At 45.8% G+C, this 113,463-nt stretch overlaps 6 protein-coding genes across 7 annotated transcripts; 3 read left to right on the top strand and 3 right to left on the bottom strand.

Annotated features, from left to right (window-relative positions):
* Positions 1–3,437: 3,437 nt before the first annotated feature.
* On the bottom strand, positions 3,438–55,015 carry arhgap39 (Rho GTPase activating protein 39; the record flags this gene model as incomplete). Its single annotated transcript, XM_083671599.1, has 11 exons — positions 3,438–3,632; positions 3,941–4,110; positions 4,863–4,954; positions 5,192–5,391; positions 8,762–8,835; positions 11,885–12,098; positions 12,299–12,484; positions 12,663–12,827; positions 14,960–16,250; positions 19,593–20,021; positions 55,005–55,015. 11 exons carry the CDS (start codon positions 55,013–55,015, stop codon positions 3,438–3,440), a joined length of 3,027 nt encoding a protein of 1,008 aa, XP_083527725.1.
* Positions 55,016–56,625: 1,610 nt separating this feature from the next.
* Positions 56,626–61,584, top strand: mcm3l (MCM3 minichromosome maintenance deficient 3, like; the record flags this gene model as incomplete). Its single annotated transcript, XM_083671598.1, has 17 exons — positions 56,626–56,697; positions 56,797–56,909; positions 57,080–57,288; positions 57,384–57,514; positions 58,064–58,302; positions 58,468–58,576; positions 58,656–58,809; positions 58,909–59,040; positions 59,205–59,413; positions 59,487–59,661; positions 59,837–59,963; positions 60,050–60,200; positions 60,349–60,489; positions 60,631–60,737; positions 60,824–60,915; positions 61,095–61,164; positions 61,380–61,584. 17 exons carry the CDS (start codon positions 56,626–56,628, stop codon positions 61,582–61,584), a joined length of 2,436 nt encoding a protein of 811 aa, XP_083527724.1.
* Positions 61,585–61,766: 182 nt separating this feature from the next.
* On the bottom strand, positions 61,767–66,501 carry mep1ba (meprin A subunit beta a). The gene is made up of 13 exons (XM_083670930.1): positions 66,388–66,501; positions 66,137–66,164; positions 65,908–65,958; positions 65,782–65,825; positions 65,578–65,656; positions 65,279–65,396; positions 64,996–65,174; positions 64,601–64,819; positions 64,134–64,286; positions 63,492–63,707; positions 62,878–63,351; positions 62,533–62,718; positions 61,767–62,423 (listed from the first exon to the last, which is right to left on the bottom strand). The coding sequence occupies exons 1-13, from the start codon at positions 66,454–66,456 to the stop codon at positions 62,152–62,154; spliced, it is 2,088 nt and encodes a 695-aa protein (XP_083527056.1). The 5' UTR covers positions 66,457–66,501; the 3' UTR covers positions 61,767–62,151.
* Positions 66,502–66,884: 383 nt separating this feature from the next.
* Positions 66,885–70,776, bottom strand: rnf125 (ring finger protein 125, E3 ubiquitin protein ligase). The gene is made up of 6 exons (XM_083670938.1): positions 70,486–70,776; positions 69,483–69,701; positions 68,998–69,360; positions 67,874–67,982; positions 67,657–67,764; positions 66,885–67,471 (listed from the first exon to the last, which is right to left on the bottom strand). The coding sequence occupies exons 1-6, from the start codon at positions 70,587–70,589 to the stop codon at positions 67,391–67,393; spliced, it is 984 nt and encodes a 327-aa protein (XP_083527064.1). The 5' UTR covers positions 70,590–70,776; the 3' UTR covers positions 66,885–67,390.
* A 408-nt stretch (positions 70,777–71,184) lies between these two features.
* trappc8 (trafficking protein particle complex subunit 8) lies at positions 71,185–95,794 on the top strand. 2 transcript variants are annotated; one of them, XM_083670928.1, is made up of 30 exons: positions 71,185–71,448; positions 73,666–73,878; positions 74,967–75,050; positions 77,140–77,229; positions 77,375–77,549; positions 78,391–78,544; positions 78,867–78,963; positions 79,099–79,352; positions 79,527–79,642; positions 80,007–80,157; positions 80,794–80,894; positions 81,030–81,135; positions 81,378–81,509; positions 82,118–82,342; positions 83,378–83,483; positions 84,077–84,271; positions 84,397–84,560; positions 84,643–84,717; positions 84,937–85,057; positions 85,567–85,724; positions 86,026–86,486; positions 87,051–87,216; positions 87,593–87,689; positions 88,434–88,502; positions 88,676–88,734; positions 88,884–89,087; positions 89,226–89,327; positions 93,435–93,577; positions 94,069–94,158; positions 94,513–95,794. In XM_083670928.1, exons 1-30 carry the CDS (start codon positions 71,292–71,294, stop codon positions 94,748–94,750), a joined length of 4,503 nt encoding a protein of 1,500 aa, XP_083527054.1. In that variant the 5' UTR covers positions 71,185–71,291; the 3' UTR covers positions 94,751–95,794. The 2 variants fall into 2 exon arrangements, with proteins under 2 accessions (XP_083527054.1, XP_083527055.1); XM_083670929.1 differs by lacking the exon at positions 74,967–75,050.
* Positions 95,795–101,661: 5,867 nt separating this feature from the next.
* opn7a (opsin 7, group member a) lies at positions 101,662–107,980 on the top strand (the record flags this gene model as incomplete). The annotated part of the gene is made up of 5 exons (XM_083671597.1): positions 101,662–101,749; positions 105,636–105,798; positions 106,077–106,204; positions 106,357–106,691; positions 107,330–107,980. 5 exons carry the CDS (start codon positions 101,662–101,664, stop codon positions 107,978–107,980), a joined length of 1,365 nt encoding a protein of 454 aa, XP_083527723.1.
* Positions 107,981–113,463: the final 5,483 nt, after the last annotated feature.

Here is a 113,463-nt window from a genome sequence, read left to right as displayed (position 1 = left end):
CATCTATCTTCTATCTACAGATTAAATAATTTGGTGGGATGAACACATAACAAAGGGACAAATGCAGAGAACAATGTAAAGCAATTGTAACAGTTGCATTTATATTGTTATTATGAGACACATGGATAAATGTGGCAACTCCTATCTCTTGCTGCGAAATGTTAGGGTTCGGGTTGGGTCTTTGTACGTGTTATTAATGGGTATTTGTATGTGTTATAAATGAGGACGCTGTATGACATTTCACATTCCTTTCAGCTGTAATGGTAGTCAACCTCCTGCTCATGTGAGACCTGCTCAATGGAAACATACATACTGCACTGGCACAACATGGAATAGCTCAGGACAGGACCAATCCCTTTATCATCCTTATATACTGAGAGAAAATGCTGGAGTTAGAAAATAAGCCAAAGTAGAGATATTTCACATTTGAATCATTTATTAAACAATGTCCATTTTACTTCCCAAGTCTTCTCTCCAACAGAGTGTGAGTGACAGTGGACATTAAGACAGAAAAGAAAGGGTGTGGAGGTGAGGAGCACAGAGTACATAGCAGCTGCCTCCCACCTTATGTTCAATATCAGTCATATTAATTACATTAATAATTATAATAAAAGTATGGACATTGACTGTAAGAAGAACATCTGTAGGAACAAATCAAACTGAGAACAGTAATCATAGAAATAAGAGATTAAAAAGAGCAACAAATATCTCTTAGTGGAAACTTTTTTTTAAAGCTAAATATTGTAACACTTCATGTTTGTAAATCCTTTCTGTAAGTTTTTCATGTATATTTTCATGTTTTGTTTTTAGTAACTTTATGTTTAAAAGAGTGAAGACCCGAGTTCTGCATGCTGATTGGTCGATTTGATGGGTCAATGCATGACATCACCACATTCTATTCTACTACCATCTCAAACACTCATGCTCACACACACACTCTCTCACACACACATATTCTCTCTCTCTCTCTCTCTCTCTCTCTCTCTCTCACACACACACACTCTCTCTCACTCTCTCTCACACACACACACACACACCTTTCCTACAGTATCTTGGTGATAGAGTTTAGGCTTGGATACAATTCCCCATTGCTAAATTTATCAGTGGCCTGAATTTTTGCAATTTTGGTAACATTTTTTTTTTTTCAGAGGAATGGTTGATGGCAGAAATGTGTGTTGTTAATACTGTATGTTCTCCCAGTTCACATTGAGTTCACAGTCTCACTCTGAACAGTAGACCTCTATTAACTAGAACAAACATTATCATCTCCTCACAGAAATAGAAAATTATCATTAACAAAAAGACACCCTGTTGTTACATCTAGTTCCATTGCTGTTTCCATTGTTACGTGTAATGCTTTATTTACTTGTGTTTCTTCTGCAATTTTTTGTATTTACAAGTTGGTCTGTACAGTGGCTTAATGTACATGTCGGCCATGATCTGTGAGTGTGCTGGGATGGTGTGGGGTGACAGAAGACACACACAGTGACATAAACCATCACTCCCATCTCCATCACACATTCACTCAATCTCTCCAAACATGTTGGTTGTCCGCTACTCAACATATAAAAAAAAGATCAATCTACTACAAATTCTCACACACACTACTTATGTGTGAGAGCTTTCGTGAGTGTAAGAGCAATGAGAGTAGTCTTGTGAGAATGTGGACTTAATTACTGTGCCAGGATGTGTGTGTTTGTGTGTGTGTGTGTGTGTGTGTGTGTGTGTGTTGTCTGAAGGGATAAGTGGTTCCAATAATATAAATGTCACAGAAATTAAACACAAATTGAATACAACTAGGTACAGCAGGACAGGACTTCAATCTCAGACATACACACACTTACACTTCAGAGTCACACATCAACATGTATGTGCATATGAACATGTGATGTATATGCCCTACTGTATTGAAAAAACACACACACACACAAACACATACATGCCTGCACAGTGCACATACATCGCACACACATTCACTCAAACATAAAGACACACACTCTGAATCTTAAAGTATACAGTCTAACAAGGCATTAAGGAAATCAAATAATAAATATAAATAAATTAAATCATATAAAACAGTGTGTTAAACATGTTAAAACTCTGTTAAATACAACAAATCATGAATTAATATATGACAAACAGCTAAAATCAATCATGTTTTAAACCATACCAGTTAAATCTGCTCAGAGACAAAACTTTGGGTCCAAAACATAGGTCTTCTGACTGTCTGACAGACTTCGACAGACAGGCACATTTGTAAACAACAGACAGAGTCTCAGATGGACAAAGGGACATACACAGACAGACAGCTAGATAAACAGACAGTACGGAGGTGGATGGATCTCTATTCAAACATTCAGAAATCATATCAGGATGAGAGTACATAGGTGTAGGTTTGAGGGTGTGTTGGGAGTAGATGGTGAGGGAGAGGGGCTCTGGGGGTAGATTTGTTGTGGATGTAGGAGGCAGAGGGTATGTACTGGGGTGCGGGTGAATTAGTAGTTCTAAAGTCTCTCAGGAAGTCCCAGCTTGGCTGTGGCATGGTGTCTGACATTACTTCCTAAGACAGAAACGATTGGCAGTGCTGCTGTAATCCCCTCCAGAGTCTGCCCTTGATCCGCCTTCCAGAACAATCCTCTTGATGGTGACAACGGTGCAGACAGGGCTTAATGGCAGTTTGACTGGAGTGCTGGGCTCCCAGCCGATTGGTCGACTAACGCCCTGATCACAGAACTGGCAGCAAATCAGGAGAGGGGGAAGCAGTGAATTGATAGGTTGGTATTGGGAAAGAGGTGGAGACTAGGACAACACCAAAACTGGTTTGGGGGAGTTGGGATGCCAGATTGAGAGATCAGGGGGGGAAATGGAGAGGAATCTGAGACCCCTCCAACTCTGACATGTAATTCATCTCAACAGCCAACCACAGATCAGCTCTCTCTCTCTCTGTCCATCTGACTGTAGAGCCTGTGCTGAGAATGAGTATGTCTGAGAGTGTGTGTGTGTGTGTGTGTGTGTGTATATATTACATGTGTTAAAACAACATAATTTGTGTGTGTACATTTGGGTCCAAATGTATGTCTCTTATCTCAATAATCAATAATGCTCCCAGTTCTCCACCTTTATCATTCAACTTGTACAGTGTTGTTTAACCAGGGGCCGCTCCGCAGGACGAGAGTGTGAGTATGACTGTGTGTTAAGTGAGAGTATGTGAGTGTACTATGTGTATGCATGTGCCAGTGGATGTATGTGTATGAACATTTCTGTATGTGTGTGTAACCCTGTACATCAGTGTGTGGTGTGTGTGTGTGTGTGTGTGTGTGTGTAAGATGTGGGTCCCTGTGTGGTGGTGGTAGTGGTGGTGGGGGGGGGTTGGGGTCAGGCTGAGTAGGGTTGGGGTGAGAGTTGGGTCGGGGGGGCTGTCGCGTAGGTTGGGGGGGCTATAGCAGGCCGTCCATGAAGCTGGTGTCTAGGCTCTGGATGAGCACACGGATGAAGGACATCTCCTTGCGCGTGTTCTCAAAGATGATCCTGGGGTCGTCAGACTGGCAGCGCAGACAGTTAGGAGCCATCACCATGGCCAGGTTGTTCACATCCATCTTAGTGATCACCACGTTGGCAGGCAGGGCAAACACCTAGAGAGGGAGAGAGTAGAGGGAGAGAGGGAGAGAGATAGAGGGAGAGAGAAAGAGGGGGAAAAAAAGAACAAACACAGTGTGAGGGTATTCAAAGCGTGCCGATTTAGCTGCCCTGTGCGATAACATTCCAGTTGAACTTTGGCGATAGGGAAGGAAGAATCAGCAAAGGAAGATATTGATTAAGCATCACTTGACTACAGAGAAAGTTGGCGGATGATCGTGTGTATCGATGGGAGAGTGTTTGTCTATGTATGTGTGTGTGTGTGTGTGTGTTTGTGTGTGTGTGCGTGTGGTTAGTGAGTTACCTGTAGGAAGCGGATGAGGGAGCAGAGCACCAGTTTGTTGATGTGGGGCAGGCCCAGCACCACGTTGACTGCAGCCTCTGGGCTGTCGTAGTGAGTGATACACTCCTCATAGAACTCATGAGGAATCAAGGGCTCCTCCAGCTCCCTGTACCACAGCTTTAACAGAGATGCTACAGAGGAAGAGGTGCCGGGAGGGAGAGAGAGAGAGGGAATTGGAAAGAGAAAGAGTTAGAGCAATATGGGGAAGATAGGGACAGTGAGATATAGGGGCTTGCTTCTTGCTTTGGCTGTCTGGACAATGTATTGCTGTATTCCTTGTCCATTTCTTACCATTTCAATGACAGTCCAATCAAGAGACGGAAATAGTCCACTAGTCAGACACACACCCGCCCTACAACCCTGCAGTAACACTAATGCCTTCATCACCCCTCTGTCAAGACCAGAACAAAAGAACACCCTCACTGATTTGTCTCTGTGCGTGTGTGTGTGTGTGTGTGTGTGTGTGTGTGTGTGTGCGTGGTAACATCCAGTCATGTTGCTCTCTCCCTGATCGTTCCTTCTATGAAAACTTTGTTTGTTCTAAATTTGTTTTTATGTTTTGCAGCAGGCACATTCAGTAGGAGAGAGGGTCTGCAGAGTCACATGACAAGGCTGCAGCTCCCAGCATGCTTTGGTGGAGGAGCTATTAATACTGAGGGAGAATTAGAGCACTGCAGAGGGCCTGGGGCTATAAGGGGAGGGAGGAGGGGAGGGGAAACGTGTGCTGGGATAAAGAGAGACATTTAAAACTTGGCATTTGCTGCTTATGTACTTTGTAGATTGTGTGTGGTGCATGAAGGGGTGTGTGTGTGTGTGTGGGTGGATGTGTCATGTGTGTGTGTGTGTGTATGTGTATGTATCAGTGTGAGTGGAGAGAGGCTACCTGGGATGTGTGGGTCCTCCAGACCCGTTGGGATTTTCCATTGGTCCACTTGCAGTTTGAGGGCGTTGACCTCATCAATGTCACCTGGAACCCTGGGAGGTCAGTTGTCAAAAAGACGTGAGGTTAAAACGTGGAGATACACAAACCCCTCCTCCTTGTCACTCATCATTCTGTCAGCCTTCCACTCACCCATATGAAGAAATGACTCATATGAAGAAATGACACCCCTCACTCCATCTCCACCTATTCATCTTCTCTCTCCTGTTTACCCCCCCCCCCCCCCCCCCCCCCCCCCCCCCCCCGCCTCTGTCTGTCTCTAGGTCTCTCACCTGAAGATGCCCTCTGTCTGGTCTCCGTTGAGCCCCAGTACTTCCTCTGAGAGGCGGGTCTGTACCCAGGGCAGCTCACGGTCCGGGTAGCGCTCCTTCTGCAGTGACATCACTTCATCCAGGGAGGAGCCGAACATGGAGGGGCTGAAGATGGCGTTCCTGGCGTGCTTGATCTCCTCCATACAGGGCTTCTGCAACCCCTGTGCACAAAGACAAACAGCGTTGGAAACAGAACAATACATACACTCACCGGCCACTTTATTAGGTACACCTTGCTAGTACTGGGTTGGACCCCCTTTTGTAGCCCATCTGCTTCAAGGTTCGACGTGTTGTGCCTTCAGAGATGGTCTTCTGCATACCTTGGTTGTAACGAGTGGTTATTTGAGTTACTGTTGCCTTTCTATCATCTCGAACCAGTCTGGCCATTCTCCTCTGACCTCTGGCATCAACAAGGCATTTTCGCCCAGAGAACTGCCGCTCACTGGATATTTTCTCTTTTTCAGACCATTCTCTGTAAACCCTAGAGATAGTTGTGTGTGAAAATCCCAGTAGTTCAGCAGTTTCTGAAATACTCAGACCAGCCCATCTGGCACCAACAACCATGCCACGTTCAAAGTCACTTAAATCACCTTTCTTCCTCATTCTGATGCTCGGTTTGAACTTCAGCAGGTCGTCTTGACCATGTCTACATGCCTAAATGCATTGAGTTGCTGCCATGTGATTGGCTGATTAGATATTTGTGTTACCGTGCAGTTCAACAGGTGTACCTAATAAAGTGGCCGGTGAGTATATATGGGGAAGAATCCTGGAAGATGTGGTAGGTAGAGGATATGTGTAGGGAATGGGAAGGGGGTGGGACAGAGAACAGTGGAGTATGTATGCTCCCACCACAAGGGCAGAGACAGCTCCATTAATCCCCTTCAAAAGGTCTCAGGGTTAATACCAGTCAAATACTGCACCTTAGGCAACGGGTGGTGGTCAGGGAGTGAGTGTGTGTGAATGTGTGTGAGTGTGTGTGTGTGTGTGTGTGTGTGTCCACCAAGTGACAAACTGTCTCTATTACTACCCTGTGGAGATCCTGGCACAAGCCACAAGCCACACATGCTACGCCAACCACCAGTGCCTGCTAGCACAGGCTGGCATCACCACGGGAAACAGGAGCACACACACACACACAGACACAGACACACACACACACACACACACACACACACACACACACACACACACACACAAAACACCAAAGCAAAGCAATCACACACACACACACACACTTTCCACCAACATCCATCCATCCCTAGCTCTCTCCCCATCCTCTGTTCATCTCTTTCCTTCTCTCCCTGTCTATTCATTCACTTTCTCTCCCTCTCTATCAATTCCTCTCCATTTCTCATTTTCTCTATCCCTTGCCCTCTCTCTCTCCATCTGTCTGTCTCCTTTTTTCTCTCTCTTCCTTTCTGTATCCCCCTCTCTCTCTCTTTCCTGCCCCTTCCTTCTGCTCAACCCACTGGCTGCAATCTCATTCTGCTCTCCTCATTGATTTAAAAGGAGACGATTGGTGTAAGAAATATGGTGGATACTCCCTCTGGCCCATGGTTTAACCAGTCCAATAGTTTTAAAATGCATGAGGGAAATTAACAAGTGCACACTTCATGGAGGAGGGTAGAGAATGCTCTAGTATCCTCTGCTCCTCTCTCGTATGAAGTGTGCAGCACATGAGAGCCTCTCACTAGCGCCCTCCCGTGGCTGGAGTGGAAACAGGGTCATTCGGTGACATGAGCTGGCCTCGATGGCCACACAGGTTTACATACTGTAGTGACTGTGCTGGATACAGTCCAATAGGCTGGTTTATGCATGAAATACCATGAAGCAACATGGCTCAACAGGGCATCCTTTTCTCTCTGTGCTACTCTGTGACTTCATTCGTTCCCTGCAGCTAGAACTGAGAAATGTGGTTTAATCTTTGGTCAGTATAGATGAGGACACAGAGAGAGAGAGAGAGAATGTTAGGGTTAGAGTTACTTAAAGCTTTTTAAAAGGTTGAATGACAGTGGACCATAGTTTAGGCTCACACACCATGGTTGCCAGAAGACAACGACCAGACGACCATTAAATCAATGACACTGACTGAGTCTCTGGACTAAGACTGACAGAATCTGAGACTATACCAGTGTACTGGAAGGATAATGGTTGGTGTTGGACTGAAACAGAGCACTGGGCCGGTATTGGCTAAAACTGGTTTAGTCAGATTGTATTTTTTAGGTCATTGGGAGGATAAATGAACAGTGGAATGTCCCCCTGGAGGCTGTTTCCATGACACCCAATGTCCCCCCTCCTACCTCACCCCCGTCTGAGAGCCTGTTTAACGGAGGCAGACTGTGATGTCATGTGATACCATATAAAAACACAGACAGAGGAACACAGAGTATACATTTGCCTGAAGGGCCCCTTTAATTGGTAGACTGGTTAATAAATCAATATGAGTGAGTGTGAGTGTGAGTGTGTGTGTGTGTGTGTGTGTGTGTCTTCGTAAATAAATTGTGCCAAAAAAAAGGAAACACCCCAGCAGTCTCAGCAGGAGTCCAGCTCGAGACATTTACATTAATAATAAAACTGCATTATGTGCAGGCTTGCTGAAACAATAATTAAATTAACACACACACACACACACACACACACACAGGGAAATTATTAAAATTAAAAGCTAATGAAATGGAAACACCAAAACACCAGTGGCAGGAAGCCCTCTGTCACACAAACAAAAAACTAAAGCTAAATAAAGAGATTATCTGGGGTTTAGCTCATCCACTCACTCATCTACTTATCTCTCTCTTATCTCTCTCTTATTCAGACAATTACAGCCCAAAGCAAAACTATTCAAAGGTGACATACATCTCTGTGAGCCTGCCTGCCTTCCTGCCTGAGTGTGTGTGTGTGTGTGTGTGTTTTTCTGTGCGTGTATATGTGCGTGTGCTGTTATTCCCCACATTCCCATCCTTTCCCATCCCCTCCCTTGGAGCATTCTTATATGGAATTCTTAATCAGAGGGCGATGTGCGTGAGGGGGCTTGTTAATTATGTGGTGAGTGGGGTCTGTGCCGTCGCCGTGGGGATAGTTAGCGCACAGCCCGTTACTCTGTTCTCAGGCAATTATCAGCTAAACCTGTGCCATGCTAAGGCTAACCACAGAGGAAGACAGACAGACTGCCTCCGCGCAGCACCGCAAGACACAGACAGAACAGAACAAAGACATATCAGGAGGAAAGAGGGGAAAAAAAGGGCAATTCATTTTCTACTGTAGGACATTGGTTTTTACAGGCATCACAGTGGCATCACATCTCATTTAGCACACACACACACACACACACACACACACATACACATACACACACACACACACACACACACACACACACACACACAAATCAGTTCTTTCTCTGGCTAGTGATACAAAGGAATGTTTATGTATGCATGTGTCAGTATACAGGCAGTATGTGTCTATGGTTGGGAACTTAGACAGCAATATGATAATATCTGTTGTAAAAGATGGACAATAAAGCTTGTATTGTACCTTCTTGGGCCCGGTCAGAGCAGCCTTTTGCAGTTTGCGGTGGCAGTATTTGGCGTAGCTGCTGATCGCCACTCCTGGGAGGGAAGAAAAGACACACACACACACACACACACACACACACACACACACACACACACACACGTTAGTCCTGAGATCATAAAGTAATGACATGCAATCAAATTAGAGCACGCAGCGGATCAAAGCGCAGACATAGCAAGGGAGCAGAGAGAATGCAAACACACACAGTCTGCAAACACACAATGAAGCCTGGCAGTTTGCTGAGAGGATTTGTGTAGACTCACATCCAGTAACTCATACAGTATGAGGACTTTCCAGTGGGTTTCCATATGCTGTGATGTGTGCTGTTATGGGTGTGTTTGGGAAGTGCTGCTGGGATGTGTATGGGTGGCAGAGGGTGGCGCTCTGCTGATACTCAATAACTCATTACTGAAAGTCAATACAAGCCCAGAGGATCATGGTCCCTTAATCAGGGAACACACCCTGCAGCTCCAGCTCAGACCAGCCCACTGTCCTGACTCCTGACCCCAGAACACATGCACGCACACGAGAACGCAAGCACACACACAAACACACTTCAGGACTACCCTCTCAGCTGTGAGAGGAGACACAACCAGAATGACACCTGGAGCTTCTCTCCTCTGACTGCCTACACAGTTCAAGTCCTAGACAGATGTTATTACTGCCACAGCCCTGGCTGAACCCCACCAGGCTTTAATCCCCAGACATATCCTGGGTTTTTAATACAGTGATTATTCTATTCTGAGGCTCATGCCTCTACCTAGCTAACCCCCTCAGGGATGCAGACTACAGTCTACAGACTGCTGTGATATGGGTCAGCCGGAGACAAGTGGAGTGGAGGGAGTACCTAAGCTCTGACAGACTGGAGAATGATATAGCAGACCACAAAGACACACACAAATGCATATCAATGTAGTGGAGGCAGTTTGCATGTATACCTGTGTGATGACAACCCATGTCTGAGACTGCAATACCTGTGTTAGCTCTCAGAGCTAATGCTTACACGATTATCTCGGTGAGGTAAGACAGGTCTTCAGACATGTTGAAGCTCCAGGTTTGATACCCAGACGGTTTCATACACATTGAGCCACATAGTCTAGTTATACAAACACACAAACGCTCAAACATACACAAAAACACCCAATATTCCAACGAGGACCGGTTTTAAACAGACAGAATGAGGAGAGACTGACTGTGACCCAAGAGAGGACACATTTGAAGTATTCTAGCTATTACAGAGGCACACACACACACACATACACACACACACACACACACACACATACACACACATACACACACATACACACACATACACACACACACACACACACACACACATACACACACACACACACATACACACACATACACACACACACACACACACACACACACACACACACACACACAAAGAATAGATAGAGTAAGGCAGCTGCCACAATGGTAGGGGACTAGGGCCCCAGACTAAAACAGACAAGAGGGCAGACAGCCACTAACAGAGACGGAGAGAGGGACAAACAGACAGAGACAGACAGACAGACAGAGGGTAGACAGTTGTGGCAGGATATGACTGAGTAAATGGTGGCGACAGAGGCGTAGTCAGCGGTGCGCGTGTGTGTGTGTGTATGCGATGCATCTGTGAATCAGTGTCTGTCTATCTTGATTTTGAGTGTGGGTAAGTTTGTATAGTCAAACGTGTGTGTGTGTGTGTGTGTGTGTGTGTGTGTGTGTGTTTGGGTAGGTGGATGTGTGTGTGTTTGGGTGGGTGGGTGTGTGCGTGCAGGAGCTGCAGGCACAGGGAGAGTAGCCAGTGGTAGTTTGCTCCTCCCCTACCCTCCTCTGGCCCCGTCTGCCCTGGCTGCTGACCCCTCCCCTGGCGATGATGCCGACGCAGGAGTCTGGCCCGCCTCTGCTCCTGGGACGCCAGCAGCCCGCTAATGTGTTGTGCAACTGCAACACACACCGTAACCATGGGAATGGTCACTCAACACCACACACACACACACACACACACACACGCACACACGCACGCACACACACACACACACACCAAGACCACGGGCACAATCACTCACAATTCATAACTCTGTAATAAAAATTAATGCTACATAACACAGTCCACTACCACAAACACAATACAAAACACAATTGCAAAACCACTACGAACACACCATGGTCCAAAAACACGACGAACCAAGCTACCATTTCCCTACAGACACATAACACATCCTGACAACACCAAACACACTGACTGGACTGAATACATATATTTATGTAGACGTGTACATCATACACAGGCATAGTACAGTCAAACCAGCAAGAAAACCGATATAATGCACAACATATCTGACACACGCACACACACACACACACACAAATATCACAGTGAACCAAACCAATGGCTAGAAAGTAAACACACAGATATCAACACAGAAACACATACTGAATAATTCAAGAGTTCCACAGACAGACAGGCAGAAAACTGAAGTAGACATAAAAACCCAGACCCAGACAGACAGTGAGAGGAGGGTGAGACAGAGTACAAACCAAATGCTAGAAAAGGAGGGTAGCATAAAAAACACAGAGGGGGGATAAGAGAGAGGCAAGGAGGAGGGGAAGGCGAGGACTTTGAAAAGCTTTCAGAGATGGGATGAGAGAGGGAGAGATGAAAGCAGAAAAGGGAGAATTCATATCTGAGGAACTTCAGTGAGCGGGGGAAAGCGAGAGTGGTAAAGAGAGGACAGGAGTAAACGTATACTGTGCAAACAGCTCTGGAACTATAAGAAGAAGAATACAACCACATCCAGTGCATGCCATAGTTCCATTACATTCATCGTTCATGTGCTGCCCCCCTCAGTGATAATGCAGTAATGCTGCTATGAGAAATGGCATCTTAAAAAGAGATAAATTAATAAATAAACATGCAAGTATCTAATAATACTCTACTCACTCTTCGCAATGTTGAGAGGTCTATACGCCTGTAAGGGTCTCCTCTCTCATTCTGGGTGGAGAGGTCTACTCTTGTGTATAACCAATGAATGAATGAATGAATAAGATTGTGAGCTGAGGGTCTGGTCTCACCCTTGTTGTCGTTGAGGGGGTCCATGTGCCTGTAGATGTAGCCCTCCAGGTAGGAGTGGAAGCGGGGTGTGGGGGGGAAGAAGGCCAGGCAAACGGCCATGAGCTCCCAGCCCCGCTCCAGGCTGTCGTAGCGGAAGTTCTCTGTGGTCTGACGACACAGCTGGATGTACAACTCATCACGCAGTCCCTGACTGCTCCAGCCACGCACCGCCACCTGAGAGAGACAGAGAGAGAGAGAGAGAGGTGAGGAGGGGGGGGGAGAGACAGAGAGAGAGAGAGAGAGGGGGGGGGGGGGGAGAGAGGGGGGGAGAGAGAGAAAAAGAGAGGAGGGAAGAGAGATACACATGACTTGACACATGAGTGACAGAAGAGAGACAGAGTATGACAGAGAGCCACGTGAGCAGCGGGTCAGACCTCCAGGGCCACGGTGAGGGGGTCGGTCTTGGCACGGCGGTCTCCCATGTAGGTCTGGATCAGCCTAAAGATCTCCACCGCCTCCTTCTTTACCATCCGGTCTGACGTCACAATCATGGGCTTCTTGATTGGCTCACTGCTCCACGCCAGCATGTTAGCAATGGAGACCTTACGCCGGAACAGACCCTGGAGAAGGGAGGGGTTAGAAAGGGATATACTGTATACTAGATCATTATGCCATTGTCTGATCAATTGTTTAGAGGTTGAACAATATCTATCTAGGTGTGAGAGACAGATTACTTAGGTGTGTTAGTGTGAGACAGTTTGTACCTGTGTGTGTGTGTGTGTGTATTTGTGCTCGTACCTGTGTGTGTTTGTTGAAGTGTTTGGACGCCCAGTTCTCAATGTCGGTCTCAGACGAGGGCTTACGCAGGGTGAATTCTGGGAAAACTCCGCAGCTGGCGCTGGGCATCATGTTCCGGGCATTTCGGCTCGCTTCAAACTGAGCACACGCTCCAAGATCTTCCGACTGAGATAGAGAAAGAGGGAGAGAGAGAGCTATTTTAACTTTCTCATTGCCGCAGTAGAGAAATAATTAAGGAAGAAAGGGAGCAAAGGAGAGAGACAAACATAGGCAGCAGAGCACAAGGTGTGAAGAGTAAGGAGATATTCAAGAGAGAGACAGAGGAAAGTAATTAAACAAACAGATGTTTCGCTTATCTTTCACATAAAGATTACATTCTCGTCACCCGAGGTATGCGTCTGTGTGAGGGGGAACATGTACATGAGAGAAAACAGAATCTTTCTGCCCTGTGGTTGTCATATAGTGTAGTTGCCATGGTTAAGTGCATTCCCGGTCTCTCTAATCTCACCTTAAGCTCTCCCTTACTATCCCACCAGCACACAGCAATTACCCACAATGCCCCCGGATGACCATAAAGGTGAGTGGATTAGCATAAGGAAACTGATTGGCTGGGCAGGCAAGAGGCCTCACATGGTGTCCACCCATATTTTAGGGATCAGATTATTCTCCTCGAAAAAATCTTTTCTTCTTTTATTTCCTCGCCAACATTTGTAAAAACATACTAGACCTGCCTGTAAATTCTCAACCTAAAATACTACAAGCCTCTTCTTAGAGTATGTCATCATAGATGTATCTGCATCATAGATATATTATTTAAAAAAAACAGACCTCTGGTTGTCTCAATGGGAGACGAAAACCCCCCAATCATTCAGTTGCATCTTTCTGCTACAATGTGATGACAAAATGTTGTTTTCCTATTGAGGTGATGTAAGTTTACATGAAGAGAAATATCAGAATTTTCCGTTTCTCATTTACTGCCATTGACTTCTCATTCTAACTCACGGTACGGAGATGTTATGGTGCTGTAACAGTTGGTATAGTTGAACCGCAAGACAAAGTAAATGTTACAAAGAATCCCTATGAGGTTACATAGAGTCACTATTGAAGGTACATGGAAGCCCTATTGGTTACAGGGAGTCCCTTCAGGTTACACAGAAGCCTTAAAATTGGTTACATAGAGTCCTTTACAGATATCGATATACTTCAGCTCTTTTTTTCGTTCTTTGTCTCTACCAGAGTTTGAGTGGTCTGTGTTCAGCACTATTTATTCCTTTGTAAGCATTTTCAGGCCTATCTTCCCCTACCTTCTAGGCTACATCGCTTCTCCCCCCCTTCTCCTACCGCCCCCCCCCCCCCCCCCCTTCTCTCTGTCTGGTGGTTTTTGATGGGGGCAGATTTCTCTTATGTGAGGGCAGTTTGCATCATGATGTGAGCGTGCTGGCCTGTCATGAAATAAGCTACCATCAGGCAAACAAAGGAGTGTGTGTGTGTGTGTGTGTGTGTGTGTGTGTGTGTGTGTGTGTCTGTGTCTGTGTGTTACAAACAAAGTGTTATGTGGTGTTGGCAATAATGAGAGAGAGAGAGAGAGAGTGAGGAGGGAGAGATAAGTGGAGGGATAAGATGAAGGGGATGGGAGGGGAGAAGCAGAAGAAATTGGCTACTAATTCCATCCCGTGTCTCGCCCCCTCTTTGGCATGGCTCCCATCTCTCTTCACACCTCAACCAGGCCTGCTGCCTGCCTGCCTGCCTGCCTGCCTGCCTGCCTGCCTGTCTGCCTGCCTGTCTGCCTGCCTGTCTGCCTGTCTGCCTGTCTGTCTGTCTGCCTGTCTGTCTGTCTCACACATCACAGCAGCACACAGGGCTGGGGGACCATGGGAGCCTATGCACCTGTATGTCTCTGGCCATATATGTGTCGGTATGTCGGTGTGTGTGTGTGTGTGTGTGTGTGTGTGTGTGTGTGTGTGTGTGTGTGTGTGTGTGTGTGTGTGTGTATAACAGGTCTGTCTAGTACATCCAGTCCAGTTCTGAGGTCCCACTGATAGACGCTTGTGCAGTGGCGGTGGTGCTAGCAGCAGTATGGATATTACATAAGCCAATCTCAGGCCATCTCAGCCAAGACTCTTAAAATAATTATCTGCACACCATGAAACATTCATGGCCTTACGGCAGGCCGTGTGTGTGAGAGAGAATGTGACCTAGCTGGTCTGCACTGAGAGGATGTGCTGTGTGTGTTTTGTGTGAGTGTGTGTGTGTGTGTGTGTGTGTGTGTGTGTGTGTGTGTGTGTGTCTGTATGTACCTGTGAGGGGTGTAGGAAGGGCTCGGGGGAGGCCAGGTTGGTCTGTACAGACAGGCTCTTCTCCAGCAGTAACTGTGGGAAGCCTAGCCTGTCGAAGGTGCTGCGTTTCCAGTGGTGCCCGTCGCTCTGTGCCAGCGCCTCGTCCTCGCTGAACGCTCGCACCACGGGGCCGGGCAGTGGTAGGGGCAACGCCCCGTCACTCTCATACCCGTCCTTGGAGCCCCCTCCCTGTGCGCCCCCTCCCTGGGCCGAGTCCCAGCTGCTCCTCTGCTTCATGACCTGCTGGGCCTCCCATGCCAGCCTGGCCTGGGCCAGCACAGCCTCTGACAGGGTGCCTGCCACCTCCCTCTCGCCCTCCGTCCCCCCACAGCGCCCCAGCTCCTGCGGCAGGGAGGGCTTGCGGGTCTTGCGTTTGCGGTTCCCTCCGGGGGAGAAGCCACCCCCACCTGAGGAGAGAGAGTGGTGCTGGCTGGAGCTCCAGGACATGGAGTCTTCATAGAGCAGCCTCTGGCCCCCCTCGCCCCCCTCACCGCTGTAGTCCAGCAGCAGCCGGGGGTCCCGGATCAGAGACTGGCTGTGCTGCAGGGTGTAGGAGCCTCCGTAGGAGCCCCCGTACCCCCCTGTGGACGTGCCATAGCGCAGCAGGCGGTCGGCCGTCTTGAAGCGTGGGCTGACGGAGGACTGCTCCACGTACACCAGCTGTTTGACGTACTCCTTCCCTGCAGGGCTGTACTCCAGGCTCTGGGTCTTCTCTGGACACTTCTGCCTGGTCAGCACCAGCTGGCCGTAGGGTGAATGGCTCTGCTTGGGCGAGTGGTAGAGGGGCGTGGAGGGTTTGCGGGCGGGGGACTTGCCTGTGCCGTACAGAGAGGGGTCGACACTGCCGCCGTGCATGTCTGTGGGCGGCTCCTCATAGATTGGTGGGGGCTGATACTCTGAGGGGGGCTCCTCATAGAGGGGGGGCTCGTAGGCATAGCGGGGGGAGGGGGGCTGTGAGTCAGCTGAGGAGCGCCGGTGGGTCCCGGTCCCGGCCAGCTCGGCCCGTTTGAGGAAGGGGGACTGGCGCCGGTCGACGTAGAGGATGGGAGAGCCATCAGGCTCAGAGGGGGGGTTGCCCCCAGACGAGCGACGGATGCGGGAGGCCGTGCCCCCCCCTGAGGGAGTGGCGGAGGTGGGGGGTTCACAGGGGGAGTATCCGTTTCCCTGGTGGGAGAGGAAGCTGGGTTCTCTGTCTGTCACCTTGATCAGCATGCGCTCCTTAGTACCAGTGTTCCATCTGAATGGAGAGGTCCTGAGAGAGAAAGAGAGAGAGAGAGAGAGAGAGAGAGGGAGGGAGAAACAAAGAAAGGGGGGGGGGAGATAGATCAACTTAACTATTACATTTGGCACAGGAAACAAAGTAATACGTAGGTGTCAAGTGATGCTGTACTTTAAAACTGCTATCGTAGGGAACTATGTAGAGACGCAAACCTCTGGCCAACATTTAGTTTTTTAACACAAAAACACACTGTGAGTCTGGTCAACCACTGTTCGACATTCCCAATCAGTGAGCTAGTGGTTAGAACCGTCACAGATGTGATTGAGAGCCCTACTCCAAGCAGATGTTGCTGTCAGTCAGCAGAGGAGGGACTACAGCAGCATCTGGGCCTGTCTGCTGGAGATACCGTTACCACCCCACCCTGGCAGGACAACTACTCTTGTAATCAAACGATTTTTTATTAAAACCGCCAAACTGTTCCACACAAAGTACCGAATGTTTTCCTGAAAAACAACCAACAGCAGAGTGCTACTGTGAGAGAAATAGACGATGAGTTGGGACAGAGGGGAGAGAGATGGAGGGGCAGGGAGAGACAAAGAGAGGGGGAGAGTGAGGTGTGAAATCGATTCCAGCGTTGGCCACCCTATCCTTCAATGGCTCCATGCTTTGATCCCCAAGGCCAGGGCTGAATACTGGGGAGGGCAATGAGTGTGTGTGTGTGTGTGTGTGTGTGTGTGTGTGTGTGTGTGTGTGTGTGTGTGTGTGTGTGTGTGTGTGTGTGTGTGTGTGTGTGTGTGTGTGTGTGTGTGTGTGTGTGTGTGTGTGTGTGTTCCGATGGGGTAGGATTAAGGATTACAGGACTCTGTTGGGCTGGACCACGCTGTGCTACAGAGACAGTGGTCACAGAACCACCACATTGCTCTCTCCTCATTCCCTCTCTCCACCTATTCTTTTTCTCATCTCTCCTGATCACCCCTGGCCCTTTTCATCATTCTCAGTCACCTTGTCTGTCTATTCCTTCCATCTCTCCTTCTCAAGCTCTTTAAATCTTCACTCACTCACTCACTCAGTCTCTCCCCCCCCCCCCCCCCTCTCTCTCTCGAAACCCACTACAAAGTGAACATTGTTCCTCCTCTCCCTAGCCATAAATTATTCATGGCCATTCGACCTTCAAATCAATTTACACATTCTCTCCCTCTCGTATCTCTCTCTCCCTGTATCTCTCTCCCCACAACACTTTTCCCTTGCTCAGTCCCTCTCTCTCTCTCTCTCTCTCTCTCTCTCTCTCTCCCCTAACCCTCTCAATCTATCCTTCTATCTTCTTTTCTGTCAGGCTAATCTCACCCCCCCCTCTCCCTCTCTACCTCTGTTGTATTATCAGTCTTTCTACAGTAGTGGGACCATTGAGGCCTTTCATGAGAACACAAATTACACATGTTACTATACGTATACACAGAGGTGTATGTACTGTACGTGTGTGTACTGTTTTTCACTACATGTGTATAACTGGGCGTGGCTCTAGCCAGGGGCCCCCGCTGCAATGACCACTTATATCACATACTGTATATCAGAAATGAATTGGGCGTCAGCATTGTTGTGTAAAATCATATGATGAAACCTAATGCACACTGAAAGCATCTGACCCAGAAGTGTCAAATAAACAGCCATGTCTATTGTGGTTGAAGTGTTGCCCTCTGAGTTTGTACACATTCCATCAAATCAGTGTGTGTGTGTGTGTGTGTGTGTGTGTGTGTGTGTGTGTGTGTGTGTGTGTTTGAGGTGAGGGCAGGTTGGTTTGACAGCTGCAGTGTGTCACTCCTCTGCATCTCAGATCCAGATGGCTGTGAGACCTGGCCTCCCACACATGCATTATGGATCTGTTCATCAATACAGGACACACACACACACACATACACACACACACACACACACACACACACACACACACACACACACACACACACACACACACACTTATCATATATATATATATATATATATATATATATATATATATATATATATATATATATATATATACATACATATACACACACACACACACACACACACACACACACACAAATGCATTATGGATCTATTCATCAATATGCAGGACTTTCAGGAGTCTTCAGCGACTCTGAATTTGAGTTCAGCTGAAAAGGAAACTTTAAACTCCAATGCAGCAACCTTCTCTGTCACTCTGTCCCCATCTCCCATTGTGATAGTCTTAGCTGATGACAATGTGGGCCCAAACTGTTTCCCCTGAAGACAGTGTCACAAGAGAGGAGGAGGAGGGACGGGCCTCCCCGAGCTCACTGCAAGAGAGAGCTCTCACTGAGGGTGATGGTGATCTACGTCCATGCACAGTGCTGGACTGAGTGTGAAACAGTGGGGTGAATAGGATGGCTCTTATAACTCAAGGACAGTTCAGTCACTATTTCATCAGAATCCTCTTTTTTTCGTCCTCCACCCCTCCCTTTCTCTTGCCATGTTCTCAAATAGAACCCTTGGCCTTTCCCGTGGAGTATAGCCAGCCATTCTGAGGTCATTACTCTCACAATCCATCTCTGAGATGGCCAGTGTGGCCTTGAGAAGCTGCCCGCCTCTCTCCTTAATAACACAGACTCACAAAGAGAATCTGGAGCTCAACTACTGAACACTACTGGTCTAAAACTCCCAACACTACACTACAGGAGTGGTGTATGTGTATGGAGTGTGAGTGTATACTGTGTGTGCAAGGGATGTTTGTTTGTGTGTGTGTGTGTGTGTGTGTGTGTGTGTGTGTGTGTGTGTGTGTGTGTGTGTGTGTGTGTGTGTGTGGCATGTTCCGTCATCGCTGCCTGGCAGGGACAGGAACACATTTACAGGACACTGCGACCCCAGCCAACCGTATCCACCAATCACAGCAGACTGCAGCAGATTACAGCTAATGAGCAAAAGACAGACTCGTTACAGACTGAAGAGGTGGGAGAGGGAAAGGGAGGGTGGGAGAGGAAAAGAGAGAGGGAGAGAGAGAGAGAGAGGGAGAAGAGGAGAGAGGAAAACTGAAGGTGAATGAGAGAGAGAATGAAAAGGAGATAGGTGATTTGAATGAGGAGAAATGGGTCAATCAATAGAAAGAGAGAGAGAGAGAGAAGAGAGTGAAGTGACAAAGGGACAACCAGACAGAGGGTACTGTGTCGTGAGGAAAATATTAGCCGTTTCAGGTTTCTGAGCCCTCTCATTTCATCAGGTCCCACATGTCTGGTTGCCTGTCGATCAGCTCCAGGTCTAATGTTCGCGTCAAGAGTTAATGTTCATGTTTGTGGTCAGGGTGCGAGGGTGCGAGGGTGCGAGGGTGCGAGGGTCTGAGACTGAGGTCTAGTCAGTTACCTGTCAGGATCTTCTCTGTTAGCCTGTTTGTCAGTCAGCTCCTGATCCAGTGAAGAAGAAGTGCTCCCCTCCCTGCTGACCGCACTGCTGCGGCCCGGGCTGTTATCAGCTGACGTCCTCCCCCCTCCTCCCCCTGGCACTCCTCCTCCTCCTCCGGGGCGGGGCGAGTCTGTGTGCTGCTTGAGGGTCTGCAGCTTGGCCAGGGGGATGATGTCGCAGGCCTGGGGCCGGTGCCACACGGTGCGCTGGGTGGAGGCATTGTAGTAGTAGAAGCGGGAGGTGTTGGGGTCAAACAGCTCCCACCACTGGTTGTCCCCGGTGCGCTTGATGCGCACGCCCTGCGGCGGGTCCCACACACACTCGCCCGTCAGCAGGTTGGCGTACATGCGCTCCCGTGTGCGCGGCTCGATGATCTCCACCCACTCCAACCTGCAGGGGGAGACGGGGGGGGGGGGGGATTAGTAGGTTCAGACAGGGACAGGGAAACTGAAAGGTCATGGGTTAAAGAGTTACAGAGAACTCACTGAAGAGCAATAATCAACAATAAAAACAGGGCTAACACATAACCTACTGTTCTAGATCATAGAGTCATAACATAATGCATAAAGTGTATGGACTCCGTTATGGATGCCGTGCTGGGTCAAGTCTGACAGTAGCTTGCGTCATACAGGCCAGACAGAAAACTCACTCAAGAGAGTTGAGCTAGACAATACCAAGTGCTGAGGCTGCCACCTTCTCTCTCTCTCTCTCTTTCTCTCTCTCTCTCTCTCACACACACACACACACACACACAAAAAGGCTTCTTTTATTAGGTGTGTCTGGCTGCTCTGGCACACACTCTCAAGTCTCAGTCTGATCTTAGCATTATGAATGCATCGAGCTATGAGACAGCGCGGGACCCTTCATTATCCAGCAGTGCCTCCTTCAGACATTCTGGCCATGCGAGTGTGAGTATGATAGATGAGATAGACGATGGAGATCTCCCCCAGAGGGCTTTTCTACCCCCTCCCCGTCGTTAAATACCCCTCCATCACTGCTCTGTTTATACACCGTGTGAGCATCTGAGTGTCTGTGTCTTAGCCATCATATCCCTGCCTGCTATCACCAGCTCCCATCACAGTATCGCCACTCCTCTCTTTTATGAGCCCAATACATCACAGCCTGTTGGATCAGCGTAGTCAGCATTACCTACCCCACCCCACCCCCCACCTCCCCTCCCCACACACACACACACATACAGGTTAGGACCTGGAACACATAATTGGTTACCTAGTACTATAGTGCTACGTGTTAGCGCTAACTTATAGCATTAGCATTCCAGCAGCTTCCCACACCCCAGTTTGCAGCCTGAGTGGCCCAAGGAATTAAGGAAGGTATCACACACTCCACAGAGTAAATAAGAGACCCAGGCAAATATCCCCACACATGCCAGTGTACGTGCTCATGCACAAATGCACACACACGGATGTCTCCACACACATACTGATCATACATGCCAGGCTAGGATGTCTGCAGCTGCCACTGTCCCACAGGGACACCACTACTGGGAGGGGAAGCTCTGAGATCAGTCACACGTCGACACACACACACACACACACACACACACACACACACACACAGCACACAGATAAATTGTGTTTGTGTGTCCGTGCGTCTACGTGTGCGTGTCCGTATGTGTGTGTGTCTGTGTGTGTGTGTTTCCTAGTGTGGCTAAGCACAGGAACTGCAGCTAGTACAGTGGGGTGTGATTTCCCAACCCCAGCAGAATGGAGGCAGCTGGAAGAACACTGGTGCTGTATATGCTCTCATTAGCTTTTTCATAGAAGGTGTTAATCCTGTATACCTAATCTAATCTAGTTACGGAGGAATCAACCATCATTCTAATCCATTTTTATAACACACAGCCACACCCGGCCAATCAACGTACCTCCTCTTCTCTCTCTATGGAGATGGGACTGTGTCTGATCTGATGCATCAGGCATCTGCATCTGCTCACACACATGTTATCCGCAGACAGCACTGACTGGGTGTAGGCTATATATATAGGAACACTATACTAATACTGGGTAGGGCCTCTCTTTGCTCTCAAAACAGCCTCAATTCTTGGTGCCATTGATTCCACAAGATGTTGGATACATTCCTTTGAGAATCTGGTCCATGATGACATGATTGCATCACGCAATTCCTGCAGATTTCGTGCACTTTCAAGCTGTGAATCTCCCATTCTACCACATCCCAAAGGTGTTCTATCAGATTCAGATCCGGTGACTGGGAAGGCCACTGAAGAACACTGAACTCATTGTCATGTTCATGAAACCACTTTGAGACGACTTTTGCTTTGCGACATGGTGCATTATCATGCTGGAAGTAGCCATAAGAAGATGGGTAAATTGTGGCCATGAAGGGATGCATATGGTCAGCAACAATACTCAAATAGGCTGTGGCATTCAAGCGATGATTGATTAGTATTAACGAGCCCAAAGTGTACAGAGAAAACATTCCCCACAACATTCCACCACCTCCACCATGAGAAGGTGTACAGGTGTTCCTAATTAAGTGTTGGGTGAGTGTATATAGCTATGTGCTGATGCAGTAACTGAGGTGAGACTACTGTATAGCTCAAGTAGGGTGAGCCAACACCCTAACAGCCAACAACAGCAAGTAAAAGGCATGCAGCAGCAGTGAGGCCAAAGCACTTGATGATTGCGGCATGTGTGTACACTGTGAGCAGTCCAGGCCAATCTTCAGTAAAGTGTGCTCTGTCCTATTCTAACAGGATTTGAGGGTCTGACCAGGGAGGAGACAGAATGCAGAGGGGAATAAGGGACTTCAGCACCACTCCCCTCTCAGTAACTCCCCCTTCTGGACCCTTAATCAGATCATACCCCCCTTCAATCTGCCTGCTGCACCTGATCAGCTAATCACATCATCATGCACACACACATGCACATGCACAGGCGCAGGCACACACACACACACACACACACACACACACACACACACACACACACACACACACACACACACACACACGTCTTTAACAGGATAGACCTGCTGTCTCATCAACACTATTACTGATAATTGACTTATACCACTCACACAGACCAACACACACACAGATGAGACTGCATTGTGCTGATACAACTGGTATTACTGCTAACCTAGCTAGCTACACAGAAATCAAATGCAGTTTCAGTCTCTGATGTCCTTTCAGTGTCCTCAGATGTCACTGGGCACGAAACTGAGAGGTCAAAGGTGACGCCAGCAGCTCGGTGGCGCTCCTCTGTCTGCTTGGCCCTCGTTAGGGTGTGTGTCGCTGCACCGTTACTGTGTGTGTTCCTCTGTCTGCTCGCCCCTCGTTAGGATGTGTGTCCCTGCACCGTTACTGTGTGTGTTCCTCTGCTGCCGCGCTCCGCATCACCACCCAACCGGGACAGGGGACTAGGCTATCATAACCTACTGCTACACGGGAGGGAGGGAGGGAGATGAAGACAGAGGGGGAGGCAGAGAGCCAGATGACAAGGAAGGGCAGAGAGAGAGAGGGGGGGGTCGAGTAAGGCTGTCTGAGAGGAAGACATCTTTAGAAATGGTCGAAGACTCTGACAAAAAGAGAGGGAGATGGGGAGAGAGGGAGAGAAGGTTCATTTGGAGGTGAGCAGGTTGTTAAAACTGAGTATGGCAAGTCCTTTTTTTTCGAAGTCCAGCTTTGTGTTTGTCAGACTCCCTATTAGAATTCACTAGAGATGGACAGGGGAACTTCATCTCATACAGCATCATCCTCATACTGTAGACTTTCAATGGGGAGGCAAGCTGCTGGAAGAAGGCTAGTAATGGTGTTTATAGGAAGCCAACTCTACCATGTCTAATTATTGTTAGGTTCCCACTCCTGCATGTGTGTATGTCCTTGTTGTGTTTTGTGTTTCCTTCTGTTTCTCCCTTCTCCTATCGTTCGACATTCAGGTGTCCGTCAGCAATTGGCCATTCGACCCCATCACCACTTATCTGTTCCTGTCCAATCAGAGGGCTGTCTGTTTCCTTCAAAAGCTCTGCCTGTCTTCTCTTCGGGAGTCGACCCGTTTCTTTGTACTCGTGTGTTAGCTGTCGACTCGCTGTTCCATTGTTTGTTTGAATCTCCTTCGTATTATAGTCTGCATTGTGTTTTCTTTTGTTAGGTTGTAGTCAATCGTTGTTTAAGCTTTTTTTTTTTTTAGTATGCATTAGTCTAGTGTAGCATAGCATTATAGCATAGCCTTGATAGTATAGACTACTATTACACTGGTTTAGGGGATCACTTTTGTTTATGATTTCTTTGCTTTGGCACCGCTCTTAGTTCCCTTTTCCCCTTGGCGTGTGTCTTGTGTTTGTGTTTGCCCAGAGCAAATAAATACTTGCAATTTAGTTACGTTGGCTTGTGGCGTGTTTAATCCCTACAATAAGTTCAGTGTGCTCCCTTTTGTTGTGACTCCTCTACACCCCCTAGACGTAGATGAGGTTTGATCTACAGTCGTAACATTATCCCCTCTGTGTGATCATCTAGTGATGACCAGCTTCATTCACCCCAGACAGACAGTGTTGGTAGGGTCTATGCATGACTGTATGCATGAGCGATCTGTGTGTGTGTGTGTGTGTGTGTGTGTGTGTGTGTGAGCCTCTTGCTCTTTGGGGGCCACTTGAGTGGGTCCCCCTCACTGGCAGCTCTAAAGTGGCCCTCTGGGGGGACATGAGACCCTCTACCACTCCATTCCACGCAGGAGGGGTGTGAAATATTGATGAGGGGAGGTCTGGAACTGCCATTAACATGGACCCCCCATCTACCTTTACACATGAACACACACACACACACACTCTGTGTCATCTGTGTGTGTGTGTGTGTGTGTATGTGTGTGTGTATGTAAACCCTGCACTATAGTACAGTAATCCACTGAAGCTTTGGCTGATCCGGAGGTCAATTGATCACAGGGTGATCAGTCTCTCTGTCTGACAGGTGGAATAAGTTAGTCTGCACACTGCGCACATCACACACACACACACACACACACACACACACACACACACACACACACACACACACACACATCACACACACACTGAATGGAAGGCCAGACATGGGACTCAGTGATGAGCTCCCTTTTCACACCAGATGGGGCTCCATGTTGGATCATACACATCCACGTACCCACTGTGCACGTGGTGTGTGTGTGTGTGTGTGTGTGTGTGTGTGTGTGTGTGTTTGTGTGTGTATGTGTCTCAGATGGAGATCACACCCCTTACCACAGTCCCCAGACCTCAACCACTTCTCACTCATGGGGGTTTGGGTGGTGCTGGGTGAACAGCTGCTCCAGTCCCCCTCCCAAAAACACACTGCACACACACTACACACACTACACACACACACATCAATAACAAGATGGTGTCTTTCATATGGCTTTCAATATAACTATCCAACAGTGTATCTAGAGAGACATCTGACACAACGCAGAACCCACATCACACACATCAAGCCTTTGAAGTAAGTCACATGTGCAGTACACACACACACACACACACACACACACACACACACACACACACACACACAGTACAAACAGGCCTATTTGCAATGTGCCATGTACAATGCAAGGGGGCAGGAGAACAATTTCATCTCTTAGATCATTTCTGTGTGACAGGGAGCAGAGGACTGTGGGAGGTTATAGGAGAGAGAGAGAGAGAGAGAAAGAGAGAAAGAGTGAAAGAGATTGTGTGTGGGTGGTATATGCGCTGAAATCCTGTTTATTTTTTTCCACAGACAGCTCTTAACCTGTCATGAGTCAGATGAGTCAGTCATTCTGGGAGAGATGCAGGCAGGCATGAACAAACAATTATAGAGCATTTCACAACCACACACAAACACAACTATCAATACATATAGTGTCAGTGTCCAGTTCTCATAGTTAATCTAATTTAGGTTTATGAATATATTAGCTATAAATATCTCTCTGCTATTTAATTCTCAGGTCACCCTTAAAATCCTAAAAACTGAATGTGTGTGTGTGTGTGTGCATGCATGCTTGTGTGTGTGTGTGTGTGTGTGTGTGTGTGTGTGTGTGTGTGTGTGTGTCAGTAGTACGTCATTCATCACAATGGTCCTCAAATGGACCAGAACCAACCTGTTAAATGGAGACGGGTAAAGCAGAGAGAGAGAGTGTCTAATTGGCGAGTAATTGGTCGATAAGCTAGTGTTACAAACGACCCAGTTAACCTGGACAGTGAGCTCAGTGTACAGTACCTTCACAGGAGGACAAGCTCTCCAGCACAGACTCAGAAGACATATGGAGAGAGAGAAGACGGCAGGAGAAAGTGTAAAACACTTAAATAGGCTAGTTTGTCATACATGTGTTGATGTGTGACATGGGTTATAGGAGAAAAGAAAAGATTCAGAGAGCAGAGAGCCTGTTCATCTGATAGACAGGGAAAATAGCCACCTGTACAAGACGTAGGCTAATACCACTTCTGTTATTGCTGAAACTGGTAAGCCATATTAGATGTAAGATCTATGATCAGTCATCTGAGATGTAGGATCCTCATAAGAGGGTCTTAATAAGGACTGTCCAATCTGTGACCATGGCATTTGCGTAGCAGGCTGACATTCCCCATACACTGGATTAAACTCAATAGACATTTCCATACAAATTTGAATGATTTGAATAACAATTCTGATTGGATGTCGTGACTGCCGTCTCTCACAGTTCCTGGATTTCCATTTAAAAGCTTTTCAGCGGCGGTAGAGGCGCTCAGTCCGTCTATTTCTGTCTGGCAGCTCTTGAAAAGACAACAAAAAACTGCTTAACATGGCATAATGTCATGGTAAAAAGCCAAACACGGCCTGTTCTTCACTGTGCATAAGGGGAAAAAAATGACAGATGAAGAAGGTAGGAATTCACTGCGTTCTGTTATCTGCAAGTGCAACATTTAGGCCGACATTTTTCTCGGTGTCAACACAAGTTCAACTGTGAAGTCCAATCTAACCTTGTGAGTGTCCTGCTGGTCTAACATCTGGACTGAAGTGGTGTCTCATGTTGGACATTGGTCCGGTCCTTCCCTCTGATTACAGCCACTGCAGTGCCAAGACATACAAACTAATGACAAAGTTTCATTTGGCCCGAGGCACAAACAGCTGTGACAGGCCGAGGACGTGTTTCTATGGTAACGTGCTGCAGAGCAGTTCTGTCTTTTATGCCCAGCTCCACCCATTCATCCTCTCACCTGCTTCCGCAACTTCAACCTTCAACCTCGAAGTCCCTCCTTCCAACAAAAATAAAATAAAGTGCTGGGGGGGACATCACTGCAGCCCCTCCCGATTTCACACTGCTCTTAACAAATCAGAAAATACTGTTACCATGGAGATCCTGTGTTTGACCATTCTCTATCACACACAGCACTTCAGTAAAGGAGAGACAGGAGAGAGAGAGAGAGACAGACAGGAGAGAGAGAGAGACAGACAGGAGAGAGAGAAAGGCACAAAAAGCCCTTAGAGCATAGTCCTCCACAACATCTAATATATGACCAATCACTCCCTCTACCCTCCCATTCCTCTCCTCTCTCCTCCTACTCACACCCTCCCTCTCTCTTCCATCTCTTTATGTTCTCCTCCCCTCCCTCTCTTGCCCAAGGCTGTTGCTATCATCTGATTTCTGCTTTCTGATCTCCCCAATCAGCCCAGTGCATGTCACAGGTCATCCTCATGCCCACACTCAGCAGCCAGCTACATTACTGTTGCCTGAGAACGAGTCACATCTAGATAAATTAGCGTGTTAGCAGCTCCAGCTAATCAATCTAGTGGATAAGATGAAGGGCACCCGACTGGTGTGTGTCGTCTAAATAATGAGCTAGGCTACATCAGAGCCGTATCAGAGACCCTCTCCTCTCCTCTCCTCTCCTCTCCTCTCCTCTCCTCTCCTCTCCTCTCCTCTCCTCTCCTCTCCTCTCCTCTCCTCTCCTCTCCTCTCCTCTCCTCTCTCTGGGCTGGTTTATTAACACAGTGCTCCAGAGTGCAGTGGTAGGGAAGAGACAGAGTATGCAGATCTATGCAGAGGCATAATGACTGAGTCAGTGTGCTGAGAATGAGATGGGAAACACTGCAGCTACTCCAACCCTGTGGGGAACCCTGCTAAAACTCCTGAGAGAGAGGAAGAGGGAGAAAATGAGAGAGAGGGGGGGGAGAGAGAGAGAGAGAGAGAGAGGGAGAGGGAGAGCACATGTATCTGGTGCAGAATCAGTGCATGTGAGAGACACACCCTTTTCTCTAAGCGGTGGAGATAACCAGAGGAAGGAGTGCGATACCTAGAGGGTAAAAGACCACTACCACAGGTCTATCATCAGAAGACATGTCAGGCATCGGAGCAGCACCACTAGTCGGCAGGTTTAACCTCACAGAGAACATCAGTAACCCTTCCAGCCAGAGAATGAAATGTTGGCGTGGAGCTGAGCGGGCTCTCCTCTAATATAATGGAATTTATTCATGGGAAAAAGCAACCCAACACAACAACTCACACGGCTTAAGATTTAATAAATCAATTATTAACACGGCAACCAACGGCCTGCATATATATTGATATTTAAATAGCAAACAGTGTCTCATTCTGAGGACAAACTTGGCAAGAGGATTTTTGCCAGATGTATCAAACGTTTATCCTGGGGATTTACCACAATACCCACCACCACACACTCTGGTGTGACAAACAGACCCAACATTGGCTTCTGACCCATTGATACCAATAACACATCACACATCACATGACCTTTGTCTCACTCCTCATGCTGCTGCCTCTATGACCTTTTGTTCGGTCACACGTTGACATGCAGAAGTAGTCACACGTTATGACACGGAGAAGTATAATGGAGGTGGTTTGGAACCACTCTCCCGTAAATCAGTAACACTGCCTAAGACCCTGAAAACATGTGTTAGATCCCGAGCTAATGCCTAAGATCAAGCTGTGTACGGGCTAAGGTGCATATCTTCCACGTGGGAGAACCCAGTTCAAACCCTGGTCGCTCACAAAAGTAGAGAACTAGGAATCCAACCGACACATGTACGAACACTGATCACCTTGCTGTTCCATGCTGTAATACGAACCTCTCCCTCATTTAGATTCCAGATAAACAACCTGTGTGAATACATTAATAAATAGTATTAATCGTGAATAAATTAATAATTAGCCATGAAAGACTCTGGTTCAGTTGGGATAAGATAAGAATGCTTAATACCACGGAGGGTGGGAGGGAGGGGGAGAGAGAGAGAGAGAGAGAGAGAGAGAGAAAAACACTGTGCGTGCGTGTGTGTGTGAGAGTGTGTGTGTGTGTGTGTAAGCGATTAGTATTCTACCCTGTGGCTCTTCCCTTCTCATAGGGGGGAGGGCTACATTATGGGCATTTTACAAAATCATTTATCTTCACTCAGAATAAGACACAGACAGAAAGGTAGGGTAGAGAGCCACAGAGTAGGAGCAAGAGAGGGAGAGAGAGAGAGAGAGAGAGAGAGAGAGAGAGAGAGGGTGAAAGAGAGAGAGAGAAAAGAGAGAGAGAGAGAGACACACATACAGAGAGAGACAGAGCAGCAGGCACATTAAATTCTTTCTAGATTATATTAGCCATCCTAGCAGACAGTGTATGATGGAAGACGTGTGTGCTTAGTGTGGATAACGTGTGTACTGTGTCTCTGCCACCCAGACCTGGGCGTGGTCCCTCCTCTGCACTGGGGTAGGTCATGTAGCTCACGCAGGGAACACGCCTCTAGACATGTTAGGACCCGACAGGTCTAACTCTCCCTCTGACCAGTCCACACAGGATCAATACTGTAGTCAGACACTGATAATGGGCTGGGTTATAGCCATTATACTACTAAGACATCACCTACATACAGTTAGAGAGACACACAAAGACAGAACACTGCACTAACCCACCATACTGTACCAAATAGTCCTGACCACCGCCCATCAAACACACAGCCAACATTAGCTCTATGCACATATGAAGTCTTAGCAGACCTACGTCAGATGAATCTAACATACATGCCTGCAGTGGATAAAAAGGCAATATCCATCATGTTTATAATCCTGCATTATTACTACAGTCCTCCTGAAGCTGTGCAACCTGGGTCTCCACGGTGATGCGTGTCACCACGGTGATAAACTCAAATTACCTCACCACAGAACGGACCAAGGGCAGAGAGATTGAGATTGAAGAGTGTGTGTGTGTGTGTGTGTGTGTGTGTGTGTGTGTGTGTGTGTGTGTGTGTGTGTGTGTGTGGGGTGAGATGATGAAAGCTACAGTGTGTGAGTGTCTGTGTGTGACCAAGATTACTGGTGGGGGAGTACTGGTGGGGGAGTGCTGGGACACAGAGGCCTTATCTAGTGTCCAGATATGTGTGTGTGTGTGTGTGTGTGTGTGTGTGTGTGTGTGTGTGTGTGTGTGTGTTAGTTAGAGGAGTACAGCCAGTGAGTCTCCACACCATTCCTTTGTTATACTCCAGCCCCAGCTCTGGGTCCCTCCCTCCCTGCTGTCTGTTTCTCTCTCTCTCTCTCTCTTATCTCCCTCCTTCTCTATCCCCATCACTCTCTCTCTCATCTCAATCATCTTTTTTCATTTTCTCACCTCCCTCGCTTACCCTCACACTCCTAACTCAGACATGCCTACACACACATGCACTCGCTACTTCAAAGTTTACATAATTTTAGGATGGAATTTCTCCTAATCTCATGCCTCATGTTGACACAATGTTTCAGACACATTGTGCATGTGTGCATGGCAGGGATGTTAGAAAACAGTCTAATGATGATTTAAAAAGTGTACAACTAGTGTATGTGTGTGTTTGTGTGTGTGTGTATAAATAGTTGTGTCCATTAATCCTCTGCAGGCAGGGACAGCTGACGTGACAGGCGGTTTTGGGATTCACCGCATTCTGAGGATTCACACACTCTCGTCCGGATAAGCAGCTTTCTCTGGATCAGGCACATATGTCTCCTCATTGAGACACAAACAAAACACTCCCCTGAACAAACTAAAAGATTAGGAAAACTAAGCAAAAAACCTAAGACAGTAACAGTCTTTTTCTATTTCAATCCAATATTTCCTGAACAGAATCAAGTTCGCAGTTGTCTCTGTAGCTGTTTCTATGGAGATCTAGTCAGAGAGAGCCTGTATGAGCCTCAGCCCTGAACCCTCCAGTGTGGTCTAGTCTAGTCTAGTCTAGAGCTCTGACAGGCAGTGAGCCAGACGGGCGGAGACAGAGAGGGGGGGCGGAGACAGAGAGGGGGGGTGGAGACAGAGAGGGGGGTTGAGGTGAGGTGAGTCTCTCACTTCCTACGGGCTCTGCTCAACTATGACCCCCACCGAGTCTAACAAACATGCTGTCACCACGGCCGCCGGGCGGGCCACAGCTCGTGTCATCACAGCTCACACAGGTGCGCGACGGCCTCTTGAGCCCCTCCCGGATGCAAATGACAAATAGAGTTAGGTTCCACCTTGTCTCTTGGCAACGGGCCCACATCATTACCAGCAGGAGAGAATCTATAATGAACTAGGCAGCGGATTTAAAAAACGGCCAGCGCCAGTCATCGCTCACTCACAGGGATGGAAGGAAGGGTAAACGCTTCTCAGGGTTTTCTCCTCTCTCCCTCCTTCTCTTTTCTGCTGCCCTAGGCATAGTTCTGCAGTGTGGTACTTTTGATTTTGAACAAGATTAAACTGTTGCAGCTTCATCAGGAGAAATGAGCGTTCTGGTTGGCAAGGTAGGTAGAGGACAGACAGTGCTGTAGAGGGTGTGTGTGTGTGTGTGTGTGTGTGTGTGTGTGTGTGTGTGTGTGTGTGTACTCCACAAGACCGCATTCAGAGGATAGATATGACAAGGTTGCAGCTATGCAGTGGTCAACTAAAAAGCAAGACCTTCTCCTCTGCCCCTCTCACTCTAGCCTCCCCCATTATCACTCCCTCCTCTCTCTCTCTCTCTCTCTCTCTACCATCCCCCTCTCATTCTCTGAATCCCACTCTGTCTCTCCTCTCCCTCTTCACCAAATCAAATTCAAGTGGAAAATGGAAATGTATACACCAGCCTGCTCATCCACATTAAATCATTAACTTTTTCACTGCCACCTCCACCCACCTCTCTCTCTCTCTCTCTCTCTCTCTCTCTCTCTCTCTCTCTCTCTCTCTCTCTCTCTCTCTCTCTCTCTCTCTCTCTCTCTCTCTCTCTCTCTCTCTCTCTCCCTCTCTCCCTCTCTCCCTCTCTCCCTGCCTTACAGTAGCTGTGCCTGAATCTAGGAGATGGAGAGAGAGGGAGAGAGAGAGAGAGAGAGAGAGAGAGAGAGGTTAGAGGGACCTGCTCTTCCATTAAGAAGCTCAGTGGTGTGTAACGGCTCCTCATAGCCCCTTTACTCTCCTCTCTCCTCTTCTCTGGCTAGTGCCCACTATCTTCATCCCTCTAACCTCCCTCCCTCCCTCCCTCCCTCCCTCCCTCTGTCTCTTAATTTAAAACTCATCTGTGTGTGCAGCCAGAGGCAGCCAAAGACACATCAGTCAGGTAAACAGCCACATAGCAGTGCATCAATACTTAGGTTATTACACACAGTATTACTAAACACACAGCTTACAGCCATGCATCAATACTATGGTGGTTATTATAGACACACCACACACACACACAAACACACACCACTAAACAGGCCATTTACAGCCTGACAATACCAACACCATGGCATACTGAACACACACTCATGTTCTGACCCCTCTCTCTCTCTCTCTCTCTCTCTCTCTCAGAGGAGAGGACCAGAAGAATAAGATAGAGAGGGTGAGTGCGAGACCGAGACACTGGGTGTGAGGAGCATGAGTACATGGTTATGAGAGGGAATGAGTCTGTATGTATGTATGTGTGAGTGAGTGTCTATTTGTAAAGGGGTCAGTGCATGGACAGGAACCACTGAGTACATTAGTCTAGGAGCTGCACAGACCAGCACACTGTAGCCAGAGACCAGGCATGCTGGTGAGATGTGTAGGGCAGTCCAGGACATGACACAGTGAGCTGAATATGTGACATGGTTTTTTAAATGTGTTAATCATTCTAGGCCCTACTGTTAGAGAAAGCTTCTGTGCTCATGGTGATTTCTGAATGATTATGGGTGTAACATGGTAATGCTGTGTAGGAAGGCCATGTAATAACAGTGAGTGCATTCTGCAGTTCAGAGGGGTAATAATATGCTTAACAACTGCCCAGCCAGGATCGATGCTTTTACAAGCCTGACGGCAGACGGCTGTCTGAGCATATGCTCCCCTATCATATATCCCTCCTCTCCTCCCTCTCCCTCTCTTTCATTCTCTTTCTCATGCTTTCTCAGTCTTCATCTCTATCTCTGTACCTCCCTTGTATGTCCTTTTCATTTTTCATTACCTCCCTCTTTTTACTCACACACACACACACACACACACACACACACACACACACACACACACACACACACACACACACACACACACACACACACACACACACACACACCTCCATTTCTAATCCATGCCCTGTGACCCTGAGCTCTCCCTGAGGGATGGGGTGGGGGGGGGCTGAGCTGAGGGGGGCAGAGAGTCACATTAATCTCCTCCATAGTATAAAAGGGGGTCCCTGCTTGGGGGTAAATCCTGATTCTCTCATATTAGTTAGTATGTATGAGGTGGGTAGATCAGAGAGGTGGAGGATTCATTAGGATAAAGTAGGGATATTCCTTTGGACAGGACAGGCACACACAAACTCCTTCAAATGTAGATTGACCAAAACACACCAGGTCCTCTCCTCCACCAAACCACTGATCTAGAATCCCATTGCAGCCTGGTGAGCCACGCAGCCTACAGTCAGAGACAGAACACTGCTGTACTGTGAGCATGTGACTGATCTGATGGCGCAGTGATCTGACAGCTGATTGGTGGGATGTGAAGGAAAGTAGCTCTAACAGGTGATTGATGCTGACGACGTGTCTGTCAGTCAGACAGTAGCGAACAGTAACCCCGCTCCTACAGCTCAGAGTGCGTGAGCCATTAGAGTCGCTGACACACACAGAGGCTGGCACTGCACCAAAGACATGATGAGAACGGCTCATATCACACAGTAGAGTCAGAGAGTCAGAGAGCCAGGAGGGAAGGCCAGAAGGAGGGAGGGGAGGGAGGGAAGGCCAGAAGGAGGGAGGGGAGGGAGGGGAGTGGTTGAAAGACAGAAGAGAGAGATAGATATGAGGGCCAGAGGTAGAAAGCTACTACAGAGCAAAAGAGTGGAGAGGAAGAGACAGAGAGAAAGGGAAATGATGAATGTATAGACGGGGAGAAAGGGAAGGATAAATTAAGCTATGGTGTGTGTTGTGTGTGAGCGTGTGTGTGTGTGTGTGTGAGAGAAAGATGATAATGATAAAGACTTATCATAACAAATGATGCTCATCAGAGGGTCAGAGGTGAGAGGGTCTCAAATGAGGACAGATGAAAGATGATGTGGAGGCTAGGCTAGGCCATCTAAACCTCCTCTGCTCTCTCTGTCTCCTCCTGTCCTCCTCTCCAAGCCCACCAATGGATCATTCTAATTGCACCACTATACTGGTTTAGCGCTCGAGCAATAGAATTCCACGTGGAATGAGGGAAAGGTTTTGATCCGTCCACTGCTCTGTGGAAGAACATCGATGATTCCACATTCCATTCATGTCCATGGGTCAGGTATGATGTGGGGGGCTGTTGCCTGGGCAACAGCTGGTGTTGGGGGAGCAGTGGAGGGGAATGTAATTTATAGCTGAGTGTGTATCTCCGGGCTGCCAGGAAGCAGCTGATGACTATTGCTATGTGGAGTATTGTTTGGTTGTTCTTTTTAAAGGGATCGTGTAAAATGAACCTCGCCCACGGCAACGTAGGCCTCTACTCGGATGTTGGAGAGAAGAGAAACTATTTAATCTGTCTGTATCTTCTTTTCTCCATGGCTCTCGTCTACCCCAACCCCCCTCTGCATCTCTCTCCTCACTCCTTCACTTCAATCATGTGCTTCCTCTTTCTTCCCCCTCCATCACTTCACAGCGCAACAAAAAGTCGACCGCCGCCTGGTTTTCCCTCCCTCTCCCTGATCCCTCGCTCCTGTTATCTTTAGCGAAAAGCTTTAAACAAACTGACGTCTGAGAGGGCCTATTTTGGTCTTGGCAGCGGGTGGCAGATCAACCTGATTGTGCCATTGTGATGTGAGCCCATATCTGTGTGTTCAGCAGAAGCTCTCTCTCTCTCTCTCACTGTCACACCCACCTCTTACCATCAATCCACACACGTCATCGGGAGAAGATCAGTCGCTCATTCAAAGTGTACCTGTGTTCTCTATTCTTTGCATAACAACACGCCGTCCGGGCTTAAGCCATGAGAGAATGTTGAGATCCGTTTGCCTTTCACTTGCATTCGGTTGTTCATGATGGAGGCCTGCTTTCTTAATTCTCTTGCAGTATGCCAATATGCCCCTCAATAGCAATATTGAACAAGGTATGTTAGAGTCAAAAGGTTTAAACCGTTCAAGGGTTAACCAGTTAGCCTTCATAGCAGGCTGCCCTCTGTCGTTGTGTGCCAAAGTCAGACAGCCAAGGCATCGACGTGCCTTTCGCGTGGGTGCACACAGTGACTGACTATACATCATGTGGATAGGCCTCATCTGACAGTCATTAAACATGTGGAGAGGGCTCAGTTAAGACCCTGCCACTGCAGCATGGAAAGAGGGGCTTTACACCTCCATTAGCATGCAGCAGAGGCCCAGAGAGAGATGCATGCTGAGAGAGAGAGAGAGAGAGAGGGGGGAGAAGGGGGAGAAGGAAAAAGAGGGAGGGAGGAGGCAGTAAGGATGAGAGAGAGGCAGGGGTAGTGATGAGGAGAGAGTGGGAGACGGAGAGAGGCTGTTTGGGTGAGAGAGGGAGAGGAGGGGTAAATGGGAAGGGAACAGGTGTTTGCGGATGAATACAATTACCACCGTGACAACGTGAAGAAAGGGAAAGGAAATGAAAGACAAAAGAGAGGAGAAGAAAGAGAGACGAGTCCCCTCAGGGAGTTTGGCTCGGTGTGTAAGGAATGTGTTTGCGAGTGTGTGTGTGTGTATGTAGGTGTGTGTTTGTGTGGAATGTATAAGTGTGTAGAATAGAGTTATGCTTGTGCTTTCCCAGCATGTTTTTCCCCCCTCCGCAGAGAGTCCGGTGTTGTCTCTAGACTCCATCTGTAATGGAGGCTGTGTTTTTTCTACCAAACCCCCCTGCATCTACCAGGCTCTCACTAATGTCCTGTGGTCCTACATCAATGAGCTACCTGATCCACGGTGAGAAACTAGATTGTATGACAGCAGCCACTGTTGAACGTACACAGACTGACACAGGCTAGAAATATAATAACCTTGGCTGTAGCTGCTGAACTGTCCCAACTCCAGTGTAAAAACCCCTGGCTGAACATTTTTTTCGTTTGGCCTCAGAGTAAAGGGCTCTTCCCGCTCACTAATGTGTGAGTGTGTAAGGGATAAGAACTTGGTTTCTACCATCTCTACTGTGTGTGTGTGTGTGTGTGTGTGTGTGTGTGTGTGTGTGTGTGTATATGTATGAATTGATGGTGGTTGACGTGATTGCATCTGTGTTTGTCTCAGGGAGGTTGTGTGTGCATTTTACAAGGTGTGAGGGAGAGGGTAATGTTCTTCCCAATCCCCTCTAGCCCTGAAGGATGCTCCCAGCAGTCCACTGCTCTCACAGACCTTAAAAACACATAGAGGGGAGGGCACAGCTGGCGCGAGCAACATGCCATTGGTCCCCTGCCTGCACTGTCGCCTGAAAGCCCTTAGCAACCAGAGAGATGAGTGACAACAGAGCTCCACACACAGGGAGGAGTCCTGACCTCCCAGCTGCCCTCCACACACACACACACACACACACACACCTCAAAAAGAGAGTGCCAGAATGTTGTGTGTGCGTGATAGATAATCTGTACAATAGATACAGAGTGTGTGTGTGTGTGTGTGTGTGTGTGTGTGTGTGTCTAGGTAGTTTGAACTTTGCTCCACTGTGTGTGTTGTGAGTATTGTGTTGTGGTCTGTGCCATTATTCCCATTAAATAAGACTTTTATGAGATTACAAGAAAGAGCAGCGGTAATCCCTGAGGAACGGAGCACCCAGTCACTGATTACATTCACTGGAAACGGCCCTGCTACATCAGGATTACATCCCAGAGAGAACAGGCATACACCCTCTACGGGACAATACACCCACATGCCACAGACAACACTACGAGTGAAGAGGAGGGAGGAGAGACGCTCGAAAGAGAGAAGAGAGAGTGGGAGGGTTCATAAATAAACAGTTAATACCTGGCTGTGCAGACACATCTCTTACAGCAGTATTTATGAGGATTTTTTATTTACCACCCTATAACCAAGGACGGCTAGGACAGATGGTGACACCCCTTGGTAAAGCTGGAGTTTGAGCTGTGTGTGTGTATGTGTGTATGTATATACGTGTATGTGTGTATGTGTGCCTACGCGTGTGAGCGAGGGAGGGAGAGAGAGAGAGAGGGGGACAGGGAAGTGTACGGTATGTCTCTGCTCTGCCCTATCCATGAGTCTGCCCACACTGTTGACCTGGTATACAGTCCCAGTGATGAGCAGACTGCTGATTTCCCCAAAAGGAGAACGAATCTCTCTCTCTCTCTCTCTCTCTCTCTCTCTCTCTCTCTCTCTCTCTAATTCTAATAGGGGATTACTCTCCCTTGGATGAGTGCCAGGAGAATAGGGGCGTCTCACTCCAGTGAGGCTTTTGTTTGTGTTTATGTAGGTTAATTGGCTTAATCTGTGCCCAGAGCTCAGCCGGGCTGTGCTTGGTGCTCTGTAGCTGGCGCTCCGGAGGGGCTTTAGCTGGGAGATGAGCGGAGAAACGGTGGAATTCTGACAGCGTTCTGTTCCTTCAGGGAGGCTTCTGTGGCTCTGTCATAAGATGCTCCAACTCATTCACTCACAGTAGAGACTGGAGAACACAAGAGCTTGTATGTTAGGCTAGGCCAGGTTCTAAACATCAGCATTTACTTATTGGTAATGTTGTGGTTTTTGTTAGCATTGAGATTGATAGTTGGAAGATTCTTAAAGATCCTTTTGAGATTGATAGTTGGAAGATCCTTTAAAGATCCTTTTTACCACCCTGTTGATTTGGTTGATGATTTAAGCAAGCGATATGACACACAGTTCTGCCTGCCATTGGACAACAATGTACTACTTCCGGATCTAGAATCTCCATCTCCAATCTCTGTCCCACTCATAACACCCTGTCATACCCATCTGTCTGAGAAACAACGCACCAACAACAACCCAAGAGAGAGAGAGAGAGAGAGAGAGAGAGAGAGAGAGAGAGAGAGAGAGCTCCCCACCCCCTGTTGGGCTATAGAGGCCTATTTAAATCATCTCCACTGAGCCCTCAGTCATGCCATTCCAAACATTCCACAGACATTGTCCCAACCATTCCGCCTGACAGAATCAGCGGAATCTTCTATCTTGAATCCTCGCAGATTCCCAGCTAGAAGCCCAGGCGTTCCCAGGCCAGTCTGACCTTTCTTGGGATGAGACAACTGCTCAGGGATGTTGGGTGGTGATCCATATTTCCCTGCTCTCTAAAATGCCAAGCAGCACAGCGCTCCTCCCCTGCTCTCCCTCTCAGTCCCATTCTGTTCCCAAAGGCACAGTGTTCTACTACTGCCAAACACAGAACAGGTCGCCTCTCCCGCCCGGGCAACCTGCACTTCCTGTTGTGGAGAAGGAGCTGAGAGATTAAATATTAACACCTGGTAAACAACTGCACAGTTACTTCCTGATTTCCTGTGGCAGAAAATGCCGCCTGGGGAACTCTGTTTCTTACACCAAAGGCCATATCTCAGCTCATTGTGCTCTCTCTCTCTCTCTCTCTCTCTCTCTCTCTCTCTCTCTCTCTCTCTCTCTCTCTCTCTCTCTCTCTCTCTCCTCTCTCTCTCTCTCTCTCTCTCTCTCTCTCTCTCTCTCTCTCTCTCTCTCTCTCTCTCTCTCTCTCTCTCACACACACACACACACACACACACACACACACACACACACACACACAGGCACACAGACACACAGACACACACACAGACACACACACAGACACGCACACTGAGAGCAGTGACACCTTCTGGAAAATCTGAAAAACAATAATGAACTCATTCCTCATTCAACTATGTAATGCATTTTCTTACTTTGCACCCCTGATATGTTACAATGTTGTTTATTTAAAACACAGATCGCTATGTAATGCGCTACAGTATTACCTTGTTTGAAACCTCATAACGCCTATCCACTCACACACGTTACTGAATCAGTGAATAGCCTCAAGGGGTTTGTGTTTCTTGGCCAGCACATTAGCATACTGCAAGGATATCTCCTTGACTTGCCATCTCTCCCTTTTGAAGAGCGCAACATCAAATGAGATGGGCACTTCTGCAGGAAGAAAGGATAGAGAGGAAGCGGCTGGTGAGGACTGTGGCTTTTCAGATTTCAAAGAAAGCAGGTGATGACAGATTGTTAGCCTTAGCGTTCACACTGAGTGGAAATGTTATTATGTGGCTTCCACAACAACAGAGAAGCATCAGAGAAGGCCCATCTGCACAGCCAAACAGAGACTTGAGGCTGGGATTACAAAACACACAGAGTACACTGCTATTCATTTAACTACACACACACACACACACACACACGGATAGATTGATCCACCAACCATCCTCAACCCCCCTGCCCCCCCCCCCCCCCCCCCCCCCCCCACACACACACACACACACACACCCCTTGAGGTATGATTCCTGTTTCTAAAAGACCACCTGCTCCATTGTTGTCCAGGCCCATCTATAGTGACATGCAGTAGAGGTATACACACACACACCACACACACACACACACACACACACACACACACACACACACAGCACACAACCATGCAATCACAATGGTCTCGACACTCTATTCAGATACTATAGAAAGACCACCTGGAAATTTCCTTATTCAAATGGAAGTAAGAAAACATGTTTCTGGTGAATGTCATGACATGAATGTCTTCCCATGGTCTTTAAAGACAATAACCTCTCTCTACTCTACTGGTGATGCACAAAACATGGTCAACCTGCTGTAGGCGTTACACTGATAACTCAGTGGGGATGATATCATAGCACTTTCAAACCATGACCATGTTTAGCGACCCATGACTGTAATCTCAGTGTATTCATCTCTACAACAACAACAAACATAATCAGACAGCAGAGGACTGGCAGGTGGTCTAGTCCAATTGAACACATTATGAAAAGGAGCTGTAGGTAGGTACAGAACATCCTAGTTCTGCTGTGCAATGTGACAGACTCCTTCTCTCTCTCTCACACACACACACACACACACACACACACACACACACACACACACACACACACACACACCAGAGTCCCTGCAGCCATAGAGCAGCACTGCGGAGTGTCACATCCGCTATCGGCTGTGGATTTCACGGTCACTGCACACACCAGGGAATGGGGAGAGAGAGAGAGAGATGGACAGAAAGACCAGGATAAGACATACATAAAATAGAATGAGCCAGTGGAGGTTGGTGGAGGTAGAAATCGGAGGACGGGCTCATCGTAATGCATAGAACGGAATGAGGAATGGTATCAAATAAGTGTGTTTGACACCATTCCTTATTCCGTTCCATGCGATACAATGAGCCCGTCCTCCGATTTCTACCTCCACCAGCCTCCAATGAAATTAACAGACAGGAAATAGACAGAACAGTGCTTCCTGAACCTTACAGCAATGTCAGTGGCTGGAGCAGCCGCACCCCAGCGCTCATCGATCGGGTTAGAGCACAGCTTCACCTCACACAAACACACACTGAAACACACACATACAGCCGACCAGCCTGGACCCACACTAATGAGTCAGCAGTAGAGGAGGATGAAGCCATGTTAGCTACTCGTCTCTCCCAGTGGTGCGTTAGTTACTCCCAGTCTGGCCCAGTATGCTGTTACGATGACTAATCATCACTATGGCAATGAGACCAGCTCAGTTACTGAGCTATATAAAACATGGCATAAACGCACCCCACACACATGCACGCACACGCGCACACACTGCAGTTACACACACAGGCTGCAGTTTTCTCCCTTTCTCTGGCTGTAATGAAAGATTTATGACTGCTCTTGTCCAGCCTCATGCTGCCTCATGTTAAATGCATGGCTTGAATCTGCTGCTCTCTCACTTACACATAAACACACACACTGGTAGACATACCCGAATGCATACACAGTCCATTTGCGCAACAACTAGGCTAAGTTACCACTGGCAGCATGGCTAAGCCTGCTCGTGCCTCAAAATCAATTCATATTCACTTCAGAAAACTTCAGCTCAGTCAGGCTGGGGTTTTTTGAGCATCAAATGACATCAGGAATCAGAATCAGCAACATCTACGAGGTCAGCATTTTGTCCAGTCTCTAGGGCGTGTGTTGGCACTGCAGTCAGTGAACTGGTCTGAACCAGGTTTGGTTGGTTTGCTGCCACCTTGTCATTTTCTTTTTTTGTGAAATCATCTTACAAGTCAAACCAATGCAAACGATTGAAACACACCTACGTAGACCTAGACCTTATGTCTGGTAGAAAATAGTGACTGGGTAGAAAAAGACACCAATCGGGTAACTGTGGCTATACTATTGGTTCCATCAATAGAGATGTATACAAGTGCTACAGCACAATGACATCTTTAACCATGGACACAACCCATCTGTGTGACATGATTGTACATCTGATGGGACACAGCCATCCAGCATGGCTGACATACAGGAGGCTCTGCTCAGGTGATGTCATCAACAACAGACAGCCCCTGACTCATCCTCCATGTCGGATGTGGTGGACCATGGCTGCACTAGGCATCGTTTCATACCAGAAAGACGCAAGACCGGGTGTCACGTCTGCGTAATGGGTTACCGTAGGTAAATGTATGTGTCTGTTTCATTTATTATTTCTGTAATGGAGGATGTGTCTTGTCTGACTACATGGCCGTTCTTTTGGGTTTCCCAAAAACATGAGTCATCATATCAGGGAGCAGGAGTTTGATGGGAGAGACACACTCTAGCAGATAGCTGCTGAGAGACAGTGAGTGTGTAGGCCTGTGTGTGTGTGTGTGTGTGTGTGTGTGCGTGCGGGCGCGCGCAAGAGATAAGATGGCTTCTACCATCTCTACTCTTCCTTTCTGTCACATATCCACCCCCTTAGCATTGACTATTTTGTTGTAGGCTGCAAAAATCTAATTAATAAAAAATGCCACTGTTTATTTCTCACACGGGAGGTTGAGTAGAATATCTAGATGTGCCAATGAATATAAAACTCTCTGGGGTTATTTTAGTAAAAGGTGGTAATTACCTGAGATAATTAGATGACATGGGCAACAGATAATTGAGGCATTCCTTCGAGAATGGAGCAGGGGGTAGGACTACATAGTCTAAAAGAGCAGCACAGTTTTATAAAAAGAAAAACAGTAGACACACACACACACACACAGTTTAGTCAATTGTTGAAATGGCCTGGTGTGTAGGGTTCCCGAGAGAGAGACAGGCAGACACTTCTACAATCAGTGAGAATGAAGTGAAGAGAGAGCGCGCGCGCGAGAGAGTGCGAGAGCGGTGTGTGTTTAATGTGTTTCAACTGAGGGTGACAGTTGGTTGTTCCTGGAACCATCTGAGAGATCAATAGATGCAGCCTCCTTGCCCACAGAGAGAGCACACCTAGCCAACAGAGCATACTTACCATTCAAACACAACCTATACACACACATCACAAAACAACTCAACACACTTGCATTAATTTCCACAATATAGTAGTAAAAAAACACAGAGAGGGTACAGACAACATACACTAAGCTATATTTCACATTGAAATAAACCAGCCCGAACCTAAACATAAGACATTTGAACATGCACACATTAAAAGCCCACACCAGTAGGGTTTGTTTCTTGGCTATTCTTGGAAAACATACTCAAATAACGGAACGTTAGTCATTCACAGAGCTATTTTAGAAAGCAACGCCAGATATAGCTAGGAGCAATTCTCAATAAAATGTACAGTCGCAAAAAAGCCGATGAAGGGGGTTCGGAGGGTTATATGTGTGTCTGGGCGCTAATTTGACAAACAGGCTAGCCACTTCACAGCTCAGAGCTCCACAGCTACATCAAATGTAGCTGTGGAGCTCTGATACACAAAATACACACTCTTTGGCCTAAATGACAATTTTCGCTGTTGAATCATTGTACAATAACATTGTACTGCGCAATGATGTCATATATCTGCTACAAAACTTCAAAATGACTAATGTGGGCCTTTAAGACATGCACATGCAAGGTTCAACATTAATGGTGGGCCGCTGGCCCGGGACCAGTACATGCGTCGGGACAGTAGGGCTGCTCAGTTACTGGCCCCAGTAACGTTTCTGCGCGACTTAATGATTTTCATGAGACTTCGGTGCTTTGGTCATTTCGTTAAAAAAAAAATGCTGCACTTGCGCCACAGTCATCGAGGACTAGTCTACTCGCGAAAGTTTTGCTATGCGTCATGATCAATTTGATTGCCCGACCTTTCAAGCATTTTCGGAAGACACAAGCCAGGCGATGCGCAACGGCCTATGGAAATCAGAGCACAAATGACAGTCGACACTGTCTTGGGCAAAAATAGCTCAGATATCACATAACTTTTACTTTTTATTTTGAGATGAAATGGAAGCATTTAATGTGCGCTATTTAGCAATAGGTCTATAGTCTACAAGAGTATGACAGCTGTAGATCCCCATTTCTTCTCCACCGTTTCTTGGCTTCCCTCTGTGCAGCATCTGAACGGTGATCGTCTAGTGCTGCCTTGAAGCTTTTCCAATTGACTTAACGCCAGCCGTAATTGCTTGATTGAATGCCAATCGGTTAGCTCGCCTGTCCTGAGGCCTGATGAGACACAACTTTATTACTCCACAGCTCCCATTCATAACAATACATCAGAGGATAAGATTAGCCTTTTCTGTCCACTACAGATTCACTACAATAGCCTCTACAAAGCAGAAACGCCCCATCCTTAGCCCAGCATGATGTGGATCTGAAAGGATTGAATGGATATAAACAATGATATAACTCTAGTCTAAACCAGCTCTAACCAATGCTTTCATCCTCAACTAATTTCTCTGCTCCCCTCCCTCTCTTCCTCTCTCTCTCCCCCTCTGTCTCCCTTCTCTCTCTGAAGCATCCCTCACAGGTGGTATGGTGGTCTCTGGGGAGCTGCAGTGATCTGGCAGGCAGATCTGGACCTCTCGCCCACACACTAAAAATAGCACCAGCACATTAACATACTGGAGAGAGAGAGAGGCTTCAACCACAGGAAGGGGGAGCGCTGCGTGGGAACTTGCCCTATAGGTGTCAATGTGTGTGGTGTGCATATGTGTGTGTGTGTGTGTGTGTGTGTGTGTGTGTGTAGTGGATATTCAGCAGTTCTATGATAGCAAAACACAACTACTATGTCCATAATACTTTTCAGAACCATCTATCACTAGTGTCCCTAAGGTGGCCATACAGAGATCGAGAGAGTGTGTGTGTGTGTGTGTGTGTGTATATGTGGTGAGTGTGTGTGTGAGTGAGTGAGTGGTGAGAGTGGTGTGTATGTCATAGGGAGAGATGACAATGAATGACAGGGACAGCTGGGGTGGAATAAATCGATCAGATCACTGACTAATTACAGCCGGTGAATCTGACCCCAGGGCTGCACTATGTGTGTGTGTGCACGTGTGTGTGTGTAGGCTACAGTTTGTGTATGTGCGTGTGTGTTGAAGTGGGGGTGGGGGTTGTGCTGGAGGCATCTCAACACAAAAAGGCGCTGACGATAGTCTCCTAGCAACCAAAGCCTCTGCAATTCCATTCCGTGACCATTGTGTGTGTGTGTGTGTTCCACATCTGTGATGTGTCTGGAGATTGTTCAGCTACATCCACAGGCACTGCTGGCATTTATAGAGACAATTCATATCACAACACACTAGGGTTGGGTGGTATAGGGTTGGGTGGTATTCTGCAGGTTTAGAAAATGCCCACAGTGTGCTTTTCAATCAAATTTCTGCTATCTATCAAATTGCCAAATGAAGCGTTGTTTGTCAATTCACAATGTGTAACAGCGCCGCTGCCAGCGTGGTCGGAGAGAGACTTACAATATTACACCTTCAGGAGTGTAACGTTTAGGGTGTTGCACGTGACCTCTTCCACCTCAGGTTAGAGAAGGAGAAAAAAAAAAAGAGCGCTAATGACTTGGTCCCTACAAAAAATCCCACTGCTGCTATAGGGCAGAATTTGGGGTTCTGACCCGACGATAAAGGAGAGCCTGCAGATTTAGACGAGGTTATTTGCATGAAAAATATGACGGCCAGAGATGGAAACACTAATGGGAAAACTAATCTACACCTCAAACTGAAAGACCCATTAACAGCTGCACGGATGGGATATCTGTCTGTATCAAGTGGTGCTGTCGGGTTCAGACAGCTAGTCGCTGACAAGGGATATGTGGTCGTCAGTTAACATGACGCCATACATGTCGTTAACCGTCCACTTTGTCACACCCGACTGGAAACTCCAGTCAAACTACTTACAGACTTTTGGCAACCGACAGAGCGGGCCCTCGGAGTCTGCCGTGCAATTACCGCCGCCTTCTCTCAGCTGGCCCCAAAAGAGAGAGGTCAAAAAGAAGCAAGCGGAATTAGGACTCCCACAGCATAGTCTCATAACGATAACTAAATCAATAATTTACAGACAAATGATCGCCTATAGGCTATATGCCATAGGACATGAGACAAGTTATATTATTACGAATGCAACGTGTGATGCTTCTTATTAAGCTATCATATTATGCTATCCAACCATTTAGTTTAGTTTGTCACGCTGTGATCGGGATGAACTTAAATGATTGTTTAGGCTAAATGTCATACGGTATAGCAAATAAATAATTCAGTTTTTCAATGTAGATTAAATATATGGAGCAAAGACGGCTCCCGCCAGCTCCACGGGACATTCTTTTTAGTTTTTTTTCGTGGTAATACCCCGGTAACATTTGAGGACGGTATAAAAGGTGTGAAAAAAGGCCCAACCCTATCTAAGCATAACATACCAACTGATTTATTGTACCGACTGATTTATTGAACTGTGAAAAAACTTCAGGGTTTTGACCTCCCCAAGTGGCCACATTCTGACATCCATAACAGCACTGCACACTACTACAAAATGCTGGATCAGACACACGGGGAGTAATAGGCAGCTGAGCTCTGCCATGATGATACTTTGATGGACACCTCACCAGGGGGCAGGGCACCACCCAGGATTGGATCAGGAAGGATAGGGGAAAGAGGAGAGCAGGAGGGAGAAATAGAGGAAGAGAGAGGGGGAGGGAGAGGAGTAAAGATGGCCAGGCCTTCCGGGTTCTCTGTGACTCTTTGCCTCTACCTCAGGTTGTTTGCACCTCAGGACTCTAGTTAACTGCAGTCAAACGCTGGGAATGTGGGCTGCAGTATGGTGAATGTGTGTGTGTGTGTGTGTGTGTGTGTGTCTGTGTGTGTGTGTGTGTGTGATAAGAGCATATCTGGCCCACAGCTGTAGGGTCTAAAGGGAGATGGAGAGTCACAGCATCATCTGGTGCTCAGAATCATCCAACCATCTGCCCCCCCCCCCCCCCCCCCCCACGCCTATGTTTTGAAGTGGGTTTATGATACCAATGACCAAGCTAACTAGAGTTAACCTTTCTGTTTAACCCTGTGACCTATTTCCCTACACCCTCTGGACCAATCACAACGATTACTGACTGTAAACAGGGCCATGCCCTGTATCAACTGGATTAAGAGAGCTGGATGGAGAGCCCTCTGAGCCTCCAGTGGATAGATCAGTCAAACAGAGAGATCAATCTGTCCTCAGAGAGGGAGAGAGGAAAGAGAGAGATGAAAAAACTGATAGCTGGCATTGTCTTTCTAAATCAAAAACAACAATGTTTGTGGCATGCCTTCTTGTGAAAACAATAGGCCTATCACCCATGCAGACATTGTTATTCAATTGTCTGATACTGAAATTATTATAGGACAATACAAAAATAGTACTGTTCTCTCTTCTCTCATTGTTTGATTGTCATCACTTGTTCTAGTGAGGTAATGGTTGGATCTGGTCTGAGCAGACACAGTAAGATGCCAGTGTTTGCCCAACAGCCAACTGGACAACTAATTGGATGAGATACAAAAATAATGCTTTGAATTCATGGAGATATCTAGTATATGGTAGTACAGTTCAAACTGTGTATGGTACAGCCCCAGCCAGTCAGTTAGACACTGCTCAGAGATCTGCTGCCACTGGGTGAAATGATGCTCCAAACATCTGATCCTGCCCATCAAACATACAAACACAGGCCAGCTTCTCTGACCCTAGCCCTCTTCTCTCCATAAACGTGTCATCAGCATCTTCGTTGCAGAATGAGGAAAAGAGGGGGAAAAGGGGGAGTGGGAGGCGATGACTCCGGTGAGCACACAGGAAGTAGGCTGGTGATTGACAGATAGTGTCAGGCCCAACATGTCACTCCCTGAATGTTATGCCCCATGGCGCTGGCCTCAATGTGAACCCCCATTCCTCCCCCCTGGAGCCGACATCCCTCTATCCTCGCTCCCGACCCAAATCTCTCCATCTCAGCATCTCTTGCTGATCGGTTACACTCTTTCTACGCATCTTGCTGTCTCCCTGATTCACTCCATATTCTCCCTTTGTCTATGCTAGTTTTCCTTTCTTCACTGATTTCCCACTCTCTCTCCATTTAAATGCAATGTGCAGAGGCTTGATTGGCATGTGAGTGTGTGAGGTGAGGGAAGACAGCAGGCAGGAGCAGGGGGGGGGGAGGGGGGCTGGTTAATTCTGTACAAATGAAAGTGCTCCTTCCGCCACCCCTCCGTCCTGCTCCACTGCCCCCACCCCTGAATGGGGAATGTCTCATTTCCACAAGCTGACAGCGTACATGTGTGACCTCAGGCTGATTATCGCTGCCGGTTCTTTTAAGGCAGCGTGGCTAATTAAAATGGCCCCTTCGACCCTCCCCATGTATTCCCCTCACCCTCTCCTTTATCCCCCTCACTCAAAACCAAACCGGTCAGACTCTCCTCTCCACCTGCTGGGTAGGCTAAGCAAATCATCCACCAGCAGTGTACACACACACACACACACACACACACACACACACACACACACACACACACACACACACTTTCATTCTGCAAAATGCACACACAACCTCCCTGAGACACACACAGAAGCAATCACATCAACCAGCATCAATTCACAGAAGACAGACAGACACACACGGAAATATAGACGTCTCTCACTCTGTTAGGTCTGCATTTGTGTGTGGGGCAGGGCTGTTGTGCCCGTAATCAAACTGTCAGTCACAGCAGGCAGGCCGCAATGCATGCTGGGAGTGCGCCGTAATAGCTGGGGCTAAGTGGACCGAGGGGACTGTCACATGAAATCTCACAACCTCGGCATGCCAACACCAATGGCCACTAATGACAATCACCCCCCCCTCACACCATTATACAGCCTTAATGCAGTGTGGGAGATGAAGCATTGGATATGTTATACTTAAATATGTCTCACTAGTAGATTACTTGCTAACGCAGATTAACTAACTAGCTACAAACTCTAAAGGCTAATTAGGTATGTCATCTGGCTACCTAATGCAATTAATTAGTTTGTTTATTAGCGGAAAAAGCCTGAGTCTGTAGAGCAGGAGACAGTATCTCTGTAGACCTTTTTTTCTCTCACACACACGCACACACACACACTAAATGGGACATGACAGGATGACAAGAGAGAGCTCTGAATGCGAAGAAGAGCGAGGTTAAGGAATCAGAAGAGATGGAACGAGAAAAAGAGCAGGATAGAGAAATGTGAGAGAAATGGAGAAAAGGACAGGAAGAGGAACAATAAGGAGAAGGTGACATATTAAAGATAAATATAAATAATGCCAGGGAAACTGGTGGAATGAGACAATATTGATTGCAGTTTAGCCAAGAGATTTCCAGCTAGAAAAGTAAGCCCCCCCCCGCCCTCATCTCAGCATGCTGGCACAAGAGAATGAGTCTATTATCCCTCTCTGTGGTATTTTCTCTGCCCTTTTCAGTCCATCCAAAGTAGTTGGTGGAGTGGGCACTGAGGGCAGCAGACGGTCTCAGTCACCACGCCAGAGTAAACCACGGCCAGGCCCAGGAAGGGTAGGAGGAGGAACACTGTAGGTGGAGACTAGTGTAGCCCTACACTCCATAACACTAAAACTAAACAGGATAACTGGATAACTATTCACAGATGAAATGACAGTGAATTTTCTGAAATGTATAGGTGGGCCTACTTATTCTGTAATAACCATGTAATAACCAGTTGTATAGCAAAGACAATAAATAGGCTACGCTGGATTATACTTTACCTTATTAAGGGCTCTCAAAAGCCCCCAACATGAAGGGTGAGTATGAGGGGAGAGGATTTACCCCATACAGTCACTAGAGGTGTCCCTCTAATTCTCATACATACAAACACCACACACTGGCACACACAAAGACAGAGGGAACAGAGGGAGGACACAGGGGGAAACAACGGGGGTTGGGAGGACGGAGAGGAGGAGTGAAAAAGGGGCGGAGGGAAATGATAAAGAGAGGGCGATAAAAGAGAGCAGGCAAGGGAGGACAAGTAAAGGAAGTGAGTGAGGGAGATAGAGGGTGAGTGGACAGAGAGGGAGAGATTGAGGGAGAGATACTGATGCAGGCAAGGGGATTGCTGTACTCTGCTACACAGATGGAGGCATGGAGAGAGGGAGGGAGGGAGAGAGGGAGGGAGGGAGAGAGGGAGGAGGGAGAGAGAGAGAGAGAGAGGATAGGGCAGACAGAGGGAGCCACACACAGCCCCTTGTTTCAGGAGCTCTCTGACATCTCAATAGAGACTTGGGGGGGCAGGGGAAAGAGGGGGGCCGGAGGGGAGATTGGAGGGAATAAAATTCCTCTGCAGTTTAAAAAGGGGACACATGGTGGTAACAGGCAGAGGGAGGGAGGAGAGGGGGATATACAATGAGGGATGAGTATGGGGGGCAGGAGAGAGGGCCAATGACGCGCCTTCTCATTCTCTCCCTCTCTCTCTCTTTATACTCCTCAAACCTCTCTTCGTCCAAACTCTTCACACCCCTCTTATTTCTTTCCTCCTGGCTCCATCTGACACCAAAGGAACAAACGCCCTATAATCTCTCTCTCTCTCTCACACACACACACACACACACACACACACACACACACACACACACACACACACACACACACACACACACACGACTGCCAACCACTCCCAAGTGTTTTGGGTAAATATAGTGTGTGTCTGCTGATAGCACTGCTTGTAGCAAAGGAGGTACAGTACACTCAACAGCCAAACATCCCTAGTACCAAGGGATCGTCCATTCTTCCAATTCTATAGCCTACTACCCATTCTCTCTATCTTCCATTCCTTCTTCTACCTATCCCCTCCAAAAAATTAAAATGTTTCCATTCTCTCTCCCTCCTTCCCTCTACTGCAGGTGCCCCCCCCACACACATAGATTAGGGGGTCTCCAAAGACTGCTCTTCAGATGAACACATTTACACACTAATCCTATTAAAGTGAGAAAACGCTTTCTCCCCCCTCTCTCCATCAGTCAATACTCCACCATTGCTCTTTCCCTCTATCCGCTGTCAATGTCGGTCAATATTCTATCTCCGCTCACGCTCAAATTCAAGCACGCTTGTAGTGCTGTGATCGTTCAAGGTAGAACGATACAATCAAAGCAGTTAGAATAGTTAGGGTTAGGGTTATGAACAAATAGTATCCCTGTTCTCTTTCTCTGTACTATCTCTTCAATGTGATAGTCTGTCAATACACACCTATCTCTTTGTCTCTCTCTTATTACTCTCCTTCCATCAATCCTATTCTCTCTTTTTTTCTCTATCGCTCTGTCTCTCCATTCCTCCATTTCATACACTCTGAAACAGACAATGCATTTATATGGCACACAGTTACACAAATATTAGGGTATCAATACACTGCAATGTCCATCGATGGCTCGCCTCGAAGAAATTTAGAGCATTTTGACACTCTCAACAGAACAGAAGCAATACAGTCAATTCCTGAGGCATTTAATTATCAGTGACTGAATCTGACACATTTCTGATAATGCCATTGTGCTGCAATGGCCGTGTGTGGGTGGTTAAGCATTTAGGCCTTGTTGGCTACTTGCATCACTTTGATCAAAATGAAGGTGGGGGAGAGGGTGGGGGCAAGGGAGAAATTGTTCAAGGCCAACGGCAGCCTACAGTATGACTCACACCTAAGCTCAAATGCCCTGGACCAGCATTGTCTTACGACAGATAGCGCCACTCCATCCACACTGTAGTTCAGGCGAAGCGGGTCGTGCAAGACTCGCATCATGCCAGTCTCACTCAAACATGTAGGACCCACTCCCTCTCTCACTCACAAACACATATACATCTTCACACAGACACACAAACCTGAAGCACAGTGTGTCTCTAGTTATAAGGACATGGTTGGGTTTTTTTGGGGGTTTTTTCCACATTATTGAAACAGGTGCAAGCAGCCTTTACTCTATTACCATTCTTGTACAGGACAAAACTGACTATCAGTTATAAACCTCAATATCACCTTTTCTCAACCCACTGACCCGATGTGGATGCGTAAATCAAAATGTAGAGACAGACCTGTCTGTTGCATTGAGAATGACTGACAGTTAGGGGTCATTCAAAACCGCTCCATATGTTGGCTCTGACAGGAGAGTGCTCGATTTACAGTCAGCACTCTGGGTCTACAGACTCAGCTACTCGAAAAGGCTACTGTCCTAGTGCTGTAGTGTTCCCATCTCCACATTGCCCCACGCTGTCCTAGTGCTTTGCCCAAAACACAATTGCCTTAACACCACCACTTAGACATGGACCAGTAACACAGATATCCTGTACAAGAGGGTCCAGAGCCGGCTTTATTTCCTGAGGAGGCTCAGATCCTTTGGCGTGTGCAGGACTCTGCTGAACATGTTCTACCAGTCATTGGTGGCCACCGCAGTGCTGTACACGGTGGTATGCTTGGGGGGCAGCATCAAGGAAGGTGACACCAAGAGACTGAACAAGCTCATTAGGAAAGCTGGTTCTGTCTTCAGTGTCACCCTGGACACTGTGGAGGAGGTCGCCAATAGGAGGATGAGGACCAAACTCCTGGCCATCATGGACAATCCCTTCCATCCCCTACATGACACTGTGGCAGAGCAGAGAAGCTCCTTTAGCAACAGATTATTACAACCACGTTGCACTAAGCAGCGCTATAGGAGATCTTTTCTGCCTGCCGCAATAAGACTGTACAACTCCTCCTCCGGCTGGCTTGATCGGGGTGATCAGTCAGGCTGGGGAATGTTAAATCATACTGTACTGTTCTTACTGTATATAATGTTTCAGATGTCTATTTTATTTCTATTTTATTATTCTATTGTCACTTTATTTTGTTGTTGTTGTTTGTCATGTGAGCTGCTGTAATGCCTTATTTTCCCCTCTGGGATCAATAAAGTACCTATCTATCTATCTATCCATCTACAGTTCTGTGGACAAAACGCCTCAAACCTGTAGGCTATATCATGCATCTGTCGTCAGGAATAATGACATTTACATCAAAGTGAGAACATCACAATATAAAACGAGAAAGATATGGCATGGTGGTCCTAATGGACTGAGCGGGGATATGTGAATATTTTATCCGCATGTGTTGGTAAAACACGCAAGCTCACCACTGCCCTACTCCACTGGATTGAACGACGGGCTGGGCTGGTATTAAAAATTCTGCATCCCCTTGGCACATGTGTAAATGCCCATATTGGGAACTGTCTGATGAGTGTAGCAACATAAAATTGTAGCCATCACCATATGACTGACAGGGCCAGACTACCATCATAAAACAACCGAACAGCCCATGTGTAATTGGTACCTGTGGGGATAATTGCGTTAAGTGCAGGTAGCTCAATTTTATGTTGTGAATGGATGTAGTTATGGTGAACACTGGGCTGGTGAAGACCATCTACAGCATGGAGGGCGAAAATAAAATAGAAGGAAGGGGAGAGAGGAACGCATTTTGCAGCTGTGCGTGTGCAGGTGTCCATACAGCCCTCTCCTCCCTACCAATGCAACCTGTCCTCTTGGGCAGGGGAGATGGAAAAAAGAGCCACACATAATAGGCCTATTGAAAACGGCACAATATCGGTTAAATTCAACGTCACAAAATGGCTGTCCACTGACATTCTAAATGTAGCAAAACGGTTGGCGTAATGACTCGAGCATCTGGGAGGGGACATCAAGCCATGTATTGAGGGACATCAGGGGGCCAAGCCTATGATCATGCACGCTACAGTCCTGTGCACAAGTCGTAGGCTTTCAGATCAAAAAACTTTTTTGGGGGGTTAGGGTTAGTATCTTGGCTAAAATGTTCGGTCATATCATAACACTGGTTACAATGTGTAGACTACTTGTAATTGAAACAATACATCTGTCAATTATTTTGATGTTTTTCTCCAGTGAATTTCTTATGATAAGGTTATCATGACCTTGAAACTAGCAAGTGACTTTGGTCGTTGAAGGTGCAGCCGTTATTTAGTTTGAAATGTACACATTTTACCAACTCATATTTCACATGAAACAACAACACAACAGTAACTTACGATTCATATCGACTTTTCATGATTTTGTAACATAATTAGTCCAATAGAAAGCAATGGGACAGCACATGAATCTCACAAATCAGGATCTATTTTATCGCAGATGGTCTCTAATCTTCAAATCTGACAATTGGTTCCACAAGACTGTCAGTCGAGGCTCTGTGCATCCCGTAGGAACTGTCTTAACAGGTGAACCACACCGGCGTGAAAAGCGCGTGCGAATGCAAACGTTTAGGTGCCCACATCCGACGCGATAAGGACACAAAAGAGAAGTAGCCTATGGATGCAATATTGGAGTATTCTAACAGGGTTTCTCCCCAAATCAATGAACAGATGGGAGGAACTTTCGAAATATCGCTTGGAGCGTAGCGTCGCAAATAGGACCAGTTTCTATTTGAGACGCGGGGTCAAATATTCGCTCGTGGACGCTCGCATGCGGTGTGGATGAAATTATTGAATAGAATGGGAGGGAATTTTGCAACATTCGCATGACGTTGGCGCACGCGCGCGGCCGGTGTGGTAGTCGTGTAAGACACTGGGATAGAAGACATACATGTGAGGGACAGCAGCACTCTCAATCCTGTAAGCGCGAGGTACCGATCCATTTCCTTGAGCCTCACGCCGGTGGCAGATGTTGGTCAGCCACCAGCGAGTGAACATTGTTTTATAAACATGACTTAATTTGCATAAGACTAAGCCCTCACGATAAAAATGACAGTTGTGATTTACAGACGGGTGAATGACTTCTGTAACACAAATTTAATAGACATCAATTATTAATTCAGCCTGGTAGGCATGCTGAGGAGATGGTTAGGTTTGGCACCGTCTGTCTCATTCAGCAACATCATTTCCCCATTGATAACACGAATAGTTATGAAACACAGCTGAGTATTTATTCTTCATAAGGTTCTAATAAAAAAGGCCTTATCTTTATTTAATTTTTGGGAATAACTTAAAGAATGCGTAGACGGAGGAAATCTAGTGACCGCTGCTTCACTGTAGTTAAGTACTGGTAACATTTGTTGCTAGCTAGCTGCTTTCTGTAATAGCTCGCTGCTTCGACGTGAGCGCGCTTCCATCACGGGTCGGCTGGCTTGCTTCGAAATGCTGAGAATTGGGATAACCGAGCTATACAGCCCTGCCCATCAGCTCTATCCGACGAAATATATAGTACACTAATAGCTTGCTCTCCACCTATGGTTGAAGGTTTCAAAGAATTGAATACGGGCAAATAAACAGCCTCGAGAGGTGTTGTTGCCTAATAAGACCAAAAAGACAGGTGCAGCATTGCACACAAGGATGCAACACCCCAGTCAGCGCAGATGCTGTACGTTGAACCTTCGGTTTCCCACACAGGCGGCTTGACTGAAAAGACAACCGGGTCGACGAATGAAGTGACTGAGGAGCAGGCAATAATAATACGTACCCGGGTTGACTAGTTGGTTAACATGAACGAGCAAACGTTTCCCTAGTGCCTCATAGTCCTCGCTAGCTCGACATGCACGTCCTGATATTAACATTATTTCCTTGGCCATATGCATAAGCAATTCAAGAATTAGATCAAATTAATTCAGCCTCACCTCTCTGCCATTTTCTCGGTGGTTCCCTATTAAAATCCGTTAGTAATAATCCCCTCAACGTCACCCATGTTGCCGAAATCGCTGTCGCCGCAGTCACCGAACTAGTCGCTTGACTCGCTTTTCTCCTGGACGGAATATGCACGCACCCCGAGCACCACAGATTGCACGCACTGCCTCTCCGCTTCTCCGTCACCGACCTGACGTCACCCGATTTCTACAGTAGCTGGAGCACGGTGGCAATGTCAGAGAGAACCTTTTACTGCTCAAACCATTCCAGCTGTCAGCCTTGAGCAACCCATAGCTATAGCTGAAATCTATGTTCAGCTGGGATTTTGTTTTCATGACCCTGACTGAAGAGTAGGCTTATGCCGGGCATACACTACACGATGCTAAAAATCATAACGTCGGGAAAACCTCTCACATTTTGCGATCACCCTTGCCCAAATCTTTGCCTCTTGCTGTCATTCCCTCAAAGATGAGAGTTCTCACACTACACGACTGAATTCATACTCTGAATTATACGATAAATTACTTAAAAACAGGAGACACATCAATCTGTCACATTTCTAAAACAATTTGATCTTGAATGGCAAATGAATCTATATCTATCTATCTATCTATCTATCTATCTATCTATCTATCTATCTATGTACTCTACGTGAACTCCAATCCCCCGCTCATCATCGGTTGGTTAGCCGAAGTAGGGGGGTGAGCTGGACGAAATTAATTTGTCAACAGCTCAAGGTATACGAAAGACAGCGCGCTCTGGAGTTGATTGTGGTGCAGCGCGAACTAAGGATCAGAAGAGTCATAAAACAGCGCCCTCTAGTGTTAAAGTTGGCTACATACTGACAGGTCTCACTTGGTTTTACATGGAGCAATTAAAGTTAGTTTGGCAAATAAATACACTGTATTTATTCGGTCAACATAATCAAGTACAAAGTGTTAAAAGGCAGATAAAACATTTGGCTCAAAAATACATTCAATCGCCCTGTCTCTATTTCAGACGGTTGCGCTAGGTAGATCGATCCAATGTGGTTACTTTTGGTGTTGTCTTGCTGATGGATAGCATGAGGACCAATGTCAGCCAATAGAGACACAGAGACCTAGACAGTAAAAGGGCAGTCTGGGATTCAAACTACAACAAAGTGGTCTCCCCGCCACTTTTGTGGGGGGTAAAAAGTTGGGGATGGGGCTGGAGAAATGTAACCACTGTCAAATTATCTATGGATGCAAGGACTGACCATCCATGAGATCAATATTACAGTTTAACCATGTTTTGAAGCTATGCTGTTTTTTTTTGTTTTTTTTTAACAATTACATTGTTTACAAACAATGGAGTAAAAAGCCTATATTTTGGGTTATAATGGGTTAAGACAGTTGAACTAATCTCATGAGGCAAATTATATTCTTCAAGAGTCATAAATCCCCAAATGCCAATCCCAGATTGCCCATTTAACATGATAAAATAATATGACCGCATTGTTCCTCCTGATTGGAAAGGTAAAAAACACCTGTAGATCATCTAGCCATCACCTGTGCATCATTAGAAGTACATGAATACCCCGCTTGTCGTCGACCACAACTGGGGATTACTTACCGGTGTCGTAGGCCTTCCTAGATGGACGGTGGGTTTGAGGATCTCGAGCTGAGAGAGGCGCAGAGAGAGTATTTGGACTTTCTGGATGATGATGTAAATTCTAAAAAGGCATTCTCTGTCAAATAGGCTGAGATTAATTAGAGCTGATGAATGAAATCTATGGAACATCCGATGCTGTTTTCTTTTTTATAGCAAGACCAAGGCGTTTATCATGAGAAAGTCAGAAGTATGGTGTCTGAGAACCGATGTCGTCTCATCGTGAACATTAACGACCTGCGGAGGAGGAACGAAAAGCGGGCCAAGGCGTGAGTATAGACAAACCCCGTTAGCGCTTGCGCTCTCCAGCATTGAAGCTTGAGAGGCGATGATGGAGGACCACTAGAGCGAATTTAGTAGCCTAAATAGAATGTGATCTTTATACATATACGTTTGCAGTAAAAGTGCATAGTACATGTCATTGTGTTTTTATTTTCAGTTTGCTGAAAGATGCATTTAGGGAAATCGTTGCGTTCCAAAATGCCTTGAAGGACCTGGTAGCCTCCATCGATTCAACCTATGGCAAGCAGTTCGAGGAGTTCCATGTTGGGTTCGTGGGCAGCTTCGGAACCATGCACGTGTCCCCTCGTACCCTCACAGCTCGATATCTTGGAAATCTGGTTTGTGTGGAAGGAATCGTTATCAAGTGTAAGGCACTTTTCTCTCCACACAATATTCTCCTACTGTTGTCGTTTGATTCTCTTCATAACCATACACCTTACTACTTTCTGTTATTATGGTAGGTTCTCTTGTCAGGCCTAAGATCACTCGTAGTGTGCACTACTGCCCAGCCACTAAGAAGAGTTTGGAAAGGAAGTACACAGACCTGACCTCACTAGATGCCTTTCCCTCTAGTGCCATATACCCCACCAAGGTGTGTGACAGAGACCATAAGTCTGTTTGTACTGCATGTTTAATAAAACAATGACAGAGGGCTTTTGCACACTGGTATTGTCTATTTGACCGGTATAGGAAAAAATACTAGGAATAGAAAAGTGGCCTCCTGCACACTCTCTGCTTGCAAGTGTAATACGTTTTAATAGGTGCAACGTTTTGGTCAGAGACTCTTTACTTTTTCTGCTTTTGTCTCTTCTCTCTCTCTCACGACAAACTCCTGTAGTTTGTGAAGTTATTTGTTAGATGTATGAAGATATTTTTTATTTGCTATTGCTTAACTTAATAATGTACTCCACTCCTCATTATGATGTGATGAGGTCATTATTGATGGTGATGGGTGTGGCAGTTGTTGCCATTTGATTGGTGACCTATGTATTCCCGCTGTTTCCCACCACAACCTTAACTGATGAAGGTCTCTGACCGAAACACTGCACCTATTAAAACCCATACACTTGCAAGCAGAGACTGTGTGCGGGAGCCTCTCTCTTTCTATTCCTGTATGTTTAGCATCTCTCTCTGCCTATAGGATGAGGAGAATAACCCTCTGGAGACAGAGTTTGGCCTCTGCACCTATAGGGACCACCAGACCCTGACCATCCAGGAGATGCCAGAAAAAGCCCCCGCTGGCCAACTGCCACGCTCGGTCGACATTATTGCCAATGATGACTTGGTCGACACGGTCAAACCGGGTGACCGTGTGCAGTTGGTGGGCATCTACCGCTGCCTGCCTGCCAAACAGGGAGGTTTCACCAATGGCACCTTCAGGTGAGTGGCTATAGGTAGGGTACTGTGGTATTCCCTGAACAGGTGTATTTGAGGCTGTATTCCAATAATCCTCCCACTTTTCCATACATTGACCACTAATATGAATAATTGTGTCTCATGTAGTATGATATGAAACCTTCTGTCTTGAATTCACATCTAATGCAGGACAATTCTGCTGGCCAATAACGTCAAGCTGATGAGTAAGGAAATCGCACCAACCTTCTCTGGTGATGATTTGAGCAAGATTAAGAAGTACTGTAAATCCCACTCTAAAGTAAGTAACACATTTAAATGTATTGTTTATACATAATTTTTGCTTGTTCATGCCAATGTCTTGTCTATTTTCTTACCAGGATGTGTTTGAACACCTGAGTCGCTCCCTAGCACCCAGTATCCATGGCCATGAGTACATAAAGAAGGCCATACTGTGTCTGCTGCTCGGTGGTAATGAGACAAACCTGGAGAATGGGACACGCATCCGCGGAGACATCAACATACTACTGATAGGTCAGTCATTAACCAGAAAAACTCACAACTTTACCCAACTCACTGCTGATGAGAACTCTATGGTCTCTCTCTAACCCATGGTCTCTCTCTGGTGATCAGGTGACCCCTCAGTGGCAAAGTCTCAGCTGCTGCGGTATGTCCTCTTCACTGCCCCCCGGGCCATACCAACTACAGGACGGGGGTCTACTGGTGTGGGTCTGACGGCCGCTGTGACCACAGATCAGGAGACTGGTAAGCAACGCCATTTTGGGACAGTTTCAGCAAAATGTGTCCATTTTAAATTCAAATCTCACCACTTAAAATCCACCTCATCCCTCTCTTTTCCTAAGCCCATGGTCTCAACCTCTTATGACCGTTTCTCTATTCCCCTCTCTGTTCTTCTCTTGCTCTCCCAGGTGAGCGGCGGTTGGAGGCTGGGGCCATGGTGCTGGCAGACAGAGGGGTTGTGTGCATCGATGAGTTTGACAAGATGTCTGACATGGACCGCACAGCCATCCATGAAGTCATGGAGCAGGGTCGTGTCACCATATGCAAGGCTGGGGTCCAGGCCAGGCTCAACGCTCGCTGCAGCGTGCTAGCTGCTGCTAACCCAGTGTACGGCAGGGTGAGGCATGCTAACAGTTAATGTTAACATAATTTCTGTCTGACTCTGTATAGTTCTCTCTCCTCTCCCACAGTATGACCAGTATAAGACTCCCATGGAGAATATAGGGCTTCAGGACTCCCTGCTGTCTCGGTTCGACCTGCTCTTCATTGTCCTGGACCAGATGGACGCAGACGGTGACCGGGAGATCGCTGAACATGTGCTGCGCATGCAGCGCTACCGTGCCCCAGGAGAGCAGGAGGGAACAGGTAGGGCAGACCTGTCACCTGAGCTGTAGATGCACATGTTGCATAATTCTGAGGTCCCCCTCATTCAAGAGTGTGTGATTTCTTTAAAAAATGTATTGTTTTTTTAAAATCAGACTAAACCACTGGTAAGGGTTGCTGATCGGAAGAATGTGCTGATCTTTTAACATTTCTAAAGCGATGGCTCTGGGCAGCAATGTGGATGTTTTTGCCACGGAGGACCCCAACATCACAGAGGCAGCAGAAAAGGAACTACAGATCTATGAGAAAAAAGACCACCTCCTGCACGGGCACCACAAGAAAAAGTACCCAACAAAACCTGCCCTCTGCCTGAATTATAGGCTTCCATTGAGTGTTACCTCCCTTGTAATTATATGCCCTCTGCTCACAGGGAAAAGGTGGTTACCATGGAGTTTATCAGAAAGTACATCCATGTGGCCAAGCTGGTGAAGCCGGTTCTTACCCAGGAGGCCTCAGACCACATTGCAGAAGAGTATTCCAAGCTCCGCAGTCACGACCAAGTCAACTCTGACTCAGCCAGAGTCAGTGTTTTATTACCTGGCCCTTCCCCAAAGCTAAAACCCATTCTCATTATGGAGTGCTTTTATTCTGTTATTAATTGTTCCATTAGTCATGGAGCTTTGTATGTGATTTGTATACTGTGTGTTTAGTGTGGTGCCTTGTCCACAGACTATTCCGGTTACCGCACGAGCGTTGGAAACAATGATCCGATTGTCCACGGCCCATGCCAAAGCCCGCATGAGCAAGACCACTGACCTGGCGGATGCAGAGGCTGCCCTCGAGCTCATGCAGTATGCTTACTTTAAAAAGGTATTCTTGGTAACGCCTGCAGCCATCACAACAGTTCTCTGAACTGGAGCCTGGGTTTTGGTGGACCTGGGTACAAGTCATGTAGCTGTGTATATTGTACACACTCATTTTAGTGGCATTTAAAAACATTCTGCTGTGTAGATCTTGGAGAAGGGGAAGAAGCGGAAGGTGCCAGACGACAGCATGGATGTAGAGCTGTCTCAGTCTCAGTCCCAGAGCCAGGATCTGGCCAGCCAGAGGAGCACCAGGTCTGGTTTCAGAGATAAAGGACGGGAGTCTTTGTTTTGGTCTGAATAATCCTAAATGGCTGCTCTTCTCCCGTCCCCCTGTCTAGGAAACAGTCCTGTGTGTCTAAGGATGACATGGATGTGACCAATGGTGGTGCTGAGCCTGACCCTTATGATTTCAGTGGGGATGAGGAACACAGTTAAGTCTTGCAAACACTACACGCATGCCTCCTGATTCAAGGGAAACACTCATAGCCCCTTAAACCACAGTCAAAGTATCCCAAAAATGTTGTGCAAAATATGCACACTGTAGTGCTGTAATATTTATCCCCTTGTATTTCTTTCTGTTTGATGCATTTTCCTCCCTCTCCCTTCTAGCCCAGACCACTCAGAAACCTAAGCCTGCATCCCAGACTCTGAGGAAGAGGACTGACATCAGCCAGGACAGGTAAACACCCCTGCACTGTCACTCGTCACTATATTGACCTCTAGTGATCACCTTGTGTACTGCACTCTTCAGTCTAGACTGGTAATGTTGTAGGTAAACTACTCTCAGGGATTATTCTGTTTGTAATCATTCTGTCCTCAACTGAATTTGACCTTCAGTACCACTGCTTGTAGACAATTGTCCCCGATACTGTGTTCTGTAAACCTTCTCTCCAGGCTGAAGTTGTTTAAAGCTGCTCTGCTGAGGGCCTTTAAAACCACACGGTCCCAGTCTGTGGCGGTGTCAGAGCTCCTGACCCTTGTCAATAAGACCACAGATCAGGCTGACGTGTTTGAGGAGGATGAGGTTGACCAGCTATTGGGTCGCATGCAGGATGACAATCAGGTGATGATGTCAGAGGGCGTGGTCTTCCTCATTTAAAACTGCAGCAGGCGTGACAGTCATGTTCCAGCTATGTTCCAACCATGGTCAATGATGGTCATCCACAGTGGACTCAAGTCACAAGTCATTATGAATTGTCTGTAATAAATAAGTTGAGCATGAAACATGGTTCTGCGGAGTTTGTTCTTTATTTGGGGCTATAGAAAGGCCCTCCTTACATTGTGTATAGTAACATTTAGATCACCATAATAGTTGCTGTGGATCTATGGAAACAGACTGAATTCAGTTTGCTTTTATTCAACCATTTATATGCATGCAATTCCACTTGTCAACTGTATAGGTAGCTCACATTTTCTACTGCTGATCAGGGTTTCCAGTGAAGAGACAGATATTAACCCAACTACAGATCTCACTTGTGACACACAACAAACAAAATGAATGCATTTATCATTACAGCTAACATTTTCCATCTATAACCTATGGTAGACAAATGGAATATTAGACACCAGCCAAGTTTGTGGTGATTCAGTGGAAACCAAAGAGTATTGTGTGACAATTTATAATTATCGCTTAAGGAGTGAAGGAGGCCATTGTATGGTGGTTGTTTCACTGGCACTCATGACCATCCATTGTCTCCAGTACCACATCTCTATCACTCTCATGCTGTCTCCTTCTGTACCTCTGGGCATACACTACACAGGCCATGGAAACCACTAACATGGCTGCTGCTATGCACACAGACACCGCCATCACTGTTGTAGCACTCTTGGTGGTGGTTTCCTGGGGCAGCACTTGGGCGACACTCTTCTTTAGGCAACCATCACCACAAGCAACTAGGGAACGAGGGAGAGGCTGAGTCTCTAGGAGTCTAGACACGTCTGAGAAGGGGTAGAAGAGGGGGTCAGAAGAGAGCTGTTTAAAGGACATGTTTGGGATTAAGAAGTTAAGGCAGGTTTAGGATAAGACCTTATAAACTGAATGGCTTACCATCCATAGAGATGAGGAAGATGGCGTCGTCTCCCTTGATGAAGTCTCTGCTCCTCAACCTGCCATGTGTGAGAAAGCTGCTGGTGCCGGTACCAGGGCCACGGTAGTAGGAACTGCCATCTGTGCCAGTCACCAGACTGCCCACCTTCCTTGGATTGTCCCAGAAGTACTCCTTCTGACCATTAGCTGAGAGGGCGGAGAAGAGTGACCAGTGTTAACATTCTGCACTCAACAGGAGGGAAGAGTATGGAAGATCTCATAATTTCACTAGTACTCTTTCTCAGTTTCCCCCACATACCACTATGTCTCTCCCCTAATAGACTCTATTCTGTGACTCTGGCTCACCATCAGTGCCAGAGGAGACCTTGTTGGGGTCAGTGGTGACCATGCGGTGGTTGGACATGCGACGTTTGATGTCTGGGTTCTGATCCATCAGGGCCATGGTGGCCTGTTGCCATGGACACGGCCACTTGAGGAGGTCGTCATTGGGGCCAGAGGTCAGGTGTAGGTAGATGGCCATTTTCTCTGGACTGTCGCTGCGCCCGTTGAGGTAGACACCCACCTGGAAGGCATAGCCTGCGGGGGACAGGAAGCGTGGGCTGTAGAGCTTCCTCCCTGCTGGCGTGGTTGCTAGGAGACCTGTGATGTTACGGATGCGCCAGACTTGCTGCGGGCAAGTGGTCTCTGATAGGTTGATGTCGTCCAGCGAGAATCCTCCAGTCGACACACCTGTTCCTTTCACAGCCTCAAACACAACCCGGAACTTCTTCTTTACGTCCAGAGCCACATGCTGCAGCTCCCATGAGTCCCTGAGAACCCCTTTAGGACAGATGCATACTCACACTCACAAACCTAACAACAAGTGTACCTGTATGTCGTTATAGGTAAGAAAGAATGACATAGCCCTGTCTGGATTTTCTGTATAGAGTAACTGTTGTGATTGAACTGTGAGACCAAACCTGAGGTCTTCTGGATGAGCCTCAGTTTTCCTTTGGGGTTGGCCTCGTCGTACTCCCGCACCCACACATTCAGTACATCATCGGTGCCCCCGTTATTATAGAGGTAGAACTGCAGGCACTGAGACCCTCGCTCGGGGTAAAGGGGACGACTTTCAAGGTGGCCGTGGTCACCATGGTTACCCTTGTCTGTGCTGAAGTGCATGAAGTATCCTGTTCCTGGAGACAGGAATAAAAACAAAAAGCTTGAGAGATCTAGTGGGAAGAGGACTCTGTCATGGGAGATAATTTGTCATATGTTTTTATAAAACAATCAAGAAAATTCTTCTGAAAGAATTGTAATCTGATGGTAATCTCAAAAAATGTTAATCATCACAATCCATTACACAATATACTTTGTCCAGTTTTGTAATCCTCTGGGAATTGGTATTGTAAATCATCCAAACTACCTCCAATAAAACGTCTTCAGAAACAAACAACACATTTGAGGACAATGACCCTTTGAGGCTATACCCTTTATCAGTCAAGGAGTAGATAAGCCACCATAGCTGCATGGTTATAAGGTAACATTTGGACTATGTTCTTTCTTCTTTGAGGCTTATGCTAAGGGTTTAACTTGTGTGTGCGTATGGGTGGGGGTCTTACCCTTACACTGCCCCATGTTGGTGTAGTCTGTTTGGGGTCCCCTGGCCACATTGTTCCGGTGTTCCCACTGGGAATTCCCATCAGGACCCTGGATCATTCCACAGATATTTTCCTTCTCAAAGCTACAGGAGTCCAGGAATGTTGATGACGTCGCTGGGGAGAGAGAAGGGGGTTGAGAGACAGAGTGAGACAGCATTTCTCTATGAAACTATGAATCAAGAAATCCAAGGTTTCATGATATGGGATCATGAAGTTAAAACAGTTTCCATAACGATTGTAGATTATCTAGCTGGACAACTCATTATCTAATCACCCTTGATAATAGGATTTGTTGATAAACAACAATTAAATGTCAGACTCTGACCCTTCCATGGCCTATGATGTAACATTATAGCACCCAGTAATAAACAGTTGTTGTTTCTTGATTGATTAATTGATCAGTTGACTGGTTTATTGACAGAACTCACTGCAGTTATACAGCCTGTTGAGCTTCTGAAGGTCACTGTCACTGAATTCCATCCTTTGACCAATCACATCCATGAAGTGTGGTATCTTGGTGACGATGGTAGGCTCTGTCCCCTTGTTGAAGGCTGTTTTACTGTAGTGCATCACGGAGCCGTAGTCATAGGGGACATTCAGAGCACTTGATACTGTGTCGTCATATGTGTTAAAGTTGTGCTCTTTGCCTGAAAGGGAAATATGTATAGAGGGCATTTTTTCTGTCAGCACTGTAAGCGGTGTCATACAACATCCAGATGGATTGATTCATTACACAACTATGTAAGAGACAGTGAGGACAGATTCAAATATCATGGTGGTCATAAATGATCGATGATTGAGTAAGTAATTGATTAATTGCTACCATCTTCTATGCGGTCCCAAATGATGTTGACATAGTCATCACGGTCGGCTCTGGACTGCTCATGCCAAAAACCCAGAGCATGCAGGAACTCGTGCTCAACTGTTGCTAGACGGTCACAATTATTTCCAATAGACAACCTCTGCTTCCCCATATGCCGGTTACCTACAGAGGAGAAGCATCTAGAATGGGAGAGAGGGATGTCAAGTTTCAGCTGAGCTATTGTACATCTCAACACATACTATTCTTCAGGAAAGTGTATGTGTGTGTAAACCTGTTTGCTCACCCGGAACCTTTGTACACAGAGATGTAGTTCTGCTCTCCCTTCCAAGGTGTGAAGTCAATGCAGGTCTTCAGTCTGTACTGCTCAAAGGCCTTCAGAATCACCCCCTTTGCATTTATGTCTACACACACACACACACACACACACACACACACACACACACACACACACAGAGAAGACACAGCACACACACACCAAATACATAACTTTAATTCCAGTACACCCCTCTTAACCAAGCTATGTTTGAATATTTGGATCTATGTTACAGTACATTCGAGTATGTGTGTACACCCAGGTCTCACCCAGGCTGTCCTCCAGGTAGTATGGTACTGTACTAGGCCAGCGATACTGATCTCCTATGATGCTGTTTCTGTCCTCACCCTAAACAATCAGAGAGATAACCACACACTCTCATCAGACCAAACTGTCAACTGTCTTTTTTTCTTAAAACACCCTTCCGCCCTCCATGTTAATCATTTCAAGCAGCAGCAACTTGTCAAACTCACCACATCCATCACAATATCCCCCTCCAGCAGATCCAACCCTGCCTCTGCAAACACACAGTTAGTCACACACAGACAAAATGCTGTCTAAACACAATAGCCATAACTGCTGTAAAGGCTATTACAAACCCTCATTGATGTCAAAGATGTCCAGGTCCTGCCCTTCATCCACGTCAATCTCTGCAAGAAATTAAATTGAAATGAAATTTCCCAATAAGATATTTAATTGAATATTTCCAAATTCATGTCTGCTCACAAAATACTGTCAGCTTCACTCCTGGGCCTATGACTACAGTTGAGGCTATGATTTAACATTGTTGTATTGATTACATCAACAACAGAAAGAGGTTTAACTCACCGATTTCACCTGTGAGCTTGGATGTAGTCTACAGCAGTAAATTAACAAGCATGCAAGCAAACAAATACAAATAGGTTTGTAAAAATGTAATCAGAAATATGACTTTGTAATCCCTTGTGAGATAATGAAAGCTTATGAATAACCAGGTATATGACATTCTGAATCTATTTGGCCATATACAGTAACGAGAATGATTTACATTATGTAATGTGTCACTTGAAATTGCATTGATGATGGAATGAGACACTTACCAAGCACAAGCTCTGACACCAGAGCAGACCGAAGAGCACAACTATCCACCTGGAGACCATTGCCAACATATACTGTATACAGAAAGTGTTTTCAGTATGTAAGAGACAGAGGGGCCAAAGACTACCTTCACACAGCCTGAAGCTATCCCTGGTCTGGGTGAGGTGTGTTTGTTTAGTTGGTTTTATGCAGTAGCTGAACAAACTGCAATGCTTGCATGATTGAGGTGATATCAATTTTATGGTTCAGGGTCAAATATTTTACATTGCTGTCAAATTAATTACTATTAATGGTTTACTAGTCCTGATTAGCTTATGTAAGCATTACAGGTACACTGATGCAACATGCACACACACACACACACACACACACACACACACACACACACACAGCATTCAAAACCACATCAATGTTATTTTGTAAACCTTGTGCTAATTTGTAAACCTCTTGGATCAGCGGTTGATACAATCCATTGGATACACAATATGTTTGATTCCAATTTCCTTTATTAAAGTTGTTGTATGCTTGTTACATTTTTGTCAAATAATCACCAAAAACTGTAAACACATTGAGATTTCAATTTCTTTAGTTAATTGTGAGCAGCTATAATGCAGTATACTGTATACAAAAACATACAATTAAACATTGTACATATATATACAGTAAGCTTAAAAATATAAATTACAGTTTGTATCAACAGGTCTATGTGACATGTAGCTTGTAGCTTTCTATGGCATAGAATGTGGAAAAAAGGCAGTGGCCTGAATTAAATAGGGTTGTCTGTATTCATTGGCAGTTAGTGGCATAAAAAAGTCCTCAATATGTTTATGTTCAGCACTCATTAAATATACAGTACATTACCATGAGATTATGTTATGTTTCCATTTTTACAATTGCATATTTGAGCAGCTGTGGAATCAAAATATTTCAATACTATTAAGAGAGCAAATCATGATATGTTTGTTATCGATAAAGTGATTATTGTTTTGCTGTCTGATGAGAAGATCATCTGGCATTTTGCATGGCGACTCTGTATGATTCCAGAATGGCATCTTGCTCGTTCATCATGTCGCTATGGTGTACATTCTATGGGCCAAATAAACATCCCAATGTTAGTGTATGTGAGCTTCATGTTAGTGTTCAATGAGAGTGAGTGAGTGAATGAGTGAGTGAGTGAGTGAGTGTGTGTGTGTGTGTGTGTGTGTGTGTGTCTGTGTGTGTCTGTGTGTGCGGGTGGGTGTGTGCGGGTGGGTGTGTGTGGGTGTGTGTACCGCGTAGTCTTCAATGTAGTAGCAGTGTCTCAGGTTCAGGTGTCCGATGAAGTCTCTGCTGTGTTGAGCTGGGTTCCCATGTGGTAGAGACACACACACAGGGCACACCTAGAGGGCACCAGAGAGTAACACTCTACATCACCAGTACCCAGTCTGTAACAATGTTGCGTTAGCCATCAATGCCAAATCAATAGAAATGGACTTATGTATCACTGACCACACGCCTGTTGTCATAGCGATGGTTCTCATTGCAGTGATCCATCAGATCCCTCTCATCCATACCCCCCTCCTGGCAGAACGGACAGACAAACGTTCTCACCATCAGACTGAGAGAAAGAGAGACAGAGGTTATACAATTAACAATAAAAATAATTTCCAGAAGAAACTTCATGGGCTTGCCAGGTGTTATTTTGGTAGCGTAAAAGTTTTAAAGATGTTTCAATAGATAGATTTGCTGGGTAGTAGAAAGTGAGAGCGGATAAAGTTAGAGATGGTTTGGTTGGTTGGTTGGTTGGTTGGATGGATAGATAGATAAATAGATAGATAGAATGAGCCAGGGGTACATCAGTGGAGTGGGTAGAGAGTTGGTTGGTTGAGTGGTTGAGAGTGGTAGAGTTGGTTGGTTAACTGGATGAGAGTTTTTGGAGTTACAAAAAGCTAAATAGTTTTAAAGCTTTAATGGGTATCAGAAAGCTTTTATCTGGGTTGATGATTTTCTGGGTAGCTGAAAGAAAGTGAGCTAGGTTGGTTGATTGGAGGGATAAATGGATAGATGAAAGACAGGATGGATAGATTAGAGAGGGGAGGTATAGAAATATCAAAACAATTAAGAGGTTAATCAGTATGGGTTATACTGAGTGAAGCAGTAGTGATTGGTGAAAGTTGAAAGTTGATGGCCAGGTAGTTGAAAGGTTAGAGGGTTATAAGGTTGGAAAGGTATAACGTTAGACAGATAGCATGTTAGAAGATTAGAGATAGAATTTAGATAGATAGACAGATAGATATATAGGATGAACCACTCCAAGCAAGCCCACCTAATAATAATAATAAGTATGTTTAAGAACAATAGTTGGACTTGCTCAAGCAAGCCCACCTAATAAGTATATCGAAGAACAGTAGTTGGACTTGCTGAAGTAAGCCCACCTAATTATTTGAGAAGCAGAGTAAAAATGCACTGTCTAAATTAACTGCCTGATCTGGTATCAAGATCACTGAGAAGGGATACACGACCAGGTTAGATTCAACACTGCAGAAACTGTGACTCATCAGACAAAACAACAAATACAAAGAAACACACAACAGTAGTCGTACCACTAATATGAGAAATACATAACTACTTACTTATCATCATAAGAATGGGGGAGGAATGCAGAGTGAGGTACTGTAGCACTGGGCAGTGGAACCACATCAGGAGGAGCGAGGGTAAGTGGCATGAGAGTACTGTCAAGACTCCTGGTAGTTGGGGTTGGGGCAAGGGTGGAATAAGATGTGATGATAGGTGTGGGTGTGGAGGCAGGCACAGAGGTGACTGAGGGGGCAGGGAATAGGGCAGGAGGAGTGATGAATGCTGAGGGTGGTCTACAGCGAAGTCTTGGGGTGGTAGTGAGAGGGATTCTAATGTGAGCTGGAGTCTGATTGGCCTGGTCAGGTGTGGAGGGTAGGCTTCTTCTTTCTGCCTGAGTAGCCTGCAGCTGTCTTATCAGGCTAAAGAACAAACAAAGGTTAGGGTTAGGGTCACACATACAATCGGTCATCACAGGTGGTTTTGCTGTGGCTGTATTTGGCTCATTGTGTTTGATTATGTTGCGCTTGGCTGAGACATTCACCTGTGCATGTTATCTAACACAGATTGTGGTGCTGGGGTGGAGAGCCCTGACAGAACAGGGAGAGGGTGCCTCAACCTGTGGACTGTTCTCCTCATCTGGGCTCTGCCATTGGCCCCCTGGACAGGAGCAGGTATGATGTTATCAATCTGTGCTTTAGCCCTACAGGTAGGGCAGTGGTCTCTCTCTGTCAAGGAACGTATCAGACATTGGCGGCAGCATCTGTAAAAATACACACACACACAAGCAAGTTTTTCAGAGCATCATAAAGGCATAAACATCATGCACACTGGTTGTAGTGCACTGATAATGCAATTTGACATTGGTTATTGGACACATTCCTTACTTTAGGGGAAGTAGTGGACACTTACAAGAAAGAGTCAAACCTGTTCTGTGAGAATGATATCACAACAATTCACTGAGGACTCTGGACTTGAGTCGAGACAACATTTGGTCATAACATAAATCCTCCTACTAATTCTGATATTCATAACTCAGAATGCTACTCAGGGGAGGGTTTAGAATTTAAGTACATTAGGTGGTCAGGGTATAATTTGCCCTATAATGATATGTTTATCTACAGTCCAGCGAGACACTTTCACCTAGAACTGCTGTTGTGTCATTTACTAGCAGTGGTGACAGGGTGTGGAGGAAATGAACCTATTTTAGAGTCTGTATTTATACCGTGTTGCTGGTCATAGGAGTCTCTTTTCACAGATAGATCAATAATCAACTTAATTTGAGTTAGAAACCTTTCTCTTTGGTGTGGACATTTTGACACAGTGAAAATAAATCCTTTAGAGGAACGTAAAAGTGAAACCTACACATCCCATCTATTTCACAGAAAAAGAAACTACACCCTTTTTCAATCTATCATAAAGTCACTTTGGACCATTGCACTGATATTGACATTTCAAAGACAAGTATTGCTTTCTTAGTCTTTCTTGTGTGAGTACTAGCTGCCTTATAACATCAGAGAATAATTGCCCAAAGAAAGGTTACTCACATGTGAGTGCAGGCAGATGGACGACATGGGTCCAGAAGGGGGTTTCTACAGATGGGGCATTCATCCTCAATCACAGATTCTGGGTCTGCTGCAGAGGGGTCCATGCCTCCCAGAACAGAGTGTTTCTCTTGGTATAGAAGCCTCACGCAGGAAGCTACATCTGCCCATCTAAGAAATACCTGTCACTCTGCCAGTCTGAGTCCATTAGACCCAGCCCATAGAAGGGGAACTCCTGTTACACAGCTGACCTCACAGTCAGGTACTTACCATTTACTGCCTTCTTGAACACCAACTACCTTTCCAGGAGGGAATGAGTGTGTGTGTGTGTGTGTGTGTGTGTGTGTGTGTGTGTGTGTGTGTGTGTGTGTGTGTGTGTGTGTGTGTGTGTGTGTGTGTGTGTGTGTGTGTGTGTGTGTGTGTGTGTGTGTGTGTGTGTGTGTGTGTGTGTGTGTGTGTGTTAACCAAGGAGTGTGTCCTTGGATGTGACAAATAGGCCTGCTCAGAAGCACATAATAGGAAAATGTGTTTTATGGCATTTCTTAGTTTTCACATTTGCTAGAAATGTGTCAGCAATACACAATAAATGTATACACGCGCACGCGCACACACGCGTCTGTCAAGCAGCTACATCACATGACCACTTCAGTGCTCCACGGAAACGAATCGATCAGCAGGCAACAGTAGAATTCAACATGGCTGCTTTCCACTGTCAGTAGGGGAGTTGTTTTCAACTCATAAGCGGATAGATTTCCACTGTCTTATCCATAAAGACCTATTCGTAAACTGGTCCTCTCGCGCAGACCGCAATGGCTCAGTGCGTACAGTCTGTGCAGGAGTTCATCCAGGACTCGTTTGTCCCTATGGTTGCCGTCTTGTGTAGCGAAGATGCGGAGAAAGTGACTCGTAAAAACAACCTGAATTTCTCCGAGCTGCTAAGGCCCTTCTGCCGTTTAACCTCTGAAGGTACGTGCTTTGACACTCAACAATTCGAGATGATTATGCTAAAGGACGTCATATAGCATGGAGTGCATTCACATCAAGCACATTATTCTACGTTTTTATGTGATTTATGTTCAAATTTGCTAGCAACTTAGCACTAGCATGCTAGCTAGTTACTAGCCCAGCAGCGGTAGCTACTGTCTAGTACTGCTCACAGCCAGATTGTCAAGTGACAGGAAGGGCTAACACAGACGTGGGGCTGTCAACCCTGGGCCTGTTCTCTTCTCCCGGAGTGTCACTTGAGAGGGCAGACTGACTGACACCTGAGCAGTCTTGGCATTGTCACACGCCACGACACAGCCGTCTTGGGTGTCCTTTGGTTGCTACTGCTACCCGGTTTTGGTTTCAGTTCTGCAGCAGTAGCTAAGTAAGGCCCAAGTCCACCTCGGCGGGGGTGGGGGTCGGAGCAAAGCCTCGCCTGTCATGTAAGCTGGCTAGCTAGCTAATTAAAATTACTGTATAAAGATTTCTTATTGTGTTGCAATGTCACTTAGCAAGATAAGAAAGCATTGTTAGCTCGCTAACCAGTTTAGCTTGCCACATACGTATGATGTTTTTTGGAAGATGCCAGGCACTGGGCACCACACTCAGGCTGAACTGTCAGTGGCAGCTTGCTAGCTAGCAACATGGACTCAGTGTGGATTAGCAGCTAGAATAGATTATGGTGTTGTACTCTTAATTGGAATTAAGGGTAGTTTACCACTGATTTAAAACTCTTACCAGTAGCTAGTTTACTCAGTCATGGGCCAACAATGCATGGCCTTACCTAGTAGTAATGGTGGGAACATAAGCCTAGCCCCAGTTGGTTTGTGAAGGCTCTGTATATTCAACCCTTTCATACTCACTCACCAGGTACTCCTACCGGTATGGTATGCACATTTAAGTGGGGTCTGTGGCTCTATTAGTCATACCCTCTTGCTGCTCTCTGATATTTCAGTTCCTTTAACCAAACATAGCCCTTCCAATCTCATGCCACTGTAGATGGGTAGGCAGTGCATATATAAACATATATAACAGTATATTTAACAAAATGAGCTTTGCCTCATGGCATCATTTTATATTTAACACAGAGCTCAGTCCAGATGACTGACAATAACGTATACCGGGATATTTTGAAATACCGCCGGTATGGTTTTTAGTTTTTTTTAGATTTTTAGTTTGTTACTAAATCTGAATATTTTGGGGACTACTGTTCATACTGTAGTAAACTCCTTTCAGTGATGCCTTTAAAATCACTGTGAACATTTGAGTGTTAGCACTTGAAATTAAATGACTAATGATACTAGGGTATTCTACCAGGAATGTAAGAACGTATGAAAATCTGGCCCAGCGCATGTAATCTCATTTGTAAAGGAATGTCTACAAATTGTTGACAGGGCATTGAGGGGAGAGGAGGACTTCTCCTTGCTGTTGAGAGTTCAGAATCTGCAGGCCTATGTGATTTGTGAGTTTGGCCGTATTAGTGCATGTTTGTTTGCCAGCACAGTCTTCCAATTGATAAACTAAGCATTATGTTGTGCATTACCACATTCTGGAGTGGACCTGCATACACATAGCATTACTTACTTGAGCTGTGCATGAGTAACCGAGTTGAGATGGTAAAGGCTTGATCGGAGCAAGTCGAAATGCGGGGCTACTGTTTGCAACAACTTTGACATCTGTTTCATTGGTGCCGTGACCTGGATCCACTGCTGGGCTTGCTGTGGTGGCGTGAGTTTAAAGGGGTGAGTGTAACCCAATTGAGATGGTGAACTCACTCCTCTTGTTCAAATACCCCCATCCGCGTTGTCGAATTGCTAGCGTTTCAATAGCGTAGCTGGTTAACATTGGGTATTTGAGGAGACAGTTACGTGTGTTGGCAAGCCAGAGGTCGCAAGTTCGAGGCTCGGTTGGAGCAAGTCGAGTTGCGGGGCTACTGTTTGCAACAACTTGACGTCTGTTTTACATGATTCTATTTGCCTGCTACAATGGAACCAATAGAATAGTCCCATAAGTGAAAACTGAATCAAGCACACTTTTCAGCAGGCGTCTGACACATTTTTTGACCCAATCTGGTCTGTCTCTTGGTTTGCCGTCAAATGTTATGAGGTGTATTCCGGGACTCTCTTTTGGTGCTCATATTGGTACCACCTCTCCCCACTTTCATGAAAATATTGTAATTTTTAAATTTGTGTCTCTTAGGGCACATGAGGGACCCTAATAACCAGGTACAGGTGGTGAAGAACCTGCGCATCAGCGTGAACAACGTAGTGACACGCCCATCTATGCCCTCCACGAGCGTCTCTGGCCCTGCCCAACGCAGGCTGCTCAGTGAGGTGGTGTCGTCATGTCAACCAGCTGAAGGGGGTGTGGCCAACGTCATCACCGCTGGAGACTATGACCTCAACATCAGTGGTGAGTAACTAGGGCAGCATCAGATGGGGGTAGGAATGAAGATGGGAAAGGGAAGAGGGAGAAAAGAGGTGGTTGGAAAGAGAGGGTAAAGAGAAAAAGGCAAAGGGGGGGACAGAGAGGGAGATCGATAGAGAGGCAGAGTGAAGACAAGAAGATACATGAAGGAATGTCAAAGGCAGAGAGAGGGAGTCTCATCCAGGAGAGAGGGATAGAGAGGGCTGGATAAATGTTTGAGGGTCAGAATTCTCAGACTGCCAATTCCTCAGACTGGCTGCAGATGGCAGCAGACACTAAGGAGAAAGGGATGACAGGATTTCTGGGGTGTTGATGCTTGCCTTGTTGACTCTTGTTTGTTCATTGATGACGTTTGTCCCTCATTCTATTTCTCTTTCACTCACCTGGACGGACCTTGGGTAAGAGCCTCCCTGAAACCTCTGTTAACCTGTAATGTTACAGCTACAGATCATTCTGTTTGAAAATGGAACAGAAAATGCCCATGAAATGTTGTATTTTCATGTAATTTAGCACAACAAAATGTGGATATTAAGCATTTGTATGAATATTGAGAAATTATTTTATTGTGCTAAATTGCAGGTAAAATATTTAATCAATATTTCTATTCCATTTGACACGGAATGACCATTGGGTAACGTTGCAGAAACATTGTGGTAAAGCTGCCACAGTGTGTGTTTCACCCCATGGTCCACACAATATCCTCTACTGCTGCCATATACAGTATGTCAAACTGCCTATTCTAACCCAAAGTCAAGTAGATCTAACCACCATGGCCTCTTTTCTTAGTCTAGCTTTTGATGAATGGACACCAACATAATGCTACAGTATGTATTAACACAAGGTTCACACATTGGCTAAGAAAAGTCAGTTATTCTTACTGTTTCTGATTCATCTCAAGGAGGACATTTGTTAGTCTAAGAGGATAGCCATGGTGGTATGATTTACCCTGCAGCTCTTCCCTGGGTTTCACTACAGTTCTATGTGATGTTAGTTGATGCTGAACTTCAGTGGGAGCCCTCTGCAGGTAATGGGATGTTGCTAATGCTAGCCCCTGACTTTCTCCTCCCTGTCAGATCGATCTCTTAAAGCTAGCGTCCCCTGGTACAGTGACTGGAGAGACACACTAACGGAACTCAGCACCTCCAAGCATTACACAGGTATTCATATCTCACAGTCTCTGTGTGGGGGATGACCTTCTCATCTCCCCTGTGCAGCTAATTAGCTATCCTACATTCACCCTTCTTTCCCCTCTCTCGTAGCAGAACTGTGTAGCGGACTCTATGATCTCCTGATCTCTGCTTTCTCTCACTTTGTAGCTTTAGATTTGCATATGTACTGTGTGTGTTATTATGCATGGAAGGAGGTGACTCATGGCATCAAAGCTCATTTTGATAATATTGTTGCAGCGACTGAAAGTATGGGACTTCCATCTCTGTCATCTCAAACCAAAGACACTCTGACATTAGAATCTAACAGCAGGTAGCAATTCACTGCATCACATGTTGTATATACATAATTGAATGATATCTAATCTAATATTCAGGATATGCAGTGTTTGTATGATAGCTTCACTTCTGAGGTTGAGTCCAGGGCAGTTCATTCAGAGCCAGACAGTGGAAATGGCATAAGAGCACGGCCGGATGTCTGAGGTTCTCTCTCGTTGACAATGAACCGAAGGCTTCGAATTGGAACGTTTTCAAAGCGGAAGTCTTCTGATTATTAGGATTATTGCGATTATTAGTTCCTGAGATCACTGACAGAGCTTTCGGATTCTGTGAGTCACTCTTTCCTGACTCACTGTAGGTTTCCCCCTGTATTATGTGGCATAGAACTCTCTCAATCAGTACAAACCTGTGGCCCTCACTGAAAATATGACACATGCCGTTGCACACTTAAAAAACAGAGACAAACCATGAAATCCAGAGTTTGAGGTTTTGCAGCATAGCAGCAAATCTGTTTGGGCATATTTGGAATCAAATCATCCATATTGTCTCAATTCTGATGTTTTTGGAATACAGTATGTCTCTACATTTTCATAGACTGACCACAGGTGACTTAACATTCCCCTTGTCATGATTCTTCTCTGTCATGTAATAAAACTTGTTACAATAGACTGGTAATGATATGGATTCCTGCTGTAGCCCTCATACACTGCCAGTTACACTGCTGTTGTGCCTCTGTTCTGCTCTCGTAAATGTAATGCTATGTAAGTGAGGTATTACTTTCTTTGTTAAAGTTTCTGTTTAGTAAGAGTGAATCTGAGATTCTCTCTCATTTGGTTTGATTGCCACTGTTATTTCTTTATATTTTTTATTTTAGCTTCCACATGAGATATTCTATCAGCACTGGCAATCACAGGTCGATGCAGAGAATTAACGAGGTGTTGGACTCTTTGTTTTGATTTTCCTGCAGTGGGTCTTACTCTGGATAGATGCAGCGTTGTAGAGTTCACTTATTGATTCAGCCTAAACATAGCCTGCTGTGTTTGTGTATTGATCTCCATGTCTGGGGGGACTTCTGTGATTGGGAGAGCAGGGCCTTACTTAGGTGTCCATAAGCAGCTCCCCTGAGATAGCAGGGTCACCTGACCTCCAGGAACATGTCTTGCTTGCTCGTCCTAGATCCTAAGATCACATTGTGTTTTCCCTCCGGAAGCATTGCCTTCCTCAGATCTCTGTCATTCGCCTTGTCATCAGCAGAGGGGCAGAGAGAAGGGCTGAACTAGTCGAGTCGGCTAGATCAGGACTTTCTGTTTTCCTGGAGGAGTATGAGAAACAGTCCACCGTTCTGCTTTGGTTAAATGCTCCAGATGGGGAGGAAGTTGAGGCTTTACTAATTATTTTTCTTTTCCTTGTACACACATGTAGGAGAAAGTTTATCAACTCTTTTTGAGCCTAATTGTCATGGCAATGTTATTATTTCAGTGGTTGTTCTTTTATACTTATGGGAATCACTTGACAAATATATGTGTAAGCAAGCACCCAGTATATCAATGGTTTGAATAAAATTGAATTGGGTGCAATCCATTCTTTCATCCAGCAAATCAGTAATTCATTTTTTTTTTCTCCCCAAGTGTCATTTTTACAGCTCTGCAATGAAAGCCTTCAGAAATAACAATGATGCTATCTGGTTGTGTGTCTGGTTTTGTCTGCGCTGTGCAGCAGACAAAACCACTCTCAGTGTGGTGGTGAGGTGAGATTTCTACAATGCTGTTCTCTTTCTCACGTTGTTTTGCTCTGTCTCCAGCAACGACACCCTGGTTCGAGACATACAGGGAGAGCTTCCTCCAGTCCATGCCTGCCTCTGACCACGAGTTCCTCAACCACTACCTCGCCTGTATCCTTATGCCAGTAGGAAATACTATGATACTCCCCACCCGCCCATCACTACCATTTCTCTTTCTCTCTCTCTCTCTTCCTCCTCCTCTACTCCTACACTTCTCTCTGTGTGGTTGTGAGTCCTTGACTGGGGACCTCTGCAGGTCTATTGGTGGTGTCGTCCAGTGAGGCGGTGCCAGTGGAGCAGTTCCTGAAGCTCTCTCAGGAGCAGCACAGGATCCAGCACAGCGGAGAGTACACCAACCCCAAGTGGTTCATCCCCAACACACTGAAATACTACGTCCTACTGCACGACATGAGCGATGGGGATGAACAGAGGTACCATGAGGGCAAACACACACACACACACACACACACACACACGTAGTGGTTACATAACTACTTGGTGATCTGATTAGCCGCATTATCACCATCGAAAGCCAGCAGGCAGGTGTGTATGTCATGTCCGCCCTCCCTTTCTCTCAGCTGTTCACCTCGTTCACTTCAGCCATCCCTGGCCCACCCTTGAAGACCGTGTGTACGTGGGTGCGAAGCCCAGTCGTGTTCCTTAAATGTTACACTTTGCATCATTAGACAGAAACTGTAATGAAGTAGATGTTTACTCCTCTACCCTCCGGCGGTTATTGATTCCTTTCATATTTTAAGTATTCCCTTCATAAGTTCACAGCCTCAGTATTATCAGAACACACTTTTGTAGAAACTCTGGCCTTATGCGTCCATAAAGCTCTGCTCTAGCCTCTAGCCTCTTTTACCTATTGCTAAAGTTGCCTCACATGTACTGGTTTGACCCCTTGATGTGGTATCCATATATCGATCTGTCTTTGTATATTTTCTCGTACCTGTATGTGACAGAGGGTGAAAAGCAACTGCACCATAATCATTCAGTTCATAGTGGTTTTGTAATGGCAAGATGGCGGCATGCAGGTTTTTGCAGGCTGAGAGCACTTGGTTTGGGAAGGAACGCCATCTACAACTATGCAATAACATTATATTTACTGTCAGATACAGATAGATGGTATTGCCAAGCTTGCCACATCATACTATCAAGAGGACCACAATGGAAACAATGTTACACTATTGTGTCATTGTGCTTTTTAAATGGTCAAATAAATTAAATGGTATCAAATAATCTCTGTCTGTCTGTCTTTCCCACTCTCAGGGCGGACTCTGTGTATGAGGATATGAAGCAGAGGTATGGGTCTCAAGGCTGTTACCTGTTGAAGGTTAATTCCCGTACAGCGACGGCAGGGGCAGACGAACAGATCCCAGACCCCTGGAGTCAGTACCTCCACAAGAGCAGCCTGCACAGCCAGGTATGGCCCAGTCAGAGAGAGACAGACTAACAATCTACTTCTATGTGAACCCTTATTGCAGCACTCCTATCTTGTGTAGAAGAGTAGAGGTTTTTCAGAATAAAGAAAGGATGTAATCACCCAGACAAGCAGAGTCCTACCACCTATTACACCATTACTTCATTAGTACAGGTGAAAGGGAGGATGCTATTTAGAGTAAGAGGGATATACTTATCTTCAGAAGCACAATAGGATGTTTTTCAGAATGTCCAATCTTCTGTTGTCTGTTAGTGTGTAGGATCATTACATGTGTGTTCTCATGTTTGATGATGCGTGTCTGTAGGATCTGTATGAGGAGCCTTCCCCAGCAGTGAACAACGCGACTGGAGAGAATAATGTTGATGGAACGGAAGTGGATGGACATGACTCAGCAGACAAAGGTGAGCCCACTCAGCCTCCCCAGGAGCCCAAATGATGTGATGCTCACTCTGGATCTATAAATAGAAGAACAATATGCTTGTTGAGATGACTTGGGTAGATGGCTGGGTTGGTGATCATGTGGTGTTGTCTGTCAGATGGAGTCTCCAACAGTCTGGACACCCACCCTCTCCAGCTTGATACGCCCAGCGACCCTGGCAGCTTGGACGCCCTCAGGGTCGTGGCCACTGAACCACTGAAGAAAACCCCCACTGCTTCCGGCCCAGGGACAAGCCTTGGTGCCTGTCTCACACTTAACGACCACGATCGTATCAGGCAGTTCATCCAGGAGTTCACCTTCAGAGGTCTGCTGCCACACATAGAGAAGAACATCAGACAGCTCAACGACCAGGTACACACACACACACACTGTTGGTACTCATACATATTGTGTACAATACACATGCACTGGTTTGAATAACTACAGTTTGACTTTCAAAGTTTCTTTTAGATTTATTTTAGAGTTTGCAGTTGTCGCGTTAAAGGTTTATATTCTATTGATTCCTCTACCTCCCTCCCTTCACAGCTGGTCTCTAGGAAAGGCTTGAGTCGCTCTCTCTTCTCTGCCACTAAGAAGTGGTTTGGCGGAGGGAAAGTTCCAGAGAAGAGTATCAGTGAGCTGAAGAACACGTCTGGCCTTCTGTAAGTACAGTAATGCCATCATTATCAGTAATGCCATCAACATTATCACAGCTCTCATCTGACTACTAATTCTGACAGAAGGTAGAAACACATTCACCCAATGTACTCTACTTTAACTTCTACCAGGCTTAGTTTATTGTTGTAGAGCTTTTTGGTGTGGTTGGAAGTGTCACATTACATACTGACCAGTGTTTGTAATGGATGGCAGAGTCACAAACATATGTACACATTCACACATGCAACTCTATTGGTCCAATTAGAGGTGCTAAGCGAGAGGTTCTGGACAGCTACTCCTCTTAACCATAGTTGCATTATTCACATTAATGTGTCCCGAGAGTCTGACATTTGCCCCTTGTGATGTCAGCTATCCCCCAGAAGCCCCGGAGCTGCAGATCAGGAAGATGGCTGACTTGTGCTTCTTGGTGCAGCACTACGAGCTGGCCTACAGCTGCTACCACACAGCCAAGAAAGACTTCCTCTCCGACCAGGCCATGCTGTATGCTGCAGGAGCGCTGGTGAGAGAACAGACAGACAGACAGACAGACAGACAGACAGAATGTGAGAGAGTTAGAGTGAGTTTCTTAACAGTGGGGTTTGGCAAACCCGGGGTTTGTCCACTACATTTAAAATATTCTGAAGTTTTGATGGAACAGACTCGCCATTTGATGTCTGAGAGAACCAAACAACAGCAGCCGCTGTGTCAGCACTGCACATCTGAGGGAAAAGCAGCAGCAGCAGCAGTCTGTAGACTAGAGTTATTAGAACTAGGCTGAGAATGCTGTCCTCAAATTCTCAGCTTTTTCCTAGACAGGTATGTAATACCAAATGATAGTGGAAAATGGCATATTTTACACACACACTCTCACATAGTCTGTATTGATCTATCCTCCCTATCCTCTGCCGCTCATCTTCCCATTCCCCCTGCGTTAACAAGGCGGCCATGCCTCATGGCTTTCTGGGTCATTGGAATATTAACGGCAGAAAGATACAGACTGGGATCATGACATCCCATACCTGTCTGCTCTCCAATGATAGTACTGTATCTCTCCCGTTCTTCTGTCCCTCTTTTTTCCTTTTACCCTTTTTTCCTCCTCTCCTCTCTCTCTCTCTCTCTTTCTCTTTGTTTCCTCCTTTGTCTCTCCCCTCCTTAGGAAATGGCTGCAGTGTCTGCATTTCTCCAGTCTGGTGCCCCAAGGCCGTATCCAGCACACTACATGGACACAGCCATACAGACCTACAGAGATGTGTGCAAGTATGACACCCTCTCGCATAACACACACAGACACTTGCATTTTGCAGCACTTACATAGACATGCATCATACAGTACACCTACATTTGGCTGAGTCTTGTAAGTTTGTATATAATGTGGGTGCCTTGCTCCCATAGGAACATGGTGCTGGCAGAGCGCTGTGCGCTGCTCAGCGCCGAGGTGCTGAAGAGTCAGACCAAGTACTCAGACGCTGCAACCCTCCTCATCAAGATGACCAGTGAGGTGAGAGGGGACGAGGGCAGGACTCTGTTCTGATATCCTATCATCTCTCCTATCGGGTCTCAGGCTCTCTCATTTGACTGTTTGTGTTTACGTTTGTGTTGACTGTTTGTGTTTAAGAGTGACCTCTTAAGGGGTAGACAATATTTCATTAGACAATGTGTCGGGCTGTCCGTGAGTATGTACGAGTTAGACTTTGTGTATGTGTATATGCTTATAACTCTTTGTCTATCTTTGTCTCTCAGGACTCAGACCTGCGCAGTGCACTCCTGTTGGAGCAGGCAGCCCACTGCTTCATTAATATGCGTAACCCCATGGTCCGCAAGTTTGCCTTCCATATGATCCTGGCAGGACACCGTTTCAGCAAGGCAGGCCAGGTGAGTGGACATTAATTTGGCCTATACTAAGCCAGGCCAATCCAGGACAGGCTGAAACTGGCCAAAGCAGATCATGTACATGTTCTTTTTTTAAAGATGTATAGTATTTGGTAAAGTGGGCCAGATGAATCATGAGCTCGTCGGAGATAGAGCTGGACGCTCTCGTTCACTCTTGTTCACTACAATATCTTTGATAAAAGTTGCTCTTTTTTTCACGGGTGTGACGTCATGTCCTATAGTCTTTTGAAATCAGAACAAGGTAGGGTGAGACAGGTGAATCAAAGGCAAGAGAGAAGTGGGACTGCGGAAAGGTCAGAGGGGTTAAATGGATTTGTTCTTTTGAAGCGGAGTTTGGCTGGAAGGCCCAGAGACTTCAAAGTGCGAGGAGTTTTGAGTTTTAAGATTTGTTAAAGTAGTGTAGCATTTAAAACTCTGGCATACGAAATGTGTTAATAAAGCTTTTCTCGTCTTGTAAAGGTTAGTTCTCTTTCTTTCTTTTTTTCTCCTTTTTCTCATTTTCTTCCCCTCTGTTTTTCTCTTCCTGTCTCCCCCTCTCTCCATCACTTTCTTTCTCTCTATACACCCTCTCCTGCTCCCCCTCTCTGTAGAAGAGACATGCGTTGCGGTGCTACTGCCAGGCCATGCAGGTGTACAAGGGAAAGGGCTGGTCTCTGGCAGAGGACCACATCAATTTCACTATTGGCCGCCAGTCCTTCACCCTGCGCCAGCCCGAGAACGCTGTGTCAGCCTTCCGCCACATCCTCACCAACGACAGCCAGCAGACCTCCACACAGCAGGGAGCCTTCCTCAGAGAGTACCTCTACGTCTACAAGGTAGCGAACAGCCCAGACACTACCTCAACATAGAGGATGGTCCTGCATAAATACGACTGCAGTAGACTACACAGTTCTAACAAAACAACATGAATACATCAAAACACTTGTTCCAGCACTGCTCCTGTCCTCAGTGTCTGGCTGGGGAGGCTCTCTTTGTCACACTGCCCCCTAAATGAACAGGGACATGTTGACTCATTCCTGGAATGAGTCCAGCCAATGGTGCATAATGTCCTTAGGAGTCCATTATCCACATTGACACGAGGGGACTGATAAATGACAGTGAATGATGTCGCATTGATTCCAAAGCTCAGATTAATGTAAGAAATATTGGATGGAATGGCAGTTATCTTGATTTTAAAAAAAAAAGAGAAAAAAAACAAATGTAGCATGAAAGATGGAGGAAGGAATGTCCCTATTTTTTCTTTTCTTTTTTCACTAAAAAAATCATTAGAAACGGTTGAAGGCCAGAAAAAATGCTGTGTGTCACAAGAGAGACAAAGAGAAGCATGCTATGCAAACAGACAAGGACAGCTTTTATTATTCTCTTGGTCACATGCCACTCAAAATGTAGCACAAGCAGGTAGGGTTGGGCAGGTATGAGGCATTACCAGGTGAATAAGGTGTTTAAGCTTATACTGGTTTATTTCTGTCAATACCAGCCCAAGCCTACAAGCAAGTAGTCACATAAACATGTGTGCACTGCACACAGACGTGTTAACTTGTCCTCTTCAAGTCTAAGCTGTCGATTAGTCTTTTTTTCTGAGTTGTACAAAGACCTTATACAGTATGTGTCAAGCCACACACAGAAACTGTGTTTATTTTTTACTCCCCCATTTAACAGTGTTTGGTTATTAAACTCAATGACGTTTAGACAGAGGAGTTTTTAGGAGATGGAAAGTAGTATGAAACGGCATGAGTGTAATCTGAACTGCGAGTTCGATTATTACAGCACTTATTTGTGTGTGTGTGTGTGTATGCGTGCGTGCAGCATCTGACTCTCTCTCATCTCCCCTGTGTGACCTTTGTTTCCAGAATGTGACGGGGTCGTGTGAGGTGCCTCTGCCCCAGCTGCCATTGCCCTGCATCCACAGCTCTGCCACACGGGTCTACTTTGGCCATGAGCGCCGCCTCGCAGAGGGTGAGACCTGCATACACACGCACACATTGAAGCTGTGTGATGTGCACGTGTGTGTGTGTGTGTGTGTGCGTACAGTTTGTAGGTTTGTGACAGAGAGACTGTTGTGTGGATGTGTGAGACACTACAGTGTTGTGGAGCTTTAATCCGTGTGAGACTGCAGAGTGAGAACGAGGCTGTAGTGTCTGTGCAGCGCTGAAACTGTGTGAAAATGCGTCATTCAGGGATTTAAATGGAGATCAAAGGAGTTAAACAGCAGCAAGTTAGCCTGGGCTGAACCAGAGAATAAATTACATATCAGGTTCCCTGGAGAAAACACTTAGCTCCTGCCGGCTGATTGCAGGAGCTTCATTTAAAAGCTACAATGAATTAAACAGAATAACTTACTCTGTGTGTGTGTGTGTGTGTGTGTGTGTGTGTGTGTGTGTGTGTGTGTGTGTGTGTGTTAGACAAGGGTCATGTAAACATGGAGAGAGCAGTGTACACACTGTTATGTTGTGAGTTCACAGGAGTTTCCTTGTAAGGTTACATGTTTGATATTTCTGTTTGATTGAGTGGTTGTTTGACCCATTGATTAACTGGTTGATCTTGATCAGGTGAGAAGCAGGCAGCCACCCACGTGTCTCTGGATCAGGAGTTTGACAGGGACCTTGCTGCCATGTGGAGGCAGTTGGAGGAGCAGGTGGTTGCCGTGGCCAACCGGGGGGTTGTCCCGGCGACGTTTCAACCAACCCAGTGTTGCCTGAACAGCCAGACGGACAACCTCCGCTTCCCCCTGGCTGTTGTGGAGGGTAAACACCCCCCATACACACACAAACACACTATTAAACGTTCTGCCCCCTATGCCCTCTCTCGGAAGATTTGAGTTCAACTCTTAGTTCTGTTTGTGCTCATCCTCATATCTCTCTGATCACAGAGCCCATCATCGTGGAGGTGGTGTTCCGGAACCCTCTGAAGGTTCCCCTAGTCCTCTCTAACCTGTCTCTGCTCTGGAAGTTCACGCTCAAAGACTTTTCTCGACCAGAAGATGATCCAGTTGGAGATACGATCAGCAATGAGAAAGAGGCGCTCGCTCCCAGGGTAAGAGCAGCATTCTTCACTTCACTCGTCATGCCTGTGCTTGAGCTCGTTTAACCTTTCCTATTCCACTCCTGTGTTCCAGACGGCACAGAAAGATGACGTCATCGCCACAGAAGTCATCCCAGAGTTCTGCATGAGCCCAGAGGAGACAAAATTGGTAAGCTCTCCTCTTGATTCTGCCCATTTTTTTACTCTCTCTCTCTTTCTGTTGTTTTCTCTCTCTCTACATATTTCTCTCTCTTTCTTTAATCCCCTCCCTCATCGTCCCTCTTGTGGTGTAACTCCTCCTCCCTTTAACCACTCTGTCAGCCCTGTTTGAACACTTTAGAAATACATCCTTTTGTATTTGTAATGCAGACATTTAACTTCTTTCCAGGCTCGCCTGAAGTTGCTCCCTCATCAGACTGGCCAGCTCAACATCCTGGGAGTGGCTTACAACCTGGCCTCCCCCTCTACCGGAGAGACAGCCAATAGCACTGCAGGCTCACAGAATGAAGGTACCACACACACACACACACACACACTCTCTCTCTCTCTCTCTCTCTCTGGTATTTTACACAAGCTAAATCTAGTGGCCTATTCAATGGTAGTATTCGGTTGTGCTTGGCAGTTAATGTCGAAGAAATGTTGATTTACCTTTTTTTACCTACATAAAACTAGACTCTACATTTCTAACGTTCACTAACTGGCTATACAGCCAGCTCTTGCTGCACACATACACACACTTGCATCACGGAAATGATAGGGCCCTACCTTTGTTGTCTGGTCACACACACACACACACACACACACACACACACACACCTACCTACACATAGACAAACACTCATGGTTGTAAATGACAGTGATTTAGCTACTAGTGAAGTCAACTACTCCTGTTTTCAGTATCAATCAACCATGTTTATTCTGCTTTCATAGAACATTGATAAAACAGTTCTGCCACTGTGATTGACCTGTTATGGTCCAGCTCTAACTGATGGTGTGGTTGTGGTCTTCTGTGCTGCAGGACCCCAGGCAGGCGAGGGGACGGCAGTTCGTGGCCGTCAGGACCTGGAGATTCAGGGACCGCGGTTGAACCACACCAAAGAGGAGAAGACCTCAGTTAGCCATGGTTCTGACAGGCGCCTGGATCCCACCATAACCCCACCCATGCCCCTGCTGGAGGTACTAGTCATGTCCTCTACCCCCGTAACAGACCCTCTACACCCGACTCTGCTCCCTGCCGCCCTCACCCCACGCCCCTCTGGCACTAGTGGATCCAGAAATGGCAGTGAAACTGAACTGGGGAGGAAGGATTATTCTCCTTTTTTGGGATTTCATTCTCTCTTTTAGAATTAATCTGAAATGTATTAACATTTAGGTTGAGGTGGACAGTATTGGAGTAGTTATGGGATGTGGGTCTATATTTAAATGAACAACAGGCCTATCAGTCCTTTATCTGTGTGTCCCCCCCCCCTTCCCTCAGGTCTTCTTCCTGCAGTTCCCCACTGCTCTGCTGTGTGGTGAGATCAGGAAGGCCTATGTGGAGTTCTGTAATGTAAGCCGCGTCCCCCTGCGCGGCCTGCGAGTGGTGTCCACGCATCCAGACTTCTTCACCTTCGGCAGTGCAGCCAGCACACCTCTCACCCCCGTCAGCCTCTCCGCCTCAGAGAACTGCTCCGCCTACAAGACGGTGGCTACACCTCCGGGCGCCCAGCCTGGCTCGGTTGCTGCTGTGACACTGGTGTCAGGGGGGGACTATGGGGTGAGGGGGGTGTCGGGTGGGCCGGGGTCGGGTGTCGCGGACATCCCCCTGGCAGAGGGCGTGCTGCGGCCTGGAGAGTCTACCCAGCTGCCCCTGTGGCTACGGGGACCTGACCAGGAAGGAGTCCACGAGATCAACTTCCTGTTCTACTACGAGAGTGCTGAGAAGGGCGGCAAAATCAGGTAGGTAGGAAGCAGCTTGTCACTCAGGATACAACTGAAAGAGTCACATGAAAGAGGTTGTTAATTGCAGCCTGGGAATTTGAGAAACTAATATTCGATATAAGATAAAGGCACCTGTTTGTATAACTGTTTGATACAGGGGAACATCCACAAGTGTAGTAGTTGCCTTGAATATACATTCCTTTGGCTTTTTAAAAAAATGTGAAGGTTAAATTGGTGCACTTTTTAGAAGCTGAATCCTCACTCCACCTCTGAATGTGATTTCGTATTTTCTTCATTATAATTTGTTCAGGTACACAGAGGAGGATGATCATCTTGGTTGAATATGTTTATTTAATTTTTAATGCAATTTAGAAAATTCTGTTTCAATTATAGTGAGCCTTTAGCGTTGCTTACAGCACCACATTTGTGAGATATAAATGCATGAGAACATATCGTCTGAATTACTCACTCTCTCCCCCTCATCTCTCCCCCCTCTCTATTTCTCTCCTGCTCTCCCTGTCACTCCATTCACTTTCTCCCTGTTCCTCTCTCTCAAACACCCCCCCCCCCCCCCCCCCCCAGTCACAGGGTGGTGCGCCACACAGTGTTTATCTGTGCGAGTCGTTCTCTCAGTGTGCGGGCCACGGTCTGCCGCAGTAACACACTGCCTGAGGAAGAGGAGGAGAGGGACGAAGAGGGGAGGAACGCCAGCATGCTAGTCTTTGTGGATGTGGAGAACATCAACACAGTGAGCTCCTCTGCAACACACACACAACATTAAAACACTTAAAAACGTGTACTGTACATGCTTAAACACAATTCTCTCTCTCTCACACACACACACAGACACACACACACACACACAAACTCTCTGTCTCTCATTTGCTCACTCCTCTACAGTTTCTTATACAGTACGTCATCACTCAGTCACATGTATTGAGGTTGGTTTCTGTGATGTCATGTTGCTGTCTGTGCTTTTCTATGTTTAGACACATCTTTCTATGATTCTAAAGCTATGATGTCATACTGTACATAGGTGTTTGACATTGTTGACAAATGCAGATGTTGATTATATCAGCCCCCTCTCACTCCCCTCTCCCCGTCCCCTCTCCCTCCCTCCACAGAGTGAGGCTGGTGTGCGCGAGTTCCACATCGTACAGGTGTCTAGCAGCAGCAGACACTGGAAACTAAATAAGTGCATAAATCCAGCAGACAACAAAGGTTTGTCCCCCTGTGCTTTCCGTAGCTGTCCGAGACAGCAAGAACATCATTTACAGAAATGTCTGCATTGAATGAGTGTATTCTGTTGTTAATTTTAAATTGTCTTTACCTGAAGAGGTCTGGTTTTAGTTATCAGCACTTCGCTCCCTATCTCTCTCCCCCCCACCCTTCTCTTTTCCCTTTATCTGTTCTCTGTCACACCAGTTGACTGCCTTTGGCTAGAGAGGGAATGCTAGTTGCACATGTGCTTAGCATATCATTCATTTTCTCCCATAATGGCTGTTCTTGTCAAATACTTGTTTATATGTATTATTATTATTATTATTATTGTTTTGATCACAATGCTTATCAGTACTTGGTCATCATGTTCAAAAACATTTGTGTGTGTGTGATTGAGTGAAGGAACATCAAGGCTCTGCAGCTGTTCCATTATCAGATGGCCTTTTGAAAGGTGATCTGTTTAGAGGGATTAGCTCTCACCTGCTCCTCCTCTTTAATTGGCCACCACTGCAAGATAGAACATGGTCTTTGTTAAAGTGAAGAGCTGGCCAGTGCGATAGTTAAAATTGATTAACATGCCCTTAAACTGTGTGTGTGTACGCACGTGTGTGTGTGTGTGTGTGTGTGTGTGTGTGTGTGTGTGTGTGTGTGTGTGTGTGTGTGTGAGAGATCCCAATGGAGGGCAGAAGAGAAGTTTTTCATTTTATTTAGTCTTTTTATCCTCTTCTCATTCTATCCTTCCAGACTGCAAACTCACCAGCAGGGAGAGGGGCAAGCTGTGCTTCAGAGTAACACGATGCAAACCACAACTAGGTATGACCTTGCATATCACACGTACACACACACACACACCTACACACTGTATATGCTACTACACAAATGGAAAACAAGTTATACCAGGCTTATACAAGCACATACAACCAATCAATCAAGCAAGCCACTTACTGTATCTCGCTTGTGACTTATTTTTTTCCTTCATTCTTTAGCTACCTCGAATGCTCTAGAGAAATACACCTTTGCAGACCTTAACCTTGGAACTGAACAGGTATGTTTGCCATGACAAGAAGAGGAAAAAGTGTTAGCATTGTCATCTCATGTCATCATGAGTTATTGCTTAGTGCATTTATTTTATCAAAACTATTGTCTTCTCTGCCTCTCTCCAAACCTCTCTTCTCTTTCTTCTCCTTTCTCCAGATCATCAGCTCCACCACTCCGTGTGCAGAATTCTTCTTCCGCCGATGTCAGCCCTCGGATTCTCGGAGAGAGGTTGTGGCAGTGGGCGGGGTCTTTTCACATTCCAGGGGTCAGGGGTCAGTCCCAGTGGGCGGGCTTGAAGACATCACAGGCGTGGTCAGGAAGTGCAGCGAGGTGGACCTGGACATCATCGTCCTCTGGAAGGTAAAACACACTCTGCACACCCCAAGCCCTTGTCCTGACTTTGGTCCCCCCTGATTGTTGTTAATGATTCAGTTGATTTGGTGGTCTGTTTTGCCACCAGGCCAATCCTGCTATGTTTGTTTTTCTTGTTGCTCACAGGCCTATGTTGTTGAGGACAACAAACAGCTGATTTTGGAGGGACAGCTCCATGTGGCTCTACAGACAATCGGCAAAGAGGCCTGCTCCCTGACACAGAAAGAGGTAGAGACACACACACAGTGCTCTGGCTGGAGTAATTGCCCTTTCTGCTGTGTGACTCACACCCTGAATGAGACACCAGGAATATTCCTGGGCAGAACAAAAGTCAAAGTCAAAGTCAAAGTGGCTTTATTGTCAATTCTTCACATGTCAAGACATACAAAGGAATCGAGAGGACGTTTCTCACTCTCCCACGGTGAGACAGATAAAGTGCCCAGGCACAACAGATAACACATACTAAAAGTAAAACATTCAATAAAAATAATTTAAACAGTGCAAAAAGAGCAGTCAGTAAAGACAGTAAATAGCAGCCAAATACTGTGTATTCTGTGTACAAATAATAGTGCAATAGTAGATTGTAGCAATAGAATAGTGGATTGTCCAGAGTCCAGGGTGGGGAGCGGGGGGGGGGGGGGGTGGTTGGGAGGGGGGGGGTGGTTTCAGCTTCCTGACAGCTTGGAGGATGTGGCTGGGGGAAGTGAGGGGAGAGAATTTAGCTTCCTGACAGCTTGGGGTATGAAGCTTTTCGTGAGTCTGGTGGTGTGGGCACGGAGGCTCCTATACCTTCTTGCAGGAGGCTGAACAGACTGTGTGCGGGGTGGCTTGCGTCGCTCACAATCGAGGTAGCTTTGCGGGTGAGGCGGGTGGAGTAAGTCTCTTGCAGGGAAGGGAGTGGGGCACCAATGATCTTAGCAGCTGTGTTCACAATGCGTTGCAGTGCTTTCCTGCTGTGTTCGGTGCAGCTACCGCCCCACACAGTGATGCAGCTGGACAGGATGCTTTCAATGGTGCCTCGGTAGAATGTTGTCAGGATAGGTGTGGGAGCTTTCGCTCGCTTCAGCTTGCGGAGGAAGTAGAGGCGCCGCTGGGCTGTCTTCGCCAGTGATGCAGTGTTGGTGGTCCAGGAGAGGTCCTCACTGATGTGCACCCCCAGGAATTTGGTGCTGCTCACTCTCTCCACAGCAGCACCATCGATGGTCAGTGGTGGGTGTTCGGTGTGCCCTCTCCGGAAGTCGACCACAATCTCCTTTGTTTTGCTGACATTCAGCAGGAGGTTGTTGTCTCTGCACCACGTGGTCAGAAGGTTGACCTCCTTCCTGTAGTGGGTCTCGTCGTTCTTGGAGATGAGACCCACCAGAGTTGTGTCGTCCGCAAACTTCACCATGTGATTGGTGCTGTAGGTTGGTGTGCAGTCTGAGTCAGCAGGGTGAAGAGCAGGGGACTGAGCACACAGAGCAGAAAACAAGACAGCGGGTCCCTACCTCCACTCAGGCAGTTCAGAGAGCACTCTCTCTTTCCGAAGACTCTTCCACAGATGTTGTCTCACTCTGCACTTTGAAAGTACTTTTGCTGCTTCTCATTAGAAATACACACTATGGTTTCTCTTACCTACAAGTCCCTTTTGTTTTTTCTGTCAACAGCTAACAGGGCTAGGATAAAAAGCGAAGTGTTTAGTTGGCTGTCCTCCCAAGCACACTGACTGGGACTGGGGTGTCCCCGATGTCACAGAAATGCTGGGAGACTTTTACACTGGGATAGGGTTGTGTGGTCAGATTGTGGCTTGGAGTTGCTGCTTTGCACACTGTTAAGCCCAGAGCTTGTCGAACAATACTGGTGCTGTCGGTGCAGCTGACTGCATGTTGTGTTGGCATGTGTTGCCCAGTATTAAGCGTGCTTGTTTGTGGTATAGCCTGGGACCAATGCAACCATGTGTGGTGATGTGAGTTATCTTGGGCAGTAGCCAAACATGCAGTTCGCGGATGGCTTTTAAAGGTTCGCTGCATTAGAGCAGTTTGTAAATCACTATCGAAGCGTAGCATGAGTGTATGCGTCGTGAGAGGTTAGAAGTCGATGGACGTTGTGGTCTTGGTTTGGTCTAGCGATTAGTGCTGCCGCCTCAAACACATCTGTTAAATATAACAAGAAAATAGAATATGTTGACCGCTGTGTGTGTGTGTGTGTGTGTGTGTGTGTGTGTGTGTGTGTGTGTGTGTGTGAGCGAGCGAGCAGGTGGTGCGGTGCCACGTCAGCCTTAACCTGGCTACATTTACATTTATGGCATTTAGCAAATGCCTTTATCCAAAGCCACTTCCAACAAATACATTTGTCTAAGTAAGTGAGTCATCTATCCATCAGTCATCATAAGAAAAAGTAATCTATGGTAGGACCAGGGGCTATTGGCAGTCCCAATGCTAGAAGAAGGAAGAAGAGAAGGAATTACGAATTATTATTTTTTCTACAGGACAGAAACTTGTACAGGGGGGTAGTGGGGATGAAGAGGTCTTTAGGAGGGACAGTTAAGATGTAGCCTGAAGAGATGGGTCTTTAATGTATGAGAAGAAGATAGGTAGCTACATTCCAACCTAATCATCCCCCTTCTTTCAATTAGCTCTTTCATCCCCTCTCCTCTACCCTGCAACTCTTTCCCAGGTCTTTACTGCAAAAGAGAATATGTTCTCACTTGTGTGGTAAAATAAGGTATAAATAAAACCCTCAGCCCAGGCCGGGGTGCTTCCTCAGTGGGTGGAGAGGGTAGCAGGGCTTAGGCGTTGCTTGCTCTCTCTCTCTCGATCGATCTCTCTCTGGGAAGAGTGCAGGAATCCCCTCTGAGATGTCCCACAGCATTGTTTAGTTTGACTGAAGCTCTGTTGACAGGAGTGACACCATCCTCATCTCTATTCAGCTGGCTTGATCAAGCTTGGGTCTCTGTTATGGGAGAGGGAGAGAGAACAGTTGTGTGAGAGAGAGAAAGGGAGATCCTTTCTTTAAAAGAGAGGAGTGTTTTATTTGAGTGACCTTCTCTCAGGTGTGAAAACAATGCAGTCTATAGCATTCCTTTCTCTCACACAAGTCAAAGATGTTCTGGAATAAGAATGGCCTTAATGGCTCAGCAATGTTAAGCTCGTCACTGAGTGCAAACACTTCATGTGCGCACACACACACACACACACACACACACCCAACACGTTATGCAGTCAGACTGTCTCTGTATGATGCCTTTCTGGCTCTTGTGTAGGCTGTGTATCTGGCTCTTGGCTCTGCCCCTAGAATTCTTTTCATCAAACTCTCAGACACGTGTATGCAGACATACACACAGTTCCAAAGTCACATTGAGCGTTGATTAAAGCGAGTGGATTTTTTTGAGTCTTTATGAAGACGGATGCATCGGAGGGTGGTGGCTTGAGCCATTGCTTAAACGTGCGTGCGTGCGATCTGACTCTGTTCACCTTACTATAGTTCCCCACTGCTGTCTTGCATGATTGAGCATCACCCCTCATTGACAATGACTTTATTCATTTCCATTAATTCTGCGTCTGGACCACCGTCTTACAGTTAAAAACATATTTGTCAGTAAAGCTCACAGTCTGAACGCATGCTGTGCTCTCTGCATGCACCATGAAGTGAGTACAGTCATTGCATCTGCTGTCTGGTTGAGTAAATTGTGTGTGTGGGACTGGTTTAAGAATGTTTGCAGAGATATCTGATGCGAACAGCTATTATCATCTAACCACCTCAACTTCCTCTCACGTGTCTCTAAAAATAACTCCCCATTCACGATGGAGATGGAACGTGATGTCTTCCACCCCTTAACCCCTCCCTCCCTCCCTCAGCCTAACCCTAACTTTAAAAAAAAAAAAAAATGTTTCAACCATGTATGGTTACACACACACACACACAAGCTTCTTTCCAAGCTGTTGCATAGCAACAGTGTCCGTTGTGCGCGTATTCATAATGATTGCAAGAGAACTCATCCCTGTTTATCCCTACGGCTTTTTATAGCTCTGCATGTGTGTGGCCAAGACCACCCTGGTCCTTCTCTTAATCCCCCACTCTACATCTCCATCCTCCCTCTGCTCACAGAAAAAACACTCCCCCTCTATAATGAAGTCTCTCTTATTCCCAACAAGCACCATTGAATCTCTGCATATAATTATGAAATGCACACACACACATACACATACACCTTTACCGAAGGCACTTTATGTAAAAGCTAATTACATAGGGTGCTGCACAGTGGCAAAAAAACCCATTACATCTGTGTATGTATACAGTTTGTATGCAGTTTGTTTGACATAATGGTCTTCATCGCGTTCCTCTGCTCCCTTCTAGGAAGCTCAGGAGATGTCCCTGTTGAAGTTTAAGCCAGAGCTTCCCCCTCCATTGACCCGCCCCTCCATGGAACAGCTCTCCCACCTCATCAAGACCAACCTGCACTATCCCGAAAGCTACAGCCACCCATTCATACAGAAAAGGTAACACACACACACACACACACACACACACACACACACACACAGAGGTGGGGAGGGGGTCAGAGTGAGTATGAGGGGAGACAGGAAAGGGAGAGCATAGGTAGCAGAGTGAGTGTGAAGTACTGGGCGACAGACAGCCCAATGTCAGTTCGTCAGAGTTGATGTCTAATGTGTGAATTCTGTAGTACCACCAGTCTCTGTGACTACTGAACTCCAGCAACACTGATCTGTTAAGTCTGTCCCAGGGTGGTTGTGACGCACATGCTCACTGGCAGAACTGCACTGCTTTGACCAACTTACTCACTTATCCTCACACACTTAACCTTCAACATGACAAGAGTTTAAATTCAGCTCTTACCACACAGCTTGGAAATGCAGAAACAGCCATTGCTGTCTGGAGATTGTAAACGTAGACGGACCTTGACCTGAAGTGCTGTGCTGTTTCATCATGTGATGCGCCTCTGTCTTTATCTCCCCCATGCTCTCTGTAGTCTATGTATGGTGCCGGTCACTTTAACTCTATCCAACTGCTCCCTGGCTCAAGTTGACGTCATCATAGACCTGCGACACAAAACTACCAGGTAAGCGCACACACACGCTGTCTCTCTCTTTCTCTCACACTAGCAAGCTACCAGGTACACAGATGTTTCAGTCGTGATTGTTCTGTATTCTCACACGACAGTGATGAAGCTCACTCATGTACTGTTGAGAGACCATCTGTTCCCTATGCCCCTGAGCAAATGTTTACCTAAAACTTCACCATACTCTAATCCTGTTTAACTGATGCATTGTCTTTGTCTTCTTTCCCTCCTCCTACCCCTCCTCTTACCCCTCTTTTGTCCTTTTCTTAAATGTCGCCCTCCCCTCCCCCTTACACCTTTTTATTCTCCCTCTCTTTCCTCCACCGTCTCCTCCTCTTCTCCCTGCCCCGTCAGTCCTGAGTCTTTGGAGGTGCATGGCTCGTTTACATGGCTGGGTCAGACGCAGTATAAGCTGCAGCTGAGAGCACAGGAGGTAATGCGTGTGCCGCTGCGCGCCTGCTTCCTCCATGCAGGCGTCTATAACCTGGGCACGCCCCGCGTCTTCGCTAAGCTGGCCGACCAGGGTGCCATGTGTGAGACCAGCCAGCAGACCGCCACTCCTGCCCTCATCATCATCAACAACAGTGCCTGAGCACTGCCCCCCTAATCAATAACCAATACATCATCATCATCATCATCATCATCAGCCATCTCTATCAGAGCTCCGCATCAGCAACTACAACGTGGAGCTCTAAGACCTACAGTCTTAGCCACCAGATAAATCTACTCACACCTCAAATCACCTGTCCCTCCACAAACTCCCTGACTAATACTGAACTGGACAAAGGAAAGCAGTTGTTTTGTATTTCTTAATAAAATTGAAATAGTGATGGAATGTTTGACATGAATCCTGCATCGGTTGATCTTGTAAACACTGCAGTGGTCAGATGGTAAATTAATCTCCTGTAGCTATTTTATGTCTCAAGCAGCAAAGCATTATGGACTTTCATGTGAATGGAGTTTTTTTTTCTTTTTCTTTTTTTTTGTCTCAGCGCTCCATTAATCGGTCTCCTCAGCTGAAACATTTTGGTTTGACATTTATATTTGATGAAATCCTTAAAAGGGGAGGAGATGGAGACGGACACATAGACATTTTCAAACAGCCGCTGTGTGCGTCTCCTACGGTGGCCGATGGCCGCCGCGACAGATTTACTTTTCTTTTGATAGTGTTGAAACTACTCACAGTCGGTTAGTTGTCACCATGGCGACAGACATGGACCTGTTTACTTCCTGGATAACCTGGAGAAGGACCGCTCCTCTGCCTCAATGAGACTGCAACCGTGGTTTGACCATGACTGGAGGGGTTCTCATGGTCCTGTGGAGGCTCACCCATCACGAACCCTTTAAAATGACATAAAGGTTGACCACTATGTGACAAACGCTTTGACTGACAGGTTCAGATACTGCCCGCCTACCTGCCTGTCTATTGGTCTGTCCATCTGGACTGTGTGGTCCCCACATGCACGCATTTAATTTTCTACAAACAAACCAGTTAACATTGTCCCCCTCATCCCTCATTGGACCTTCACCTTGTGATCAAGCTGTTATTTAAATGTATGTATTTACTCAACTGCTTTTCAGAAAATGATGTATTATATTTATAACAAATTTACTGTAAATAGAAATAAAAATGTAACCAATGATATCTACTTTGAGATGCTGTCTCCCGTGTAAAGAAGCAGATGCAATTGACTGGAATTTTCCTGAGAGAGTTTCTTTGGGTTGCTCTGGGAAGGGTTGATTCTGGATGCAGTGTGTTCCCTCCCTCATTCACCCTCTTTATCTGTCAACTTAATTTCTCAATGCCAATAATGAAATAATGGCTCTTTTTGTGATTCAAATGCATTAAGGGCTTCCTTATGTGATTTTGTCTCACACGCCTGATGTGTACTTAAGTTTAATTTTTGCTCAGTTAAAAGAATTTTTGCCTTGGCAAAGTGGTTAGCGCAGCTGAAGGACAGCTATTCCTTGTTGACTTGACAAGGGTTAGAATCTGATGCTTTATAACCCATTTAAAGCATTACAGTAACCTATAAACTCTTAAGTTGCCTTTTTAAACGATTTGCAGTAGGTCACAATGTACTACAGACATTGTACTACATGAACCGTTCCCCCTAGCTGCCCTGTCTGCCCACTCTGCTCTCACTCCCTTTCAGGTTATTCTCGTTCAGCCGGCGATGCAAGCACCTTCTAGCTCAACTGGCCATAATTGATTTGGAGCAGAGTCCTCACGCCCCCCCTCCTGAGCTTTATCATTCACAGAGAGCAGGACCGATGAGAGGCTCAGAGTACCACGGAGCACAGATGCAGGGAGTGATGATGGAATGCCGTAGGGGCAAATCTGCCGTGAAAGAGGAGAGTCACTCGCGTAGCCCCTCAAGAGCTGACTCACCAAATGGTTGTGGAGACAAGACTAGGCTATCAGGTGAACCTCCCCCCCCCCCCCCCCCCCCATCTTATCTCTCTTCATTTCCTCCTCCACCTACACACACACACCCCTTCATTAGGTAAAGTCCTGCCCCAGATGAAGACATCACTCACGTTTTATTTACACCTCTGTCAAATGGTGGCAATTTAATTATATTGGATTACTGTTTTTTGTTTATTGGCCTTTTGGTTTTGTATGTTCACATATAACAACCCTTTATTCCCATATGGAAAGTAAATATATTTTGAATATATTTAAATATATGTTTAATCATGCTAAATGTATTCAGAATACATTTGCATTCTTGTTAAATACATTTTTGTACAGAAATCAAAAATGTGTGTATTGAGGAAATGTATTCCAGAAATGTATTTTTATGCATGGCTGTGACATTGAAATGTGTTTCAGAAATTAAGGGTATGAGGATTCTCACCCCAGGTGCATGTGTTACGGGAAATGTCTAAACGGAGAATGTATACATATATATCTTGGTTAAACTATACATTTCCCAACTCTACGGTAGATGTGTACATATTCCGGTATATTAACCGGGGTATGTATAAGCCTATATTTCCCATTTTGACGAATTTGCCGTAACATATGCATGAAACAAGTTAGTAACAATGTGACAGGCTTAAGTGAAGCTGCATTATGAGGTGCCAGAGAATTTGGGTGAAAATGCTCTGCAAATGCAACTTGTTGGGTGTCATATTGCTGACTAATGACCAAGTCTGGCCAGTTCTGTCAGGGGTGTGAGCGATGGTTGTTATCTTTGTATTGTGGGCGGCTGAAGTGTTCTGTGAGTGGTTGATGTTGTCCATAACCCTTCCCTCTGTTTCTTCATGGCCACTCAAGAGGAGCCTCCGCAGCCTTAAGCAGGTGGGCATAGGCAGGGCCCTGCTGGAGGTTGAGCAGTGTTTCACACACAGGCCAGTTACCTATAGGCCACCCGATACACCCAGTGTGTTTCTATTAAGTGCATTGATGTATCAGTGTATTTCCGTCTTTTGATTTTCTTTTCTTTTTTCTTTTTATCAGTATCTGATCTTGTGCTCCTTAGATCATATAATTGTCATTCTTATTTAACCCAAAGTAAGAAACAATATGGTTTACTATTATTGAAAAAAAAAAAAAAGATGATTTAAAATATTCAGGCTACCTTTGTTATTAAGCTTAACATAGTAGTAGCTTTTGACTCGCAACTCACAGTTCCCAAGGAGTCCTTGTAAATAGCAGCTTCTCATCCCTTCTCCAGACCTCCGCTGGCTCGCCACAAGGGTGCGTGCTTTCCTCTCTGCTCTTTATCCTGTACACGGAGGACGCAGGAGCGCCCAAACAAACCGCCACCTCTTTAAATTCGCAGATGACACTGTCCTCCTGGTCCAGACCAAGACCATTGACCAGCCCTAGGAAAGTTTGTCGAGTGGTGTGACAAGTCATTCCTTGGACTAAAAGCGGAGGGGGTCACATTTGTGCCTGAGGCCATCAGGATAATCAACGCCATGATCTCACTAGTACACACACACACACACACACAGTACAGCCTGACTGTGGCATTGATGGGTTGCAGGCAGCCCCATGAATATGAATCTGCACTGCGCTTTCTTATGGACATTAATTATTTTATATTCATATGCCATCGCTTTAGTGTGTGTAAATGTCATTGTGATATGTTGTGGTATGCTGTCTTGTTGTTGTTGTTGACCGTATGTGCCCAAAGAAGTTGCCCCCGCAGTGATGAATAACTTTTTTTAAAATGTAATAACATTTAATTGAATACCAATTCACTATGACAGGATCCACAGGGATCCAATAACGCGCGTCAAAGATACAATAATTGATGGCATGCTGTAACTTTCGGGAACAAATGGCGATTTGGTTGTCATCTGTTATGACCACATTATAGGCTATAGGCTTGGGCATTGTAGAACTGGCACTGCAGAGCGCGCTTAATTCCCCAGTGACTACTTTTTCAGTAGCCTATGGTGAGTGGGAGAGTGATTTCATTCATAGAATCGTGCTATCACAAAAGACCCTGACGTCCTGCCCCCTAATTAGTTGCATACGCATGCGGATAGATCTGCCAACAGAAAGGATTCGGGTTTTACCACATTGGCGATGCACGTCCGAGCGTCCAATAAAAGGAACTCGTGGACACAGTCGTGGACGGGCATCTCCAACAACTCCGACGCGCATTGGGCATTCCTGCGCTCTGTGCTTTTTAAATGGACAAAGTGCGGAAAAGTCATCCCCACCGCCATGCGCTCGACCCGGAGGACCTTACACACCTCTGACACACCTCTTGTTCTCCCAGTCTCGCGCTGTTCGGACTCCTTCGCTGATTTTACCTGGGTTGGTTGGAGAGGAAGAGGGCTCTCTTCCACGCGAGCGGTCTAATGAGAGCGGTCTTTTTAACATTGTTGGTTGTGGATCAATCACAAATGAAGTTTCAGCGCGCCTTTATCGCGCCGCGACTGGAGTTGTTCCCTCGTTTCTAAGGGAATTATATAGACTAACAGTGAATCGAGAGGTAAGGCTCTATTTAGTGCGTTAACATGTAATAGGCTGGGGGGTGTAGGTTTGTGATTTGTGTGAGAGGATGAGAGGTACGTGCAGCCACAGGTGCCGCAACGGGCAGAGCGGTCACGGACTGCACCACAGAGCGTTATGTGTGGATAGGTAAAGGACAACTTTGTGCTTGCATGACAGGGTAGAGCGCACGACCATCGTTAGATTATTTGACTCTTTTTTTTATTATTATTAAAAAAGGCTGTCTGTACACTCCACGTCCCACTAAGAATAAGGAATGGTTATGGGACAATCCACCCACCGCACATCGGACCTGTAGATTAGATTTCTCTGTGTGCTCTGTGGCAGAATGACATATAGGTTTTTAACAGGTTTCTAATATAGGGTTTTCACAATACGCTCAGCTGAATGGACAGTGTAACAGCAAAATCTTCCCCGTGGTGCATAGAACAAATAGCCAGAGGGGTGAGTTTGATGTGTGGGTGTTTAGTGAGAGTAGGCCTCTGTAGCTGTAGGGAGTTATATGGACTAGGCTATTAGGGCTGTTAGGGTGCACCTGCAAAAGAGGCCTTGGTCTCAGTGTGTTTCCCCTATATAAATAAAGGTTAAATAAATTAGTATTCATACATTTTGTCTAGTTCAATCCTTTTCATTTTGTCCATTTCCTCCTCAACAGTAAAAAAAAAAAACCCAAACCCTGTTATTTCCAGCCATTCTGAGGGTCAGGGCCCACTCAGACAGAGACACAGCTCTTGACTCATCTTCACTAGCATGTCCATCACCCTGTCATACTCACGCCCACCTCACTCTCTTCTTAAGCTGGCATTAGGGTTTGTCAGGGTTGTCCTCCTCTATCCTCTATGTGCCTGTAATGTCTACACGGCTTGCTTACAGTACTTGTGTATAAAAGACTTTTGCAGCCATCTGCCTCTAAGTATGCTTATCTTTAATACACTGGTCCACCTCAGTGCAGTGCAGTGCAGCGCCATCTCCGCCCCATGGCCCCACTGTTAATGAGTGAGTTAGATAGGAATGTGTTTGTGTGGTCAGACTGTTGATGGCATTGTGTATGGGCTTTTGACAGGAGCTTTAGTACGACACTGGTTTCAAAGACAATGTGTGTGTAGGCAGGTTAGAGAACTACACTCACCGGCCACTTTATTAGGTACACCTTGCTAGTACCGGGTTGGACCCCCTTTTGCCTTCAGAACTGCCTTAATTCTTTGTGGCATAGATTCAACCAGGTGCTGGGAACATTCCTCAGTAAATGTGCGATAATGCATACAACTATATGTCATTGTTGGAGTTTGTGTGGCTGGACGTGTATATATCTAGAGTGGAGGGTGAAGAGAAGAGAGACTCTCATTGGTTGTGACTGCTGTGGGTGCACAGCTCCAGTGCCTCAACAACTCCTCCTAAATGAATGAGTTTTACACCCAGAGGATAATTAAATAATTTGTTTGTTGTGCTGAGTATTGTTTCAATAATCATGCCCGCTGCAATCTGTCTCACAGCCAAACCGAATCAGTGACTGGGAGAGCCTTTCATATATAGGCTGCTGACAGCTGTTGACATTGATTACCTGCATGTATGAGTGAATCAGTGTGGGCTTTGATGTGAAGGTATAAGGACTGTCTGTGACCAGGTAATGTTATAATATAATATGAGAGAGAGAGATTCATTTGTCCATCAGATGCAATTTAACATCGCAGTTTGTGGCTAAGTACTGTAAACCCTCATCATATGATCATCGAAGGGATGATGCACAGAATTAGTGTTAGGAGTAGTGCTGCAGTGTATTAAAAGAGAAGGTTCATGCCATACTTCGACTGTAGCATACTATTCAATGTTACTATTCTTAATTAACTATACGTTCATTTCAAATACTGTATAACATGTTTGATAGAATATATTTATTGATATGCAAGGTGTATGTGAGTGTTTTCTCCAGACACAGAATGCTGTGAGCCATTGCAGTCAGACTGTCACTAATGTTGGGTAGGTCAGCGGCTCGCACGGCTGCATTAAAAGCTGTGATTGATTGAGGTGCCTGTCTGCAGCGAACTGATTAGTCTGAATCAGAAAACAAAACTCTCCATCACACACACACACACACACACAGTATATAGGGCACAGAGTTTTCTAAAGTTGATTTACCTTCATGTCTAATCTTGGTGAGGTCATTTCCTAACTGTGCAGTTCTCGCTCTCTCATCATCTCTCGCTCTACCATTCTATCTCATCTTCTCCTTCTCCTCTCTTGCTTGTTCAGGTTTTTATTTCAAATGGAAGGTGGTAAACTATATACAATATACAGTATATAACAAAACTAGGGAAGTAGTGGACACTAGGGACTTGTGTCCCACATCAATGTCAACGGGCCACACCCTCTCTTTTATATCCGTTTTATATCCTTATATGTTGGTGATATGTGTGTATGCAGACAGAAAGTGTGTGTGTGCCTGTGTCTTTGCACATTTGTACTGTGTGTGGATCTGTGTCTGTGCATCTCTGTGTGTGTATGTTGACTCGTGTCTCTTGTCTCAGATGGGGTGGATTGCAGATAACAGCACCTTCCACTCCAACATCCCTGAGGCTGCAGACCTGGCAGTGGCAGTCGTCTACTCCATATTTGGTAAGTGCCCTTGGGTCCCAACCGTTTAGAGGAGCACCTAACCATACTGGAACATACAACGCCTTCGGAAAGAATTCAGACTCCTTCACTTTTTCCCACATTTTGTTGTGTTATAAACTCAATTTAAAATGGATTAAATTAAAAGAATTAGCCATCAATCCACACACAATACCCCAGAATGACAAATCGAAAACAGGTTTTTTAGAAATTTCTGTACATTTATTAAAATTGAAATACAGAAATATCTCATGTACATAAGTATTCAAACCCTTTGCTATGACACTCTTAAAATTAGCTAAAATGCAAAAATGTCATCAAGAAATCACTCAATAAGTTGAATTGAGTCCATCTTAATGCAAGGATAATAGTTAATGTAATTTTTGAATGAATATCTTTGTTTTTATAGGGTCTCTGATTTGCATAGGAATCAATTACACACTGTGTGGATCAGGTTGTCATTACAAACTGAGCAAATGGAGAGGAACAAAACTGCTCAGGAATGTGATCCTGAGGCTTGGTGAGACTTACAAAAATCTACAAAGTTGAATGGTGGCAAAAAGCACAGTCGATGGGACAACATCATCTCAGGCACTCAAAATTGGTCTATAACCAAGTGGCCAAAAAGAATCCCTCAATGGAAAATAATCTCTCATATCCATAATTGTGTTTGCAAAAATGAATTCAAGTGATACAGCAAAGAAAGTGTCTGGAAATGTGTTTATTTGGTTTTCCTACAAAGCATTTGGTTTGGTGCAAATCCACACATGCAATGCAGTTTCTGCACCATCTCTCGTGTGAAGAGTAGTGGTAGCTGCATCAAGTAATGGGTATGTTTGTCACTGGCAGGGACTGGGGAGTTTGTCAGGATCAAGAGAAAATTGAGAAATTTGCTCAGTTGGTAGTGACATCCAAATCTACATAGTGTGTAATTGATTCCTATGCAAATCAGAGACCCTATAAAAACAAAGATATTAATTCCAAAATTACATTAACTATTATCCTTGCATTAAGATGGACTCAATTCAACTTATTGAGTTATTTGTTGATTACATTTTGCATGTTAGCTAATTTCATAGCAAAGGGTCTGAATACTTATGTACATGAGGTATTTCTGTATTTCAATTTGAATACATTTACTGAAATTTCTAAAAACCTGTTTTCGCTTTGTCATTCTGGGGTATTGTGTGTGGATTGATAGCAAATTCTTTGAATTTAATCAATTTTAATTTGAGTCTATAACACAACAAAATGTGGAAAAAGTGAAGGGATCTGAATACTTTCCGATGGTACTAATAGGATAAATGAATTTCAAGTGCCTAATTGCCACAGCTATAAAATGCCAATAATTGCTATTAACATCCTCTTGCAGTAAAGTGTCTCCTCAGATAGGAATGAAGAGAGAGAGAGGGGTGCAAAGACAGTATCTGTGTGGCATCAGCCTTGGCACTGGGTGTAAAATTGAGCCTCTGGTTGGGGTCTATTTTTAGCACCAGCACATGCACACATCAACCTCCACAGATCCTAGAGCTTGAGGGGTCACACTGTGACTAAACACACACACACACACACACATCTCAAACTCACAGACTTTTATTGTGTTTTTTCAGTCAATGCCGCTATCATCAGCAGGTGTCTGATGTTCTCAACTCACTCCATTCACACCTGAAGAGCTAATCCACTTGTTTATTCTCTCTCTCTGTCTCATATCCCCATAATCTCTCTCTCTCTCTCTCTGGTGGAGGTAGAAATCATAGGAGGGGCTCATTGTAATGCATGGAATGGAATGATGATGTTTTTGATATGTGTTTGATACTATTCCTTATTCCATTCCATGCATTACAATGAGCCCATTCTCTGATGTCTACCTCCACCAACCTCCCTGATTATACTTCTGAGTATTACTAAAGACAGTCACAGTGCTGCTGCTGATAATAATAATAATAATAATGATCAAAGTGCAGTGCTTATTCTGTCTCAAAGGGGAGTGCGAGCATAAAATGTGTTTAGTATTGTAAGCTTTAGCACGGATAGAGTTTCAGTGAGGAAGCAGACATGTTGCAAAAAAAACCTTTGTGGGGCATTTTATTGGTACAGATCTCACAAAGCCAACCTTCCAATGGCCACAACAGCCCACACTTAAATACCCTCCCAGGTGACATGATTAACGTAGGACAAACCAAGTAAGAGGGGAGCTCCACAATGTACACAAACCCAACTACATAATCTATTTTTATACATAATCACACATAACCAACTATCACAGGTAGGTAAAAAAAAACAATCACTGTTAGGCTATGGTAAGTGCAAAGGACACTTTGCACTTACCATTCTCCAGCCACAAATCCCATCCCCCCGTTCAATTAACAATGGGAGCTTCCGGAACGATATAGGCTGTCCTTGTGGCTTGAGGACTCCTTTTGCCAGTGAACCAGGAACTGCAATCACAAACGGGTGAGTATATACACACATTCTACACTTCATTCATCTCCCATATACAATGTAAAATGTAGAATACCAATGTTTCACAATAACTCAACAATGTTATTTATAGTTAATGTTATTTACAGCTATGAGTGCCAATATGTTAGCCGCGTACTCATACCTTTTATTCTTTGCAGAACCGCCCCTCATGACTGCCCAACAACTGCAGACCCATGAGTCATCCCCTGCGTTGCACAAGCACCTAAACACAACATATATCCCTGCACACAAACACACCCATACACTCCCAACCCGTGATGGACTGATCTCCATCACAAGTATATACACTCACCGGCCACTTTATTAGGTACACCTTGCTAGTACTGGGTTGGACCCCCTTTTGCCTTCAGAACTGCCTTAATTCTTTGTGGCATAGATTCAACAAGGTGCTGGAAACATTCCTCAGAGATTGGTCCATATTGACATGATAGCATCATTGCTGCAGATTTGTCGGCTGCACATCCATGATGCAAATCTCCCGTTCCACCACATCCCAAAGGTGCTCTATTGAATTGAGATCTGGTGACTGTGGAGGCCATTGGAGTACAGTGAACTCATTGTCATGTTCAAGAAACCAGTTTTAGATGATGTGAGCTTTGTGACATGGCGCGTTATCCTGCTGGAAGTAGCCATCAGAAGATGGGTACACTGTGGTCATAAAGGGATGGACATGGTCAGCAACAATATTCAGGTAGGCTGTGGCGTTTAAAAGATGCTCAATTGGTACTAAGGGGCCCAAAGTGTAACAAAATATCCCCCACACCATTAGATATCTGTGTTAACGAGCAGTTGAACAGGTGTACCTAATAAAGTGGCCGGTGAGTGTATAGTTTGGTCATTACACACACACACAATACACTAATTCATATGTATAATGTATTCATTTTCTGGAGAATTATGACTATTAACCCCTTGGTTTTTATTCAGTAAACACTCTCCCCACACCCCCCTCCCCCAACAGAAAGACACACACAAAGTACACCACAGACTTGTATCTCTCAGTATCCATTAAACACCCGTTTGACGTGCTGAAGAATTGCACGCTTTATTAGATGAACAGAGAGCAATGGAAGGTATAACCACCCATCAATCTGGGGGTAAACACTGGGCCTAGAATGATGGCAGCTCAGAGAGCTTTAATGGGACAGACTGACAGTCTAAATTAGATCGTAGACACTATAGGCTGGGTCTTGCAGAGTCTCATCTTAGCTAAATATCAATATACCTCCTTCAAGGACACTTATTCTTCCCTCTGGAGCTCTGGTTTGATATAACCTGTTTTTGTCAAATGTAATGTAAACCTTTTCGACTTGAGTGTCTTTTGTAATTGTTATGTAGTGGATATAGTGTCAGTTGTGTCTTGTCTCCTCTCTCTCTCTCTCTCTCTCCCCTCCCACTCCCTCAGGTGTGTGTTCGTTAGTGGGGAACACTATGCTGCTCTATATCTCCTATAAGAAGAAGCAACTGCTCAAGCCAGCTGAGTTTTTCATCATCAACCTGGCTGTCAGTGACCTCGGCATGACCCTTAGCCTTTACCCTCTGGCTGTGACCTCCAGCATCTACCACAGGTGGCAAACACGCCGTCATTCATATAGACAAACACACACACACACACACACACACACACACACACACACACACACAAAGTGGAGGCTGGTTGGGGGTAGAAATCGAAGGGCTCATTGTAATGCATGGAATGGACACATGCACACACACACATATATATATACATACATATACACATACATACATACATATGCACATGCACAACCCTCTGGCTCTTTTGAAGTCTGACAGAACAAATCTCCTTCTGGTCCCCTCCCTCTCTCCCTCCTGTGTCTACTAGGTGGTTGTTTGGTAAGACGGTGTGTCTGATCTATGCCTTCTGTGGTGTTCTGTTTGGGATCTGCAGTCTCACTACCCTCACCATTCTGAGCACAGTCTGCTGCCTTAAGGTCTGCTACCCACTCTATGGTGAGAGCACAGCACCCCTGACCACACTATGACCGTATTGTCATAAAAGTATCTATGACCACATTATGACTGCACTTTTGTCCTGTCCTCTGAGCACTAATGACCACACACTGACCTGACCACACACCATGATGAATGTATTTCTCCCCCAGGAAACCGGTTCAGTCCTGACCACGGGCGTATTCTCATAACTTGTGCTTGGGCCTATGCGCTGGTGTTTGCCTGTTCCCCATTGGTCCACTGGGGGGAGTATGGGCCTGAGCCCTATGGTACGGCCTGCTGTATCGACTGGCGCCGCTCCAACTGGGACGCGGTGGCTCGCTCCTACACCGTGGCTCTCTTCATCTGCTGCTACATCTTGCCCTGTGCCATCATCACTTCATCCTACACACAGATTCTGGTCACGGTGCGAGAGTCACAGCGAGCCGTGGAACAGCACGTCTCAACACAGACACGCATGGCTAACATCCAGACCATCATCATCAAGGTAACACACACTCTTGAGGAGAGGTGTGTCGAAGCCAAATCTGTCAGAAAGAGGGTCGTCGTGTGTACCATATGTGTGTGTCTGTTTAGTGTAAGTAAGAGGGAGATAATGCGTTAAAAGTCAGAGAGCAAAGCTGTGTGCGTGTGGGCGTGCGAGATGTGACTGCACAAGCATGCGTATAGAGCAGCGAATCATTGGCTGTCATGGAGTGGCGGTGTGTGTGAGGCAGAGATTAACTTTTCAATAAAGGAGATATTTTGTGGAAAGGTAAGAAAGAAGTAGTCTGAGAGAATCTCATTGAAGTAAATGTCTGCTCTCAGGCCAGCATAAGTCAGCCCATTTCCTCAATAGGCTAGAACTGCTTGGCTCAGTGCAGCTGAGACTCTGAAATCACTATGCAATAAATGCTTCCTCCTAGAAAGGGCAGATGTTAGTTTCCTTTAACTTTTTATTCGTGCCTGACTGGGTCGTGATTGCTATAGAGTGCTCTCTCTCAATTACAACTTAAAATGAACATATAGAGCAAAGATGTCAGTGCGATCTCAGTTGTCTTGTTGGAGCCGTTATACAATTCTGACCTAAGTTATTAAAAGAAAGTATTGAACATAGTTTCTCTCTCTCCCTATCTCTCTCTGCAGCTGAGTGTGGCTGTGTGTATAGGCTTCTTTGCAGCATGGAGTCCCTACGCTCTGGTGTCCATGTGGGCAGCATTTGGTCAGATTGACGGCATCCCTCCAATGGCATTTGCTGTTCCTGCCATGTTCGCCAAATCCTCCACCTTGTACAACCCTCTGGTCTATCTGCTGCTCAAGCCTAACTTCCGCCACCTGCTGTGTAAGGACCTGCTCTCCCTGCAGAAGGCATGTCTGCACCAGTGCCGCTGTGTCCACCGTCTATGGTGCCTTTCCTACCGTTCCATCCTACCTGTCAGTCTGCGCTCATTCCTCCCCCGGTCCAACTCCACCCCCACCTCTGCCACCGCTGCCACACGTGTTGTGGTCAGCTCCTCCCACTGCGTCTGCGAGCACTGTCAGGACACCTTTGAGTGTTTCAAACACTACCCACGCCGTTGCCATGTCAATGTCAACATCGTGCAGCTCTCTCCTCAGGGTGGCACTTCTCCCGTCCCCCCGGGTCCCAGCTCCGGCCCTGGCCCCCGACCCAAACCCCACCCAGCGGCCAAGAAGAGTGTACACGTCATCGTTCGTGGGAGGAAAAGCTCAGAGATTGACAGCCTGGAGATCACCCTGGAGACAGTCCCAATCCGCCCCAAGGCTGCTGCACCTTGAGAGAGAGACCTCTACACTCACCCTGGGGCTCTCAACCTCTCTTTCTAAATGTATTTTAGAACTGTATTGTATTGTTTTTTGTTTGATTTTTAAGTCTGTTTGTAAAGGTGGGTCATTGCCATTTTCAGAATAGGGAGATATCTACCTGATATCTAACTGTATTCATGTATTTACATTTACATTTTAGTCCTGTAGTAGGTGCTTTTATCCAAAGTGATGTACATTTGTATAAAGTAAGTGAATCAACTATACTGTACATCACAGTAATCGTAAATAAAACCTTCCATAATAACAAGTGCCACCTGCGGTCACAGTGCTCGAGAAAGGAAGAAAACAAATAGTTAGGGTTTCTTTTTTTATTATTATTTTTTCTTTGTAAATGCAAAAGTTCAGGTAATGTACAAAACAGTGTTAGGGTCTTTTTTATTTATTTTTATTTTTATTATTATTATTTTTTATTATTTTTTTCATACCTTACTGTAGTACAGTATGTTTTGTAATTATTTGTCTCATTGTAGCTTTTATAATCAGGTGATCCAATCAAATCTGTTGAATCCAATTCTGAGTTGAATCCAATTAGGATTGGACCTGTGACTACGTATATGGGTCGACCAATGAGTGGGACATCCTGCTCTGACAGGTTCTTCACCCTTTAACCAGTGCAACCTCAACCAATCAGAGAAGAACTGAGGTGGACACCTACCAATAGTATAGTGCTGATTCTATGTCAGATCACAGAGTACTCCCTTTAACAGTGGTTACCACACTCAGGATATCCATGTCCCTTACTTGAGGAATGGCATTGGGCTAAGAGGAGGACTCTGGGATGCATAAGAATAAACACTGAAGAAGAACAATTGATCTTATTGTAATTTAGAATAATAAATACTATATTTTTTACTCTCATTTCATCTCTACATTGACATTGGTCCAACTACTCCATTGATGTTTGAGTGAAGGAACATTTTATCGTATTCTGTCATGGTTGAATGAGTTTACTTTAGCTAAGATGGTATTTGTATGATGATGACTATGATGAACCTAACTCTGAGAGCAGCTGCTGTAGTGTAATGTGATTGTGTTCAGAGTAAAGTAGAACCAGACCACAGTGCCATAAACCCCTCCTGTTTTCAATGCTGGTCTTATCTCTCTCAGATGTTGACACTTACCAAAGACAGACTCTGCTTTCAACATGTCTGTGTTGTATACAAAAGATTGTCAAGTGTTTAAGTCTTTGTTTACATATTTCATTGAAAGAGAAAATCTACGTCTGCAGTTCCTGGAGCCAACATGAATGATCATATTTTGGGGGATCATTCTATTTTCAGTGCTGTTTTGTGGCGGGGTTAGGGGGTTCAAAGTGGCAAAATGTTCAGTAGATGTCTGAATTGAGCCCCAGACTCTAAATGGGGATCTGTTTATAGAATTGGTGCCTCATGGTATACATGGAACTTCTCTGATGTCAGACTCTGAGGGTACTATCCTAATCTTCACACACAACTCAGACACACAGCACGCAAATCTCGCATTGACATCAACACAACTACTCAAAACAAGAGTTTATTGCGAATATCTCCAGTGGATAACTGCTAATTCTGCTTTAAATGGTGCTTTTAAACTGATTGTCATAGTGATTGTATAGAACTGAAACAATTTGTAGTATTTAATGGAATTCAGGACAGTTTGTTTAAAAGGATGAGAGTGCACATGAAATAAACCAAATGTGAAAGACGTCTGTGGAATGTATGTTTTTTCATATCTTTGTTTATCCTGTGGGAAACTACACTTTGTTTGTATCGACCATACACATGAAAACCACCCTAGTCATTCTGGATGAGCAGATGTGTGTTGGCGTGATGCTAATTTGTTACAGAGATTGTCCTCAAACATTTTGAATCATCAGGTTGCAACCTTATCCTCTGAGATGCTGGATGTAGAAAGAGTACATCAGGGGTTAAAGCATGCCAGATTGTACCCATCTGTGTGGCATTTATTTCTTCTTTATAAGAATCTTTATAAGATTATAGTTCCACATGGGAGCTGAGGAGTCACAGCCTGAGTTTATCGATCTAATGTGGGAGCTTTATTCAAATCTGACAAAGCAATATAGCATTAGAATACACAGGTACAAGAAAAGTCACAATCTCACACACTTGGAGTGGCACAAACTTGACAGATGAAGCAAACTAATTAAGATGCTCATTTCTGATTGGTCATAAATCTTTCTGGCCAATCTCTAATTGTTGTTAATCTCTTCCTCTGTGGCTGCAGCATCACTTGCCCTTTAGTTTGTTGTAATAATGTAATGAATAATGTTGACATCCATCATAGTAATGGTGATAAGTCAGATGAGAGCATCTCCTCCTGAAGTTGTTTAGAATTGACCCTGTGTGCTCTGTCCCTGTCCCTTTGTGGCAGAGCTGTTAGTGATGATTGACAGGTAGGAAAGGGTCTCTGTACCTGAATGGTGAGAGTGTAGTTTAACAGTGCCCTGAGAGAGCTCATGGCTGACATTTATGAAGCAATACATTCATTTATGAAGGGCATTATATTATACAGTGTCACATATCATAAAGAGTTAGCAAGGTCAGAGCTCAGATCACACATGCACGCTCGCCCACACTGTCATAAAGAGTTAGCAAGGTCAAGACATACATCGCAGAAGAGCAGACCGCTCTTCAATAACTAAATTGATATTCTGCACATTCACATTCACACATTATCACACATAATTAACATGGTCAAACCCCAATCATCATTGCACATAATTAAAAAATCACATATCAGTTCAACCCCAAATGGCTGAGGGTTGTTAATTCAGAGTATAACAAATGGAGAGCATTATTGTAAACAAAACACAGAAGCATGAAGTTTACATACTGTATCCAATATAGTTTAGATCAGTGCATTGTAAATATTCATCTTTATATCTCCATTAGTGTTTCTCTTAGGACTCAGGAAGGCTGGTGACCTGCTGTGCTATGACTCTTTGTTGTCATTCTGCTGTCCACACATCTCTGTGAGAGTGGTGCTGTGCTGTGCTGTGTTCAGTCTTCCAGGCCAGGGAGACTGCTTTGTGATTGTGTCTATTTAATAATGGCTGACTGGCTAAGTGCCATACTCCCTTTAATATTTCAGAGTGCAGGAGCTCCCAAGGAACTGACCCTTTAGCTAACCTGGTGTCCTGTAGCGTAGCCACATTCTCCTCTCTCACTCCTCTGACAGGATCTGGGTCCACGGCAAAGAGATGCTGTTGATGTAGAGTATGTGGTCATATGTGTGGCCTGGTGTGGGGTACCTGGGTATGGTAAAGGAGTGGAAGCTGCTACTGAACAGAGTCAGTCTGGTGGTGATGTGGGAGAGAAGTGGGCGGTTGTAAGGAACACACACACACACATGCACACACTTAGTAAAATAATCTGCGAGACCGTCATTAGTTTCTCCTCACTCGTGTAATTCTGAGAAGATTCTCCTCAGAGGCCATTCTTCTGCTAGTCCTTTCTCTGAAGCATCAGCCTGAGTGTGCGTTTGCATGTGTGTATATTGCATGCGTGAGCCGGCACTGACGCATGTGGGTTTAAGGAGCTGCCTCCATGGAAACCAGGCTGTTTATTAGAGTGTGACATTTCTTGCCTTCTTCTTTCAGGGTCTGGGGGACTCCTACCATTGAGACAAAGCTCACTGTCTCATCATCTCACAGGCTGAAACATGGTGGAGAAAGGCAAGAAGGGTGTAGAGAGATGGTGTAGAGAGAGGGGTGTAGAGAGAGGGGTGTAGAGAGATGGTGTAGAGAGATGGTGTAGAGAGATGGTGTAGAGAGAGGGGTGTAGAGAGGGGGATATACAGTATTTACCACAGCTCTTGCTTGCTCACTATCCCAGAGCTCACGTGCAGATAAAAATAGCTTCTGCCTCTGCTTGGTACTTAAGGCACTGTCGAATCAGAAACATGCACGCACACACACACACACACACACACACACACACACACACACACACACACACACACACACACACACACACACACACTGCATGTGTCCATCTCCCTTGAGCTGAAGTGTTTAACAGTGCATGAGTGAGTCAATCTCTCTGTTTAAACCTGTAGAGCCAATACAACAAACATGGCCTGTAGACCAGAGCTTACAGTATCTCTGTGAGCGCAGGCCATAAACACTTCATTTTTGAGGAGAGCAGAAAGAGCAAATGGTTCATACTAACTGTACAAATCATTGACAAAACACACCAGAGGAGGAGGATGGCAGAAATTTCAAGAGAGAGCAGTGGTTAAATTGTTGTTTTAAATGTCAAAATTATCATGGAAGGATGTTCTCTGATGGTATTGGTTTGGGCTTAGTGTGACCTGTGTTCAATCCCTGGCAATTAGATTAATAATATAGTAACTGTATGTGAATGATGAATATATAAACACTTCATCAAGCATACATTTACAAAAGCTTAGATGATTAGTATGATGATTTGCCTGTGTGATGAGGGTTCATGTCAGGGTTATCATTCACTCGATTTAGAGGATATTCTCTTAAGCTTGGAAAATAAAAACTTAGTCCTTGACAAGTCCATTCAAGCTTTTGTCTGAAGGTGTCAAGGAGCCCTGTGTTCTCTCCTCATTCTATTGTGAGCTCCAGCTCTGTTGTGCTCATGGAATGGGATGAACACAGAGGAGAGAGGTACAGAGGGAAAATACAGGTCAGAGAAACACAAAGACATTATTATTTATTGAAAACCAGTGGACTTAAACATACTGTAGTACTCTAGTACGATCAACGGTTTAAAAAACAGCCAGCCATAAAGCTATATTCTGTCTGTCTGTCTGTCTGTCTGTCTGTCTGTCTGTCTCTCTTATATTAGGTCACAGATGATCATTTTAGAAACAGTCTCTAGAATACTCTCTGAGTAACACTGAAACACTGAACTCTCTAGGATTGGAGAGTCATGCCATCACTCAGAGACAGTGTGTGCATGTCCTAATCCTGGCCGATTATAATGAACTGTTGCCACATACATTTCTGATGCAGTGAAAACCTACATTATGCCAATCTATTCATTCCAGCTGTAGTTGGCAATGGTCTTCTTTTCTGTCCATTAACCTTGGCTGGATGGTGTGCTGGGTGAGGACTTGGCAGGCAGGGCAGTTGGTTTACTTTTTAAATGGGCTGGATGTGCTGTGTCAGAGGAGGACTGATTTGAGTAGAGTGGTTCAGGGTGTATGCACAGTGTGTGTGTGTGTGTGTGTGTGTGTGTGTGTGTGTACGCGCGTGCACATTAGACACTGACAGATTGAAGTGAGAGGGGGGAAGAGAGGAGGCTCCCCCTAACAACATTAGTGCAGTAAATTAATGGTATAGAAGCCATACAAATGTCACTACGCCTCAGCTTCCATTTATGAACTAAAAGCTAATTTAGCTTTGGAGCTATGTATTGTACTTGTGTGAGTGTGTACTATACTTACCTGATAATTGTTTCTAT

The sequence above is a fragment of the Argentina silus genome (genome assembly GCF_951799395.1).
Source record: "Argentina silus genome assembly, chromosome: 6".
Classification (NCBI taxonomy): domain Eukaryota; kingdom Metazoa; phylum Chordata; class Actinopteri; order Argentiniformes; family Argentinidae; genus Argentina; species Argentina silus.
Note: the sequence above shows the minus strand (reverse complement) of the source record. Positions and strands in the feature narration are given on the sequence as shown.

Coding starts and splice junctions, on each gene's coding strand:
- mep1ba (XM_083670930.1), bottom strand. CDS start 66,456: ATGTTGGCAATGGTCTCCAGGTGGATAGTTGTGCTCTTCGGTCTGCTC. Junction 65,175..65,278: donor TCTGTGTACAAAGGTTCCGG/GTGAGCAAACAG, acceptor CTCCCATTCTAG/ATGCTTCTCCTCTGTAGGTA. Junction 62,424..62,532: donor CTTCCTCATCTCTATGGATG/GTAAGCCATTCA, acceptor ACCCCTTCTCAG/ACGTGTCTAGACTCCTAGAG.
- rnf125 (XM_083670938.1), bottom strand. CDS start 70,589: ATGGACCCCTCTGCAGCAGACCCAGAATCTGTGATTGAGGATGAATGC. Junction 67,983..68,997: donor CCCCATTCTTATGATGATAA/GTAAGTAGTTAT, acceptor TCTTTCTCTCAG/TCTGATGGTGAGAACGTTTG. Junction 67,472..67,656: donor ACTACATTGAAGACTACGCG/GTACACACACCC, acceptor TTTGGCCCATAG/AATGTACACCATAGCGACAT.
- trappc8 (XM_083670928.1), top strand. CDS start 71,292: ATGGCTCAGTGCGTACAGTCTGTGCAGGAGTTCATCCAGGACTCGTTT. Junction 80,158..80,793: donor TGTATGCTGCAGGAGCGCTG/GTGAGAGAACAG, acceptor TCCCCTCCTTAG/GAAATGGCTGCAGTGTCTGC. Junction 88,735..88,883: donor TTAACCTTGGAACTGAACAG/GTATGTTTGCCA, acceptor TCCTTTCTCCAG/ATCATCAGCTCCACCACTCC.